Below are 142,431 nucleotides of genomic sequence, written 5' to 3' on the forward strand. Positions count from 1 at the left end.
TTCATGCTTCGTGCCACATCATGCAATAGCGAATTAAGCAATGCAGGTAAATTCACAGAACATTTTTGTTTTAAGACAGCTAGGAGTTTTAGATGTCGTGGTCTTACCACGTCTTTTCTGCCTTCGCAAGTAATGTAGCTCTGGACAATTTTCGCCAATTCTACCCATGGATCTCCTAGCGTTGCTGGCAGCACCCCTTTTCCTCGAACTGTTAAGCTCTGGCCCTCGTCCTGAAAGATTTCCACAATCTTCTGCAGCCTTTCCTTCTTTGTTGTCCACACAGGCCCTATGGCCGGTAGTCCTGTGACTTTTGCTATTATATCATCCGTGACCTCTATTCGTTTTCCTCTGATTGTGGAATGTTCTTCCCGCAGGTTTTGTAAAAATTCCTTCGCCACAGTTTCATTAGACTCCTTCAGGCGGTTGAGGTAGGTCAACCATCCTGCTTTCTTCAGAATTCTTCGGGCTGCAGCTGAAGCAGTCAATGTCTGTGGTTCTCTGCGGACTGACCTTCCACCCATGGCTTCACTTGCAGATTCTCAGCTGTTCGTTAAGACGCAGAGAAGCTGGTGGCGAGTTTCTCGCTCAAATTTAAATACAACGGCGTATGCAATGGAAATAACTTCGAACAGCGATTCATGCAGAAGAAACAAAAATGGCAAATGATCATACTGTTGAGCCGTGCTATGCTCAAGTACAAGATCTTCTCGAATAACGGGCTGACACGTATTCTGGGGAATAATGAGGTTACTCCCCCCCCCCCCCCGCAATATGATAGGCTGTCCCAGCCGTAAAATAAAGGAGTAGCGTTTGCTTCATCCGCAAGGCCTTTATGGAGCAGCTTATGAAAATATGCCATGTCCGCAAAAACAGCGTATTACTGGGATCAAGGTGAAAAGTTAAATCGCTTTTAATACGTAAGTGACTGCGGTGAGTTGATGGAAGTTCGGGAATAGACATTTGCCATAATTAGCAAGCCCCATGCGGTCACTGTCACTAGCTCCGTAATGATTGGCGGTAATAAATAGTCATGCGGGATATGGCTGGGTAATTAAATTATCACGTTATAAGATACGAAGGTTATAATTTCCTTACCCATTGGTATAAAGGTTACGACTTCAATGCCATTAACAGAGCTCTGCTACCAACAGGTGTCCATAACCTTGGAAGAGTTGTTTATTTCACCCCGGGAACCATAGTCCTTTGTGTATGCGAGGAAGTGTTATGTGATGTCAAAACTGTAGGCCACTATGCAGGCTTGGTAACCAGTTAGTCATAGTGCCATTCACGAGGAAGGAGCGAATAGTGGGCAGGCCGGCTCGTGGTGAAACCTATTATTCCAAGGATTATTTATTTATTTTGATATACCTTTTGGACCATTTACCGGGTGTGGTGGCCCTAATGGGAATGCCACTTCGCTTCCATCCTGATGATCATGGTAGGCCAGCTCGTAATGAGACTCCCTATCCTGCAATTTGAGAAAACTGCTTTGGTTGCTTCTTTTTTCTTTGGTTTTAATAGAGAACCTTTCCTATTTATACACAAAGGGTGATTCCACACTCCTTAAGAGTAGGAATGGTGGAAGAAGTCTTAAAATCCCAATAGGAAGATATAAACTCTTTGATCTTATTGGGGAATGATAATTAAAATAGATAAAAAAAAATCAGCATGATAGAGATTACCAATCAAAACAGAGTTAGTAGAACAATGGCAACAAAAGGTGATAAGTAAGCATATCTTTTCCCTACATCCTTTCATCAATTCAAGGCAGTTGCTTATAAGGATAGCGATTTATGATTTACCGATTTCCGTATACTGTGCTTTTGTTTCCATCACATAAGTAGATAGTTGTATTCCATTAGCACTCTGCATCCTTGAGAAGGGACAAGCTGTAGTGCAATTTCAAGGAAAGATACAACAACGGTTGTTTGTTTAGAGAAAGGAGCAGTGGAAATCAATGATGCAGTTCAATAAAATCAAACAAATGCCGTTCCTTTGGAAAATACCGGCAGAAATCAAACCATGTTGTTTCTTTCAGAGACAGCAAACACACACAAATGCTGTTCTTTTTGAGAAAGGAACAGCAAAAACACTCAAGTGCTGTTCATTTTTAGAAAAGGAACAGCAAAAATCAGAAATGTTGTCCCTTAGGAACAGCGAAAATCACAAGTGTTGTTCCTTTTGAAAAAGGAACAGCAAAAATTGCAAGTGCTATTCATTTTGGAAAAGGAACAGCAGAAATCACAAGTATTGTTCATTTTGGAAAAGGAACAGCAGAAATCACAAGTGCTGTTCATTTTGAAAAAGGAACAGCAAAAATCACAAGTGGTGTTCCTTTTGGAAAAGGAACAGCAAAAATCACAAGTGTTGTTCCTTTTGGAAAAGGAACAGCAAAAATCACAAGTGTTGTTCCTTTTGGAAAAGGAACAGCAAAAATCACAAGTGTTGTTCCTTTTGGAAAAAGGAACAGCAAAAATCGCAAGTGTTGTTCCTTTTGGAAAAGGAACAGCAAAAATCACAAGTGTTGTTCCTTTTTGGAAAAAGGAACAGCAAAAATCGCAAGTGTTGTTCCTTTTGGAAAAGGAACAGCAAAAATCACAAGTGCTGTTCCTTTTGGAAAAAGGAACAGCAAAAATCGCAAGTGCTGTTCCTTTTGGAAAAGGAACAGCAAAAAATCACAAGTGTTGTTCCTTTTGGAAAAAGGAATAGCAAAAATCGCAAGTGTTGTTCCTTTTGGAAAAGGAACAGCAAAAATCACAAGTGCTGTTCCTTTTGGAAAAGGAACAGCAAAAATCACAAGTGCTGTTCCTTTTGGAAAAAGGAACAGCAAAAATCACAACATGTTGTAAAAAATATGTACAAAAATAATTCAAAGAATTATGTACAAATTGGAAAGAAAAATAAACTTCTTAGCGAGTTACAGGTGGAGGAGACTTGTCTTCCTCCCGTAAGATCTCCATATCTGAATCTTGGCGTAATTGCTGGCAAAAGGACTCTCGAGTAAGTGGTTTGCGATAGAGACGGACTCAATGGCTGTTTGCCTTAAAGGTATACCCAGAACCATCAATAGTAATTAGTGTGAGGGTACCATTGCCATGTACTTTCTGAATTTCATATGGTCCCAACCAACGAGTCTGGAGTTTCTCGGGGAAGTCCTGAAATCTAGAGTCATATAAAAGAGCCCAGTCTCCTTCATGGAAGACTCTGTTTTTTATGAGAGCATCATGCCACTTAGCTCTTTGCTACTGTATCAGGGCCGTATGTTGAAGTGCAGAGAGTCTAATTTCATCCAGCTCATTAATCTGTTGCAATCGATTAGTTTGCGCCTCGGTTAAGTCTAACCCTACTTCTTGTGTTGTTCGTAATGTCTGGATTTCAAATTCTATAGGAAAGATAGGTTTTTTTCCAAACATAAGCTGGTACGGTGAGTGGCCAGTGGTGCTTCTCCATGTTGTTCTATAAGCCCACAGTGCTTCTGGTAGTCTAGCAGCCCAATCGCGTCTATGTGATGCAACTGTTTTGGTTAGAATTGTTTCTATTATCTTGTTGTTGTTTTCTACTTGCCCATTTGCCTGTGGGTGATATGGGGTGGTCATTTTATGCTGAACATGATAATTTTTGAGTGTTGCCGCTATTCTGTTTCCAGCAAATTGTGGCCCTCCATCTGTGATTATCTCTCTAGGGAGGCCATAGCGCACAAATGGATGGAGCAGGAACTGTATAACAGATTCTTCTGTAGCCCTGGGCAAGGCTTCCGCTTCAACCCATTTAGTGACATATTCTGTTGCCACTAGAATGTATGTTTTCTGGTTTGATGGTGGGTTGATTGGCCCCACGAAATCAAGGGCCCATCGCTCAAATGGTTCAATGAATAGCTGTGGTTTCAAGGGCATCTCATCTGAGTGACTAGGGCGTCTCGCCCTCTGGCAACTATCACGTGCTTGGACAAATTTCTTTGCATCTTTAAAAATTGTGGGCCAATAATACCCTGTGTGTAATACTTTATGTGCAGTCCTGCGATCAGCAAAATGTCCACCACATGGTTGGTCATGGCATGCTTTCAATATATCAAAGATTTCATCTTGTCGAACGCACCTCCTGATTTGCATGTCTGCCCCTGTGTGAAACAAATAGCCTCCAATCCAAGAGAATTTGGCACTTCGCTGGACAGTCTGTTTTCGTTCGTTAGGGGTTAGATGTTTTGGTAACTTACCTACTGCTAGGTAATTGGCGACATCAGCATACCAGGGTGTTTCAAAAGCAACAGCAAAGAGATGCTCATCTGGAAACTGATCTTCAACTGCTGCTGCATCGACTGGTTTTGGCATTCTTGAGAGGAAATCAGCTACCGGGTTTTCTTTACCAGGTCGATCCTTGATTGTAATGTCAAACTCCTGCAATAAAATCATCCATCTGGTTATTCTGCCATTTGTGACAGGTTTATTTGCTAGATACTTTATAGCAGAATGATCTGCGTACAAGATAACGGGATATCCAGTGATGTAATGTCTGAATTTATTGATAGCATTTATAACAGCTAGAAATTCCTTTTCAATTACAGTGTAATTTAATTCAGCAGGGGATAGATTTTTGCTAATGTAATAAATGGCGTATGGTTTTTTATCCTCCTCCTGACCAAGGACCTCTCCAATGGCTGTATCTGAGGCATCGAATGATATATGAAATGGCAAATCCCAGTTTGGTCCTCGAAGGACTAGGGCTGTAGATAGAAGTTTTTTTAGGTCATTGAAAGCACGTTCACATTTCTCTGTCCAAAGGAAATCAATATTACCAGTTAGTGCATACAATGGTGCAGCAATACGTGAATAATGTTCTATAAATCTTCTGTAATAACCAGAGAATCCAAGAAAGCTACTTACCTCTGTTTGAGTAGTGGGAGTAGGAATAAGCAAAAGTATTTGGATTTTGGCTGGGTCTACCTGTATGTCGGCTGCTGAAATATAATGCCCTAGAATAGGTCCTTCTGTCATCATCATGTAGCACTTTTCATGGCTTAGATAAAGCCTGGTAGCTATACAGCGTTGTAGGACTTTTTCTAGTGTTTCCATTGCTGGATCAAACTCTTCTCTGTATGGAGTGAAATCATCCATATATACTTCCAATCCTTCATTTATTAGATCTGCAAATATGCTAAGAATAACCCTTTGGAATGTGGCAGGGGCATTACATAAACCAAAAGGTAAAACTCGGTAGGCAAATGTTCCCCAAGGACAAGTAAAAGTAGTTTTATCCTGATCTTCAGGGGCAATCTGTATTTGGTTATACCCACTGAAACCATCAAGAAAAGAAAAGAATTTCTTGCCTACCAAAGTGTCCAATACTTGATCGATGAATGGGAGAGGAAAGTGATCTTTCTGCGTTGCCTTATTTAGTTCTCTATAGTCCATGCAGATTCTCCACTTCCCATTCTTTTTCGGTACCACCACAAGCGGGGAGACCCACTTACTATCAGAGATAGGGTAGATAAAGTTAACATCTAAAAGTTTTTGGAGCTCAGCTTTTACTACTTCTTTTAGATGAGGATTTAATCTTCTCTGAGGTTGTCTAACAGGTTTTGCATCATTCTCTATGTAGATGTGGTGTGTACACAATTGAGGATCAATTCCTTTCATATCGGGGTAATCCCATGCAAATGCATTTTTATATTTTGTTAAAACATGGATGAGTTTTGTTTCTTGTTCCGGTGTAAGGTTGGCGTTAATGTTTAAGGTCTTCCCAGGTTCGATTTCCACTATTTTACTATGTGCAACTAACGTGACAGGGATTGTATGGTCATGCACATCTTTCAGAGGTTCCTCCTCTACTTCGTTATCAAATGTTGCTTTTATCATATGACACTGGGTACGAGATGTGAGTTTAGTTTGACTAATAAAATTACTGATGGCATCATCTTCTGTTTGATTTTTGAACTCTAGCGCTTCTTGTATAGTTAATGGAGATCTAATGTTGTCAGTAAGATATGATACAGGGTGCCTATTAGTTTTGACTATTGTGATGCTTGGCTGCGCTGGGGGATATAGTACTAAGTTCTTAATATCTGCCCCCTTAGTTATGATCATGTTTCCTTGTCGACAGCCGATGTAGGCATCAGCAGTAGCGAGCCAAAACCTTCCTAAGATCAATGGATGTCCATCTAGTCGGGTTTTAGGATTTATTATCAGGAAATCAATTGGGTATTCCCAGGAATCAACTGAGACCATAACATCATGCAATATGCCTTCTGGCCTGACCACAGATCGATCAGCCAATTCCAGCAAAGTTGAAGTAGGTTCTGCAGATGTAATTCCTAAATTTTGGCAAGTGGAGGTGGTCAATATATTGATTGCAGCTCCAAGATCAACTAAGGCATTGGTTAAGGTTTGGCCATAAATTTGAATAGTTACTATTGGGTTTCCTGGGTCTTCATACTTAATAGGTGTTTCCTTTCCTGATAATAGGTCAGATAAAGTGCCGACTACATGAACTCTTGGATTATCTATTACATTCCTTCTTGGTCTTTTTATGCACAGTTCCTTAATAGTTTTAGTGTGTATTGGGATGTCGTGAATGGCCTGAAGGAACGGGATTTTTATGTACAAATTTTGTAATTCTCCGAGAATGTCAAAATTAGGTTGCTGTATAGGTCGAGGTATAACTAAACGTTCTGGGAATGGGGGAGAGGATGTAGTTGCTTGATTCTGAGTTTGTTGCCTATTTTCATCCTCTTCTTGTGACAGTTGTTCTCTAGGTAACTGATCTTCAATCTGAACTGTTTTGTTTCCCTCTGTTTGAATGATACGCCCAGATCTTAACTGCAGATCATTGCACTCCCTCAGATCGGGTCCTTCTTCTGGTGTTTCTAAAATTTGGAGTGCTTGGACCGGTCTGTTATTTGGATTGGGATTGGGCTGGGCTGGGAGTTGGGGTCTGAGATTAGATTGGGGGTTTTGCTGTAAAGCTAGTAGTGTAGGTTGAGGGAAAGGAATGTTTCCTACTGGCTGTTGTGTTGGTCTCTGCCAGTTATTTTGCCAGCTTGAACTTTGTGAAGTGGGGGGAGTCCATTGCGGTGGATACGGGTTGTTTTGCCAGTATGGTGGGGGATAAGGAGGATTCGACCAACTAGATTGGCTTGTCTGATTTAGCCACGGGTTTGCAGAAGGGTATGACTGTGATGACCAATTTGGAAATGGGGGTTGAAACTGACTTTGCCATGTATTATACTGTTGAGTATTGTATTGCGGATAATGAAAAGAAGAAGCTGGGTCTGAAAACATACCAGTTTGTCGTGGCTGCCACTAACGACGCTAGTTAAGTAGATACACTGCTTCTGGTTCTTCTTCCGCTTCCTTATATACCACTTTCAGTCCAGGTAATGAGGGACAATTTTCTATGAGTGATCCCTTGTGCAAATGGCGCATGTCTGAACTGTATCTAGTGGGCATTCCTTATGGCTATGCTTCTTCCTGCATCTGGGGCAGAAAATTGCTAAATTCTGTTCTGCCTCCATTTGTTTCTGCTTAGCCTGCAAAACGTCCAATTGTGTAGTCAGTGTTCCTAGTATATCAGTTTTAAAATTTTCAAGTAAATTCCCAATTTCCACCGTGTTACTCCTTCTGATGAAATTTTATTTTCCCGTGCAAATCGATCATGTTCTGCTGGTTTGATTTGTGTACTGCCTCTCGAACTCCTGATACATAAATCAATTATGTCAGCAAAACTTTCCTGATATATATCCCCTTTCCCCATAATGTTTAATGTTTCAATCCATTGTTCTTTCATGCCCCTTATTAATGATGTTTTCAACACGTTATCAGGCAAGGGCAACGATGCATAAGGGGATCTTTGCAGATTATACTGGAAACGTTCCACGTATTCTTCTAATGTTTCATTTGGTCTAGCTATCATCTGAAATATTTCATCTTTTAGTTCTCTAGACCTACAGTAATCTTGATATTTCTTTAGGAAAGATTCTTTCATTTGTTCCCAGTTATTTATAACTCCACCACCTAAACCCATAAACCATCTTAAAGCTGCCCCTTTCAAAGTGGAGGGGAACAATTTTAATTTCTGGGGGTCAGTGGTGTAATCATATCCCCTGCATAGCACATCAAATTCAAATAAGAATGCATCGGGGTCCTCTGATGTAAGTCCATGAAATGTAGGAATGTGTTGAAGGGGGATTGCTTTCATAGGAGCATTTGCTGCGGAATCCACTATGGGGTATTGTAATGTAGAAGTTTGGGTGTTTGGCAGATTTTGAGCCATTGGGTCAAATATATGCCAATAACCTTCCGGAACATCTAAGAGGGTATTCCTAGGTTGAGGAGGAATATTTTCAACAGGAACAGTTTTAATAGCACTTCCTCTATCTAGAATTTTTGTCTGAGGAAATAGGGTGTCTTCAATAATAATTTTTGCCGGCTCCCCTTGTCTGGGCTATTTAATGGCTGAATTATCCTAGGAGGAGATCTTGGCTCCCCAACTTCACCTATTTCCCCTTCTCCTTCACAAAGATTGCTTAGATTCCCTTCCTGCAGTCGTTCTGGAATAGAATTTTCAATTTCTTGAAAGTCCTGTTTGTCAGTCTGACTATGCACCTCAGCAAAGGCTTCAGATGGTGAGCCTGAGGCTTGAAGGGAACTAGTAGGTTGTTTGGAAGTAACTTTCCTGGGTCCTACTGAAGGCTGAGATTCGGCTTTCTTATAGATTTCGTCTATGTATGTCGATCGACCAAGGGTCACCGGTCCCTTAGCTTTTTCTAGTTTCGTTAACGGTTTGGGATTTTTCTCTAGATTTTTCTGCTTAGTCATGCACTCAATTTTACTACTAAATTTTAAGCAGATAACAGCAAATCTACAGGAAAGCGGGCAAAGGAGCAGGGCTTTTACATGCTCCGCACGTAGGTTCTTACCTTCCGTTTTCAAAACCCAATTCTTCCCTAGCAGGTTCGTACACTACTCTAAAAAAGAAAAATAGCTACACTCCTTCCCCGGCAACGGCGCCAAAATGTAGAGCTATAAAAAGGGTCTCTTTCACCTCTAGTTACCTCACATTAATATGTCAATCCGAGATTGTCTAGTTATTTCAAAGGGTGTCTCAGTCTGAGGCTAGCATTTGCCCGAGTAATGCTTGTATTACAGCTATTTACAACTACGAAAGTAAACTAATGCAAGTCTACAACTTAACTACTTTAGAGGACTAAATCACACCAAGTATTGCATCAGCCAAAGGTTCGGTAGCAATAACCCATCCTTTTCATAACTGATGAGAATAGATCAGAGGTCTGGGAGCCAAATAGCAGATGTTGGACTCGCTACAGCCTAGGATCGTTCTTAATGATTAGAAATGAAACAGCAGATAAAAGGAGTAATAATGAAATGGAACAACACATCAGCCAAGGGCTTGGTAGCAATAACACATCCCTTTCATATCTGACGGGAGCAGATCAGAGGTCTGGGGACCAAGTAGCAGATGCTGGGGTCCTCTACAGCCTAAGTTCGTCCTCAAGAAACAGCAAATTCGCAATCTGGAAATGGAACAGCAAATTGAAATGGAACAACAAATAAATGGAACAGCAAATAAATGGAACAGCACATAAATGAAACAGCAAATAGATGGAACAGCAAATAAATGAAAAAACAGGTAAATGGAACAACAGTTCAGGAATAGAACAGTAATCGAAATAAGTAATAACTGAGTTCTTTAAGCTGCAACTCTATTTAACCATGCAAATCAAAACACCAATCCCTCAATATTATATGATGGAATAATACTATAGAACCTTAGAAACACACCATACGTAATCTGCTTCTGTTAAAACACGTACGACTGTATCTCATAATAAAGAATAGTCACATTCGATACCCATGTAAAACAGATCTTTCCAAATGACTTGTTATAATGCAAAACACAATCGTGAAGAATTCTGTAATAAAGTAACAGTGTCCTGTAGGGATTAATCAATGCTTAAAGAATTGGTAAAATAACATGGCATCGATATAAAGTTCAAGAACACAAAATAACTTAATAACAACAGAGCATGTAATAGAATATTCTCAAAACATAGCAAATTACCAGAGTACGTCTATGAACAAACCACACGGAAACCACGCGTAATAATACAAGAGCAAGTGTCCTCCAGGGCCGGGCCCTTAGCCTCCAGGGGTACACCGCTTAAGATAGATCCAGGCTCAAAGATAAAAGAGTGAACAAGTCTGTATTAAAGCATGCAACAAAATTACAGGAACTCAAGTCTTCAACCGAACATAAAGATCATAGTCCTGATCTTCCTTAAAAGAAATTACACTCCCCAAAAAGATCCTCCCTGAAGCCAACGGTGCTACCCCTTTTATAGGGAAGATGGCGGAGATATCTAGGTACAGAAAATAGGCAAAATAGCGATCAGGGATTCGCAGAATCATTAATACTGCGTTACTTCTTCCTTTTTCTGTTTAGTGCTGGTATCTCCGCGTCCTTTCTTGGGTTGATTCGTTGTGATCTGGTTCGTTTCCGGTCTTCCGTCAAAGGGACAGCAGTTAGCTCAGCTTTGTCTTTACTTTTGGAATGGCCACTTCCCGTATTTCCTCCCTCCTGCACACAGAAATGACGACTATCAGTGCTTTTCATTAATCTCTCGTGTTTCGTTATAAATTATTATCATTATCTAGATTTCTCATGCAAAAGGCTTTTGAGTTCTGATGAAAAGATACCAAAATGACCATCGAAACATACCTTCCTAGGTACTCCACACAGACAGCGAAGAAGATAAAGGTGTTGAGGACAGATAACGGTGGAGAGTTTTGCAGTAAGGAATTTGAAGAATTCTGTAAGAAGTGTGGTATAGCACGCTAGAAGACTACTCCATATACACCTCAACAAAATGGAGTTGTAGAAAGAATGAATAAGACATTGATGGAAAGGGAAAGAAGCATGCTCAGTGGTGTCGGGTTAGGATAGGAATTATGGGCAGAGGTGGTGGATACTGCATGTTACCTAGTCAACAGGTCACCTTCATCGGCATTGGAGGATAAGACTCCTCAAGAGGTATGGACTGGTAAGAAACCCTCTCTTTCACATATAAGGGTATTTGGATGTGATGCATATGTACATGTCCCAAAGGATAAATGAACCAAGTTGGATAGTAAATCTAAAAAGTGCATCTTTATTGCTTATAAGGATGGTTTAAAGGGTTATAAGCTTTGGAACCCAGTAACAAGGAAGGTTGTGTACAGCTGAGATGTGGTGTTTAGAGAGGTGAAAGATGTTATTAAACATGAAGTCCAACCAAAGGAACCTGAGAAGATAGAGTTTGAGGTAAAGGAGGAAGAATCAGACTCTACAACAGCGGAGGAATCAGAAGATGAAGAGCCACAAACTCCCGCTGTGAGAAGATCGGTTCAAGAAAGAAGGCAACCATAAAGGTATAGTCCATCTGCTTTCTATTCAAATTTTTCTTTGTCTATTACTGATGATGATCCCAGAACTATGAAGGAAGCAGTGGATTCAGAGGATGGAAAACTCTGGAAAGAGGCCATGGTTAATGAAATGGCATCTTTGCACAAAAATGGGGCTTGGGATCTGGTGGAGTTGCCGACTAGAAGGAAACCCATTGACAACAAATGGGTGTTCCAAAAGAAGACAGATGCAGAAGGAAAAGTGGAGAAATACAAAGCTCGATTAGTAGCAAAAGGTTATTCCCAGGTTCCGGGAATTGATTTTTCTGATATTTTTTCTCTTGTTGCCAAGGTAACTTCTATTAGATTACTTTTATCTGTTGTTGTTGCTTTTTATTTTGAGGTAGAATAGATGGATGTGAAGACAACATTTCTTTACGGGGATCTGGAAGAGGAAACCTACATGAAGCAACCTGAAGGCTTTGTGGTGAAGGGTAAGAAAGAACTAGTATGCAAGTTAACGAAGTCTCTGTATGGGTTAAAACAGTCACCAAGGATGTGGTATCAGAAATTTGATACATTTATATGGGGACTTGGCTTCACCAGAAGCAAAGCAGATCAATGTGTGTATTTTAAATTAATTGGTGACCGTGTTATTTATCTAGTCTTGTATGTGGATGATATGTTGCTGGTTGGAAATGACAAAGAAATTATCCAGGATTTGAAGACCCAATTGTCCTCTAAATTCGACATGAAAGACCTTGGTGCTGCAAACTATATTTTGGGAATGGAAATTAAAAGAGATCAGGCAAAGAGGAAGCTCTAGTTAAACTAGAGGAAGTATGTCAAGACAATACTGCAGAGGTTTAACATGCAGGATAGTAAACTGGTGAAAGTTCCTATTCCTGTAGGTGTGAGGTTATCTGCTGAACAGTTTCCCAAGACACAAGAAGAGGAAGAGGACATGTCCCGTGTTCCATATGAAAGTGTAGTCGGCAGCCTGATGTACGCAATGGTTTGTACTAGACCAGACATTGCACATGCAGTGGGAGTATTGAGCAGGTTTATGTCAAAACCAGGAAAGGAGCATTGGACAGCAGTGAAGTGGGTTTTCAGGTATTTGCGTGGCACTAGTGATTATGTTATGTGCTACCAAGGAAGACCGAGATTGGACAAAGTGTTAGATATTCATGGCTTTATTGATGCAGACTGGGCTAGAGATCTAGATCAGAGAAGATCTACAAGTGTGTATGTGCTTAACCTATTTGGAGGAGCAATCATTTGGATGAGTAAGAAAAAATCTGTAGTGGCAATATCAACTATAGAGGCAGAATGCATGGCAGCCACTCATGCAAGCAAGGAAGCAGTTTGGTTGCAGAGATTATGTTCAAGTATGGGGTTAGTATAGGAAGCTATAAGGATAGACTGTGACAACCAAAGTGAAATTTTCTTGGCAAAGAACCCTCATATCATTCAAAGAAAAAGCACATTAATGTTCAGTATCACTTTGTGATGGATATGATAGAAGACAAAAAGGTGTTGCTGGTAAAGGTGGACACTTTGAAGAATACTACAAATTCATTGACAAAATCTGTGAGCTCTGAGAAGTTCTCTTGGTGTAGAGAGACAATGGGCATTTCAGGGCTAGGAAAATGACTAAGCTCTCTTGTGGCCCCCTGTGGAAAGAAAACAACAAGTGGGAGAATATTGGGTTGTGTTATATTCTTTCCACATAGTTAACACGGGGTTTGAAGGGCACCCGTAACCCCACTTTATGGGGTCCGGGGCAGTGCCCCGAAAAATTTTGGTTTTGTTAGGTTGGGTAGACCCACCTATGGTTTTGTTCATGATTTTTGCACATGTTTTTTTGGACGCGATGGTTTTCGGTCCATGGTATTGGATGCGATGGTTTTCGGTCCATGGTATTGGACACGATGGTTTTCGGTCCATGGTATTGGATGCTTTGGCATGTATAAATATGTATTGTAACATTGAAAGGAATCCAGTGGGAAAATCTCTGTGTATATGTGTTTTATGTGTTATGCTCTCGCATTGTTTATTTTTCCTGTGTTTTAGAATTCGTATGCAGGTAATTTCTGTACGGGGTTAAAACCTACATAATTGAGAAAGGCTTCACATCGTCCCTGGATGAACAAGGTAAGAAAAATATGGTATATGATGCAAAGGCTAAATATCTTATTATCAGTGGGCTTATCGAATCTGTTTATCTTAAGTTATTAAGTTTCAAAACTACTAAAGAGGTATGGGGCAAGCTTGAAAATATATATGCAAGTGACTCAAAGGTGAATGAAGCAAAGCTTCAAATTTACAGGTCAAAATTTGAGCAACTCGAAATGAAGGAAGATGAAAATATTGTTGCATACTTTCAACTTTTTGGTGAAACAACAAATACATTGGAAGGTTTGGGAGAACCCGTCGACATGAAAATTGTTGTCTAAAAGATCCTTAGAACCTTGCCAGCAAGATTCAACCCAAAGGTATCTATCTTGGAAGATAGATTGGATCTGACCAATCTCAGCATAGAAGAATTGCATGGAATTCTTATGGCATATGAAATGAAAATTGAAGAAGAGGGTGGCACATTTCACTTAGAAAAAACATTTTTCGCATCCAAGAATACTCATAAGGGAAAGCAAACTCAAAAAACCAAAACTTGCATCTATAAAGATGAAGAAAAGGAAGAAGATTAAGAAGAATTTTCAGATAAAGAATTTTCCTAATTCACACAAAATATGAGAACATGTATGGGAAAATTCAAAGGTAAAATTCCATTGATATGTTTTGATTGTGGTGAGGTTGGCCATTTTGCAACCAAGTGTCCTCAAAAAATTGAGGTTGTTATGAAAGGAAAGAAAGGCCATAAGAAGTTCAACAAGAAAGGCAAGAAGAAATGGTTTAAGAAAAAAAAATATCCAAAGATGATCTAAACTTAAACAGGAACGCAACAAATTATAGATATAATCATAAACACAAAGATGCAGCGGAAAAACACTTCATTTCATTAATAGAAAATATTGAACTATGCTTACAAACAGAATGGAAATAAGATAGCTCGAGTGACAGTATCTTATCTCTGAGAAGAGATGTGGTGGCTACATGACTTTGAATTGTGTTACAATGAGGCTGAAGGGCCTATTTATTATTGGAAAACATGAAAAAACCTTAAACAACCAAAAACTTAACCCCAAGGGATGTAACACCAAGAGTTTGTGGGCCTTGTTGGGGTTAGTTGGGCAGCCAATTTCTTGGGGTCGTAACTTGGTCATATCATCTCCGTTTGGTGCGTATGATACCTTGTTGGAAAGGTCTCTCTAAGTACTACATGTTTCACCATATGCCCTTTCCTATGCCTTTGGGCTTTCCATGGACCCCAAAAAACACTGTTTAGGGGGTCAAAACTGCTCTAGAAGTTCAGGAACCAAAAAAATGCTAAAAATAATAAATGTTGAAATAAACAAGGAAACAAATGAAACTGACTGGGGGGTTTGGGTGGAATAGGCGACTGGCCACCAATATACACCTAGATCATTCCTCCCCCCTTAGCAAGTAATGGTCCCCATTGTGTGTAGAGCCTCCATGAGGTGAGGAAATTTATGTTGAACCTGGTCCTTGGTGAACCGCTTGCCCTGGTGAAGGAGTTGGCCTACTTTGACAACTCGATATAGTTGTATCCTCTATTGGCAAGTGTTCTTTATTTATGTGTCCATGATCTAATCAGTTGTGGCCTTCTCCATGTAATCCGAGTTGAGCTCTGTTGGTGTGAGGTGTTCTTCACTATCACTTGTGTCCAACAAAGGTAGAAAGTATGGCCAAAGGTGATCCACATTGAACACTTGGTGCAGACCAAGGAACGGTGGGATGTTGAACTCCAAGGCATTGCCACCGCTGACCTTGGTGATGGTGTATGGCCCATATCGGAGTGGGCGAAGCTTGTGGTGGGGTCTAGCAAGGTGCTCCTTCTGCAAATGTAGCCAAACTTTGTCACCCACCTGGAACTTGTGTGGCACTCGATGTTGATCATGGTATTGCTTTTACTTAACATTGGCTTTGTCCAATATATGATAGACCTGATGGAAATGTGTTGAATGTGCTCAATGAAGTTGTTAGCCCTTTCAGCTTCAGACTGAACATGAGTTGAATCTACCTGAGTGGCTGCAAATGGTATGGCCTCATCAATGCGGCATAATGGCTGAAATCTCAGGCCTACCTGAAAGAGGCTGTGGCCTGTTGAGTTGTGGAGAGCTCTGTTGTAGCTGTGTTGGACATAGGGGAGAATTTCATCCCAAGTACGTGGATGCTTTGAGTTGTACATGCGTAAAATGTGTATGATCATCCTGTTGACAACCTATCTTTGGCCATCAATTTGGGTATGGAAAGTTGTGGACTTAGTAAGTTTTGTATCCAGCATCGACGAGCGACTTGACCAAAATGCACTCAGGAATCTATTGTCCTGATCTGAGACAATGGACTGTGGGATCCAAAAGTGTACTTGTACTCGCTCAAAGAAGAGCTTAGTATTGGCCTTTGTTGTGATACTCTTCTTGCAGACCACCATGATGGCCATCTTAGAGAATCTGTCGATGACAACAAAAATGAAATCATTGCCATGCTTAGTAGAAGGAAGGCTCGACATGTAATCCATGGAGACAGATTCCCAAGGCCGACTAGGAGTAAGTAGTGGAGTACACATGCCTTGCTTCTTGATGGTTGGTTTGGCAATGGTGTAGGCGGTGCAAAATATAATGTACATCCCAACATCCTAATGAAGTTTTGGCCAATAAAAATACTTCTGCAATACCACCATTGTTTTCTCTACTTTGAAATGTCTAGCGACTTGACTGTAGTGCACCCCCAAAATCAGCTTGGCACGCTGACGTGAAGGAACACAGATGTGTCCCAGGTGGCATAATATTTCATCCTAAAGGTGAAAATTTGGAACTTGCTTCCCTTTCAGGAGTGTCTGTTACATGTTGTCGAATTCTAGATCGCTCTTGTAAAGATGCAGCCATCCCGATATCTCGTGCCCACAGGAGCCGAGCACAGTGATCAGTGCCATGACCGGTGGTCGACTAAGGCAATCGACAAAATTAGTAATGATGCCCTTCTTATACTAAATGTTCAAATGGAATTACAAATAGGTGGACCATTTCTGATGACGATCGTTATTCAACTTCTGTTGTGCCTGTATGAACTGTAGAGGTCAATGGTTTGTGTGGATGACTGTTTCCTTCCCTAGAATGTAATGCTTCCGTTGACGGCAAGCCTACACAATTGAATAAATTTCTTTGTCGTAAGTGGGGTACTTTTATGCTGTGTCTGATAGTGTCTCAATGTGGTAAGCCACTGGATACCCATGCTGAGTAAGAAATGCACCAATAGCATAGTCGAAGGCATCTATCTCAATCTCAAATGGTTGTTGCATGTCTGGTAATGTGAGCACTGGTGCAGAATAGAGACGATTCTTCAACTCGGAGAATGATTGTTTTTGGGTTTCCGACAAAAATACTTTTCTTTCGCTCCGCCCTTGGTGACTTAACTTAAAGGCCAAGTGACATTAGAGAACCCCAACGTGCACCTACGGTAGAAATTGGCAAGACCCAAAAAGTTGCAGATCTTTGTTAGAGTGGTTGGGGTTAGGCAATCACGAATGACTTGTATCTTGGATGGGTCCACATGTACACCCTGCTCATCAATGATGTACCCCAAATATTGAACTTGGGTAAGGTCAAAGGTGCATTTCTCCAAGTTAGCACACAACTTATGTTGGTGTAGGATTTGAAGGACCTGTTGAATATGGTGGAGGTGCTCTTCCCAACTCTGGCTGAAGATAAAGATCTCATGTAATTACACTACCACAAATGCATTGGTGAAGGGTCACAATATGTCGTTCATTAGTCTCATGAAGGTTGCAAGGGTGTTAGTTAATCTGAATGGCATGAACAACCATTCAAAAAGACCCTCCTTGGATTTGAAGGCATTCTTCCACACATCGGAAGGTTCGATAGGTACCTAGTGATAATTGGACATCAAGTCAATATTGCTGAAATATTTTCCCCCCTTGAGCTGGTCCAGAAGGTCATCAATCTACGAGATTGGGTACCTATTCCAGACAATTATCTTGTTCAACACTTGATAGTCAATACAGAGCCTCCAGGTCCCATTTCTCTTCTGTAACAATACAATCGGGCTCCCACAAGGTGATGAGCTTGGCCTCATGTTCCCTTTCTACAATAGTTCCTGAATCTACCTCTTCATCTCATTGTTCTCCATAATAGAGCGTCAATATATCATTCCATTGGGCAGTGGTGCGCCTGGGGTCAGATCGATGGATTGCTTGACCTGACAGTGCAGAGGTACCCATGTGGGTGAGGAAAAAATATCCCTATACTCCTCCATGACCTTGTCCATCTGATGTTGTTGTGTAGAGGAGCCCTGCCTAGAAGCCATGGCCACAACCTTCTTCTTGCCCTGGGGGTGAATCATAAGGAAAACAAATTTCCTAGTTTGGGAAATGATCTTACTACATTTCTTTCCAATGATCAAAGAGATGGTGGTAGGCAGGGCCACCTCTGGTATCCTATACAACTTATTATCTAAATTAATAATCACAGAGCGAGGTCTAGACTCGTATACAACATTTTTCTTCCACAAGTATGGTTGTCCTAAAAATACATCACAAACTTCAAGAGGAGAAACATCACACAATACCTCATCCATGAAGGGCTTGATGCTATAGGGAAGGTGAAACTGCTAGCTAACATGAAGATCCCATCCTTGGTGAAGACACCCGATGGTGTATGGTTGTGTATGTGCTATAGAATTTAGACCCACCCACTTCACGAGCTCTACTGACATGAGGTTCTTTTGGCTCCCGTTGTCGATAATGAACTACAGCGGAGAACCCTTCACCCACATCTGTGAGTGGAAGAGGCGTTTCCCCTCCTCTGGATCTTCGGGCTCAATCTTATAGATCTTGGTGGTGGACATGGTGGCACTAGTCTCTGCATCAATGATCTTCTTACCTTTATCAGTTCCCTTATCGGGTTCAGATTTAGAGTCAGAACTCGCATCTAATTTGGAAGCCTTCAACTCGTCCACCAGTGACTGCTTAGCCCGACACTCACTTGTATTGTGAGTGGATCTCTTATGGAAATCACACCATTTTCCCGTGTCCTTCTTCATCTTCAGAGTGTTGTTCTTTCCTTGCACATTCAACAGGTTGTCTTGGGTAGCGCCGCCTTGGCTTGGTCCTTTGTTTTGTGGTTTGGGGGAACCTTTTCCTTGCTTTGGATTTGCCGATCCAAAGTCCCACTTCTTATGTTTAAACTTTTTCTCATTCTTGACAATGTACCGATACGTCATGTCAAGGGAGGAAATGTCAAGGGACTCCATCTCCTCCTGGATTTACTTGTGTAGATAGCTGCGGTACTTGAGCACCAAATTCCACTTAGTATCCTTGATACCCATTTTCCTGCGAAGGGTATGGAAAGTATTTATGAACTCTGGCACATCTTGGTCCCTTCCCTTCCATAGCGTGGTCCACTTTATGTATTTGTCTTCATAGCTCCCAACAGGGTAATTTTGTTCCTTGATGGCCTCTCAAAAATAATTCTAAGTGGGTGTGGCTAAAAATAGCGAGGTTTCACTCTTGTCCTTTTGTTCATAGTAGGTTTCCCACCAATCCTTGATGTGTGGGGCGGCTTTAAAAGTGAAAAAGTAACATTTTCCCGATTGGAAAAGTCATGAACTAAAAAATATCCTTCCAATAGATTTAACCTTTTATCTATGGTGTTTTCATCTATCAGGCCTTCGAATATGGGAATATTGAAGTTAACTTATACCTTAAAAGGAGTGGTGCCTCCAGAGTGGATGTTGGGTGAAGATGCATCACCTATGGGTAGTCGTAGAAGGATCTGGGCAAATTTATCCATCATCACGTCCCTCTGTCACTTGAGGGCTTCCTCGAGCAATATTTTGAAAGGATCTCTTGCCCCCTCATCTTTCTTTTCTTTTGCCATGGGAGATTGTCAAGTTTTACGAGGCTGATCTTGCAATGGTTCAACCAGATCAAGCCCTAACTCCTTATACCCTGACCTTGTTGGTGACATGCAAATAAAAACAGAGAAAGAAAAGACTGCTCTAATACCAATGATCCAAACTTACACGAGTGTTACAAGTCTATTTGGGCACATCACTCCCATCATTTAGATCAGTACTTTTAGGGTTCATCAAACCCTAATTCAGTTGCTACATGCCCTAAACAAGTAATCACTTTGAATGCCTCCTTACCCGAGATATTCTTAGCCTGAATCCCTCCATAAATGCCTCCTTGAGGGACCAGCGCAGCCTTGGTCAGGGGAAAGTGTACTTCAGTGCAGGTAGGCCCATGTAAGGGTGCATTTCAGTGCACCTAGGCCCACTTTGACCTGCACTGGGCGAGATTGAGCGAAATCCTCATAGGGTTCTAGGAATATTCTTATCTTCTAAAGCCTTCTAGAATATTCCCACACTTATCATCTCCTATGAGCTTGAATTTGGATAGGAAATGAGTTAAATAACCTCCTATTCACTCATCCCTTCCTCCATGGAAACTAACTCTAAGTTTGGAAGGCCATTCAATACCCTCATTTATGACCAAACCACCATCATTTTCCTATAAAGTGAGCACTCATCTAAGTGATTAGGGGCTGGACTTTGAGAATTTTTAAGGAGATACTACTGGTGTGAGGTTTGATATTGTAAGCAAGTATTTTTATGCTACGAGAGTGTTGTGATTTTGATGTGATGTTGGTTGGAACACAAGCTGGAAGAGTGACAATGGATCGGACTTCATGGTTGTAATTCTTCCTTCTACTTAATAAAGCTATCGACACCTTTTCCCATATTCTTGTCTTTATGTATGATGATTATATGTGTAAATGCTTTTGATTCCATTTTCTTATAGTAGATAGATCTCTTTCTTTGATTGGTTTTTGTCCTCTGTTTATGATTGCAGGTACTTGTCGAGCGGATTAAGTTCGAGAAGGAGCGACAAGAGCCAAACAAAGGAGACAAAGGGAAAGAAAAAGATAACAAGTAGGTCCCTTGTCTTATTTATCTTCTATAGAAAAAGGATAAACACTTTAAATTTGTTGTTTTGGGTGTATCCACCCACCTAGGGAAATTGTATTTATCCATAGATACAAAATTCCGCATAAAAAATTGGTGACTCCATTGGGGAGCGATCATTGTTCAAGGTAGTTTACCTTCATCCTAGTAAACCCTAGTAGACTTTACTTGCTTCCATTGATCTTGTTTCAGCCCTTTTGAAGTGTCTTTTGGTAAAAAATGTGCTTGAAAGCCCCTAAAATGGCCTCTCTGGCACCAGCGTAGGCTTGGTCAGGGCACAGAGCGCTACAGAGCACCCTTGGCTTGAGGATGTTGAGTCATGGAAAAGCTATGCATATGTTATTTATTTCATCACCCTTTTCCTTTAGTTATATCCCTTTTATACCCTAAAATGTTAATATATCAAGAGATTATGGTAAGAATGAGGAAATCATCTGTAATTACAATTTAGCTGATCGTATCCTTCTTTATGCAGGAAAAATATGAAAAGGGACAACTGTTGTTCCCTAACCAAGGAACAACGAGAAAGAAGCAAGATAAGGAAGGATGCGGCGGTTACAGATACGTCCAAAGGAAAATCAACAGGATCAGCGCAAGGAGGAAAAAATGTCTGAACTTAGAAAAATGTGTGAATCCCTCAGGATTGAGAGATCCTGAGGGATCGCTTTTACTATTTATCTTTTTACCTCTTTCTCATTATAAAAAGGCAACAATTGTAAGCAGAGGAGGAGGAGGGAATCACTATTGAGAAATTTTAACTTCTATCACTGACTCTCGCTATTGAGCAGAGCACGAACTTACTGTAACGCTTATGAAATGATTAATATATAAAATGGTTGATGTTCCTTCGCATCTCCTGAAGTAATCCGGCGGTGTTCACTGGCGGCTAAGGACCCGGCCCTGGTGGATTCACTTGTTGTTCCTATATCATGCATTTATGATTCTCGTAGTGTGATGGTTTCATTGAATTTCTACTTTCTGCAATTGTATCGCTTTGCTATTTCCTGTTTTCCAATCTCAACGAAATTGTTATGTTCATATATTTTGCAGTAATATTGTTGAAACTGTTTATTGTTATTTCAGATCTAGTTATTTATTGAAGCATTCTATTTTGAGATCATCTACTATAAAGAGTATTGAATACTGTTGTTGAAGCTCTCATATTGAGATCATTTGTTGCTTATATTAAGAATTGTGTTTGATTGAATAAATCAGTTAAAAGAGGAATGAGTTATTACTACTGTATTCTCGACTGATGATTGTTGTTACTTTGATGAATGTCTGATTTAGTTTCATTAGAGGATTGAGTTTTCTTTTAGTTGCAATTAGAATTTACTTGCTACATCCATTTACTCTTGTATTTGAAAGAACTATACTGCAATTTAGAAGCACTACTCTCTGAGTTAAATAGCCGCCACATACTGTGTACACTCTTGAAATAGAAATACTTACCTAGATTGATAATTAATGTGAAGATAATTAGGAGTTAAAAAGGCACCTTTTATCACTCAACATTTTGGCACCGTTGCCGGGGAGAGTGTAGCCATTTCTGAGGAGTAGTGTACATCTGATGATTGTTGTTGAAGAAGAATTGGGTTTTGAAAACGGAAGGTAAGAACCTACGTAACGAGCAAGTAAAGTGCTTGCTCCCTCGCCCACTTTTCAGCACAATTACAGAAATCTGAAATAGGTATTTGCTGCTTGTCTGTTGGGAGATAATTGGGTATTAAAAATGAAAGGTAAGAACCTGGTTACGAAGCACGTAAAATGCCCGCTCCCCGCCCGCTTTCCAGCAGAATTGTTAAGAACTTAGGGTAGAGGTAAATATTTGAATTGTGTGTATGACTAAGAAGAAAAAAACTGAAAATAATCCAATTCCACTACCCAAACCCGACAAAGCTAAGGGACCGGTGACCCTTGGACGATCAACTTTCATAGATGACATCATAAAGAAAGCTGAATCTTAGCCATCAGTAGGTCCTAGAAAAGTTGCTTCCAGACAACCTATTGGCTCCCTTCGGGCCACAAGCTCACCATCTGTAGCCTTCATTGAGGTCCATAGAAAAACAGAAGAGACTGAGTAGAGTTTTCAAGAAATTGAAAATTCTCACCCAATTTCTTTACAAGAAGGGAATTCTAGTAATCTTCGTGAAGGAGGAGGAGAAACAGGGGAAACAGAGGAGCCAAGATCCCCTCAGGTAATAATTCAACCAAGAACACTCAGCATCCTAGATAGAGGGAGTGTTGTTAAGTTCATTCAAGAAGAAGCAGGGGAAACAGAGGAGCCAAGATCCCCTCAGGTAGTAGTCCAGCAAGGAACACTCATTATCCCAGACCAGGGGAGTGTTTTTAAGCTCATTACCACCCCTTCTAGTCATCCTAGGAATAACTCTATAGAGATCCCAGAAGGGTATTGGCACATATTTGATCAAATGGCCAATAACCCACAAACACCTCAGACCTCCACCCTGCAGTATCCCATCGTTGACACAACAGTCAACGCACCTATGAAAGCCATCCCTCTCCAAAATATTCCTACCTTTCATGGGTTGACATTAGAGGATCCAGACGCATTCCTGTTTGAGTTTGATGTATTGTGTTGGGGGTATGATTATACCACCGACCCCAAAAAACTAAAATTGTTTCCCTCTACATTGAAAGGAGCAGCCTTGCGATGGTTTATGGGATTAGGTGGAGGCACAATAAACGATTGGGAACAAATGAAAACTACTTTCTTAAAAAAGTATCAGGACTATTGCAGATCTAGGGAATTGAAAGACGAAATATTCCAGATGGTAGCAAGACCAAGTGAAATATTATAAGAATATGTGGAACGATTTCAATATAACCTCCAGTGGTCTCCCTATGCAACTCTGCCTTTACCTGATAATGTGCTGAAAACTACACTAATTAAAGGGATGAAAGAACAATGGGTAGAAACATTAAATATTATGGGTAAAGGTGATATATATCAAGAGAATTATGCTGACATCATTAATTTTTGTATCAGGTGTTCAAGAGGCAACACAAGATTGAAGCCAGTGGAATGCAACATGACCACAAGGGACAACAAAATCTCTGGTGGAGGCATAACTTGCGCAGAAATTGGCAATCTGCTAGAGGATTTCAAAACCAATATTTTAGGGACTCTAACAACACAATTGGACATTATTCAAGCCAAACAAAAGCAAGCAGAAGCATAACAAAACTTGGTGATATTCTATCCTAGATGCAGAAAGAAGCATAGTCACAAAAAGTGCCCACTGGATACTAAGCAAACCTATGCCATATGTACAAAAGATCATGCTACAGAAAGTTTTCCATCACTCCCAAGGCTAAAAGAAGTCTATAAGGAGGCAGAAGAAGATACAGAACCAGTCTACCTGCTAAATCAGCATCGCCAATGGCAACCATGACAAACAGGTACGTCGATTGATCCATCCTCTTTCTTTCAAATGCTGTAATATAATTCACAACAATACCTAGGAACCATGTGGCAGAACCAACCATCCTTTTCCAATTGGTCAATAGCCATCCCCTATGTCAACTTGGCCCAACAAATCAAATCAAAATAACAATTGGCCAAATTCCTCTTTCTTCCCATTGTTTTGGCAAAATAATGCATATCAATCCCAATGGCCACCCTCAACTTCACAGAACCAAAATTGGCAGTCAAGTTAGCATAGACCTACAAATCAACCAGTAGGAACAATCCCCCTACCTCAACACACACTGCCAGCACCCTACACATTGCAACAAAACCCTCAGACCAACTTACAACCATAGCTCCCAGCCCAATGCAACCCGAACCCCAACAACAGACCGGTTCAATCTGTCCAAATTATTGAAGGACCAGAGCTAGAAACCGAGTTAAGGGAGTGCAATGACCTTCAATTAATATCTGGGCGGATAATAGAATCAGAGGGGGATAAAAATGTTCAAATTGAAGATCTATTACCTGTAGAACAAGCACCACAAGAAGAGAACATGGTTAGACAAAAAACTCATGATCAAGCAACCACCTCTTCTCCACCATTCCCAGAAAGATTAATCATACCTCGCCCAATTGAACATCTTGATTTTGATATTCTAGGAGAATTGAAAATTTTGTGTATAAAAATACCACTCCTCCAGGCTATTCAAGACATCCCAATTTATGCAAAAACTATTAAGGAATTATGTATGAAAAAACCAAAGAGGAAAATAACAACAAATCCAACTGTCCATGTAGTTGACACCTTATCTTATTTACTATCAGAAAGAGAAAAACCTGTAAAATATGAGGACCCAGGAAATCCTATAGTCACGGTGCAAATAAATGGATGCTCCTTCCCCAATGACTTAGTTGATTTAGGAGCAGAAATCAATATTCTTACCCACAACTTGTCAAAATCTTGGCATTACATCCTTGGACCCAACCACGACCTTGTTGGAATTAGTTGACCAATCGGTAGGCAAACCAGAAGGCACATTATAGGATGTAATGGTGTCTATGGGAATACCCTACAGACTTTCTGATCATCAATCCTAGAAACCGACTCGATGGACATCCCTTAATTCTAGGTAGACCTTGGCTAGTAACTGTGGATGCTTACATAAGCTATCGAACAGGCAGCATGACTATAGTAAGAGGAAGAAATGTAAAGAATTTAGCCTTATATCCTCCAGCTTAGCCAAGTTTAACAATAATCAAAACCAGAAAACAACATGTATCATATCTAACTGAAAATATTAGTTCACCGCTAACCATAGAAGATGCTCTCGAATTTAAAGATCAAACAGAAGATGACATCATTAACACCTATATTAACCAACCAGATGTCGGATCCCATCTAAAATGTCACATGATCTAAGCAGCATTCGATATCGAAATAGAAGAAAATCCCCTAAAATATATTAACAATCAATCAATACCAACTACCTCTGTTTATAACAGCAAAACCATAGAAATTGAGCCAGGAAAAACTTTGAATATCAACAAAAACCTGACTACTGACCAGGAGCAGAAGCTTGTTCAACTCCTGAGAAAATATAAAGAGGTCTTTGCATGGGATTACCCGGACATGAAAGGGATTGGTCCCCAATTATGCATGCACCACATTTATACAGAGAAGGATACCAAGCCCATTCGACAACCTCAACAGAGGTTAAATCCTCATCTTAAAGATATTGTTAAAGCTGAACTACAAAAATTGCTATATGTAAACTTTATCTACCCAATATCTAATAGCAAATGGGTCTCTCCATTAGTAGTGGTTTCAAAAAAGAATGGAAAGTGGCGTATATGTGTTGACTATAGAGAGCTTAATAAAGCAACCCAAAAAGGCTGCTTTCCCCTTCCGTTCATTGACCAGGTCTTGGACACATTGGCAGGAAAAAAATTCTTTTCTTTCCTAGATGGCTTCAACGGATACAATCAAATTCAGGTTGCCCCTGAAGATCAGGATAAGGCCACCTTTACCTGCCCTTGGGGAACATTCGCTTACAGGGTCCTACCTTTTGGGCTGTGCGATGCACCTGCCACATTTCAGAGGGCTATACTCAACATTTTTTTTCAAATCTGATAAATGAAGGGCTCGAGGTGTACATGGATGACTTTACACCTTACAGAGATGACTTCAAGCCAGCATTACAAACATTATAGAAAGTTTGCAAAGATGCATTGCCACCAGACTCTGTTTAAGAAATGAAAAATGCCACATGATGATGACCGAGGGCCTCATCCTGGGTCACTATATCTCAGCTACTGGAATCCAGGTAGATCCAGCAAAAATTCAAATAATTCTTTTAATACCTACCCCTACCACACAAACAGAGGTACGCAGTTTTTTGGGATTTTCTAGTTATTATAGAAGGTTTATAAAGAATTTTTCTCAGATTGTTGCACCGTTATATGCACTAACAGGTAATATTGATTTCATTTGGACAGATAAATGTGACAACGCTTTTGAAGATTTAAAATGGCTTGTATCAATAGCCCCAGTATTAAGGGGCCCAAACTAGGATCTTCCATTCCAGATTTCATCCGACGCTTCAGACACAGCCATAGGAGCAGTTCTCGGCCAGGAAGAAGATAAAAAGCCATATGCAATATACTATATTAGCAAAAATCTATCTCCTACTGAATTAAATTATACTGTTACTGAAAAAGAATTTTTGGTTGTAATCTATGCTATCAATAAATTCAGACATTATATAACAGGATACCATGTGGTTTTATACACTGATCACTCTGCTATTAAATATCTATCCAATAAACCAGTTACAAATGGAAGAGTGACAAGATGGTTGATTCTTTTGCAGGAATTCAAAATAGCAATTAAAGATCGACCAGGAAAAGAAAATCCAATAGTAGACTTCCTTTCACCAATTCTAAAGACAGATGACTCGGCAGCAGTAGAAGACCAGTTTCCAGATGAACATTTATTTGTTGTAACAATGAAAACACCATGGTATGTAGATTTCGCAAATTATTTTGCAATGGGAAAATTACCCAAGCACCTGACGCCTAATGAAAGAAAACAAATAGTACAACGCAGCAAGTGATTTTCTTGGATCGAGGGCTATTTATTTCATACAAGAGCTGATATGCACATCAGAAGATGCGTCAGGGAAGATGAAGTTTTCGACATTCTAAAAGCGTGCCATGATGGGTCATACGGCGGACATTTTGCAGATCATAGGATTGGTCACAAAGTTTTACATATGGGCTATTAATGGCCCACCATTTTTAAAGATGCCAAGAAGTTTGTCCAGGCATGTGATAGCTGCCAGAGAATGGGACACCCCGGGTAGTCTGATGAGATGCCCCTGCACCCACAGATAGTCATTGAACCTTTTGAGAGATGGGCATTAGACTTCATCAGTCCAATAAACCCATCCTCTAATCAAAAGACATATATATTAGTTGCAACGAAGTATGTGACTGAATGGGTGGAGGCAGAGGCACTACCAAGGGCAACAGAGGATTCGGTAATCCACTTTATTTTCCAACTATTCATGCGATATGGCTTGCCTAGAGAGGTAATTATGGATGTAGGGCCACAATTCATAAGCCATAAGATCGCTGCAACATTAAAGAATTATCATATCATGCACAGAATCACAACTCCATACAACCCGCAGGCAAATGGCTAGGTAGAAAGCACCAATAAAGTGATCAAGGCAATACTCACAATGACAGTTGCATCACATAAACGTGACTGGTCTACCTAATTTCTAGAAGCCCTGTGGGCATATCATACGACATGGAGAAATACCACAGGGTATTCCCCATACCAATTAGTGTTTGGCAAAGAACCTATCTTTCCAATTGAATTTGAAATCCAGACATTGAGGATAGCTTAGGAGGTAGGTTTGGACTTAAACAATGCACAAATTAATAAGCTACATCAAATCAGTGAATTGTATGAAATCCAGCTATAAACTCTTCAGCACACTGCACTGATCCAACAGCAAAGAGCGAAATGGCATGATGCCCTTATTAAAAATAAGATCTTCCACGAAGGAGATTGGGCACTCCTATATGATTCTAGGTTCCAGGATTTCCCCAGAAAACTCCAGACCAGATGGTTAGGACCTGATGAGATACAAAGGGTGCATGATAATGACACCATCACATTAGCCACCATTGATGGGTCTGGCTATTCTTTTAAAGCGAATGGACATCGAGTATGACTTTATCACAAACTGCTTACCAGGGATTCCTTTTGCCAACAGTTCGAGGGAGATTTCACCATACAAATTCTCACTGAAGAGGACAACCCATCCTTAGCATTGACCAAGTGATAAATTCATTTTTTTTTTAATTTGTGTACATAACTTTTTCTTTCTATTTTGATTGAATTTGCTTGTATAAACTGTAAATAAACTCTATTTGTTCTTTGTTGTTCCCTCTAAGGAATAGTTGTTGTTCCCTCCAAAGAACAGCTGTTATTCCCTCTAAGGAACAGCAATTTTGTGTACATCTTTTCGTGTTGTTCCCTTAAATGAACAGTTGGTGTTCCCTTTAAGAAACAGTTGCGTTCCATTTAAGGAATAGCAATCTCCTGTATATTTGATTTTCAAGTTGTTCCCTTTAAGGAACAACTGTTGTTCCCTCTAAGGAATAGGTGTCGTTCCCTTTAAGGAACAGCAGTTCCGTGTGTACTTGCTTTTGCTGTTCCATTTAAGGAACAGTTGTTGTTCCCTTTAAGGAACAGCTGCCATTCCATTTAAGGAACAACAGTCTCCTGTATATTTTATTTTCGTGTTGTTCCCTTTAAGGAATAGTTGTTGTTCCCTCTAAGGAACTGTTGTCATTCCCTTTAAGGAACAGCAGTTCCACGTGTACTTGTTTTTGCTGTTCCCTCTAAGGAACCATTGTCATTCCATCTAAGGAGCAACAGTTCCTTGTATATTCGATTTTGAAGCTGTTCCATTTAAGGAACAGTTGTTGTTCCCTCTAAGGAATAGCTGTCGTTCCCTCTAAGGAATAGCTGTCGTTCCCTCTAAGGAACAGCAGCTTTGTGTGTGTTTGTATTTTGTTGTTCCCTTTAAGGAACAGTTGTTGTTCCCTCTAAGGAACAGCATTCGTTCCCTCTAAGGAACAACATTGTTGTATGCATTTGCTTTTTGTTGTTCCCTTTAAGGAACAATTGCTTTTCCCTCTAAGGAACAGCAATCATTCCCTCTAAGGAAAAGTAGTTTTGTGTGCATTTGGTTCTTGTTGTTCCCTTTAAGGAATAATTGTTGTTCCCTCTAAGGAACAATAGTTTCTTGTGTGTTTTCCTTTTTTGTTGTTCCCTTTAAGGAACAGTTGTTGTTCCCTCTAAGGAACAATAATCGTTCCCTCTAAGGAATAGTAGTTTTGTGTGTGTTTGCCTTTTTTTGTTGTTCCTTTTAAGGAACAGTTGTTGTTCCCTCTAAGGAACAGCAGTCGTTCCCTCTAAGGAATAGCAGTTCCATGTGTGTTTGTTTTTTTTTGTTGTTCTCTTTAAGGAACAACTGTTGTTCCCTCTAAGGAATAGCGGCCATTCCCTCTAAGGAACAACAGTTCCCTATGTATTTGTTTTTTGTTGTTCCCTTTAAGGAATAGTTGTTGTTCCCTCTAAGGAACAGAAGTCCTTCCCTCTAAGGAACAGTAGTTCCGTGTGTATTCTTTTTAATGTTTTTCCCTCTAAGGAACAACAGTTTTGTTTGCATCTGTTTTTTCGTTGTTCCATCTAAGGAATAGTTGTTGTTCCCTCTAAGGAACAATATTTTCATGTGGGTTTGTTTTAATGTTGTTCCCTCTAAGGACAACAATTTTGTTTGCATCTGTTCTTCCCCTATTCCATCTAAGGAACAGCTATTGTTCCCTTTAAGGAACAGTTGTTGTTCCCTTTAAGGAACAACAATTTCGCATCCAATTATTTTTCTTTCTTTTCATTATTCCTTATAAGGAACAGTTGTTGTTCTTTCTAAGGAACAACTGCTAGTCCCTCTAAGGAACAGCAGTTTCAGTGTGCAGTTTTGTTTCTTTTTGTTGTTCCTCCTAAGGAACAATTGCGATTCCCTTTAAGAAACAACACCCTTTTGTGTGTTTTTGTTGTTCCCTACAAGGAACAGCACCTTTTGTCAAAGGTTTTATTTAGAAAATAAACACCTTGTGAATATTATTTCACTCTCTATGATCCTATATAGGTCAAGAATACAAACATATATAAGGATACAAAATTTGAAGGTTACTGGAACAAGCAAATCGAATATTATCATCTTTAATGAGATTGCTTTGTATTGATTAAAAAAGGGAAGGACACAACCATCTATATCACTTTGTTGTCCTTATCTTCACTATAAATCAAATTGATTGATTATTTGTACCATGCTAGTTCTTCCCTAACCCCTATAATTCTCTCTGCTCATTATCATTGAATAAGAATAAGGGCATATTTTTTTCTATTGGTATGTTCAGACTCCTTCCACCATCCCTACTCTTAAGGACTGTTGAGCCACCCTCTATATATAAATAGGAAGTGCTATCTAAAAATAAATAAATAAATATATATATATATATATATATATATATATATATATATATATATATATATATATATATATATTTACTAACAATTTTATGATTTGTCAGATGGAGGATAGGGGGTCTCATCATGAGCCGGCCTACCATGATCATCAGGAAGCAACAATGTGGCATTCCCACCATGGCAACCACCCCAGGGATATGATCCAATGGATACATCAGAAAAATAAGTCCTTGGAACAGCAGGTCTCATCACGAGCTAGCCTACCCACTTTTTGCTCCTCCCGAGTGAATGGCATTGTGATTCATCTAGTCACCAAGCTAGCATAATGGCCTCCATTCTGACATCATAAGGCACTTTCCTAATTATACATAAAGGATCATGGTTCCAAAGGGTGAAAAAGCAACTCTGTCAAGGTTATAAACACCTGTGGGCAACAGAAGCTCTGCTGATGGTATTGGAGTCAAATTTTCAACATCAATAGTGATTATAACTCCCTTTTCTTATTCTTTATCTTTACTACAGAGAGATTATATTCCTAATTTATTTTTTTGAACCTTTATGCATGAGATATCTTTTTAAAAATCAATCATAGTGGTTTAAGTGGAATAATGACCGCAAATCATCTTGCCCATGTAAGATGTCATTTCTCCCTTTTCAAATCATTCCACGACATCTCCACATTTATTCATAATTCTCGTTCTATGCATCGATTTTAGTACCCTGATATTTTTGTGATCCTATCATAAATATGTATACCTTACCATTTTTACCACTCTTGTACATCACCGCCAGTGCGTCATTCCTTCATTGAACCGGTCGAAGGCGACCTATCATTTTAAAGGGGGGAGAAGGGGACTCCCAAAGCACTCATGCACGCGTGTCAGTCCTTTATTTGGTTATACCGGACTATACGACATTCCATAATAGCAAATCTTTGACACTACCTATGTTGAAAAAGTATCATCCGATATTAACAACTTGTTGTTCCATTGTTGGCTATGTCTATTGTTGTGTTACCTGTGTTAAGCTAACAGTGTGCATAATTCAGGCAAAATGAGAGGAAGAACAGTGCGCACGGAGCTACTGATACTAGCTATTTCTGACGCCGCCAGAGAAATTCTAGTCCGAGCCGGATGGGTTACATATTTCACATGACTGCAGCAACCCAATGAAGCCATTTCTATCAAATTCTTACATAATTTACAGAATGAACATTCTACGATAAGAGGAAGGCAAATTACAGTGACAGACACAGTAATAGCTGAAGTGTCTAGATTACCAGCAGTCGGACCCATATGGACTCATAAAAAATTGAGGTTGCAGGACGTTATTGCAGTCTTTTGGGATGAGGGACAGGACCTGATTGTCAAAGGAAAAGGAGTTCAACCTTCATCCCTTGGAGAACTGTGGATAGAACTAGCCAGAATCATTCAGAGCTATATCACATGCGACGGAAGAAAAGATGTGGTAAGGCCATGACACCTTAAATTATTAGCAATTCTGAAACAGAAATGTTCTATAAACTTGCCTGCATATTTGAATTTCTTATTGCATGACATTGCTCGAAGCATAAAAAAATCTCGGCATATAGAAACTGTCGTGAGTCATCATTGCTTAATTAGGCTGATAGTAAGCTACAACCTTGCCCAGCAGCAAACAAGTTGGGAAGAATTAGTATTTACCATAGAAGGGGGGTTAGCTTTACTTGCTCCTAACCCTGTTCCAAAAAGGAAGAGGACTGCCAGCATAGCAAACATTCCATAGAAACGTAGACACTCTACCAAGACAAGCTTGGGAACAGCTAAAAATCCCAGGGTAGCAGTAGCCAACCCTTAGAACTATCTAGTCCAGAAAATGAGCAACATTTACAACTAGAAGGACGGGATGACTGAGAGTCAGAACTTGAGGAGGAAACAAAGCACTCTAGTGAAGAGGAGAGGAATGAAACAGAGCTCCCCTTAACACCCAACACAAGCCCCCATGAGACGTATTTTATATTGAATTGGCCCAGATTTTGGCCAATATGAATGAATTTATACAGCCTGAAAGCCCGCTCAACTTTAATGTTGAAGCAACACAATCGGAAGAAAACTCTACCCATAATAGGAGCATATCAGAAAATGTAATCGGTAGAGAAGAATCAAGGGCAGAAGTCACTCAAGAAGAGACGGACCAAACTAGTAATGCACCTCCAGGAGAACCCAGTCGGGTCAGTTTAAATACACAGGATGTGGGACAAACAGGAGAAATAGGAACAAGTCAGGTAAGGACACAGCTCTTGAAGAACAAAATCCAGATGAGCAACTGAGCTCGCTAAGAGCAGAAACAATTAGTGGAACAGTTGTTCCTTCCGAAAAGAAGAAAAACAAAATTAAAAGGCTTAGAAAGGAACAGCAAAGGCCGCAGAAATTAGTGAAAAGACTCAGGCAAAAGATAAGGACATTAACAGCGGGGAAAGTTTCAGACAAAACCCTAGAAACATTAGATGCAACCATTCAAACTGAATTTCATGATACAACGGTTACTGGGACTCAAATTGAGCCCATATTCACTCCAATTGTTAAGGAAAAACATGTCATTGTTGCAGAAGCAGTTGCCCAAATAGAGAGTATACATTTTCGTAATGTAGTTGTTCAAACAGAAGTGGTACCCTCTGACAACACGGCCACATAGACAGAAGGACGGACTGTCCATAATAAAAGTACACAGACTATAAGCATTCAGTCCCATAATAAGAACACACAGACACTAAAAATCCACTCTCACAATAAGAATACACAAATAGATATTCAAGCCAAGGACATTATGATAAGAAGTGACCCTAGTATAGCAAATCTTCAAGAAAATCTAGCACATGCTCGGCTTACCATAGAATGCCTTGAACTAGAAACAGTGCCACAGCAGAAATATCAGGAATTACAAAAGAAGCTTCGGGACATGAACATCTTAGAAAGTGAGGCATTTGATAAATACAAAAAGGCAGAAGAGAGGACTGAGAAAATAAAGCTTAGATTGGAAAAGGACAAGAGTCAAATGGATACTATTTGTTCCCTATATACTGACATATTGGCATGTAGATCTCCTGCCTAACTATGCCCTATTTTTGATGGAAAGATACTTACAATTAAAGATCAAAGCTGTCAGAGCTGGAAAATCGATAGAGTTGAAACAATTGATGATTTTATAAATTGTTGTAAGCATCATGGGATAAAAGTACAAAGGTTGCTATGTGAATTTTATTTACACAATTTTGTATTGGAAGAAGAAACTGAAAAGAACCACAGTCCTTTTGTAGGTAATGTACAATCAAGCTTTCATTTCATTCTCCGTTAACCAACTGAAATGGTTCAAGGCTTACAACACGTTCCAAAGGTAGGAAAATGGGCTAGACCTTTGGGTTAGAGGTGAACCAAAACACCCCTTACAAATGCTGGCCAACCACAAAAGTTTGATGAAGAGGGAAGGAGTAATCCAAACTCTGGGGCCTATTCAAAAAGAAACTGTCCAAAAATGAGTCGAGTATTTCCTTTCCATTCAGGAAAGTTCCTTGGCCATAGCAAAGTACAGATGGACAATTTCCAATAACAATGTACAAAATAGAGAGCCATTTAATTACAAAAACTTTAAATTGGCCACAGAACACTTTGTCATCTATAGTAATCTCATCCTAAGGGAAGGCCCTTATTGGCTAGGCTATTGGTTTCGCAACCCTATTATTTGGTATCCAGATGAGGCATACAAGGCTATATATGAGCTACCTGAAGGACAAACAAGGTACATTTTTGAAATCTTGGCCAAAAATCATGGTTTCAGACCACTTTATGACCTCCCTTCTCCTACTTATTCCTTGACTGCTCTGCATAAGAACTACATGGTTTTCATGAGGACATGAAAAAGGGTAAGCAGGGGAGTATGTTGAGTCATGGAAAAGGTATGCATATGTTATTTATTTCATCACCCTTTTCCTTTAGTTATATCCCTTTTATACCCTAAAATGTTAATATATCAAGGGATTATGGTAAGAATGATGAAATCATCTGTAATTACAATTTAGTTGATCGTATCCTTCTTTATGCAGGAAAAATACAAAAAGGGACAACTGTTGTTCCCTAACCAAGGAACAGGGAGAAAGCAGCAAGATAAGGAAGGACATGGCGGTTACAGATACGTCCAAATGAAAATCAACAGGATCAACACAAGGAGGAAAAAATGTCTGAACTTAGAAAAATGTGTGAATCCCTCAGGATCAAGAGATCCTGAGGGATCGCTTTTACTATTTATATTGTTACCTCTTTCTCATTATAAAAAGGCAACAATTGTAAGAAGAGGAGGAGGAGGGAATTACTATTGAGAAATTGTAAATTTTATCACTGACTCTCACTGTTGAGCAGAGCACGAACTTACTGTAACGCTTATGTAATGATTAATATGTAAAACGGTTGTTGTTCCTTCGCATCTCCTGAAGTAATCTGGCGATGTTCACTGGCGGCTAAGGGCCCAGCCCTGGTGGATTCACTTGCTATTCCTGTATCATGCATTTATAATTCTCGCAATGTGATTGTTTGATTGATTTCTACTTTCTGCAATTGTATCGCTTTGCTATTTCATGTTTTCCAATATCAACAGAATTGTTCTGTTCATATATTTTGCAGTAATATCATTGATACAGTTTATTGTTATTTCAGATCTAGTTATTTAGTTAAGAATTCTATTTTGAGATCATCTATTGTAAATAGTATTGAATACTGCTATCGAAGCTCTCAGATTAAGATCATATGTTTCTTATATTAAGAATTGTGTTTGATTGAATAAATCAGTTAAAAGAGGAATGAGTTATTACTACTGTATTCTCGACTGATGATTGTTGTTACTTTGATGAATGTTTGATTTAGTTTCATTAGAGGATTGAGTTTTCTTTCAATTGCAATTAGAATTTACTTGCTACATCCATTTACTCTTGTATTTGAAAGAACTATACTGCAATTTAGAAGCACTACTCTCTGAGTTAAATACTCGCCACATATAGTGTACACTCTTGAAATAGAAAGACTTACCTGGATTGATAATTAATGTGAAGATAATTAGGAGTTAAAAAGACACCTTTTATGACTCAACAAAGGACAGTGCTCTAAAGTGCATTATCTCCCATTCAGGGCTACGTTGATTCTCCTTAGGTCAAAAATCCCACCTTTGGCTTGATTTTTCCAAATTTCCTTCTGTTTTTTCTTGCTAAAATATCAATGATTGTTATCTCTCTGAAATCAATTTTTGTTTCCTTTGCTAGCCCTACTTTGGCCTTGATTGTTTAGTGTTTCTTAAATGATTTCTTTATCACTATCAATTCATTGTCAAAGTTAGTTTATAGTCGATTAATCTTTGTTCAAAAGAAAGTGTCGTAAAAGTCTTCATTTCTTTCGAAAAGGAATTGTCGTAAAGTCTTTGTTCTTGCAAAAAGATTGATTGATTGTATGTGCATTAGTTTCCTTTTGTTCATCTCAACATTAAGGGAATTGAAAAGAAAAACTTGCATTGTGCATTGAAAAAGTTTGTGTGTGCTCATAGGAATAGTTTAGGGAAATTGCATTAGATGTGTTCTTTTCTCTTTGATTAAAAGAATCTAATTGCTCTATCCCTACTAGCTAAGGTTTTCATCGTTCAAATTGAATGAAAATGATGCTTATCATATTAGTTTCATTATAGGAATTTCAAATACATCATGTGGTGAACCTTGAAAGGAGAATTCTTAATCAAGATCAACTTAAAATTAATCTCAATTAACCTAATGGAGAATTGTAACTTAACGCAAAACATTTAGAGGTTCTAGGCTAGAGACGTGTTCCGGCGTCGTAAACCATAGCAGTCATCACTAAATTGTCTGCGATACATTCCGAGTGTGATACCTCATTCCAAATATGTGAGTATATCATATCTCGTCCATGTACCTTTGGGTATATAGGGCGTTGTTACTGTACATAAAGTATAAAGGAATGCTACCACTATGCAGTTTCGCATTAGACATCGCTAACACAGATTGGGCCTCTATGTACTTTCGGGTATATATGGGAGGTTTACATTAGGTTTCTATCCATCCTTAGGTAACTGATTCGACCACCTTGTACACTATGATACACTGAACACAACATTCGGGGAGATTGTCTACCCGTAATTCTCAGTTCGTCAGGTGGTATTCTGCAATTCACAGTTGATTGGTAATCCTTTTTCCTAGATTATCCCTCTTTTGTTTTGTTATGTTATTTTGATTAAAATAAAATTAATTGACCGCGGATAACATCCTCCACGCTCACTCCTTAGTTGATCTTAGGTTGAGACATATGGCAACAACTCTGGAGTCCATCGATCAAGGAATTCCTTTTGATGGGAATCCTAGTTCTTTTCCTCCTTTCGGAAATATTGGTGCTCCTTATATGACTACAACGTCCCTTCTAGGATTTACCATTAGCTTGCTAATATGGTTGTTTTCAACCTCCTTGGTTCAAAATTTCGTGATTTCTCCACAATCGAGTACTCCTCCAATTGGACAAAATCAACCTCTAGTTGATCCTAAAGTTGACCCTTTGCCTTCTTCCTCAGTTTTTTCTTCCTCCCCTTCTTCCTCTTCGCTTGGTGAAAGTATTGACACTAGTGACCAGGTGGCTATGAAGAAGAAGAAAGGGAAGAAGAGAAGAATAAAAAAATTCAGCAAGGGGGCAACTAAGCAACCATTGCTTTGAATACAACTTCTGATGAGAAATCGTCCAATAAGCCTCACAAAGTTCAATATCCATGCAAACTTTGTACGAGAGACCATCTTCTTCGAAATTGTCCTGATATTCCTCAGAACTTAGAAGAATGGTCTTCTCGTTCACATCGTTCTGTGTCATCAACTTCTGGAGATCACACTGGTGACACACCATCGACTAGTGGTAGTAAAGTTCATGGAAATAAGGGTAAAGCTAAGTTTCCCTGTAGGTTATGTGAAGGGAATCACCCCATTCACCTTTGTCTCTATCTAGATGAAGCCAAAAAAGTGATGGATAACCGTCCTGCTTCTCAGCGGCGACTTCCATCTAGTTACAGGAGACTCTCCCTTAATCCTTCACTAGTTGATAAAGTGACTAACCCAAATCAACCGTCGGTCAAACCCACTCTCTCTTAATGTGAATCCCATGAGTTTATACCTGACCAATCACAGTTAGAGGAAACAATTGACTCGATTTCACCTTTAGTTAATCGTACCTTTCCCATAAAGAGTGAGTATGATTCCACTCAGGTTCTTTTCATTTCTTCAGATTCCAATGAGCTTGGGGGCAACCCTCCTGTTCCATCAAGATAGGAGGAAAATCCTCCAGTTCTCATAACTCAAGGGGGTAATTCTCCTGTTCTTATGATACCCCCTCCAAGTAATCTGGTCACTTCCTTTGATTGGATTCGACTGGCAGAATGTCGTCTTCCTTCTTATGTGCCTTTCCAGATCATAGTACAAGTTTGTAATATGATTGTACCTGGCACTATTATAGATGAAGGTGCATCTATGAGTATCCTTTCCTCTACTTCTTGGCAAGCACTCGGTTCACCGCCACTTGTGCCTGTTACCCAGAATCTGTTGGATTTTAACAAAGGAACTAGTCAACCATTAGGGATTCTTCCTCAGTTGCCTATTACTTTGGGAGGAAAAATTGTTTATCTTAATGTGATGGTAGTCCCAGGCCCTTTAGATTAAAATTTACTTCTTGGATGCGACTATGTTTATGACATAGGAGCTATTGTTTCAACACTCTTTCAAGTGATGTGTTTCCCGCATGAAGTCAGAATTATCACCATTGACCATCTTTCATTTCCTGGTCCAAATATGGCTTCCAGTCAACCATCTTCCCTAAATGGTCCTTTTTTCCCAATGGTATCTTCCCTGCCATGGGTCAATTATGTGGCAACCCATTCCATGCCTACATCAACTAACGATCAATTCCATGATGTTGTACATTATGTACTAGGGGCATTGGAACCAGATATTGGATTCCTTGTTACGGATCCCTTCGAGAGCATTGTTCTCCCATCTTATGAGAACCTTTTGGAAGTCATGACCTCTTATGGGTCGTGAACAAGGAATATGAGGATAGTTCCTTGTCTTGTGTCAACCTCGTTAAAAAATGAAACACTGAATATGAGCATAGTTCCTTGGCTTGTGTCAACCTCGTTAAAAAATGAAACAAGGAATATGAGGACAGTTCCTTGTCTTGTATCAACCTCATTAAAAAATGAAATAAGGAATATGAGGATAGTTCTTTTACTATGTCAACCTCATTAAAAAATGAAACAAAAGCTACGAGGATAGTTCCTTTTCTTGTGTCAACCTTGTTAAAAAATGAAACAACGAACATGAGGATATTTCCTGATATTGTGTCAACCTCGTTAAAAAATGAAACAAGGAATATGAGGATAGTTCCTTGTCTTGTGTCAACCTCATTAAAAAATGAAACAAAGGGTATGAGCAGAGTTCCTTGTCTTGTGTCAAGCTCGTTAAAAAATGAAACATGGAATTTGAGCATGGTTCCTTGTCTTGTGTCAATCTCATTAAAAAATGAAACAAGGAATATGAGGATAGTGCTTTAACTATGTCAACCTCGTTAAAAAATGAAACAGGTCCCAAAGCATAGTTCCTTGTCTTGTTTCAAAGTCGTTAAAAAATGAAACAAGGAATCTGAGCATAGTTCCTTGTCTTGTGTCAAACTCGTTAAAAAATGAAACAAGGAATTTAAGTAGAGTTCCTTGTATTGTATCAAGCTCATTAAAAAAATGAAACAAGGTCCCTTGGAGCAAAGTTCCAAGTCGAGTCTTTTATTAGATCTCATAAAATCCCAGTCGAGTCTTTCACCTGATCGTGTAAATGAACCTTTATTCCATCCACCTGATATCCATGAGTAGTCTACTTAGGTGAATGCAATGAAGCTTGGGGGGAATGCACCTAGAATCGAGTCATCATGCTGGGGGCATGTAAACTGAATCCAAGCATAGTTTTTCGTTTCAAGCTTGTGTAAAAATGAAACTAAATCCAAGCATAGTTTTTCATTTCAAGCTTGTGTAAACATGAAACTGAATCCAAGCGTAGTTCCCTATGGTTCAAGCTTGTGTAAAAATGAACCCATCTCCATTTTAACCCTCGTTATTTCCATTCTATCAGCCCCTTCCATCAGATGAGCCTTGGTTTTTTTTCCTTCCATCGTCACTATCTACTTGGCCGATCATATGCTTTCACTTGGTTGTTTTATCATTTTTGAGGAAAAGGTGCAATGAGTGGTCTTATTAGCCAGCCTCTTCACATAAATCAACATGTTTTGAGAAGTTCCAACATCACTGGAACCAATTGCTATCCTAGACACCACTCGTTCCTCTAAGTGGAGTCCTCTTTAAGCTCTTTTCAGACTCTCGAAATATGAAAAGATTGCCAAGCGCTTGTCCTTTTCATCTCGTTAATGGATTGGAAACGACATCTACTAAGTATAAGTTTAACCCTTTTCCAGACTGAGATAGATTATTTACGAAAAAGGAATACGTTGATCGAACATGGTCAATAGGTTCTCTCTTATATTGTTTTACGCTTTTTCGGACTTGAGAGACAAATTTACGAAAAATAACTTGTGGATTTTTCTTTTTTTCCCTTTTCAAACTCTCTAAACATGAAGAGGAACGATTTATCGTTGTCGTTAAACTCGTTAAAACATCAAATAGCGACAAACTTGTCCATCATGACAAGACCAAGTTTCATCTTTGCTAGACTCGTTAAAACATCACATAGCGATGGATTCACCCAAAGGGTGGAATTATACAACAAGCATATGTTATCCTCCTCAAGCTTGATAAAAATAAAAAGGTACTAGTCAGAAATGACTAGGGAAAATGGGAAAAGGGGTAAACCACTTTATGGCAGCAGGTCGCTCTTAAACATGACACTTTCACTTCATCACTGTGACTATTTGGGTTGGGTAATCTGCTTGATGGTCATCATACCTTGGTCTATCATACCATCCATTACTTTGGTTTTGGGTCAATGTTGACAAAGGTATTTTCGTTGGTTATTCATGCAAAAGAAAGGCTTATAGATGCTACAATCTGAGGTGAAAACAAATAGTTGAAAGCATATATGTTACTTTTGACGAAGACTATGTTCAAAAGGATAACAATGAGATCATCACTAAGGGACTTGATGGAGAATATATGAAGGATGAAGAAGAAGCTCCAGATCAAGACCAATCAAATAAGGAAACAATAGTCAACCAAGAGGAAATAAGAAATGATTAGCAAGATGTACAAGAAATTTCTCCATAAGTTTTAAAATAATAGTGTCAAAAGAATCACCCATCAAATCAAATAATCAGCAACATAAATGAAGGAATTAGAACTAGAAGAAGTCAACATATTCGTTTATCACAAAAATTCCACCTTGCTCTTTTAGCAAATTTTGAGCCTAGCAATTTTTTGGAAGCTAGTCAAGATGAACACTAGGTAGTAGCTATGAATGAAGAACTAGATAAAATTGAGAAGAATGACACTTGGGAATTGGTTCCATGACCAAAGGATAAAAATGTTATTGGAACTAAATGGGTCTTTAGAAACAAATTGAATGAGGATGGACAAGTTACCATGAATAAGGAAAGATTAGTCTGCAAAGGATATTCACAAGTAGAAGGAATTGATTTTGAAGAAACATTTTCTCCCGTTGCCATAATGGAAGTTATCAGGATGTTTCTTGCTTATGCATGCTCGAGAAAAAACAAGGTGTACCAAATGGATGTCAACTCAACCTTTCTAAATGGTGAATTGGAAGAAGAAGTTTACATTGAACAACCTGAAGGTTTCTGCTCACTGATAAGGAAGACTACATCTGCAGATTAGAGAAGGCATTATATGGTCTCAAACAAGCTCCTAGAGCTTGGTATGCTCATCTTGATGGATATCTACATCAATAAAGATTCAATAAAGGAAGCATCGATAGTAATCTGTATGTGAAAGTGGATCAAGATAACCTAACAATTATCGAGGTATATGTGGAAGATATAATCTTTGGAAGCAATGATGATAAATTAAGTAAAAAAAATTCCACAAAGATGTAAAGTGAGTTTGAAATGTCTCTACTTCGATAGCTAACATAACTTTTAGGGCTTCAGATATCTCAACAGGATAAATGAATATTTATATATCAAAACAATTACATCAAGGAAATTCTCAAGAAATTCAAGATGGAATATTGCAAGCCTGTCCTTACCCCAATGGTAACAGGTTGCAAGTTAAGTTTAGAAGATTCGTCAAAGTATGTGGACCAAAGGTTGTATAGATCTATGATTGGTAATCTTCTATATGTGACAGCTTCTCGGCCAGATGTAATGCAAGCAGTTGGACAAGTAGCAAGATTCCATGAAGCACCAAAAGAATCTCATATTATTTCCATCAAATGAATTCTTTGATATCATAAGGGGACAAAAAAATATGGTTTAGGGTATCCCAAACAAAATGATCTAGATATCCAAGCTTATAGAGATGCAGATTGGGCAAGAAGTGTTGATGATTGAAAGAGTACCAGTGGAGTAACATTCTATCTAGGTAGTTGCCTTATTTCATGGTTAAGTAAAAAGTAGTCTTCATTCTTGTTATCCACAGTTGAAGCAGAATATATCGTGGCAACAACTTGTTGTACTTTAGTTCTCTAGATGAAGAAAAATTTACAACATCCTCAAGTCAAGTTTGATGAGCATATTCCCATCTTCTGCTATAACACCCGTTCCATCAGTATCTCTAAGAATCCTATGATGCATTCCAAAACAAAGCATATTTTGATGAAATATCATTTCATTAGAGAGCATGTCTCAAAAAATAATATCAAGCTTGAATATGTTGGCATAGAGGAAAAAATTACTTACATCTTTACCAAACCATTACCTCATGACGCATTTGAGTATCTTTGCCAAAAGCTTGGGATTCTCTCAAGTTATCATTAGACTCTTTCTCTTATCTAACTAAGTAGAAAGGGGGAGTGGAGGTGTGTACAGGTCCGCAGGATGATAATTTGTCAGGGGGAGTTACCCTTTTCCATTGATGACAAAGGGGGAGAGAAGGTAGTAGGAAGAGGTTTCATGATCACAAGGGGAGTACTTTTGTTGCCATTAATGCCAAAGGGGGAGATTGTTGATCAGTGGTTGTCATTGATGTCAACCCAAGCAGCATCAGGGGATACCCCGTTCTTGCATGGAAAATTTTGACTTGAAAAATTATCCTATTCTGAGTCAAGGATCATCTAGATTGATTATACTTATCGAGATGTTTTCGTTGATATATGGCACACCACGTAGTTCTTCACGGTTTGAGAGTTATTCATGTTTGAAGTTAGTAACCTCAGTTAGTGGGCCAAAACCCCATGGGGTTGTGGCATGGCACTCATAATTGGTTGTGGTCATTGAATAGTAAATAATTAATAATTTTTTATGCTCCTAAAATCCCTCCAACGTTCACTTCTTGAGGACCCTCTCAAATCAAGACATTTCTATAAATAGTGACCCTCATATCCTCCTTCAGCAAGAACTTTTCAACGAACTATCTTGTGAGAAGACCTCTGTAAAAAAATTTCCCTCATGGGATTCTAACACATGATCTATTGTAGGGATTTTAAGCTTTCATTTAGGTTTGGTTAGAGAACAAAATTATGATTAAGTTTGAAGGTATGTTTTGAAGTAAGGTTAGAACCTTGGATTCTATGATTTTGCTACTTCAAACAGGCCATCGTGGAATTTTAGCTATACATTTTTTTATACGAAGACTCAGAAGCTGAAATTAAAACCCATTTGAGATGAAATCATGATGAACCTCATGACCAAATTTCATATTTTGGTCCACTATAGTTTCGGAGATATGATCTGAGGTAGCTAGCATTCTTACAGGCTCCTGAATTGCATGTCAAACAGGTGACCTCGGGAAAATTGTCATAAAATTCTCTCTGAGCATTGGATTCAAATTTCGTAAATAGTGACATAAATAGGACGGCATGTAGTTATTTGGGTATTGTTTTCATGGCTGGAGGTCGAAAAAGTGACACATGGAACTTCGTACAAGTTTTCTCTACTGAACTAGTCTATAATTAGGTCATCGTGGGAGATTGGGCATAACTCTTCCTTGAAGAATCCAATATTGATCAGACATATGGGGTTGGAATAAGGACTCATATGGATACCATAGGATGAAATTTCAGACCTTGGAGATCCAAAACTACTTATATACGCCAGATTCAATGTCAAGCTCCTAGAAGGCAGGAAATAATATGCATTCAAGGATCATTGCCGTAAGGACCACACATCAATAGTCAAGGGTAAGTCTACTATAGAAAGGTATGTATGATTAGTGTTTTCATTTGAATTTTTAGTATCATCTCTGACATATGTTTTTGCAGGATAGCATAAGTGTATTTTGTTGTATTTGTTTGGGTCCTGCTTGTTAATGCATGTGCAAGAAGGATGACACTTTAGAACAACTCAGACACATACTAGAAGGACATGCAATGCCAAAGTACCATTACTTGAAAAAGCACAACAATACCTCAGCAACTGCAACTGACCCAAGAAGCAATGTCGAGTCAAGTGTCAGGTCTTGTCAAAAATCCAATGTTGTAAAAGAGTCGCCATTGTAAATTTGTATATGAGTCATCATTGAAAGAGTCACACTTCAGGGTGGTAGGTTGGTCTAGGACGTTAGGGCATCCATTCAGTTGACTATTGAAGAAACCAAGGCATTGGGATGTCCTTCCAGCGGGAGTTGGAGAAGAATGTTTTTCTAGAATTCTAGGAAGTTGTAACTTTCATTTTAGTTGGGTTTGAAGATTAAAATAATTTATTAGAAAAGCCTTCAGTGGTTTTTGACCCGGAGGGGGTTTCCCACCTAAAATTATTGTGCCTATCGTGTTTTATTGTTTACTGTTGTTACTTGATAAAAATTTATAATAATTGAATATTAAGTAATGCTCTGAAAATATTTAAAAGTGCTAATTCCTAAGGAATATTGATTCACCCCCCTCTTATTATTTCCAACATGTGAATGGGAAGTAAACTAGAACTTGTACACCCAAAAAAATATCATCTAGTAAATTAACCTTGTGCTTGTTCTCTCTAATCATTTGTTAGTCATTTTAGAAATTTCAAAGTCAAGAAAGAGGAGCTAGGTGTATGCATAGGATAAGATCTCTCTATAATGAAATGGCCCAATTAAAAAGGCAGATAATTTGACTAACTTAATATGAGTCGTTGGTCTAACTCATTTGGAATTTTCTAGTTCTTCTCACCACTACAAATAATAGAATAGTTTCAATCTTCGGGAATGGGGCTAATATCAATTAAAAACCTACCAATTAGCTAATCTAAATCAACATGAAAATTGGATGAAATATTGATAAAGACACAACTTCACCTCCATTATACACATAACATATACATGTGTGTGTAATATACTCCTTTTACATGGATACAAATCTGCAGTGAAAATGCCATTTTTTTCTCCGTAAGGCTTGGTTATGCTTTCATATATATATATATATATATATATATATATATATATATATATATATATATATATATATATATATATATATATATATATATATAATGCACATTTCAAGTATTGCAACCTGTTAGAAATGTAGCAAGAAAAGGCTCAATTTTGACTTATGCCTTAGTCAAATTGAATAATTCGATATATATATATATATATATAATGCACATTTCAAGTATTGCAACCTGTTAGAAATGTAGCAAGAAAAGGCTCAATTTTGACTTATGCCTTAGTCAAATTGAATAATTCAATTTTCCACGTCAACAGGATTACTTGGATTTCAATTAGCTATAGTGACATGGTCTTGTCTCCTAGTTTTATGAGTAAATTCGAGTTTGTAGGCAAAGAGTAGATTTGTGCATGTAAAGATTGCTAATATTTAGCAATCTAGTTGAGTTATTGCTAGTTGAATTCAATTAACTGAGCATTAGTCACTAGTTGAATCAGTTGAATAGTTAAGACTATTGTTAAGTCATTGATCTCTCAGTTCACTAGTCAATATGATTAAAATAGACACAATCATGCATGGAATTCGAATTGCCTAGTTGAATGGAGGAAAAGGCATGTTTGTATTTATATTTTTTTACTTTTGAGTGTACAGTTCTTTTACACTAAGCAGATGATCAATTCCTCAAGCTATTATGCAAGGAAATAGGAAATTCTCCTATTTTTTAGGGTATAATGCCTCTAGGATTGTGCAATAAATAGGGGGTTGGTTGAGGTTTGAATAGGCTAAGTGTTGGCCAGATCAAGTCAGGAAGCAGGAGAATAAGATTGCAGTGCATGGTGTGCTTCAGAGTTGAAGCAAGACATCGCAATTGTTTCTCTTTTCATCTGAATTAATGTAAAGTAGCAGAGAGCTTTTTCCCAGTTGGGTCCCCTTGTAAATCATTGTGTTTTTGTGGTTTTGATGGTTGCCTCTTATTACATGTGTTTCTAAATTGTGATTTCCATTGTGCATAATAGCAGAGGAAATTTGTAATCTCTTGTTTTCAGTTCGAATTCATCAGTAGTAGAAAATTTCTATTAATTTCTACACAACCAACGACATTGGAGTTTGTAACTATTTATGATTTTGTCTAAGGTTTTAAATAACATTTCCTTGTATCGCCAAATAAAAAGTATAAATGATATATCTATTTTTGAATTTTTTTTTTATCTATATGATCTAATTTTCAAGGATGACAAAAACATTAACTATGATATTGTTTAATTTATAATATGTATTTAATGTAATTAAATGCCTATAACTCCTTTTCATTTTAGGAGTAATATAGAGTGGTTAGGAAAAGTGAAAGCAAAATTAAGGAAAAGAAACAAGGTATGCAACTCTAAAAGTGTATTGGTTTTTTCCTCAATTGCATAGTATTACATACAGAGCATAGGAATTATTTAAAATCCATAAGTCAAAATATGACAAAAGTAATAGATGTTGAAATCTATGAAATAAGAAAACAGTGCATTAATGTACATGAAAAAATTGACAATGTGTTGAATATAAATGGCATTTTCAGATTATATGCATTTTCATTTACTGTAGGAGACTGTTTAATTGATACATTCCAAGTTTTGCTACATTTTCATTATTCTTCAAACGAACCGTGAAATGGTTTGATAGATCGTTTCTTAATTTTTTTAGAAATGGAGACGCAGAAGCACTAGAATAATATCAAAATGATTTGCCACCTAATTTTTTCCACTAATTGCATGAAATTCATGACATTGACACATATCTTACGAAAATGTGATTGTCTTCATCAACTAGCTTAAATGAAAATGAAAGAGGGTTATGGGGAGATAAATTTTGCATACAATGACTATCAAAATGGCTAAATATATCAATTTAAATTTGGTCATTAACAAATAAATAAATATATCTTCTATTCAACAAAGATGCTAATATAGACCCTTATTGCATTTTGTTTCATGATGAAAATCCTATTAGTGGTGATGACAAACCATTGATATACGAAATATTATCTAGATGTTGTTTTGAAGGACCTAATATCTACTTATCACTATTTTGCAAAGAACTTCAAAATTACTGGAAATGTATGAAGCACAATATTCAATCTATTGGGTTCAATATACCATCCACTATAACATATAATTGTGGCAATATTCTTTTTAGTGCAATCTTCTACTTAGTATAAATATATTTCAATGTGGAGTCTTTGAAAATTTACATTACCTAGTCCTTTTTTAATGCAATTATAGGTGGTGATTAAAAGGAATTGCATTGCTTACAACAATATCTAACAACTAATGTGATATAAACCACAACAATGGATAAGGGTTGGTAAGAGTATCTCATAAATATGGCAATGTCATATGAAAAGGGAAAGATGGAGTGTGCACCATTTCATTTTCAACGGCTATTAGTCATTTTCAAAGTAAATATTTAAGTATGGTGCTATGTCACCAACTCCATTCTGAATACCTATTCAACTAATTCAACTTGTTATAAAACAATTAACATCATATCATTTGAAACAAACACGTTGCACACACACTATGAACCATTTCGATCAGCATGCAATAACTCTAGACAAAACAGAAAAGCATAATGATAACTATCACAATATGAAAAAAAAACATTTGTGAAAGGAAAAAATATAATGACACATATCTTATTGAATAATAGAAAACCTAGTATCAAGTGTCACACATTTACAGAAATACCAATCATAGAAACAATGCCCCATAATGACAAGCCAAAAATGACATATCATAATTTAAAGCAAAAGACTTGTAGTACAAAAAATCGAAAAAATAGTGTAGTCATTAAGCATGCTCACATAAAGAAGCAAAATCCAAAGTCGAATTATATGAAGCAAATTGAGGACACACCCAGGAACATATGTGCAATTTGTGAAGAATTTCATTTTGGAAAGAATATTAAATGCTTCACTAAAGATTTGGCCAAAGAATATGTAAAGTTGAAACAAATTGAAAAACATTTATTAGTTAAAAAATATGTGTTACTTGCAAAATATCACTTGAAAAAGGAAAATTTCCACAATTTTCAATACTTGACAAAATAAGGCATAACACACCATTACGAGTTGTAGTACACTTACAAAACTTGAGGAGAGGCTCATCTCACTAAGAATTGCATTTGCACAAATTAGACAATGGGGTTATAAACACTCGCAAATGGGTTTGGCAGGATCAATTAGCCTATCTATATGGACATTGTGCAAAAAGGATTGCCACTATTCATGAGTGAAATAAAAATAATTGAAATTGCATTGAAAAGGTCATTGCATTACAAAAATTCATAGAAAACAAGTAAAATAAGTGTAAACATGGTCATGAAACCATTAAAGGAATTATGTTCTAGAACTCTATACAAAGATGATAAAATTTGTATAAATAAGAATTGGAGTCAAGTCCTTCAATAGGTGAAACATAGGTCTATGCAAGATTAATACACTTATAGTGAAAATAATATATATAGTGAATTAGACAATGAAAGACCTACTTAGATATTAGTACATGGATTCTTAGAATCTCAATGCATCCATGATTTGCAAGACAAGATTATTGAGATTACACTAGCTGAAGGACAACACCCTATTGGAATTTTCAAGGACAAATATGCATAAGAAATGAACTTCCCAACATTATTTTATGGATATCCACATGACAACAACATTACAGAGAGATTTAGCTACTAGAAAATAGTGCAATGAAATTTTTGTAAGCTATTAGTGATTTTTCATATCATATAACAAATTTGTTTTTCAAAACTATGAAAAAAATAATTGACAAAGTCCCTTCTTGCATATGGATATGAATACAAAAAGGATAGCTAAAATAAAGGAAAATTTTCACACAGAATGTTAAGTACAAAGAAAATTTAGAAAAGGTATTGAAATATGATATTTGATACATAGGTTTCAAGAACATTTGCATCTCTCATAATTACTTACAATAGATTAAAAAAAAAAATTGTGATGATACAACAATTAGGCCCTCCAACTCTCTTTGTCACATTTATAAGTGAAAAGCATTGGTGGAAACCATTATTGAGTACATTGCTTGATTTGTATAAAAATAGAAAAATGAATAATCACACTAAAACATTGGAGGACAATGACATTTATTACATCATAATAAAAGATCATGTCACATGTATTCGTTATTATAGACATAAAATAAATGCCATAAATCAATTGATATGCCATGATCACTCGTTCTTTGGAAAAATATCAAACTACTCTTTTATAACAGAATTCCAAAATAAGGGAAGCAAATATGAACACAAATTGTTATGGATAGAAAATGCTCCAATGTATGGAAATTATAGTGATACAAAAATTTAGAACTTTTGGGACAAATACATAATATGCAACACAAATGATTTGGAATCGAACTTTCTAAATTACATAAGAGTTTCCATACAACATGTTATAAAATGTGAGAGACATTAGATTGTAGATAGAATTTTCCTATGCCACCAATGAAAAGTAAAAAGATCATTGAATCGATTGTTGTAGTTGACAAAAGAATTAATGAAAAATAAAAGTTGTTATTTGCATTATTGGAGCAAACAAAATACTATAGCTTAACAAGTTTCGAAGACTTCTTAATGGAAATAGTATTAATCAATGATGAATATGTTCAAATAATTCAATGTACAAAAACTCATCCAACAAATTTTCTAAAACAAGAACCTTCACACATTTGGAACAACAATTTTGCAAAGGAAATGCGAAATTTTTGGAATGCAAATACAAATGCACAATTTTTGCTAAATGCATATGCTTCAACATCATACTATAGCTCATATATTACCACAATTGATAATTCTATGACAAATGCATTCAGAATAGTATGCAAAGAACATGAACAAATTGAAGTTAATGCTATACAAATGATACGTACATTCGTAGATACATTACCCAACCTCCAACAAATGTATGCACAACAAGTTGCTCATATATAACTTTCATTACCATTGAGTTTCAATTTAAGAGTGTATTTTCATAAACACATCCCCACCAAATGAACACACATTCATGCTTAAACCAATTATTCTACTCAAACAAGAACCTGAAAATTTAGAAGATATAATGTGTCTCTCTATTATTTATTACTACATAGAATGTACAACTAATATTAAGCACATTTTCCTAACAAATTTGTATTAAATTATAAGAAAAATAGCATGAACATATAAAAAAGGAAAAAAATGAATGTAATATGATCTGTTAGGTACAAAAAATAGGTATACTATGAAAACTTTTATAGAGAGAAACTATTGTTATATGTTCCATTTGAAAAAAATTAGAACACATTAAAACAAAACTTCACTACATGTAAAATTGCATATACTTTCTATGAAAAGAAAATCCAAGCCAATGAAGCTAAATTTTCTTCTAACATCAACCCCACATGGGGTGATCTAGAAAGAACAATTGAACAATTGGATAGCTCTATGAATATTGACGATACGAAGACAAAGAAACAAAAAAACTAATAATCATTATGAAAATTGTGATTTGCAAACATATTAACAATGTTTACAACAACTGAATATGAAAAAAAACATTAATGTTGGATTTCAAGTCACAGAAAATCCAATTTTTCTTGAGAACAAAGAGTACTACAAAATTAGGAGAATGTTAAATAAAAAACAAGAAGAAATTATTAAATACATTACATTGAGAAAACACAAATACATTACATTGAGAAAACACGGATACATGCACGTACAAGACATATTTATAGAAAAATCAATATTTGAAATTCTTATACGAATATATGATGCATATCATAAAACTAACCCTCTGAAGATAAAAGTATTGATATTAGCAAATACAAGAAAAGTTGCATATAATGCAAGAGGAACAACCATTCATTTCATGTTGGTAATTCCTTTTAAAAAATATCAATTTCCTTCCCTTAGCAATAAAATGTTAGATACTTTATCAAATATCTATTAATAACTATAACTTGTATTCATAGATGAAGCATCTTTGATTGGAAGTCGATTTTTATATTCAATTGAAAATAGTCTTAGAAACATAAAACATATTCAAACAAAATACTTTGGAAATGTTGGCATGATATTTTGTGGTGATATTTACCAAGCATGACCTATACAAAATTCTCTAATATTTGAACAACCTACATTAATTTTCAATTAATAGCATATGACTTTTGGAAAGACAATATAAAGTGTTATGAACTGCATACTACATTGCATCAGGAAAATGAAATGTTTATTGCAATTTTGAATAGAATGAGTACAAATAGACAAATAAGTGATGAATTTAGCATATATCAACACAAATTGTCTCTGTCATGCACCTAATAACCTTACATTTCCTTACCTATTTTACAAAAGAAAAGATGTTGCAATGCGTAACAAGCACATGTTACCACTTATGTCTGGGAATGATATCATAATTCATGTGTAAGAAACATAGAATTTGTGATATCCCCCAATTTGGAGTTGATGTTGTAAATTTAACAATGTAAACTTTGAAACGGGAACTTATACTATTATCCGTTTCATAGAGATAGCAAAAAAGTGACCTGATTTTGAAAAGGGGTGATGCACAACACATATGTTTTTTTTAGAGCATGGTTTTTGGCACTTTAATTTTTTTATGTACATTACATTTTAGAATGGTAGTGATTTTCATGCTGATTTAAAAAAGTGGTAATTCTGCATTAGACCTTTTTTTTAAAAGACCTATTTTTTTACTTTAAATTTTCTAATGTATGAAATGTAAACAATTATTTTGTAAATTTAATCATTTTTGAAGTGGTCGTTTTCTTAATATTTTCTTGTTTTTATTTTAATTTTTATTTTTTTGTAATGAGGTTTTTATTGTTTTGCATTTCTAAACTAGAAGGTCGATATTTTGAATTTTCGATATTCTACATATTTATACACCCTTAATTAATTTTTCAATCCACATGAAATAATTGTTTCTAAAAAATAATATTTTTTAATAATGGACATAAAAATAACCATTTTTAACATAAATATAACTAAAAAACTACACATTTTGATAATTTTTTTTGCTAAAATTGACATGTTAAAATCACAATTTTTATACAAAAATTTTAATTAAAAATGGTTAAATAATAGTTTTTTTTATGAATTTCATGTCAAAAAAAAATAATAATCATTTTTTTTCAAAAAATAATTATTAACTTAAAAATTAATGCGAAAATCACATATTACAAATATTGAACGCATAACAGTATCAGTTCCCGTAATGAGAATCGAATAACCACCGCTCGACTGCCCATGGGGGTGGCTATCTGATTTTCGGAATCAGATAGCTACCGCCCAGCCACCCCCACAGGTGGCCGAGTAGTGGCCATCTGATTCTGAGAATCAGATAGCCACCACCCGGCCACCCCCACGGGTGGCTAAGCGGTGGCTATCCAATTCTGAAAATCGGATAGCCACAAATCGAATAGCCACTGCCCAGCCACCAGTGGGGGTGGCCAGATGGTGGCTATCTGATTCTCAGAATAAGATAGCCACTGCCCAACCACCCCCACAGGTGGCTGAGCGGTGGCTATCCGATTCTCGGAATCGGATAGCCACCTCCATGGGCAACCGGGCGATGGCTATTCGATTCCGAGAATTGGATAGCCACCCCCACAGACATCCAAGTGATGGATATTCGATTCCTAGAATCAGATAGCCACCCCCACGGGCGATTGAGCGATGGCTATTTGATTCCGAGAATCAGATAACCACCCCCACTGGCGGTCAAGCGGCGACTATCCGATTCTTGGAATTAGATAACCACCCCCTGACCGCCCATGAGGTGGATATCCAATTCTCAGAATCGAATAGCCACCGCTCGGCCACCCCCACGGGCGACCAAGCGATGGCTATCCGATTCTGAGAATCAGATAACCACCACCCGGCCACCCCCACAGGCGGCTGAGTGGTGGCTACCCGATTCCGAGACCACGAGGTGCCGAGCGATGGCTATCCGATTCTGAGAATCGGATAACCACCACCCGGCCACCCCCACAAGCGGCTGAGTGGTGGCTACCTAATTCCGAGAATCGGATAGCCACCACCCAACCGTCCGTGGGGGTGGCCGGGAAGTGGCTGTTCCAGCCACCGCCCGACCTGTCATGGGGGCGGTGGCCGATAAAATTGTTTTTTTAAATAAAAAAATAAATTTTGTTAAATATATTTATTGTGTATATATATATAGATATTAAATGTGTTTTTTTTAATTTTATATATATTTGTAAAATATATATATATTTTAAATATTTCAAATGTTATTTTAAAAAATATCAAAAATATATTTAGCTTTTTTTAATTTTAATGTTTTTTTTGAAAATGATGTTTAATTTGAAAATATGTATTTTTTTTTTAAATTTTAATTGTTTTTCGGGATTTTATTTTATTTTAATTTCAGCATATTTTTGTTTTTTAGAGTTTTTTTAAATGTTTTTAATCTTAATTTTTGTAGTTTTTTAATTTATTTTTTTTCGTTTTTTGGTTATTTTTCTATTTTTTTTAATCTAGTTTATTTTTCATTTTATTTTATTTTTTTAGTTTTTCTTAATGTTTTTTTAAACTTCTTATATTTACTTAATTTTATAGTTTTTTTTTTTTCCAAATTTTTTTATGGTTTACCACATTAAAAAAAAAAATTTTTTTTTTGAAAATATGTTTTTCTTATTATTTATTTCTTTAAATTTTTTAATTCTTATATTTTATAGGTTAATTTTGTTTTTTTTTACATTTTTATGATTGTTTTTTTTTTTCACATTTTTATGATTGATTTTTTTTTATGTTTTGTTTTTAATATATATTTTTATTTACGTTTTGGTATTTATTTATTTTTTTAATTTTGTGTTTTTTTCAATGTTTTTATTTTTGTTTTTATTTTTAATTTTATGTTTTCATTATTTTTTTGAAATTGTAATGTTTTTCGGAGTCATAACAAAATATTTTATACCATTATTTCAAAATGTTGAAAATTTACTCAAAAAAAAAAAAAAAAAAATCGTTTTGAGGGTGTTTTTTGCACAATTTTTGCACATAAAAAATTGATTTTACTGGCATTTTTTTAAAATGTTGAAAATTAACCCAAAAAAAAAGTTCCATTGTTCCATTATTAGCACTTTTCATTTTCACGCTGGTTTTTGCATAATTTTTGCACAAAAAATTCGTTCTCACTGCAATTTTTAAAACATGTTAAAAATTGACCCTAAAAAAAAAACCATCATTCTAGTATACACACTTTTCGTTTTTAGCACTGTTTTTCATGTTTTTTCGGGGTTTTTTGGGCAGAGTTCTCGTTTTGAGTTTATAGTTCTCGTTTCAAAGTTTACATTGTTATTTGTATATATGGTTAAGTGTGGTTGTTCTTTAACTTTAAATACTTATTTGGAAATAGTTTATCATTATGATAAAAGCTGATAAAAGTTAAATGTAAATTTGTACTTATGATGTTATTAATAAAATAAAATATTTGGAATGTTGAAGTTACACTTGGATGAACGAGTTATGGTTGCAAGTTAATCATTGATTACAACTCGTTAAGTGCTATGCATCTAATCTAAATTATCATATTATCTATGATCATGGCAATAATTGATCATTAACTTCTCTAAAATACAATAGGTTGTCTTTGATAATGGGGAAGTGGAGTTCATAAATGAGCTAGTAACTACCTGCTACCAACTGGGTGAAGTGGAGGTAGTTACCAACTACCTACTAATTGGTAACAGGGTAATATATTTTTCCATATTTTGGGAATAAATTAAAACGGTGAGAAAAATTGTGGAGAGGAAAGAAAAGACAAAATCGTGACTTGAAGACTTAGTGCTCTCGATGATACTTTTGAGGAAAAAGTATCCAAGGATGGGTGGAACTAGTAAGATTTTGTAACAGTTTTAGACTTATATTATCAAGTTGGTACCCTAAACTCCTTTCATGTGAATGTTTTTATTATGTGCAATAGTATGAAGATTGATACTTATGGATATGTTCAATTAAACATGCATATATGTATACCTTAGATACTCAGTGCAAAAAGATTAAGTAGTTAGCTTAAAAAAATTTACTTTCTGAAATAAATATTTAGTGAATGCAAGTACAATAACCTTATGTATAGAGGAGCAGATGATATGTAATTAAACAAAATTTTCTATGTTTAGTACTTAAATTATATCTATATTTGTAAATACAAATTTGTAGAATTATGTCAGTCTAGTTAACTATATAGAATAGAATCTAAAGACAATAAGCATTTACTATGACAGTGCAGAGTAATTAATATTGTAGAAATAATGATAATTAGACTTAGAAGATATTTGTTATGAGGAAAAGAAAAATTGTTAATTAACTTACAGAGTTTTCATTTATACACATAATATTATTCATAGTAAAAATGAATGGAAAAATATATTGAACGCTAGTATTTGAGAATGAGCATAAAATTATCTCCAAGATATATTCATAGTATAAAAGAGAAAAAATGTTTGAAAATCATATACATTGTAAAAAACCCATTTTTCTTAACCCTAGCTAGCAACGTAAATATTTTCTTTATAAGAATAAAAATAAAAATTGGGTTGAGTTATGGGACACAAATTCCAAAGACTAGGGAGGTCACTTGCTTGGAAGGCTCAGTTTACATGTTGTAGGAAACTAAGCTGTTTGGAAAGACATTGAAGGCTATTTGTTGTGCATTTAATGGAATGGAATATCAAGGTTAATGGAACTGCAAGAAAAATGACAGGACCCATACCTGCTTGTGGAAGGGGTAAAATAGAGAAGGACTTAATAAAAACTAAGTGGAAGAGGGATAGATAAAGAGATGGGTAGAGGAAAAAAAAAATTGGGGGTGAGTGCACACAAAGAAGGGAAGGGAGGTGGAAGAAATTATTCGAAGGAGGAGTTTGGCTATAGAAGATTCGAAGAGGAGAGCATGTAGTAGAAAACAAATACAAGAGAATAAGAGAAAATTTTGGTTGGAAAGTGAAGTCAGGGAAAAATCACTCATAGATAAGGAATAAATTTCCTCTTGAGTCCCCATTTGTCAGAGGGTGGATATGGTGATTCTCAGTAAATCCATAAGAGATGGGGTGGAGTGAAACTTGGGAAAAATATTGGAGTGTTTCTGGATGGGGATAGTGGGTCTCTAGATCCATTGTGTATTTCATTGTTCATAGTTCTGATGAAGGGTGGAGACTGTGAGTCTCTTGAATCCATGGTAAATTATTGCTTATAATCCATTCGGGGTGGAGGTGGTGAATGAATATTGCATCCACCATTGAATAAAGAGACCCCTCAATCTCTGGAATCTGGCTCAGGGGTGATAGATGCAAAGAAAGAACTATTTGTGGCTACCTAAGGTTTGGTGGAGATTCTTGGTTCCAGACTCAATTTCCCAGAGTTCCCAAGATAAGTGCTTTTGTGCATTTATGTATATATTGCAAGTTCATGTATATGATATTGCATTTCTGGAACTGAAATTATGTGTGTACTGCATTGATTAATGAGCCTTATTCCCATTATTTATTTGAATGAATAACACATAGTGTGATATTGAAGGAACTAGAGTGGTCTATAAGAGTAAATCCCTTACATAATAATAGTGGTAGACAAAGGGAGTTACCTCTTGTTACATTCTAATATCTATATGGATAGTGGCTTACACAGACATCACTCTAATCACTACAAGGTTGAGGTTTTCTTCCTCATTTATTTTCACTAACTTAGGAGAAAAAAGGATGACTTATGAATCACATCCTTGTATTATTCATTGACGTACATCTCTATTATGTATTTCAGATGTGATAAATCCTCTAATTAGGAGCCTAAACTCTCTTGAATGTATGGGTGTTAGAAAAAAAGGGTGAGTCTCCTATTGAAAGGGTCGGATCTAGCATGGGTGCTTAGAAGTGGTTGGCATCTTATCTAGAGAAGAGCAACAATGAATCACTACTCATAGCCAAGTTTTCTGGGAACCCATCGAAAGTTTTGCATCCTTGTTTCCCTTGTTGAAGATGCTTTTACATGAGAGAAAATCAATTTCTAGGGTCATTATATGCCTGTGTTACATTCTGGCAGGTGAGAAGAAAAGGGGATCCTTCTCCTTTTTCATTGAATGCCAAAATCCATACCACCCTTTTCATTGTATGTCATATGCAGCTCAAGTAGGGGAAACTTGATTGAAATTGAGGATAACACCTGTGAGTGCATTACACAACCCCAAAACTATGGATGGGAATTAGTTTTAAGTCTAGTTGGCCATGAAACCACCCAAGTTGCACCGAAGATGGAATCCTTGGGTTTGATCCTCTGAGACTTAAGTGACTCATGTCTAGTCGAAGTGTTACTACTATGTCGATGGTTTTTGTTGTAGATGAAGTAGGGTTTCCTTATCCTTAGTACAAACTTAAAGGAGGAAAGTAATAAAGGATTGAAGTATGGAATGACCTTATAGAAGTATCCTTATCCCTTTTACTTATCCCTCGTGACCAATGGAAAAACCAAGACCATAGAGGATGGTCGGGTCAAGCCACTTACCAGTTGTACCATGAAAAGAGGGTAAGGTCAAACCAACCTCCCAACTAGCAGTGACGATGGTAGTTTGGGTTGGGGATCACATTGAAGTGTGGAAGATGGGAAATAAAGTTGATCTTTGACATGAAGTAATGATCAAGGATAAGCACTATGAACAATAATTCATGGAGGATTAGTACCAACCTCCGATTTAACATGCGTGTTGAACCCATGCTTTTAGGTCTACCTTGAGTAGTGGATATTTTCTTGTTTCCAAGTGGCAATGGAGGAATGGTAATGAGGCCACCAATATGCCACATCACAAGGTGGAAAGAGGCACCATCTGATTGGTCAGGAGTCAAAGGGTCATAACTTCCAATCCAAATATCATATTGGGATGAAATTTTATATCATCGGAACCATCTTATGCGATGGATGCAATGGTGATGCCAATTGGGCATTTAAATATGAATGTGAGATCAAAACTTTTATACCCCATTTCCATACAGTCATCATGGATCTTAGGTCTCTATAGTGACCACCTCTCTTTAATCGGTGTGTGGTAAGGTTTAGGAGGGGGAGTGTTACAAAGTGGTATCAAAGAAGCCAAGTTCAACATTTGGAATGGATGGGCACTATCATGAGCAAGTATTGGAAAAATACCATAAGGAGAATTTGCATTGATTTTTTGAAAATTCACCAAGTAAATGTCATTTCATGAATGGATTGATTACATGCATATATTAGATATGTGAACAGGGACTTCATTGGGGGATAAATACCATACCACATGGGTTCATATTGGGGGATGTATATAAAAGAAAAAATGACACAATATATTGAGCATATAATAGGGGGTAAAGGGTTTTAATATTGAGAGGTATAAAAAATGGAGCTCAAAGTTAATGAAAAAATATAAAAGGGTATAAAAAATGGTAATGAAAAAATAAAAATCTATAGTATCTAGTGAAAGTAGGGGTTTTTTAAATTGGGAAGGTTTATTTGGTTCCTATTGGTAGGGGGTTAAATAATGTTATTTTTATAGGTATTTTTCAATATGTATTCAAATTAAGGGTATTGTTTAGTATGCCATGAACGCACGTGCTATGTTATAGGTTCATTTAGTGAAGCCCCCGTGGATATGTGGCATGGCATTAAAAACTAAAACTACTCTATGCATGTTGATGCACATGGGATGCATAACTGATGATGCTTGTACTAATGTGGCTTGTCCTGCTACAGATCCATAAGTGTGAAATTACAATCATGGTTGTGGTTATTTCTTTATCTCATGATGTGTCTAACAATTATATGCAATTGATTGCGTGTGATAATTAGAAAAAGATAGTGAGGGATTCAGAATGAGAACTGGGATGGTGCAATAGAGCTTTGATCAATCACAACAAGGAAATGAAGAGGCTAGGTCAAATGAAGAAGAAAGATCAGTAGACCAAGGGGGAGGGGAACACTCTCCTGATTGGCTAGAGACTTTGAGGAGCCTAAGAGTTAAATTCAGGAGCTTGAAAGGGGATAATCAAAAGTTGGTGAGAGCTCAAGAAAGGCAAGCCAAGATAAATTTAGTTATACTACAAATTTTCTCAAATTTTAAAAGACAAAAGCAGTTTGAGTTGAGAGCTAGTCGCAGAGATAAGAGAAGCCTTCGAGGCTCGAAGGAGAATACAAATGGGGCAAATGGTAGTTGATCTAAGAAGAGGCATAGGCAGGAAAGTGAGGACACTATGAAAGGAAATGTACCACTGAGCACCCCAGAAGGAGGAACTCATATGTATGTGCATTCTTCTAGTAGACCATCCAATTCTACTTCCAGGAGGCACCTTCGTCACTCTCGTCTCCACCATCAAAGGAGGAGAGGAAAATATTATATGACAAAGGAGCTTAAGAAAAGTATACCACCCACATTTAATGGGAAATGAAGAAATAGAAATATGCAAAAGCCTATCTACTGGGCATGAGGATGTTTTTCAGAATTTAAGATTATTCTGAAAATATGAAGGCCAATATTGCCGCCTACAACTTGAAAGGTAAGGAAGATATTTAGTGGGGGGGAATTGAAAAATGTCAAACCTGGCATTTTTGAAGAACTAACTTAGAATGAATTTCAAAAACTATTTAGAAACCAATATTTGTTAGAAATATACTATGACAACAAGGAAAAAGCGTTCTATGAATTCAAGATGGGGAAAATGACGGATGATGAGTACGTCACTAAATTCCTAGAGTTATTGAGATATGTGCCATACCTCAAGGATGATAATGCCAAATTCCAAAGGTTCATTAGTGGATTTCATATGACCTTTAGGGAAAATATCAAGTTTATGGTGCGTTTAACCTTGAACCATTCCATTATGAAGTTGAAGCACTGCTACGAGTACGAAAAGTGTAGGTGAGAAACTAAAGTGTACTTGATAGTAAAGAGAAGTAATGGAAATGGGAATAAGTCGCCCAATAAATTCACAGATAAGAAGGAAGGTATGCTCCTAACCACTATGAATCAATCTCAGCAGAGGATCAGTCCAGTTGATAAAAGGAATATGCAACAGCTAGTATCAGAGCAACGAGGAGCAGAAATAAAGGAGCCATTAAGGCATTGGACTTATGGTGAGAACCATTGGAAAACAGACTACCCACACCAAGGGAACATAGTACCTAAGATCTATAGTGCCCAAGAAGCTCGTACAATGGGGGACATAGCTCAAAGCTTACCTCTGTTTTCCTCCATCTTCTTCCTTCATCCTGTAAACCCATTTATTCTGCAATGTTGTTTTACCTACAAGCAACCTGACTAAGTCCTAAGTCTGGTTATGTGCTAAGGAGTCCATCTCTTCTTTCATGGCTTGCTCCCACTTCTTCCTAGTTTCTACCCGCACTGCTTCTTCATAACATTCTGATTCACCAAAATCAGTCAACAATACATGCTATAATGAAGGAGAGTATTGTTCAGGGGGTCTACTTATCTTGGTAGATCTTCTAACACCACTTTCAGGTGTTTGAGGTGCTTTTTTCTGTTGTGGTTGTTGTTCTGGCTATTGATCATTATGATTTTCAAGCACCATTACTTTTTCTGTGATCTCGTCAAGCATTATGTATTCTCTGTTTTCTTTTTCCTGTTTCTTTTCCTGCAGCTAATCCTTATACAAAACCTTTTCACTGAATATTACATCTCTGCTCCTAATGATTTTGTGATTTTCATAATCATATAAGCGATAACCAAAATCATTAACACCATATCCAATAAAGGTACATTTCTTTGATTTTGCCTCAAGATTTGTTCTATTTTCTTTATTAATGTGGACAAAGGCTTCACAACCAAAAGTCTTTAAAAATGAGTAGTTTACCTTTTTACCTGTCCATGCCTCCTCTGGAATACCACCATCCAAGGAACTTGAAGGCCCTCTATTTATTAGATAAACAGCAGTATCTACAGCATCTACCCAAAATTGTAAAGGCAATCCTGCATGCAATCTCATGCACCTTGCATGCTCCATGATTGTCCTGTTCATCCTTTCTGACACATCATTTTCTTGCGATGTCCTGGAACTGTCTTCTCTCTGTGAATTCCATTCTCTGAACAGTACCTATCAAACTCTTTGCTGCAATATTCACCTAAATTATCTGATCTGATACACTTCAAAATTTTCCCTGTCTCATTTTCAACCAAAGCTTTCCATTTCTTGAAAGTATCAAATACATCAGATTTATTTCGAATACACTAAATCCAGGTTTTTCTAGTTGCATCATCAATAAAAGTAACATAATAACGAGAGCCACCAAGAGATGATCCCTGAGCATGTCCCCATACATCTGTATGCACAAGCTCTAATTTTTCACTCTTCTTTTCTTTCCCAACTCTAAGGAATCTAACTCTCTTCTGTTTTCCATAAACACAATTCTCACAGAATTTTAAATCAACATCATTCAAACCTGGCAACAAATTTCCTAAGTGAAGAATCGGCATCCCCTTCTCACTCATGTGCCCGAGCCTATGATGCCACAATGCCGTATCTTCTCCTGTAGAGGTTAAAGCATTAACAGAATTAGAAATACCATTGCATAAATACAATGTACCAACCTTTTCGCCTTTTGCTATTACCAGGGCTCCTTTGGTGACCTTCCAGGTTTTATCTGTGAAAGTAGTTACGCAACCTTCACCTCCCAACTACCCTGTTGAAATTAGATTTTTCTTCAGATCTAGAACATGCCTTACCTTCTTCAATAGCCACTGATTTCCATTTTTTTGTTTTATGAAAACTGTACCCATTCCAACGATTTTACAAGGTTTATCATCACCCAAACGGACTTGTCCAAAATCTCCTTGAACATAGTCATGAAAGTATTTCTTATCAAGTGTGGCATGGAATGAAGCCCCTGAATCTACCACCCGGGAATTAGTAATATTTTCTAATGAAAGAATCAAAGCATCTTGCAACACATCACCTGTTACATTTGCTTCATGATTAGTTTCTTGTTGTGCATCTCCTTCTTTTCCCTTTCGAGATCTACAGTCTTTCTTCAAGTGTCCTTTCTTCCCGCATTTCCAGCACACTATCCCCGATCTAGACTTGGATCTACCTTTTCTTGACTTACTGTGATATCCTGAGCTCTTTTCTCTTTCCATTTTTCTTCTCCTAGTCTCTGCAGTCAAAGCATTACCTAATGTCTCACCGGAGCTTTTCCGTCGCATTTCCTCGCTAAGGATTACACCGACAACATCATCAAACTTTAAAGTACTAGATCTAGAGACAGAGTTACTAATGGCCATAACTAAACCATTCCAACTTTCTAGCAATGAGCACAGAAATAACAGAGCCCTAACTTCATCATCAAAATTTACCCCTACAGAACTTAACTGACTTGTAACAGTATTAAAATCATTCAAATGATCTGCAGCAGATCCACCTTCTGACATCTTCATATTAAATAAACGCTTCATAAGAAATACGTTATTTGAGGCTGAGGGTTTTTCATATAGCTTGGCCAGTGCCGACATTAAACCCTGTGTTGTTGTTTCCTTTGAAATATTAAATGCTACCGGCGCCGCTAGGCACAACCGTATTGTTCCAAGTGCCTTTCTGTCGAGAATATACCATTATGTGTTTGTCATACTCGTCAGCTTATTTGTCTTTCCGCTCAATGGTAGGTACAGATCTCTCTGATACAGATAATCTTCCATCTGCATCTTCCACAGCTAGTAATTCGTGCCATTGAATTTTTCGACCCTAAACCTACCATCTTCCGCCATTACTCCCACTCGAACTAAGAACCCTTCTCTCCTACGAGTTTATCAGCCAAATAGACCTTCGGCTCTGATACTAGTTGTTAGAAAATTATATATTACGGAGCAACGGAACACATAAAATATTGTAGAAATATAAACACAGAAAACACATAAAACAAGAGAGACATAGATATACGTGGTTCACCCAGTTTGGGCTACGTCCACGGAAAAACAACCAGTCCTTCCTTTTATATTATCCAACAAACCAAAGAGATACAACCTACAACAGTTCTGCTATAACACCCTCTTCGCTCTCAATATCCTCTTTCTTCCTCACTCAGAATCCAGATATACATAGACGTGATACAATTCCCTCATATATACTGAGGGGGTTTCCTTCTAGGGCAAAAAACCCTGAATTAAACATAATTTCTACCATCAGATCATCCGCCTAATGAACGGCCCAGATTGACTAGAAATTAATAGACTTTTACAAGGCAATTTTACTTCTATTTTTAGCTTCGGGGGTGCTGCCCCTGGACCCCCCAGCCGGGGGGGATTTACCCCCCCAAACCCCCGCGGAGGGGACAAGTCCCCCCCGCGTGGAGGGGTGTACAATCTTCTTGGGGTATACATCCAGCTGAAACATTTGAATACAGAAGATAATCAGGCTCCACACCCAACATTATTCAAAGGAGTAGTTTGGATACATAATATTCAAAGAGGAGAACATGTAGCAGAAACAAAAGACAAGAGAACAAGAGCAAAATTTGGTTTGCAAGTGAAGTCGGGGAGGAAATGGATCATAGGTGGGGAAGAAATTTCCTCTTGAGTACCCATTGGTGAGAGGGTGGAGATGGTGATTCTTAGGAAATACCTAAGGGTTGCGGTGGAGGAATTATTCCCGAGAAAAATCATGGAGTGTTTCTGGATGGTTTCCTTGTTGTAGACTTGAATTTGTGGTTATGGATTCCCCAAGTTGTGTGGAGCCATGGTGTTGAGTTCTGTAGGGTGGGGATGGTGGGTCTCTATATCCCCTATGTATTTATTTTCTCATAATTCTATTGAAGGGTGGAGATGTCGAGTCTCTCAAATCCATGGTAAATTACTACTTACAATCTAGTCAAGATGGAGGTGGTGAGGCTTGCCTTTAAATTCTTTATAGTGAATGAAGATTATGTCTACCATTGAAGCAAAAGACCCCTCAATCTCTGTAATCTATCTCGAGGGTGATAGTTACAAAGAAAGAACTAGTTTTAGCTAAGGTTGGGTGGAGAGTCTTGTTCCCAAACTCAGTTTCTCGGATAAGTTTTTTTATGAATTTATGTATATATTGCAAGTTAAATTATATGAGATTTCATTTCTAGAATTGAAATGATGTGTGCACTGCATTGAGTAATGAGCCTTATTCCCATTATTTACTTAAATGAATAACGAATATTGTGATATTAAAGGGACTGGAGCAGTCTGTAAGAGTAAATCCCTTGCATAACAATAGCGGTGGACAGATGGAGTTACCTCTTATTACATTCTAATATTTATATGGAGTGTGCCCTACACAGATGTGACTCCAATCATTGCAAGGATGAGGATTTATTCCTCATTTATTTTCACTAACTTAGGACATGTAAAGGATGACTTAGGAATCGCATCCTTGCATTGTTTAATGATGTACATCTCTGTTATGTATCTCAGATAGGATTGATCCTCTAATTAGGAGCCTAAACTTTGTTGAATGATTGGTTGTTAGAACGAAATGGTGAATTCCCTATTGAAAAGGTTGGATATAGCATGGGAGCTTAGACGTGGTTGACATTTTGTCTAGAGAAGAGTAGTAGTGTGTCACTACTCATAGACAAGTTGTCTTTGAACTCGTCGAAAGTGTTGCATCCTTGTTCCCCTTTTTGAAGAGGCCTGCACATGAGTGGAAATCCAATTTCTTCGTCTTTGTATTCCTTTGTTTCATTCTGTAAAGTGAGCAAAAAATGGGATCCTTATCATTTTTCATCGAATGAAAACCTTCCTAACACTCCTTTTTCATTGTATGTCACCTATAATCTGAGTAAGGGAAACCTGATTGAAAGCTCAGGAGGATAGCAATTATGAGTGTGATACAAAACCCTAAAGTTACAGATGGGAATTAGTATTATGTCTAGGTGGAGATGAAACCACCCAAGTCACACCATGGCTTGAATCCTTGGGTTTGATCCTCTAAGACTTAAGCCGCTCATATCGGGTCAAAGTGTTGCTACTATGTCAACGATTTTCATTGCAGATGCAATAGGGTTTCCTTATCCTTAGTACAAATTTAAAGGAAGAAAGTGATAAAGGATCGAAGTAGGGAAGGACCTTATAGAAGTATCCTTAGCCCTTTTATTTATCCCTTGTTACCAAGGGCAGGATCAAGATTGTAGAGGAAGGTCAGGTCGGGGATCTTACCAATTGCACCGTGAAAAGAGGGAAAGGTTGGATCGAACTCCCGACTAGTAGGGACGACAATAGCCGTGGTCGGGGATCACGGTGAAGTGTGGAAAATGAGAAACTGAGACAACCAATGACTTGAAGTCAAGGTTGGGGCCAATCACTCTGAACAACCCTAGTACAGACCTTGAATCTAACTTGTGTGTTGGGCTCGTGCTTCGAGGTCTACCTTGATTAGTGGCCATTTTCCTATTTCCATGTGGAAATGGAGGAATGAAAAGTGAGACCACCAATATGCCACATGGAAAGGTGGAAAGATGTGTCATACAATTAGCCAAGAGTCGAAAGGTGTCATAACTTCTAATCCAAAAATCGGATTGCAATGAAATTTTATAGCTTCGAAATCATCTTGATGAGATGGATATAATGGTGTTGCCAATTGGGGATTTAAATATGAATGCAAGATAAAAAAATCAGACCTAATTTCCATCAAGTCACCATGGATCTTGGGTCTCTATAGTGACCACCTCCCTTTAACTGGTGTCTCGTAAGGTTTAGGAGGGGGTGTGTTACATACATATTTTCATAATATGTCAAAGATAACTAACTTTAAAATTCACTATTAAGGAAATATAGGTACGGTCAAAGATGACCATAAGAGCAGTAAATAAAACTTATAAATGTTTCAATTTGGATATACTTTCCCATTAACCAAGTACGTCATAGGATTAAAGCCTTTAAACAATCAAAACTTCCTCATAGGAAGTAATTCTAGAAAAACAACCTTAACAAATGTATAACTATGATTGGAAAACCTTGGTTTGTCTCTCTCGAAAACAAAAGGCATGCTCAAGAAGATAAGGAATCCAAGGCTTCAAATCATAAAACCTAGAAAATGGTACCCTAAATCTCTATAAGCAATTAGAAAGCTTAAAGTTCCCTAGTCAAGGAAAATATTTCAAAACTATTCAGAAGATATAAATACTTACGAACAAATCCTAGGGATATAAATTAGATTAGCTTAAGTATACATAGGAAAGTGTTAAAAGAGTTACAAGTAAAATATACGAAGAGTAGAAATATTATTAAGGGTTTTACCTAAATAAGAATCTAAGATACAAAACACTCATCCATGCACCTACATCACAACCAAAATTAAATTAAAAGGGTTAAATAAATATAAATTTATAACTCTCTCATAATAATAATAAAAAAACCTACGAATAATAAAAACTAAAGATAGGATAGAAATGTAAATCTTGTAGAAACCCTATCTCATAACTGAGGAAAAAATGAATACAAGGATACATAAAGATTTATGTATACATTCTTTTGTAGAGTTAAATCCCTAGTTAGAAAAGAACATAGTCTTATGCAATTAAATTCAAAACAAAGATAAATTACATGGCCACACTCATACATTTGCATGAGTGGCTGAGACCTATGTTTAGGCTTGAAATGGTTAAAAGAAACACAATATCAAGATATACCCTAAAAGTTAGGGTTTATATCATGAAAACCCTAAATTTTATTAATGACGGGACAAAGAAAATATGTAATTGTATGCCATGTAAAGTTTAAGATTACAACAAAACCCTAGCCATGAATAAAACCTATTATGAAAGAAAAAAGGAAGGAAACCACTCATATCTTTTTAAATTACCTAAAAACAAGCAAGTCATTCTGAAAAGAAACGAGAACGCAATTTTCCCAGATGTTAAAAGGCCAAGTCGAGAATAATGTCATCCCAATAATCTTAAAAATACCTACAAATAAACTCTAGATTTAAAACCCTAATAATATTAATTTGGTAAAACATTAACAATGGAAGAATCAAACAAATATAGTCATAGGAATTATCATTAACGAAAATAATTGCAAGAACAACATTATTCCACCAATGATAAGGAATCTCTCAAACAAAAAAATGAAACCATGCAAATTGTCCCATGACGAACACGCTAAGTTAGTGAATGGAACCTATATAGGTTAAAAACCCCTAAAGGCACCTGCACAAAAACATGAAAAAAAAAATGAGTGTCTCCAAAAGGAAATCAACCATAAAGTATATAAAACAAGATGCAAAACCCTCTGTCTAAAACTAAAAGGAAACACAATTACCTCCGATGAACTTCATATGGTTTTGTCCTGGAAAGTCACCGAAAGGAGGTTTGTAAACCTAGGGCTCTCATTTTGATACAAATTCCATAACAATAAGGAGTGGAGTAAGCTAGTTGCAGAGTGGCAGAGCTATGTTTGAAAACCTTTGAATGAAGGAATAGATAAACGACAATCAAGATAATCATTAACATGAAATGAAACCCTAACTCTATGTGCATCGTTGATCTAATGAGGAGTAGTATCCATCATTGAAGGTGGGGTTCGTATGAACCATCGTGGCATTACCATGGAGAGAAAAGTATGTGTTAATGTGGGCCATGTATTGGGAACATTCTGGAATGATTTGTAAGGGATATTATATATATATATATATATCAACACTGACAAAAATCTATATAAATCTATATAGTTATAAAAGCTATAAGCCATTGTAAACAATATTAAGTCGAACCATCAAATTTAACACCAGGAGGGAAAAAACATTATAAAATAGTTTTGTATATATATATAGTTGAAAATGAAACAAAATAGGTCAAGGGTTGATCAATATGGAGAGTAAAGGTTTGACTCTAACATATAATCCATTGGCATATGATATTCGATGGACAAACCCCTTTTTTTCCATGATATGGAACATAGGGTTAATGGAAATTAATATAAAACAAGATATTAATAAGAGAAGCAAATGTATATGACATAATAAAAGACCAAAGACCGTAGATAGGACATTTTTCACATTTATCAAACAGTTAGAGAAAACATTTTAGTGACATGATAATTTGTGTATAATGAGAATACAATAGTATGTCTTTGAATTAAAAATGTAATCAAAATAGTATACTTCTAAAACAAGGTATAATTCTAGGAGAAATACCTTGTACTCCAACATCAAGATAAAAGATATAGTTCTTTGCAAAATGATTTCTATAAAATATTTCAAAGTAATATCTAATCACAATCTCTTAAAATATGATCATGGTAGAGTATGAAAAGGAGTAATTATACTTGTTTGATTCATATAATTCTTTTTTTGTAATGAGGGACGTAAATTAGGGGTGTGTTACAAGTGGTATCAGAGTTGTAGGTTACAATATTGGGCCTTTTATGGGTCCTACACGCAATATTGTTTTATGTACAAAATATATATAATCAAGCTAAAGGATTTGAATAATGGTTGAAGGTAATATGGACAAACTTTTGTAGGGTCACCTAGGGAAGGTGAGAACAATAATATTGAATTGGAAATGTTGGGAGGAGAAACTAGTAATATAAATAAACATGAATATGAGATACTACAAGTAGTCCGTAGCTTGAAGGAATATTTAGATAGTACCAAATCCAATCAAGAAAAAATGTCCAAAGCTAAGGATGAACAAGAGGATATTAATGGTTACATGCTTAAAATATTGGAAGGAAATAGAGGTAGTAGGAAAGGTGGAGGAACTCATAAGAAAAGATATAGAAGTGAATATACTAACATAATTGAGTCCATAACTTCTTTCAAAAGTCAGACACGTGAGTTTGATGAAAGGGAGGAACAAAATATGGTATTAGTACCTATATCTCCGAAAATAAAAGGACTACATCTCAGTTGCAAGGATAATTAAAAAATACCAAAGCTCCAAACTTTGATGGAGAATTTGAAGAAGGAGCCGAAATATGGATTCTGAATATGTCAAAGTATTTCAAGGTCTACAATTATCTAAGAAACTTGAAGGCTATATTGGCTACATATCAAATAAATGGTAAAGAAACCTTATGGTGTGAGGAAAACAATTCCATAAAGAGAATTAGAAGCAAAAATACGGCATGGAAACTATTTTAAAAAGAATTTAAAAGGAATTATTTAATAGAAATATACTTTGATGAGGAGGTGAGAGAGGTCCATGAGCTAATATTAGGATAATCAATTATGGATGAATTGTAAACAAATTCATGAGCTTGTTGAGATATGTACCATACTTGAAAGAAGAAAAGGAAAAAATAAAAAGGTTCATTAGTTTCCTACTTTTTTCATACAGGGAGAGAATTGAGTTATACAATCCAAAAACCATGGATGATACTATAAGAAATGAAAAATTGTGTTTCAACTAGAACAAATAGAAGAGTGACAATTCCAAAGGTTGGATGGCCAAGAAAAATGAAAAGTTTAATGCTAAGAAAATGGAGTTTAATAAACCTTCCTTTTTCCAACACCTTTAGAAGTGATCAAGGAGGAAAATATAGTAGAAGTGTAAATCAGTTAAAAATTTGAGGATAAAAGAGTGGCCAAGGAGTAGGAGTAGGAAATAGGATTTTTGGTGAATTAACGATGCCACCAATTAAAGTGTTGGGGTTTCAATGAGAACTGTGTATGGAGGGATTGTCCTTGTCCAAAGAATCCTATGAGCAAAAAAGTAACAATAAACAAAATGCAGGAAGCTTCTATCATTAATGATATTGATTGAAATATTCCAAGGACTAGTGCAGCATTGGATGGGAGACAAGTAGATCACTAGCCCAATAAGGTGGAAATCCAAGGTAAACATTTTGAGAAAAATGTGTAAAACTTGACCCTGGTTCTACTTTAAGGTATATTTCCCCTGATGCAATTGAACAATGTAGAATTAAAAATTAAAATAAGAGTAATCCTTGGTTAGGACAGTCAACCACAAGAGTTAAAATAAGTAAATATTGTTCATTAGATTTGAATGCAATAAACACTAAATTAAATTTGAGCATTCTACCTTTGGGTTTTTATAATGTTCTTGTTGGTATGGAAAGGTTAGAACCACACAGTGTAATTATAAATTGTTTAGAGAAGTATTTTATCTACATTAATGACGAAGGTGATATTTGTACAGTGGAAGCAATTCCAAGAGACGTTTCAGGAAGCAAATTTCTACCTTCCAATTGAAGAAATGTGCTTGGAAGGGATGTCAAATTTTGTATTCCAAATTGAAGACCTTTCTAGTAGTAAACAAAAACCATATTTAGAGGATTATCCTATGTTGGAACAATATAAGGATGTATTTCCTAAAGAAATACCAGGACTTCCTCCAAGGAGGGATATGGACTTCACCATTGATCTCATTCTTGGAGTAGTAATAGTATCAAAAACCCCATATAGAATGAACATTCCTAAGTTAATGGATTTAAAAATTCAGTTAAAAGAACTACTAGATAAAAAGTATATAAGACCTAGTGTATCACCTTAGGGTGAACCAGTCTTATTTGTTAAGAAAGAAAGATGGAACTCTTAGACTTTGTATAGATTACAGACAACTCAACAAAATGACCATAAAAAACAAGTATCCTTTGCCCTAGATTGATAACTTGTTTGACAAATTCAGGGGAGTTTCAATTTTATTAGAAGTTGATTTAAGATATGGATACCATTAGGTTAGGATCAAGGATGAGGATATTTAAAAAACAACATGTAGGACAAGATATGGACATTATGAATTTGTGGTACTTCCATTTGGACTTACTAATGCACCAACCACTTCTGTGTGCCTGATGAATAATGTTCTTAGCCCTTTTCTGGAAAAATGTGTCATTGTATTCATAGATGGAATTTCAGTTTACTCAAAGGGTGTTGGGAACGGGTCCCCTGGGGGTCAATTTTGGGGTTAAACACCCAAGTTTTGGGGGCAGAAGGCATGAATTTTGTGTAAAGAGACATAAAGTCTTTGCATTTTGTGGTCGCGGAGCACGAAGATGTCTAAAAGTAAAAGGGTTTTTCGTGCTAGATAAGTTGTGTCGGTTTTGGAGATCTACCCATAGTTCGCGGACCATGGGATTATATAAAAAGGGAAGTCTTAGAAGATCTAAGAGAAAAATAGTAAGGAAGTTAGAAGACATGAGTCACTAGTAAGTTTGGGTAAGCTAAGAGCGAGAGTCTTAGCGTAGGAAGAGGCTCTGCAGCGGAGTGCGCAGAGGCCTAAGGTGGAAGTCCGCAGCTGAGTGAACGAACCCTTGCAGCTGTGTGCAAAGGGAAGATAAATTCTATACTGGAAATTCGAATCATAAAAAAAGAGAAGTATTCTGGAATCATTATGTTTTATGTCTCTGATTATTGCATCCGATTATGATATGTTAAGTTTTGTGTTTACATTATAATGTTAAATTGATGTGCGAATGTATTTGTTTCTATCTTTTATTTGAACGCAAGTAATAATATAGGTTTACGCGAGGGTGATCTTAATTGCATGATAAAGTTGGCTAACCACTAAGAAAATTAGGAAACAAGACAGTAACCTAGTTACAAAGGTGCGTAAGTGCCTGAATCATTGTTTAGGGTTACGCAAAGGACAGTCGGATGCCTTCGCGGAGGTTCTAAAAGATGAAAGAGGAAATACATCGATAAGCCCTAAAGGCTTATCGATCTGCGTGAAGGCAAGGATTAAGGTAGAAAACTGACATCACAACCATCTTAGGGTGTGGAAACTTGGTTCCTTCGTCTCCCCATACTGCTTTCACATGTGTTTGAGCTTCAACAAAGTTACCGATCAAACAAGAACTATTACCACAAAACGAGAACTCTAGCCAAAAATCCCCAAAAGAACATGAAAAAGCAAGCTGAAAACGAAAAGTGTTGATGTTGGAATAACATTTTTTTGGGTAAATTTTCAACAATTTTTAAAATGGTAGTAAAAACCAATTTTTTTGTGCAAAAGGCACACTGAAAACAAAAAGTGTTCATGCTGGAATAACGTCTTTTTTTTCCAAGGTAAATTTTCAACATTTTTTAATGATGACGTTAAATATAAAATATCATGACTCTGAAAAACTTTAAAGTTCCAATGATTTTCAAACATGGAATTAAAGATAAAATATCATGTCTTTGAAAAGCCTTAAAATTCCAACGATTTTTAGGCATGACATTAAATATAAAATATCACGTCTTTGAAAAACCATAAAATTCCAACAATTTTCAGTCATGGTGCTAAAGAAAAAATACTTATAACTATTTTCAACCATAGCATTAAAGATAAAATATCATGACTTAGAAAAACATTAAAATCTTGACAATTTTTCAACCATGGAATTAAAACCAAAGATTATGACTACAAAAAAACCTTAAGTTTTCAAAATATTTCAAGCATGACATTATGGAAAACTTTTATGACTAAAAAAACTTTAAAAATGAACACCTAAATGAAAGAGTCATTATACTAAGAGTAATTTCTTTTTTAAATGTTAAATGTATAGCAATTCTAAAATCTTAGCCTAAGACAACTTGACAAATTGCGACAAAAATTTAAAAATCAAGACAACATGACACATCGCAACAAAAATTTAAAAAGCAATCATCAAATTGAAACGCAGTGTAGGTGAACTCAACCCATTGTAATGAAAACTTAAAGACCAACCATGAAATTGACACATTGTAGGGAAAGAGTCAATTCATTATAACGAAAACTTTAAAATTAATTACAAAAAAAAAAATTGAAAAAACCACAAAATTGAAAAAAAATGAAAATATTAAAAATAAATAATTAAATAATTAAAAAAAAACAAAACAAAACAAAAAATTAAAAATGTTGCCCCGTGCAGCCTAGGTCAATTCTCGGAATCAAATTAGGTTTCCCAAGGCACAAAAATTGTGTCACGGGTAGCATAGGTCAATTCTGGGAATCGACCTAGGCAGCCCAGGCAAACAAAATATTTTTTTTAATTTAAATTTTTAAATTTAATTTTTTTAATAATTTAATTTTTTTTATGTTAAATTTTTTTAATAATTAAAAAAAAAACCTAAATTATGTGTTCTTTGTAATATATATATATATATATATATATATATATATATATATATATATATATATATATATATATATAGATATATATATATATATATATATAGTTTTTACAAGTTAATTTTGTTTTTTTTACATTTTATGTTTTTCTTGCCTTTGTTATATATATTTTTATATTTGATTTTTTGGGGTCATATTGTTTATTTTTTTTATGTTTTATTACCAACATGAAAATCACCAAAGTTTAAAAGAAAATTATCCACATGAAAATTTAAGTGTAAAAAATAAGCCCTCTAAACAAAAAGAGTTGATGTTGCATGAGAACTTTTCGAAATCAACATTAAAATCACTAACATTTAAAAAAAAATATTCATACTTGATACATAAAAAAATAAGTGTCAAAAATAAGCCCTCTAAAAAAATGGGTTGGTGTTGCATCAACACTTTTCAAAATCAGCATGAAAATCACTAACATTTAAAAAAATGTTCATACTTGACACTTAAAGTGTCAAAAATATGTTCCAAAAAGAAAGGTGTATTTGAATAACCACTTTTTAAAATTGGGTGTTTTTTTGCTACCTCAAAAAAATGGGTAATATGTGATTTTCTCGTTTGATCGGTAACTATGTTCTTCATCTCTTCTTCTAATATTATGCTTCTTTGGACATTAATATGCCTTATGCCCCTCTACTCCACATCTATAGTAAGTAATAATGTACTTAACCTTTCCTCTTATAAATCTTCTTCTACTTCCAGTACCATTTTCTCCTTTATTTCCTTGGCCATTGGTGAATTCATTTTCCTTTCATTTCCTCTAGTAGTACTTTCTCTGCCTTTTCCTCTAGGTCCTTTTGCACAAAATTTTGGTTATGCTTTTTTACCATATTCTCTTCCACCTTCAAAGAAACTTGATAGGCTTCATCGACATTCTAAAAAAAATGTATGCTTATCTCATCTTGAATTTCATGCTCCAATCCATTTATGTACCTTTCCACTCTATAGTATTCTAGTTCTTCAATCCCTAACTTTGGTGATAATTTTAAAATTTCCTCAGTGTAATCTTAGATAGTCAACTATTTATATCCTAAGTCATGTAATCGATTACATGAAATCTATTGGTAATGAGTAGCTATGAATTTCTCCTTGATTTCACTCACCATGTTCCTCCATGTTGTAATATTCTCTTGATGGTTGTTTACGCTATCCTTTTGTAACATATCCTACCAAAGTGAAACATGTCCATTCAACTTGATTATGGAAAATTGAACATGATTTGGGTTTTGAACATTTTGATACTCGAGGTGCCTTTCGAGCTCCCCTATCTAATCAATGAGATTATTGGCCTTTAATCTCCCATCACAGCATGGAACTTTCACCCTTGCACTCCCTTTTTCTTTCAAAAAGGATATCAAACATATTATTGTAACACGGCATATGATAATATGATAAATACATCAGTGATAGAAAAATACACAAGATTAATATTCAAAACTCCATTTTCTCCATCTCCACGCTCTCTGGTTAAGATGTTGATTGAAACATGCTTTTTCTACCTTCTGCAATACCTGCAAACTACTTCATATCTTATGCATAATATCCCTTGCAGATTGCACACTCTTCTCTTCTCTCACACTCACTCAATCAACAATGCAACCAACCAAAACTCCTCAAAGAAATATCTATTATATAATTAACTTCAATGTTTAAAGCAATAATTACAATCAGAGTAATGGAAAGCTAATCATCTTTGTTCACACACTCTAGATTGATCTTTTATTTTGATATTTCTCATCCTTGACTCAATATTCCACTATCTTCATTGAATGAGAGAGATATTTCCACTTTAACTGCCTTCCAGAAGTTGGTTAAAATTTTCCGACCTTTTATCAAAAGCCTTGAACAAAAACCATTAGAAAAACCAATAAAAATATTTGAAGTGTGCACATAATCTGGAGATTTCACCTCCAGGATGTATACATGACTTTCTTGAAGGAAAGTAGCATATGTGTGCTACTTTTCCACACAAGAATAGAGTTTGTATCACAATCTTAAATTTCCCCAATCTGTTCAGCTCCAAACTTCCAGAACATGTTCATGCTAGTCTTCACTCACCTCCTGAGTCTATAGGACCTCTATAAACACATATCAAGTCTTTGATGATCATAACATATTCTCCAATCATATTCAACCTCCCTATGCAGGTATGAGGACATCATCATATGCACCTCATAAGCCTTCACCTTTCAATTTGAAGCTCATATTCAGGGTATGGACATGCAACTTTGAGACATTGTTTCAAACATAGGAGACCACACAATATACCTATATATAGCATAGAAATAATGATTACAAGGCTAAAACACTCCTAAGCACTTTTTGACATCAATGGAAACATTATAATGCCAACAAGGGTACATATGAGCTCTACCCAAGATATCAACAACATATTACAAGGCATCCATGACATCAATATAACATAGAAGCAACAACACATATGCATCATGACTCTTCTATTATGTAGAATATGATCCCTTAAACAAACATTGGGCCAGCAATAATCTTCATGGGTGTTGTAAAATTTCTTCTACCTCCTTTCCACATGTAAGAAGTTATAAATTGGTCCAATGAATCACAATTAACTGATGACAATGACAGAAATGCACATACAAGGCTTCATAAGCAAATAAAGGGATTTATCGTGACTGACAAGACTCTTTCACTACTAAAAACAATGGCTCTCGTGACCCTATTCAGACTCATAAGCATCATATCGAAAATCAATCTCCTAACTAATAGCATATGAAAAATAAATAAACATCACAAGGCTTATACTATAGTATACATATACTACTTCTCAGTAAATCATGACTCTAACTCAAACACTCATCATTACAAGTAGACTCAGCAATTACAATGACACTAGTGCAAGCCCCATTAGTTAACATAATAGTCAAACACATACAAGGCATTAATGAGCTTTAATGTGAGCTATCTTCCATATATGACTTGCACTACTAACAAAAATTAATTCCTACAACAACAAATTGTGTTAATACCCTAACATTGAACTCTTCCATACAACACACTATAGTATCCACACACCATTCCATCACTTTTATCCTCATTCAATGAGCACAGTTTCCTCTTCCTATCGCTCTACAACCATGCACTTGATCTTTCTTCCAGCACACTTTGATTCACATTTGGTTTTGGCCTATTGTGCATATATTCTAATCCACTACACTTCATTTTCATTGCTCTTTGTCATAATCTTTGCACATAACCTTCAATTCAATGCACTGTCAATATATGCGCACAAGATCTTTCTATGTGTTCCCCTCATTTGATCACATTATGTGCACTCCATTTTCATTATGTCTGTGCTCTAATCATTTCTACATATCTCATTCGATCCAACCTCTTTGACTCTTTGTGTACTCAACTAAACAACTACATTAAGCCACATAGCCATCACGCTCTATAGCAAAGTGAACTATGTCATACAATATGTTAGCAACCAGGTCTTATTTAGAGTCTAACCTGTGTGCATTTCATTTTGTTGGTAAATAAAACCATAACACTCAACACTTTATACCACATGCATAGGTGCAAGAAATATTTTCTTTCTATGTCATCATTCTCAAACCATGGGCTATAGGGAAGATTGCATCAACTTTCACACAGCATATCAAATGTGCATGGGTTTGAATTGTTAAACCATATTCAGTCACGTATTTATACTATATGAATAGCTTCATAAACAAAGGGTTAAAATTGTACAAATTATGTCAAGCAGAAGGATCGTGACCCTGTCACTCCACAACATCGCACTCTTATAGCATCAAACTTTCTGTCACAAAAATATTTGTGCATTTTTTTATCTAAATTATGTAATATTATGAACACACTAGACTATATTTTATAGGAAGTAGATAAGGGTTGGATCACTGATCTCTTTAGTTGGATGACGTCAGTCAACAATCAAGGAGCACCTAGATTCACAATAGTCATTGAAGCACCACTAGAAACTACATATAAACACACTACAATAGAAAAGGAAAAAGTGTATTGCTTTTGTTGAGAAAAAGGGGAATATTAGAGTTCTCAAGGTGGTGACCATATGTGGTTCCCTTAGGGAGGCTTCTTACAATTGTGGCCTTATTCGTCCTGCCATTGAAATAACTGAGTCAATTCTAGGCATGCGGATAGAGTTGATATACATCAACAATCTTCCCTTTTTGAACTCTGATCATGAAGTGGATGGTTGTTTTATAGATGTTGTGGAGAGCTTCACAAAAATGATATTTGATGTCGATTGTATACTCTTTTCTAATCTAGAGTATAACTATTATGTCACTTATTCCTTGAATAATGCTATAGATTAGCATCTAGATCTCCCAATGTGATAGTGGGAAAACCTGCAGCCATAATGAGTGTAGTTGGATATCTTAGTGCTGCAAGATCTTAGTATCACTTGACGAAAATTGGGGCCTACCTTGATTTTCACTTCATCAACAAGCCAGAGTTATTTGTAAATGGATATCGGGCTCCTCAAAAATTCAATGAAGATGGGAAACTTATTGATAAATCCATAAGAGCTCCATAACAAGATGAACAACATTATCATCCTCATAAGTTTCCTTGAGACTAATTATGTTAGGGTTATCAGGAAAATTCTTCTCGATTTGCACTTCACACCTCACATCCTTGACATCTACAGTCGTCATAAGCTTTTTTTAAAATAGATTTACATGCCAAGACCTACCTGGTCTCCCTGTTGTTGCACAGGTATGAATTTATGAAACAAAAGAAAAAAAGAATATGAATTCATCTTACCTGATCACTAGATGATCATCCATGATTGTGAAACCCTTCCCAGAATTTCACAACTCTCCACTCTTCAAAATAATGTTCGTAACCAATCAAAAAGTATGTGAATTCTTTGAAATTGATCCCAAGGACTACATTATTCCATACACATAGTTTCACATATAACCGATATGCATAGATATATAGAGCCATCGCACACGCATACAATGTGATTTTTTTAATATTCACACACATAAATTGAGCAAGTTACAATGTTATTTCCATAGAAACAAATACTTCATCACATCAGACATATTATTGAGCTCTATCTCTACATATGCACATAACACTTTTACTCTAGCCATCGCACTCTACAGAACCCGCACACTCCATGCAGTAAGATTTCATTATCAACTTCTCCACTGGATTTTTCCATGATTGTAATGTTATACCACTAACATTCAATTCTCCAAATGTATACATTCTAATCAAAATCGAAAATAGTGCAATGTATTTTTGATCAAATTAAAATGGACCAAATCCATACAAATCTAGCAACCCAACGTTCACACTTCAATTGATGACGAGATCACATAACAAATTCGATGACTAGATCAATATCAATATAGTTGAGCTCAACACGTAGACCAAATCTAATCACTCTATGATAACTCACTCAATGATGGGTATTTATGGCTAAATTTGGCATTGTTAATACATCTCATCAAGTGTGAATATATATATATATTCATTAAAACAACATTATGATTCATTAGTTACCTTACACATTGACCCCACTTAGATATTTAATCATTGTTGTCCATGTGCACTTGACCAATTTTGGTGCCAAGGATCAAATCAAGCCATTCAACTTGGAGACCAAATTAACTCACTTATGGATTGAATCAACCAAATTAACTCATCATTATCACTCAATTAGCTAAAAATCGCACCATTAAAGCATTCACACCAACCTGGTGATTCTAGTTCTATCGTGTAGATTAACCATGCACCCTTAAACATGCACAATGTAAATGCAAGCACCCAATGTAGCACAAGAGAAATTGAGGTCAAATGTAGGAATAAAGGCAAGTCTAACCATGCTCCAGGAATCATTCATAGTATCATATTTAAAGAAAGGAAATTGAGTTGGATTGTTGCAGAGCACATGAATATGTGATCCCATCATGGTACAAGCTATCACACGAGCCAACAATGGCAGGCCCTCCTACAAATGAGAAACGACTACTTTTATTCACCAACGTTACACCCTCCAATTAGATAAAAAAATTTCATCTATGAGACACTCTCATGGAAGAATGCAACGATGATTTTGGAATTCAAGCCAAGAAATCTGCAAGAAAGTCGTCTGGAAATACAAAGATGTAGCATGTCCCATGGTTACCATTTTTCTCTTCAACGTGTTTTAGATGCTTTTTTTCTTCTATTGTTGCTTGAAGGCTAAGTATTTGTCCAACATACTTTTAGTCATTCCAAGTCCCCAACCATGGCATCTAATAGACATTGTTCCTATTCTAGAATTGTATTCAATACCTAAAGATTGTATCAATATGAAGCCCAGATCAACTAGATTTTTTTACCAAAAAAAATATTATTTGTTTAATAGTTTTGGATCAAAATAAATATGACCAATCCATCACCGTAAAAAATAAATAAATAAATAATAAATCAATCATTCTTCATTATCCAAGCTAGTAGTCGCACTCCTTGTTAAATTGATACTACAAAATATATGTGCACTAGCTTCTTTCTTTTTTTTTAAATCTCCATTTTTCTACAATTACATAGTTTAGCTTGCTAGTTTAACTTTCTCCTTGTTGTAGATGTGCAATCTAATCAAAGGACTCCCACAAGTCTCCAAGTGCATCAACACAATCTATTACTTAGTGTCTTTAGACCACAAGCATTCATTGAATCAATTCTAAATCAGATTAACCATGCACCATTAAACATTCACAATGTAAATGCAAGCACCCAATGTAGCACAAGATAAATTGAGGTCAAATGTAGGAATAAAGGCAAGTCTAACCATGCTCCAGGAGTCATTCATAGTATCATATTTAAAGAAAGGAAATTGAGTTGGATTGTTGCAGAGCACATGAATATGTGATCCCATCATGGTACAAGCTATCACACGAGCCAACAATGGCAGGCCCTCCTACAAATGAGAAACAACTACTTTTATTCACCAACGTTACACCCTCCAATTAGATAAAAACATTTCATCTATGAGACACTCTCATGGAAGAATGCAACAATGATTTTGGAATTCAAGCTAAGAAATCTGCAAGCAAGTCGTCTGGAAATACAAAGATGTAGCATGTCCCATGGTTACCATTTTTCTCTTCAATATGTTTTAGATGCTTTTATTCTTCTATTGTTGCTTGAAGGCTAAGTATTTGTCCAACATACTTTTAGAGTCATTCCAAGTCCCCAACCATGGCTTCTAGTAGACATTGTTCCTATTCTAGAATTGTATTCAATACCTAAAGATTGTATCAATATGAAGCCCAGATCAACTAGATTTTTTTACCAAAACAAATATTATTTGTTTAATAGCTTTTGGATCAAAATAAATACGACCAATCCATCACCATAAAAAATAAATAAATAAATAATAAATCAATCATTCTTCATTATCCAAGCTAGTAGTCACACTCCTTGTTAATTGATACTACAAAATATATGTGCACTAGCTTCTTTCTTTTTTTTTAAATCTCCATTTTTCTACAATTACATAGTTTAGCTTGCTAACTTAACTTTCTCCTTGTTGTAGATGCGCAATCTAATCAAAGGACTCCCACAAGTCTCCAAGTGCATCAGCACAATCTATTACTTAGTGTCTTTAGACCACAAGCATTCATTGAATCAATTCTAAATCAGATCATGGAACTGCATATTCATGCACAAAATTAAAAGAGGACATGCTACAACTCAATTCAAATGAGAACCAAAACAAAACTTGTCCACAACTGCTACACTAAAGGAGATTTCTTTTCTTGGAGGAGCCCCCACTGGCCTCATGCACCTTTTGTCACGTGCTCCTCCTAAGGCCAAATTGGCCTTGATTTTTACTTGGGGTTTATTGATATTCCTTCTTCTACCAAACCCTAATATGGTGTTTTTTAGTTTGGTCTCTTTCTGGCCTTTCTTTTCTTCTCCAAATTCTTCTTTGAATGAACTTCTTCTTTTGACTAGATTCCTGAAGAGCCACATGAAACTTGCAATCTTGGGTGATATGCCCAAGATTGTCACATGTAAAGCATCTAATGTGACCAAGGAATGGTGGAAAATGTTCAGGTATTTTTTTATCGGCCTTCTATGCATTTTCATCACTTTTGCAATAGTCTTGCAATCCTTAGCTTTATGTCCAAAAACATTACACAATTAACAATAATCATATAAGGAATTTTTATACCTGATATCTAACAATGATCTCCATTGATTGCTTGGATGTGAAGGTCTCCTTTTCTGCTCCATCTCCATATGTATATTATGATGAGGATTGATCCTTCTGCGTTTATGATCAGCTACTGCATGTTTAGGATTACGGCAAACGAAACACTTGATATCATGTACTTGTTGTTGATTCAATTGTTGGTCTTCTTGGTTTTCTTATTTGGCAGTAGATTTGTTTCTTTTTGGCTTATTTCTTGTAGAATCTACCTCAACTCTTAATTCTTTAGACTCTTTTAGTTGATTACTCACCTTCTCTTCAAATATTCTTACCTTCTCTGATGATGTTATCAAATTAGAAATTTCTTCTTGGAAACTATACTCTCTTTCTCAAGTATTTGGAGAATCCTTTTTAGATCTCTATTTTCTGCTAAGAGCTACTCTATTTCTACCAAAAATGAGCTAAGTTGTTTTTTTATCTTCAACCAATTTCTTCTTTTCTTCATCATTTCTCCAAATTTCTTCTCTATGTAGTGCATGTATCTTATCCCAAATCTCTTTTACAACATTGAGATCTGTGATTTTCTCTATGTCCCAATCATGAATATTATCATACATTACACATTTGGCTTGTGCATCAAATAGTTGAGCTTATTGTGAAGAGGGATTATCATCATAACTATTTAACATCATTCTCTAAACTTCAGATCCTTGAGCAGACATTTATAATTGCACCTTCTCTCTCCATGCTTGAAAATTTGAGGCATTGAGTTGTGGAGCATCTTGATAACCCATGATTTCCCAAATCCACCTTCCAATGATTAAGGTGCAACAAAGGAACCATTTCTGATACCACTTTTTGGAAATCAGATCACTACTTAAAATGGGGGGGTGAATCAGTAGTCATAGCTTGGTACCTCCCGTCCTGACCATGTATAACGTTAAAGGTTAAGGAAATGATATAACACTTCTACATGACCCATTTGTGAAGGTATTTGACCATGGATCAATCATAATGATTCTGCAAATGCTTATACCCATGTGAAAACTCAAACATCTCTTATTAAGGCTATGTGAAGCACACACTAGTTTTATCCCTTCTAAGCTTATAACCATATCATTCCTAAAGGTTTTAATGGCATAAACATAGGACACAAGGCAGGGACTTATCCATTCAGCCCTTAAAACTTGTAGTATCCTTGATTCCTCAATAACTTATGGAGAATAGGTCAATCCCAATCCAAGGATCCCAAAGCCCATATTGAAGGTCCAATTAGCACAACAAGCTTATAGCAACGGTCAAAAAGAATATGATGCCCAAAGGGCCATAAAGGAATCAACAATACTCAAAGTAACTAGGAATTCACCCATTAAGTTCAATTACAAGCATGGACCATGAGCATAGTCACTTAACTAGAAATAACACAAGCATGAAATCATCTCATTTGGTTGTATAGGAATTCTAGGAAACTTAATAACAAAAGTTCCCCAATACATGAATACCCACTATGGAGTACCAATCAAGTTGATCACCGTGATTGAAACCAGTCATGTAAGCATGGATTTTCCCCACGCCATCTCTGCATAGCGATAGTGCACTCAGCATTGAGAATTCAACCTTAATGAGTGAATAGTAAGGATGCATATTTGTATGGAATACAGGAACTTTAGAAGCAATTCATTCAAGCTCATAAGGTCATGCCTCATGTAGCATAGGATATAAATTTGTTAGATTGAGCCCTTCATAAAATGGATGTACAAACCCAACACCAGGGTATGCATCTTTTAATGCTTGAAGAAGACTCATATAAAACAACAGGTCAATGAGGATAAAAGAGGAAAATACTCCATATTATCCCTTGCAACACAACATTGAAATAAAAGCTTCAAATCAACATAATCAGTATATTGCAATAAAGAAGAAGGATGTTCATGCTAATAGTGTTGTAGCATAACCAATATTCTGACACACTATAATAGTTCCCTTAAAACAATAACATAGCATATCAATCAATTACATAAATATGAATCATACAGTCATGTCTCATGTATTACTGAAATCATTTGAAACCACAAATAAAAGGCTCATTCCTTAACATAGACAATACATGAGAAACACTTATATTATGAACTTATGGGCAACTAAGTCTAGGACTATGACTCTCCACCCAATAATAGATGGTTGTAGCCATTTATCACTTGTAGCTATCACCCCCGAGCTAGATTACAATGCTCTAGGTGGAGTTCTTTTTGGAAAGGAAACCAAACCATGTTTTCAGTTGAATAGGATGTTATAAGGATGTAGTACCTTCACCCACCAGCTACACAGATTTCTTCTCAGTCTTCCAGACCTACAATCAAGATTAACATCCTTATCAGGATACCATATAATAGATAATTATTGGCTCATTCTTAAGAGATGAGAATCCACTATAGGAATTTTCTTCAATGCCTAAGCTATTGTTGGACATAAGGAATCACTTCTCAAGGTGATTCATTAGTGAGACAAACACTTGAGTTTCATCCCCAAGGCAACTCCTAGTGATTCCTTAGTCTCACAACCACCTAAGTGTTTCTTCCCCTATGCAGTAGGTTCTTCAATCCTTAAGCTTATAGTGGATTCCTTCAAATTTTAGTTAATTGTTTATCTCTTTAATTTTTCCCGGCAAGCCTCTTCTCAAGGATTCTTCAATTGGTCTCTCAATTCTTCCTCCTTGCAAGCCTCATCTCGAGGATTCTTCAGTTGGCAATTTTGTTCTTTTTTTTTGGTTTACCAATTCTCTTCATCTTACTTTTTTTCCTTTGCACACTCAAACTCCATAGGTGTATTAGTAATTCTACTCCCTCCCCATGTTCTTCTTTTGGAATCTCCATATCTCCTTCGTTCATGTCCCCTAATTGATAGAATTGTTCTTCCTTTTCCCATTACTCTTAGAGGCCAAGGACATCTAGGCTAATCCCTATCTTTACAGTTAGCTTTAATGCTCAATCAGCTTATTTAATTTCCTCATCCAACCATAGTCGATGAGTTAAATTTTTTCTCATTTACTCAAGTGATCTCCATCTTAAGAAAACTCAGATTTGTGTCCAATCACTCAGAATTTGTGTAATTACAATTATTTAGAATTGGGGGGTAATTTCACCAGGGTTGTTACAAACCACTCCCGCTTGGGGGAACACCATCCTCAGCGTTTTGATCCCTAGAAAACAAATAACACACTTAACTCAAGCATAATGATAGTGAGATTTATAATTATAGCTTATTTACATTCAACCTGCACACACAGTTGCTTACATAGCAACTAAAAGGTTATAGGATTCAATACATTGGCCATCTTTCAATGGGTCTATTGCAATCCTATGGTGATTTTTTGTGCACTATGATATCATCCCACTATCTTTACTTTCCTTGTAGCTAGCTCACTTGCCCAATCTTCCTGCGTCACAAAGTAAGAATTCTCATGTGATTCATCATAGGAAAAATTGTAGTGAATGTAACCATACCTTCACAAAGCTAATTCCTTGCAATATAGCTTAGGAATAGGATCATCCATCATTTTGCAATATTGGATCTTGATAAAAACTTGTGCCATCCTCATGGTTTCCCTGGCATTTTCCGTTTCCACTCTCACAACTTTCCCCAAGACCCAGTACATACATGGTAAAAAGGAAAAAGGGAAATAAAATTCATCACAGTTTGTAAATCTATCAAAAACATAAATAGCACAGTATGACCATGCACCAATAAACAGAAAAACAAAAAATATATAATCAACATGAACGCGAATAAATAGAGAAAAATTGTAAATCACACCATTAAAAATAGTTTGAAAACACCATATGCACAGAAATGTTAAGCAATTACAACCACCTAGTCAACAGCAATCTAGTTCGATTTCTACGCAAATTCTTTATGGTTTATTTACATCACTTACCATGGAAACGAGATAACAATCCTGCCACATTTAACCATCCCTCTCACTAGTTGAAGTTGGATGACCTCTTGTCTATCTTCCACGGCTTCGTATATTCTAGTCACGTTTAGATCCATGTCCTGAACTATCCTGGCTTCCTGAACGTGATACAACATTGAGCCATCATTCCTACATAGTGAGAAATCCTTTCTTAGTTGATTCTCCCTATAAGTCCAACACTTGAAGGGTCCTTTCCAATAATTTTTTGGCTCATCTCTTGCCATATAAGTAGGTCGGTCTTTACTAGCAACGTTGAACCCTTGTTGAGCCTCATCTCTATTGGTGACGAAACTTCTTTCCTTCTCCTCCAGTTGTTGCTCTGGATATCCATGCTTTTTTTATTTTAGCTCAAAGTTGCCCCTTGCCTTGAAATTGGCATTGAGCTCTGGCCTATGTTTTGACCACTCATAATAGTGTTTTAATGTCTTGATGGCATCATCTAATGTATGAGGTTCTAGAATTTCAATTCAATCCTTGAACGATAATGGTAGCCCAATGAAGAACCTTTGGACCTTTGCTTTCTCATCCCTAATATATGGCACATATCACAACAATTATAGGAACTTGGTGATGTACCCTTCATCTGATTTTGACCCATTTTTAGCTCATAAATTCCTTTGCTTTGTTGTCATAATATTGGTCTGATAAATATTTTTCTTTAAAGAGTCCTTCAAATTCTTTCCAAGTCAGCTCTTCTTCTCATATTCCCTTGAAATTCTTCAAATCTCCCCACCATATGTATGCTTTCCCCTTCAAACTATAGGTGGCTATATTTTCCTTCATTTTCTCGAAATGGATATGGATTCTGAAGAACTTCATTTCGAGCAGTGAAGCTTCTGCATCTTTAGATCTCTTCATTTCTCCATCAAATGTTGGTGGTTTTGCCTTCTTAAACTCTTTTGGCATATAGCCCCTTTCTCCTCTTCCATGGTCATAAATATGAGAATGATGGTAGTGATGTTATCTTGTGTAGTAGATCTAGAATGTCTACCAAAATGATTCCCATAAGTGCTCCTCATTCTCTCTGGGCGCTCAATGGGGAATTCCCTCTCATGTTGTCCTCACTTTCCCTTTTGTGCCTTTTCCTAGAACTACTACCATCTACTCTATTTTTTCTCTCTTCTAATTTCAAACGGCACTACCTGTATTTATGACTAGTCCTTAGCTCATATTACCTTTTCCTTTGCAAGTCTAAGAGGCTTTACAATATGACTGCATTTACCTCAGCTTTCTTTTCCTAAGCCCTTACCAGCTTTTCATTATCTGCCTTGCAGCTCCTAATATTAGCCCTTAAGCTCCTCAAGATATCCATTAAGTTAGGAGATTCTTCCCCTCCCCCTTGGCCAATTGTTCTTTCCTTTCCCCATGTTGTGTGTGATCATATCTATATCCTACCATCTTGCTATTAATTTCTTGGCTGTCAGGATTTATGGTGTATCACCCTTTGTTGTTCTGGATGACCTTCATCTATGTTATGTGTCACCATTCACACATAATAATAATATAATTAAACAACAATAAATAATTTTCATGATCCTACTTTTGCATAATTGTTATGGAAAGCCTTGGCTGAAACAAACAATTCATATCAATACACTAATGTCAATCAATCAACAATTATTAATACATAGGCTTGCATGGTCCAAAAAATACACATTTTTCATCACAACCAAGAGCTCATGAATCACAATGGAACATGGCAATTGTTAGTCCACATTGCATAGGAATATCATAGTGTAACTATGTCAGTGAAATAGTCATGGACCAAATTTTAACACCTAAAAATTTGTTTAGTTAGATTTCTAAAATCACTATGAAACCCCTTGTAGGAACCTTGTCTTTACTTTCCCATGATATGTCCTGTTAGCTACCTATACCAATAGGTTTCATTTTTCATGATTGGCAGGGGAAGTGCCAATATGATCTACTTTGGTGATGCAAAGATCTCATATTCTTGTGAAAGACACATACCTACAGTTGATTGATGTTGTCCTACTTCTGAATGGGTGATCCAACAGTCTAAGTTGGGTCATGCCATGTTTCAATTGTTTGTTGTAGATTAGAGAAAGAAATCTGTCCAAACTGTTCAATCTTGGCAGATAAAGTAGTTAGGTAGAGAATGAAGGTTCCCAACTGTTTAATCTGGGGCCTTGGAAGTAATAAGGGTAGCCTTAGATAGAAAATCAAAAGAAAAAGCCAAAGGAAAAGAAAAGGCACATGAGGGTTTGCAAGTCTAAGTGCACCCTCCTTGAAGTAACAAAAAATGCTAGGCAATAGAATGGGTAGGTAGATGGGGTTGCAGAAGCATGACTTATGACCCTTCACTGGCCTAAACAAAGGAAAAACATGGTGTCAGTGCAGATATTCCTATTCAGCAGTGTTGTAGAAGCAAAATGATGCATGTCTAACTTCCCAATCATCCCCCATCACATTCCTTACTAACATCCCAATACTACCTCTGTTCATGAGAGAAGTCAAACTCTTTTGTTGATTCTTGTTTCATAAAGAGCCACATTTCCTGTGTAAAATTCTTTTCATTTTGATCTACTCCCTAACTAAGTTTGTTTCCTAAAAAACTTAGTATCTATCACTTCCCATTCACATTCCCCTCCAAAACTAACTACTGACTCTATCTATACTTAACTCCCTATGCTTCCCCCTCCCTATTACTATAACACCATGGTGTATAAAACCCCAAAAAATTGTATATATCCCTCCCCTTTGGCATTATAGCCATATGTCCAAATATTGGACAACCATGCAGAATCTAAGTCTGGTTCAAGATGTTTTGTTCAAAATCAGGGATTAAACTAACCCCACGTTGGTTTAATAACCTAGGCCCTACCCTTTTTTCCCTTTACAACCCCTTTGAACTATTATGTCTAACCCGCGCTATTTGTAAAAAACACCAATAAACCCACTTTATCCCTTAACCCAAAGTTTTGATTAGAGCGCATTAAAAACAAAAAACATTGGAAAAAAACCATATTTCTTTGATTTCCAAAGTACCGCCCGGGCGCACCTTTCAAGAAATATAATAAATTATTCCCCGCCCCACTGTCGTATCGTCCTTTTATTTTATTGACCCGTCGACCGTCGGATCTGGGCTTTCCTATCCGACGGCCCATATTGATATCGGGCTGCCCCCGAGGTCCGGACATTATCTCCCGAAAAGTGTCAGACCATGACGTCAGGCCTGTGCCACGCGTCGCTCCCATGTCGTATCGGGAGGCCGCTTGCCAATACCGCCCCCGTACCATAAGCGGTCCGATAGAACCGCTTACCGCCCCCCGTATACCGCCTACCCACATCAGCGCCCGGCCTGCCATCGCTCCGACCTGTCTGCCACCTCACCAGTCCTGTGGATCACTCACAGGCCGCCACGTCACCCGTCTGTACCCGACCCCACCCGATGACATCATGCTGACGTCATCCAAAAGGCGCCAATAGCCCAAAAAGTCCATATTTTCACCAAAATTCGCGTTGTTTATCACTTTTGCCAAAAAGAACTATTCCCGCTCTCTGCTTGCACACTACGACCATTTCACCGCTAACCTGCAGAAATCAATTTCAGAGACCGTGGGCGCCCCCGATTTCGCCTGCATTGCCGCCATTACCGCAGTTCACCAGGTATTTCTCCAAAATCTCCCCTCCACACCTAGTTTTGTGCATAATTCACCAAAACCAACTAGGAAGAGGAGAAAGACACAATGAAATTCCATAAATTCTCATGAACCAGTCCTTTTCCTCAGCTATGAGCTTGAAATTCACCTACAGAAGTCCACATTGAGCCAAATTTCCATAAATTTACAGTCAGTTTGCGCATTCGTGAACTTAAACCTCTGCTGCACTAATTCACCGGGAAAACCACCTGTAAATCTCAATATCTGCTCTTTGAACCTCTTTCAGGAGCATTGTGACTTATTTTCACCATAATTCACCTGTTTTCCTCTGCAAATCGCCCTGCTCTTGCAAAATTCACTGCCCTGTGTTGCTGTGCCTACAAAATCAAGCTCAAATCCATTTCCAAGTGTTAGTGAAACATGGAGACCCCAGTTGCACTGAATGTTGCACCTCTTAATGCCCCACACAGAGAGCTGGAATGGCAGGCCCTGGGTGACAGAGATTACCAGATGACAGAAACACTCTCAATGCACACCAAATATAATATTCATATGCTCAATGAGCTGAAGGCCAAGCACCTCAGTGGAACTGATATTCTAGGGATTTGGGACTCCAATTTGCCCATTTATAACCTCCCTCAAGTCAATGTCCTTCCAGATTTAATTCACAGATGCAGTGCCAACTATGACCCATGTCAAAGAGCTGTCCTCAATACCTCAGGTGCAGTTTTGTTCCATGTCACCCCTGAGGCTATAAATCAAATGCTGAACTTTCACTCTACAAAGCCATTGACTCCTCTTTCCATGATGGACTTGCTAAAGAAAGGAGGCAAGCTGTCTAGTGCCCAAATCATAAAGATTAATCAGCTATTTATTGAGTCAGGCTCTAAAACTGTGAGGACCCCTCCTATAGGAAATGTATATTTCAATGAGTTGGGCAAGTTGCTTGTAGATTTGATCAGTTATGTCCTGGGTTACAGATCAGCTGAGGATGCTGATGAAACCATTCTGGCAATGATGTCTATTTTCTCCCCTGGAATGCCTCCTTCTGTTCACTATGATTATGCTGCATACATTGCCAACAAGATTCATGAGCAATTGATGAATCTAGAAAGGGAGAAGTTGTTTAGATACACTTCATACATCTATCACCTGTTCCTATTTTATCAACCAGATAGCTTCCCTATTACTCTCAAGAAGCTTGATGCTCAGGGAAACCCAAGGTCTGTGGTATTTTGGACTTCAGTCTTTCATCACATATCTTATTCACCATACAACTACTGTGAGTTCATAGACCTCTTTATCCATCCAGCTATGTCCTTGCTATTGGGTACCCCTCCTCCAAGATTAACAGATGAGATGCAAAGGATTCTCCAGCTCTCAAAGGCCTACAGCATTGGGGATTGGTATTTTTACCAAAACCACACAGTGATCAGGATATATGGCTGTGAGCTAGCCCCATATAGATTACCAAGATATGTCCCAATGAGACTCTTTGCCCTAGAGTACTTCAGGCAGTTTGGAAATGCAGACATGGTCCATTTCCACAGCAAAAACAAGAAGGTACAGCTGAAGGTCAGAAATCAGCTAGGCCCATTCATTTACAACAAAAGAGAAGAGGCATGGAAAGAAGCAGATAAGATCCTAGAGGGCCTCCGATTGCAAACCAGTTTCCTCTGGTCACCCTATGACCCCAATCACTTCATTAGTCTTAGAAGGGTCAAGTATAAATTGGCTAGTTATGATCATGTAAGGCTGCCCCACATTGAAAAATATGCTAATCTGTTAGGATGGAAAGAGGGCACTTTAGAGGAAGCAAGTCCTAGAGAGGAAATACTACAAAGAGAAGCTAAGAATCTTGAGAAAGAAGCTGACTTGGAAACTTGTGGGCAGGTTTCCTCCTCTTATCAAAGGCAACTTGGAGCAGCTGCCTCATCCTCTACAGCCCACCAGCAAGCAGCTAAAACTACTCATCAGGCAGCCAGCAAAGGTAAAGAAAAGGAGATGGAGCAGGAACAGCCACCCCCTACAACAGAACAGCAAAAAGAGCAGCCAAAGCAGCAAGAAGAAACAGCTGAGGCCCCAATTTCTACAGAGCAGCAGGCTCAACAAAATGTGCCTCTAAGACAAGAAACAATAGTGGAGACCTCGGTGCTCCAAACTCCACTCAACGAAGAACGAAGCAGGAAGAGGGATAGAGAACAGGAAACTCCCCTCACCACATCCACAAATCAAGGGGAGAAAAGGCAGAGATTGAATCCTCTTTCTGAAGAGGAGATGCCTATTGGGCAATCCTTGGGTATGGGCCCTCCTAGCATGGAGGCATCTGCCAGTTCCTTTCAGCGGGAACAAGAACGAACCCTTGGAGGAGAGGTCAGCTCCTCAAGTCAGCAAAGGAGAGCTGAATTAGGCATAAAGCAGCAGTTTATCGACATCAAAAAGAGAAATGAGCCAGTCAAGCTCCAACTCTATAATCACCTGCTTAAAATGGCCCCTACAAACAAACAAAGGCTTATGTCAGCATATGACATAATAGAGGGGAAAATGACCATGAGTCATTTCATGCCTACCATGCTGCAGCCACAGTCAGCTGCAGATTATATAAGGACCAACCTTGAGGTTCTTGCAAAAGACATCCACCCTGTGGACCAGATAGAACTCCACAAACAAACAGGTGAGATGGTCTATTCAACACTTGCAGACAAGACCTTCCTGGCACATAAGTTGCAAAACAGTCTGCATAATACAACTGCTCAACTTGAGTTGGAGAAGGCATCCTCTCAGGCCAAAGACAACAGGATCAGGTCTTTGGAAGACATCATTATAGAGCTTGGGCATGACCCAAAGGATCCCAAAGCTATACAGGCGCTGCTAAAGATAAGAGATTCAGACATTGCAGCTTTGAGAAAAATGATAAAGATCCCAGCAACCCTTCACCCTCAAACGGAAGAGGTTGCTCAACAGAGAAAAGACCAAGATGTAGCAGCCATGCTGCTAACACTACATAAGCAACTGGTACAAACAGAAGGGAAGCTGGTAGAGACAGAGGCTGCACTTCAGGAGGCATTAAAGCAGAAAGGGGAAGGCCAAAAATCTCAGCCCCCTCAACCAGTGATCAACCTTGAGGAGCCCCCTCAAACTATCACTCCTCCCACAGGGCAGACAGCTGAAACAGGCCCATCAACATCAGCACCAGCAACGACATCAGAACAGGCTCAAAGCCTTGACATGCAGAAGATGATGAAAGAAATTCAGGTTCTAGAGGCCCAGATGGCAGAACTGAATGAATCCAAGGAGAAATTGGCCACACTTAATGAGAAATATGACAAATCAAAGCAAAGTGTAGCTGAAAAGGCAAGAGAGGTGAAGGCTCTTAAGGAGAAAATAAAAGAGCTAGAGAAAGAACTCACCCTTGAGAAAGTAGTGGCCGAGATCAAGAAAGTCCTATGGGCCAATATTGGCCAATCAATAACAGATCAATGGCAGTACATAGAGACCATTCATGAGCACATGGAGCTCATAGGCAGGGCACACAAGGAAAGCCAAAGAGCAAGGGCATCTCTAGGAAATATGCCTGAGATAGCCAACAGAATGATAAATGTCCTTAATAACCGCACAGGCCCTCAGCTGGCAGCAATAGGGATCACCAATAGAACTGACACCATCTTGATAATAAAGAGGGTCCTAATTTTGAGAAGTTTGCTGCAGACATTGGATAGAAGGTGCCAGGAGATGCAAACAGAGGTAAATAAATTTACAGACAAATTTACAGCCTTGCACAACAGAGGCCTTCCCAGCTTACTGAACAGCGCAGGAAGGCTACTATCCCATGAGAACTATGCAAAAAGGGTGAACACATTTGCCACCAATCAGATCACTGCAGGATCAAGCACCCCAGAAGAAGCAGGGCCTGCATCTGGGCAGAGCCTTTATGAGAAAATAGAGAATTTATTTTTCATCATGAATGAAATCAGACATTTGTTTGAAGTACCTCCAAATTACTTCAAATATACAGAGGCAGATGAAACATTAGGCACAATTTTGAGGCATCAGTTGCCTACACAGGAATGGTGGACCAGCATGATATAGCTATTGTTGTGAACCAACAGGTATTCATCAAGTTTTTGCATAAAAAATATATAATCAGCAGGTTCAGAGAGTTAATGCATTTAGTATGACTGAAAAAGACTGGGATGAGCCAACTCAGCAAAGTAATTCGGCCACGAAAGCAACAGTGACAGGTGCAGATGACAGGGCCGAGAAAGCTACAGCACGACAGAGCCATCAAAACATATCATTCAGAATTAATGAAGAGCGCTCAACCGACTCAGTGGCCTCCAAAGGTCAAAATATTTCTGACAGAAGTAAAGGATATTCATTATAAATTTAAGACAGCAATAACTTTCATATCTGCTATTTTGAAAGTTGGTGAATGCATTTATTTATCAAATGACTCAGCGATTCAGATATTTTGTAAAACCGATTGTATATATTTCCCCTCGCATAAGCTTGCAAGGGTTGTTGATTTTCTCTTCAAAAGAGCCTATGTTGTAAATTTCAGAGTTTAATACAGGGAGCTAATGGAATTTCCAAAGTTCTGTGTTGTCTGATGCGTTGTGATGTGTTTGCTGATTGCTACAGGATTCCTACATATTTCATGGCACAAAAAGTTTTTGTTAACCTTCTTGTTATGTATTTCGTTCTTTCATAATCCGTTCATGCTCTATGTTTCACAGTTTACTAGCACAGAAAAAGAATAGTTTCAGGATTTATTCATTGAATACCCTAAACTCAATCTATGCTGTTATGAATGTTTTTCTCCAGTTATAGTTGTGAAAGTGTAATTCTTAATTGCTGCACCTTCAGACTAAAACTTTCACAGAGACTATTATTCAGGAATTCAAATCTGCTCCTGGGTGATATGTCTCTTTCTCACGTCACCATCTTAGTGATAAATTCTTAATTGCCTTTCACTGGCTAATCATATTTTATCACCACAATTTTAAGTTTGTTTCATGACATATCTAAAGGCCCTACAGTTCCAAGCAATCTCACTCAACACCTCAAACAACCCACAATCACAGACTCCATTGCCCAATGGACTGAAACTGTCTGAAGATCTCATCCTAGGCACTGAAAGACATCATTTGACCAAAAAATTAAATCAAAACCCATACCTCACAACTAGCCTTAGATCCTCAAGAAGAAAGTAAAAACTAAAAGAGAGAGCCCTCTCTGATTACAGTTTGGCTAGAACTTGTAATCCAAAGCTTGGTTAGTGGTTACCCCGGCCGTATTCCCTCAGGAGTCAAAGGGAACAACCTGGGTGTTAACATAAATGGCGACTCCGCTGGGGAACTGAATTAACTTTATAACCCCTGTCTGATCCTTAAAACTGTAGATAAAGCCTGAGTGACAGCCAGATAGCTGCCTCAGTCAATCTTTATTCAGTCTTAAGTTCCATACATGTTGGAAATAATACTGAGAGGGGGGGGTGAATCAGTATTATCAAGCAATTTACCAAATCTTCCTTATTTGATCTTTTGAATTATTCTTGCATATCAGTACCATAAAACAATGAGCATGAGTAAAGAAAATAGACAGTCACACCAAAGAACACAAGATGTAAGGTGGAAACCCAATGCGGGAGAAAACCACCTGCTGCAATATGTCTCTATCTTCTTTCAAGAAATTCTTTTTACAATGATTTTGTACTGGTGCAGTCCTTTACCAGCACGCAGGCTGCAACCTGCAGAGAGCTACAACTCTCTCTCGTTTTCCAGTTTCTCCTGGAAGGGAGCTACAACCCCCTACTTCTTTTCATGAAGAATCAAATGATCAACAAGTATATAACAGATACAGTCCACTACAGATATCAGATCAGTAATTACAGAAATAACCCAGAACACCTTATGAACAGAAATATACAGTCAACAGATCATCTTAAGACAGGGACGCATATTTTCTTTCTGTGACCTGCGACTGGACGCAGTCTACCTTCCACTGTTCTGCGTGCCGACGCACTGTTCCTTTATGCTTTGCTGCGACCGGCGCACTCAGAAACACTATCGCGCCGCGTCTTTTGCTTCAGAGACGCACCCGATAACAAAGTCGCGCCGCGTCCTTTGCCTCAGAGACGCACCTGAGCCTTTACTGTACTGCGTCCCGGCACACTTTCCCTTCACTGAACCTGCGTCCCTTCAGATATAAAAGATATGAGGACTTCAGAACCAACCCAAACACTCAGATCCACAGATCTGATCATGCGCCATAGAGATCACAGTCCATTAGAAGATTCGCCTTCATAGATCTGGACTAGATCTCACCAAAAGATATTCAACCAAGATGATACATAATCCAAATGAACTCCTTTGCTTTATATAGGCAAGCTTCTCCCCAAAACATGGAACAAAACCACGAGCCGACACCATAGAAACACAAAACCGTCGGCTAGATACCACACAAGAAACCCCCACGTGCTTTTCTCTGCCTTGAAATGTGTGCACTGGGCGGACGCACCTCCTGAACGGCTGGCCTGCGTCCCTGGATGCGGGTTCTGTATGGTATACCTGCGGGGATGCACTTGCTGAACATATTTCCTGCGTCCTTCTTGATTTATCACCTCAATGGGTTTGCCATCAAGGACAACACCTGAATCATAATGCCAACAATCTCCCCCTTTGGACTTGATGGCAACCACATAATCTTCAGCTTCATTCTCCCCCTTTGACATCAAGGGCAAAGGGTATGCTCCCCCTATGCTCATGCATCTCCAGATCTGTAACCAGAAATCCATCATGAAGGAGATAGAGACATATTGCAGCTATTTCCAAGATCTCCTTTTCCATAATGCCAACAATGCATTATGTGCTCCCCCTGAGCCTATACCACCAATAGGAAGATGATCAACAGTAAGATGATGCATTAACAACCCCCAGCTTTTGCCTGAGGTATTCAAAAGTGTCCCTGGGCAACGGTTTGGTGAAAATATCAGCAACTTGTTCCTTAGAAGGAACATACTCCAACTTGACCTTCTGTTCAAGTACTTGTTCCCGGAGAAAATGGTACTTGATTGGTATGTGCTTGGTTTTTGAATGCATAACCGGATTCTTTGAGATGCTGATTGCACTTGTGTTGTCACATAAGATAGGAATAGGAGGTGTACAAGTGATATGATAATCCTGCAAAGTCTGCATCATCCAAAGAAGTTGGGTGCAACAAGATGCAGCAGCAACATATTCCGCTTCAGCTGTAGACAAGGCAATTGAACTCTGTTTCTTGCTGAACCAAGAGACCAGTCTGGGACCCATAAAGAACGCACCACCACTTGTGCTTTTCCTGTCATCCACGCTTCCGGCCCAATCTGCATCTGTATAGGCATGAAGAGTAAGATCTGTATCTCTAGGATACCATAAGCCATAATTTTGAGTCCCTTGAAGATATTTGAAAATTCTCTTCACTGCTTGAAGATGAGTCTCCTTCGGATTTGCCTGAAATCTTCCAACTATTCCAACTGCATGCATGATGTCTGGTCGGGTACCTGTCAAATATAGTAAACTTCCAATCATAGATCTGTAGGTTGGTTGATGTACTGCTGTAGATTCATCATTTGCACTGAGACTACATCCTGTGACCATGGGTGTACATACTGGTTTTGCATCTTCCATGCCATATTTCTTCAAAATCTGCTTGAGATACTTGGTTTGAGATAAAAAGATTCCTCCTTCCTTCTGTTGGATTTGCAAACCAAGGAAATATGTCAGTTCTCCTAGCAAGGACATTTCAAATTCTTTCTGCATGACTGAGGCAAAGCTTTGACTCATAGCTTCTTCATTACTGCCAAAAATAATGTCATCTACATACACAACAAGTATTAGCAATTTGTCATTTTCAACTTTTATATACAGATTGCTATCTGCTGAACCTTTTAAGAAACCTTGTTGATGAAGATATTTGTCCAACTGGTAGTACCAAGCCCTTGGAGCTTGTTTGAGACCATAGAGAGCCTTTTTCCATCGGCATACAAGATTTGGATCATTTCCAAGAATGAACCCATCTGGCTGTTCAATGTACACTTCTTCTTCCAAGTCTCCATTCAAAAAGGCTGATTTCACATCCATTTGAAATACTTTGAAGTTCTGAAAACTTGAGAGAGCAAGGAACATTCGGATGGCCTCAAGTCTTGCAACAGGAGCAAAAGTTTCTTCAAAGTCTATTCCTTCTTGCTGCGCATACCCTTTACAAACGAGTCTGGCTTTGTTTCTAATTACTTCTCCATTTTCATTCAATTTATTTTTGAAGACCCATTTTGTTCCAATAACATTCTTATCTTTTGGTCTAGGAACCAGCTCCCAAGTGTTGTTCTTTTCGATTTGCTCAAGTTCTTCATCCATTGCTTTCACCCAACATTCATCTTTGCATGCCTCTTTCACATTTTGTGGTTCGGTGGAGGAAAGTAATGCCAAATAGCTTGAAGCTTCTGCAATTGTTCTTCTAGTTTGTATACCTGCTTCTTTTTGTCCCATGATCTGAGATTCTGGATGGTTCTTCTGAACATATCTGGATGGAGTCTTTTCTTCTATTCTTATCCGTTCTTCTGCTTCTTCGTGAGGTTCTTCTTGAGATTCTTCTTGAGGTTCTTCTTCTTCATCATTCTGTCTTTGAGGGTAGCTCTCATCTTCTTCGATGTCTTCACGATGTATTTGCCTAGGAATATATCCCTTTTCATCAACCACTACATCAATGCTGTCAACAATTCTGCCAAGTCTTTTATTGTAGCATTTGTATGCTTTGCTATGTGGAGAATAGCCAAGAAGAATGCCTTCATCTGCTCTAGGATCAAGTTTGCCAAGCTGCTCCTCAGTATTCTTGATATAGCATTTGCTCCCAAATATTTTGAAGTGCTTTACCGAAGGAGTTTTACCACTCCAGAGCTCATGAGGGGTTTGAGTGCTGTTCACCCGGACATTTGTCTTGTTGAGAATAATAACTGCAGTATGTGCAGCCTCACCCCAGAAGGTTGCGGGGGTTCCTGATTCATCAAGCATAGCACGAGCCATTTGTTGGATTGTTCTGTTCATTCTTTCAACAACTCCATTTTGCTGAGGCGTTCTAGCTGTAGAGAATTCTCTCCTTATCCCATGTTCATCACAGAAATCGAAAAATTCATTTGAAGTAAATTCCCCACCTCTGTCAGATCTGAGGCACTTAATTTTGTGACCTGATTCATTTTCAGCCAAGGCTTTGAAGGTTTTGAATTTTTCGAATGCTTCATCTTTGTGCTTCATAAGTCCTAACCAAACAAACCTGGAGAAATCGTCAATAAATAATATCAAGTATTCCTCTCCTCTAGGTGTTCTTTTTCTGAATGGTCCACATACATCTGTATGTACTAGCTCAAGAGGCATGCTGGCTGATCCTTCTTTCTCTGGAAAGTTAGTTCTGGTTTGTTTTCCAAACTGACATGATCTGCATATAGTGTTGTCAGGAATTTTGATATCTGGAAGATCGCGAACTGCCTGATATTTGCAAGCTTTCCTTATTTGTGAGAAGCTTAGATGTCCCAACCTTCGATGCCATAACCAGTGCTCTTCATTCTTGCTTAGATAGCATTGTTGTTGTCCTTCATCAAATATGTATAGATTATTTGGAGTTCTCTTTCCTTTGAGAACTGTTTTACCTGTATCAAGATCACGAACAAGGCATCCATTTGATCTGAATATAACCTCGGTTCTTTGATCACACATCTGGCTGACACTTAGTAGATTATGCTTCAATCCATCAACAAACAAAACATTTCCAGCCTTAACATCTTCTTTTAAAGGAGCAATACCTTTTCCTTTTATAGTTGCAGGAGTATCATTTCCAAAAGAGACTTTCTTTCCCTTTTCTAAATTAGAATAAGACTCAAGTTTTTCTTTATCACCTGTCATATGCTTCGAACATCCACTGTCAATGTACCATAGATTTTCTTGTCCTTCTGCATAAAATGCTATCCCACATCTTTCTGTTTGAGGTTCCTTTATTCTCCATGTTTTGGCGTCTGAGGCTTGTTCCTTTTTCTGCTCTTGTACCTTTCTTTCCGGAAACCTGCTTCTGCATTCAAAGTCTTTATGTCCAAAATTATTGCAAATAGAACATTCAACTTCATTTTCAAGAGCTGAAAAGTTGTTATAGGTCCTTTTTGTAATCCCTGTCATACTTCTTTGTTTTTGAGCTTCTCTAGTCATGATTGTTTTATACGCAACACATTGAGCTGCTTTGTGACCAAAGTTATGGCAAGAAAAGCATTGTCCATTGAAGAAGCTTCTGCGATTATTGGATCTACCAGCCAACTGATTGTAATTTCTATTTTCATCTATTCTTGAACCAAATTGAGAAGATTTTACCTGTGGCTGGTTGTGGCTTTTGTTCACCCTTAAGCTGGATTGCCCCTGATAGTTTCTGCTTGACATTTGTCCCTGCTTTACCTGATGATCTTCCTTATGCTCTTGCTCATTTCTTCTTGCTGCATCAAGATAACTTTTTGAAGTGGATGCTTGAGAAGTTTCTCCATTATAGCCCAAACCTGTCTTATTTAGTGGAGACCGCTGCACACTGATAATCTCATCCAAAGTTTCAGATCCTTTGACAAACTTGAGATTAATAGTTTTTGTTTTCTCAATTTCTTTTCTAAGACCAACAATTTCACCTTCTAATTTTTCAAGATGTTTTTCCTTTTCATCAATTTGGAATTGTAGAGTATCAATAATCATGTTCTTTTCTTCTATGCATCTCTTGAGTCTAGTAATTTCATCATAAAGGTTATCCACATCTACAGCATCCTCATAATCATCATCTTCAAATGCCATTAACAACCTATATTTATTACCTTGTTCATCTTCATCACTGTTTGATAAGCCATCACTATCTTCATGGGTGTAGTAGCTTTTCTTGCTTTGTTTCTTGTTCCATCTAACTGGTTCCTTTCCTTTATCCTTATAAGAGCATTTTGCAGCATAATGACCTACTCTTCCACAAGCAAAGCATTTGAAAGGTAGCTTACCTCTGAACCTTCCAGAACCTCTTTGAAGATTTCTGACAAAATTTGATTCTTCTTCCTCTTCTTCTGGATCATGGCTTGCTTCATAGTAATCTTCTTTGCCTGATGCTTTAAAAGCAGCCTCCCTTCTGTCTGATGGTCCTCCCTTTCTCATTTCATAAGCAGTTAGAATTCCATGTAGCTGAGACATAGTAAGAACACGGAGATTTTCTTTTTCTTCTATTGCAGATACTTTGGATTCAAACTTGGGGGATAATGATCTTAGAATCTTTTGAACTACTAGAGACTCCTTTACTTCTTCACCCAAATTTTTCATACAATTTACAATCTCATCTACCCGAAGAAAATAATTAGCCACACTTTCATCATTATACATCTTGAGAGTCTCATATTGAATTCTGAGAGTTTGAAGTTTGGCTTGTTTTACCTGTTCATCTCCTTCATAGCTTGTGATCATTTTGTCCCATATTTCTTTTGCTGATTTGAAGTGCATTACCTTCATGAATTCTGTTTGGGATATACTTCCTAATAGAGTACTGACTGCTTTTGCATTTGTTTCATACTTCTTTTTCTCAGCTGGATCTGTAGGAGTAGCTGAAGGAAAAGCATAGCCTGTTTCTACAATGTCCCAAACTTCAGTACCAAGAGATTGAAGATATGCAGTAACTCTTACCTTCCAATAATTGAAGTTTGTCCCATCAAAAACTGGTGGCCTGATTGATGCTTCTCTCTCGTAGTTGCTCATGATGAACGATCTACCTTCAAGCGATCAAGCTTTTCTGAAGGACCTGCTCTGATACCAATTGTTGGAAATAATACTGAGAGGGGGGGGTGAATCAGTATTATCAAGCAATTTACCAAATCTTCCTTATTTGATCTTTTGAATTATTCTTGCATATCAGTACCATAAAACAATGAGCATGAGTAAAGAAAATAGACAGTCACACCAAAGAACACAAGATGTAAGGTGGAAACCCAATGCGGGAGAAAACCACCTGCTGCAATATGTCTCTATCTTCTTTCAAGAAATTCTTTTTACAATGATTTTGTACTGGTGCAGTCCTTTACCAGCACGCAGGCTGCAACCTGCAGAGAGCTACAACTCTCTCTCGTTTTCCAGTTTCTCCTGGAAGGGAGCTACAATCCCCTACTTCTTTTCATGAAGAATCAAATGATCAACAAGTATATAACAGATACAGTCCACTACAGATATCAGATCAGTAATTACAGAAATAACCCAGAACACCTTATGAACAGAAATATACAGTCAACAGATCATCTTAAGACAGGGACGCATATTTTCTTTCTGTGACCTGCGACTGGACGCAGTCTACCTTCCACTGTTCTGCGTGCCGACGCACTGTTCCTTTATGCTTTGCTGCGACCGGCGCACTCAGAAACACTATCGCGCCGCGTCTTTTGCTTCAGAGACGCACCCGATAACAAAGTCGCGCCGCGTCCTTTGCCTCAGAGACGCACCTGAGCCTTTACTGTACTGCGTCCCGGCGCACTTTCCCTTCACTGAACCTGCGTCCCTTCAGATATAAAAGATATGAGGACTTCAGAACCAACCCAAACACTCAGATCCACAGATCTGATCATGCGCCATAGAGATCACAGTCCATTAGAAGATTCGCCTTCATAGATCTGGACTAGATCTCACCAAAAGATATTCAACCAAGATGATACATAATCCAAATGAACTCCTTTGCTTTATATAGGCAAGCTTCTCCCCAAAACATGGAACAAAACCACGAGCTGACACCATAGAAACACAAAACCGTCGGCTAGATACCACACAAGAAACCCCCACGTGCTTTTCTCTGCCTTGAAATGTGTGCACTGGGCGGACGCACCTCCTGAACGGCTGGCCTGCGTCCCTGGACGCGGGTTCTGTATGGTATACCTGCGGGGACGCACTTGCTGAACATATTTCCTGCGTCCTTCTTGATTTATCACCTCAATGGGTTTGCCATCAAGGACAACACCTGAATCATAATGCCAACAATACAGATGTGCTATGCGTGATCAGCCCTTGTCAAATATCACTATCTCTTAGAATATTCTCCTAGAAGAAACTTACAGAAACTGGCTCCTAAGAAGAAAACTCGCTACACCAGGTCAAACCCAGATCCTGATCCATCACCTGAATTCCAAAATCCAAACTTGATTCCAAGAATCCTCAAGAGACACAAATCAGAAGGGACTCTATCAGATTCAAGTTCTGAAGCAGGTCTTCAAACTGACATTCCAACCCCTGCTAAGGTTTCTCCACATCCTCACACCACTGCTCCACAACCTCCTAGTTCTTCATCCACTTCACAAGGTATCCTTTCAGCCACTCCATCAACTACACATACCCCGCTCATCCCCTTTCCTCCACTTGTCACATTCATTCCTGTTATCCCTATTGTTCCACCAAACATGGCTAATAGATATGCTCCACTGCAGTTACCTGCAAATCCAGGTCCTATGCCCCAAGAGTACCAAAGCAAGATTTCATATTTTGATGGTACTGGCTCTTATCCAGCCCTTCAACATACTAAGAAAATGCAGGACTACTTTGAAAATTATGAGATAGATGATGATGGGGTTAGGATGAAAATTTTTGTGCAAAGCCTAACAGGTGATGTGAGAACATGGTTTAGAGGACTCCCAGTAAATTCCATAGGTGACCCTGAAGCCCTGTATCAAACCTTTATCAATAGATGGGAGAAGAAAAAGGATCCACTTCATATTTTATCTGAATACAATACCATCAAAAGAGGTCCCCAAGAAACTGTCTTGGATTATTGTGCTCGGTTCAACAATGTTTACAATGCCATTCCCCAAAATCTCAGACCCCCACCTGACCTAGCTTTATACACTTTTCCTGATGGGTTTGATTCAGATATGGCATACCAATTAAGAGAAAGAGCTCCCCGAACTCTAGCTGAAATGCAAGACATAGCAGTGAGCGTAGAAGCCAACCTGATAGCTAGGAGAAATATGACCAGAACTGAAAGAAAGACTACCTTCAAAGAAGAGCCTTCAGGCTGGGATCAGAAATTGGATGCAATAATCACTGGCATGCATAGGTTAGGTGACATAGTAGAATCAGTTGAGAGGAAGTCATCATGGGAAGTACCACAGAATAATCCTATCAGGAATCCCAATTTTAGAAGAAACCAAAATCCTAATGTTGGCAAGGCCAGCCCTGAACCAGAAATTAGACCCCCATTCCAAGAAAACTATGCCGAAACATCCACTGCTAATGAGCAGGTAGATGATACCCACATCAATTTGATGGGCCTTAACAATGATCAGCAAGTCTTTCTAAGTCAAGAGGATCATGAAGATGAAGACATCAAGCAGTTCCAAACCAAGTCAGGTGAGTCATTTGACTTTAAACAAGGCTATGACACAGCCATTTATAAGTTCATAAGAAATACAAGCTAAGGAGCAGAACTATAAATGTGACACAGCCTGAGAAAACAAAGGATAGCCGGTAGCCTAAGGAAGCTATTGTCGCTGAGCCTATTAACAAGACGGATTCAATTACAGATGAAATAACAGTTGAAGAGGTAACCGAACCATTTCCCTTGAATAAACAACCAATGGTTACACCTCCTTCACAGCATAATCCAAGCAACACTTTTCAAAAGGTAAACAGAAAAGACAAACCTCAAGATCAGAGTGAGAGTCATGAAGAAAACTTAATTAACAAAGAAAAGGTTGTTAAACAGGATACTAAGACCCAATCTGAAAAACCTTTTGACTTAGAAGCTGAAATTGGAAAATTGAAAATAGCCATTCCTCTTTCAGAGCTAGCCAAGCATGACATTTACAAACAACAAATCAAGAAGTCCCTTCAACTGACCCACCACAAAGATGATGTCAATGTATTGGATGACACCCCAGAACTGCTTTTCAGTCCAGAGGTTGATGGAAAGACAGCAGTCACTGGAATCCTACCTATTTATGTCAGCTTGCATGTTTATGATAAGATATTACACAATGCAATGTTTGATTCAGGTGCTTCTCATAACCTTATGCCTAAATCAGTCATGGAGAGGTTGAATCTAGATATTACAAGACCATATAAGGACCTATTTTCATTTGATTCCAGCCAAGTTAAGTGTTTAGGCTTGATAAAAGATCTATGTGTGTCCCTAGTCCAGTACCCTAATAAAACAATCTTAATGGATGTGGTAGTTGCTGATATCCCACCCAAGTATGGAATGTTGTTATCAAGATCATGGGGGGCTAAACTCCAAGGTTCCCTGCAATTGGATATGTCATATGCCACTATCTCTGTCTTTGGGCAACCCAAGAGGCTATACAGAGAGTCACTCATGAAATACATGGTGAGCAGTGAAGAAAAACCTCAAAATTTCCCCATTTATGCAGTCCATTCAGATATGGATTCCTTTATTCTGTTCAATGATGATATAAGTCCAATGAGTGATAACAAATCTATCATACTTGAACAAGATCTACATATGAGTGAGGAATCTAGTCCCCAAGAAATCAAGGTGGTACAATCAAGTCATGAAACTGTTCTAGAAGGCAAACCAGGTGAAAGACAAGAGCTCCAACTTATAATCCCAAGTCATAGAGAAAATGTTGAAACTCCCCTAAATCAAGGGATCTTATGGTTTCTTGAGTTTGATGGATCAGTCAACAAATTAGGGGCAGGAGCTGGAGTGTGGATTCATAACAGACAAAGCAATCATGCAGACGTTCGAGCCTATAGGCTTAATTTCAGATGTACTAATAATATGGCAGAGTATGAGGCTCTTTTGCTAGGCCTCAAACTGGTAAAATCATTTCAGGCCACAAAACTTTCAATCATGGGGGATTCAGACCTTATTATTCAACAAGTAAAAGGCAACTTTGTCACCAATGACAAAAGACTAAGATCATACAGGGTTGCTACTATTGAAATACTCAAAGCTTTCACTGAATTTCAAATAACCAAAATACCTAGGACTCACAACCTTCATGCTCACAGTTTAGCTACATTTTCCAGTACATGCAAATTGCCTTTTGAACCCAATCACTGCTTTACGGCTGAGATAAAACATAGACCTTCTGTCCCAAACAATGTCAAAGATTGGCAAGTGTTTGAGGATGATGCACAAATAAACAGTTTCCTAACCTTGCAGCATGAATTTTCAAGCTTGAACATCGATGTTGACACTGTGGAAGACACATAGCCAGTGAGTGATAAGGACCAAACAGCAATATCACCTAAAACAGCAAAGCAAATACTTTGTCCAACAAACTTTGACAAGGAGAAAATACAAGAACTTGAACAATTGCATTTTGATGAAGCAGCTGGTACAGAGGCTGAAATCATAGAGCTAAAAGACAACTTTCTACCAACAGGCCTAACTCCATTGGAAGACATTTTTGACTCAAATGATGTTCCTAGAAAACCAAAAATGCAACCCCTTAATGCTGCCATTGAAGAATGCAACATTGGAACTAGTGAAAAACCCAAGATAATAAAATTGTCTGCCTCTTTACCTCCTGACCAGAAGCCTAAATACATTGATCTCTTTAAAGAGTTCCAAGATGTGTTTGCATGGAGTTATGAGGATTTGAAATCCTATGACACCTCTGTTATTCAACACACTATCCCTCTCAAGCCCAATCAAAAGCCATTCAAGCAAAAATTGAGAAGAATCAATCCTATGCTCCTCCCTTCAATTGAGAAAGAGGTACAAAAAATGTTTAAAGCTGGTATCATAGCACCAATCAGGTTTTCAGACTGGATTTCAAACTTAATCCCCATAAGAAAGAAAACTGGGGAGATTAGGCTTTGTGTTGACCTAAGGAATTTGAACCAAGTATCCCTTAAGGACAATTACCCCTTCCCAAAAATGGATCACATTCTCCAAAGAGTGGTGGGGGCTTCAAGAATCTCATTACTTGATGGATTCTCAGGCTTTAATCAGATCCTAGTCCACCCTGATGACCAAGATAAAACAGCTTTCACAACTCCATGGGGAACTTTCAAATATGTTAAAATGCCTTTTGGATTGAAAAATGCAGGAGCTACATTTCAGAGAGCAATGGATATTGCTTTTGCTAAAGAGATTCATGAGTTCCTTGTTATTTACCTGGATGACCTTACACCTTTCTCAAAGTCTGACCAAGAACATTTAAAACATTTGAGACAAATATTTATAACATGTAGGAAGTATGGAATTTCTTTAAATCCTAAGAAGTCTCTATTTGGTTTGGAAGAAGGTAAGCTATTGGGTCATATCATTTCAAAGGATGGCATTAGAATTGACCCAGACAGAATACAGGCCATCTTGCAAATGCCCCATCCAAGAAACATCAAAGAATTACAAGCCTTCTTGGGAAAGATTAACTTTTTAAGGAGATTTATCCCAAACTTAGCAGAACTGATCAGATTACTAAACAATATGCTAAAGAAGGATTCAAAAGTGAAGTGGACAGTAGAAGCAAATCAAGCTTTTGAAGGTATTAAATTGGCCCTTACCCAAACCCCAGCCTTAACGAATCCTCAATTTGACAAAGAATTTATCATTTTCTCCTTTGCCTCCCAGCATACCATTGTTGTTGTCTTATTGCAGAAAGATGATCAAGGGAATGAAAAACCCATTGCTTTCTTTAGTAGATCCCTTAGAGATGCACCTCTAAAATATCAGATCATGGAAAAACAAGCTTATGCTTTGGTCAAAGCCATCAAATACTTTAGGATTTACATCCTATATTCCCATGTTATTGCTTATGTACCAAATCCCATTGTGAAAGACATACTAACTCAAGAAAACTTAGAGGGCAGAAGAGGAAAATGGATTGCTAGTATTTTAGAATTTGATATTGAAATAAAACCTACAAAACTGATAAAAGGGCAAGGTTTGGCTAAATTAATGTCTGAAACAAATTTCCAAGCCTTGGATATTAACCAACTGGACAATGAACCGGAGCTGGCGACTCCAAAGATCAATGTAGCCTTTGAACAATCCCTGTGGTATTCTGATATCTGTTATATATTGCAAAACCTGTGTGCTCCCCCAGGATTGTCCAGAACCAAATCTAGATTTCTAAAAATGAAAGCTTCAAGATTTTGTGTTATAAATGGTGATTTACTATGGAAAAATCATGAAGGTATACTACTGAACTGTTTGAATATGGATGAAACTAACAATGTTATGAGAGAATTCCATGCAGGAGATTGTGGTGGACATTTGTACTGGAAATCCACTGTGGACAAGATATTAAGGGCAGGTTACTATTGGCCCACTCTGTTCTCTGATGTCAAAAAATTTACCACTTCATGTCACAAGTGTCAGGTGTTTGAGGGAAAAAGAAAGTTGCTACCACTTCCCTTAAAGCCTATTGTGACAGAAAGGCCCTTTCAGCAATGGGGCTTGGACTTCATTGGGGAAATTCATCCTTCATCCTCAGGCCAACATAGATGGATTCTAATAGCCACAGATTACTTTACTAAATGGATTGAGGCTGTTCCATGTAGACAAGCAAATGATTCTACTATCATTCAGTTCCTTGAGACTAATATCCTTTCTAGATTTGGTTGTCCTGACAAGATTATAACAGATAATGTTACTGCTTTTAGATCCAAGAAAATGGTGAACTTTTGCCACAAATTCCACATTACTTTGGGACATTCCACTGCATACTATCCTCAAGGCAATGGGTTAGCTGAATCATCTAACAAAAGTCTTATCAACATCATTAAGAAGATACTAGAAGAGAATAAGAAGAATTGGCACAAGAAGCTTGTAAATGCCTTGTGGGCTGACAGGCTAACAACCAAAAGATCTATAGGGGTCAGCCCATATGAGTTGGTTTATGGAATGGAAGCCAAATTCCCTTCATCATTAGGGGTCCCTGTCATGAAGCTGCTTCAGGAAAGTCAAGCTGAACCAAATGACATGCAAAGAAGAATAAACCAGGTTATATGTTTGTAGCAAACCAGAGATCAAGTGTATAACAGAGTTCAAATCCTTCAAGAGAAACTGAAGAAAGCCTTTGATAGAAGAACCAAAGCTGAAGATTTCTTTGTGGGTGATAAAGTGCTTAAATGGGATTCAAGAAGAGAAGATAAGGGTAAGCATGGCAAATTTGACTCCCTTTGGAGGGGGCCTTTTGTTATTCAAGCAGTACAAGGAAATAACACTTATTTCTTGGAAAGTTTGGATGGCACTGAAACTGAAGAGGGCCCTGTAAATGGTCGGATGCTAAAGCACTACTTTGATTACTTTGCATGTATATAGCATGGTTTTTCCCCTGTACATAATTAGTTGTATATACTATTACCTTTCAGCCTATAAATAGTGCAATTCAAGAAGTCTTGTAAATAAGCAGGAAAAGGCTTTCATTTCTGCAAGTTCCACAATGGTCACGGATTCCAGTTTTGAGGTCCAGAGAGAAAGTTTGCAAGTTTTGAGAAGAAGTCAAAAGCTAAGGCATTCTGACCTGCTGTTCTTGGTCTTTCAAGTAGAAAAACCTTCCCCAAGTGGAGCCACTGTTAGCTACCTATACCAATAGGTTTCATTTTTCATGATTGGCAGGGGAAGTGCCAATATGATCTACTTTGGTGATGCAAATATCTCATATTCTTGTGAAAGACACATACCTACAGTTGATTGATGTTTTCCTACTTCTGAATGGGTGATCCAACAGTCTAAGCTGGGTCATGCCATGTTTCAATTGTTTGTTGTAGATTAGAGAAAGAAATATGTCCAAACTGTTCAATCTTGGCAGATAAAGTAGTTAGGTAGAGAATGAAGGTTCCCAACTGTTTAATCTGGGGCCTTGGAAGTAATAAGGGTAGCCTTAGATAGAAAATCAAAAGAAAAAGCCAAAGGAAAAGAAAAGGAACATGAGGGTTTGCAAGTCTAAGTGCACCCTCCTTGAAGTAACAAAAAATGCTAGGCAATAGAATGGGTAGGTAGATGGGGTTGCAGAAGCATGATTTATGACCCTTCACTGGCCTAAACAAAGGAAAAACATGGTGTCAGTGTAGATCTTCCTATTCAGCAGTGTTGTAGCAGCAAAATGATGCATGTCTAACTTCCCAATCATCCCCCATCACATTCCTTACTAACATCCCAATACTACCTCTGTTCATGAGAGAAGTCAAACTCTTTTGTTGATTCTTGTTTCATAAAGAGCCACATTTCCTGTGTAAAATTATTTTCATTTTGATCTACTCCCTAACTAAGTTTGTTTCCTAAAAAACTTAGTATCTATCACTTCCCATTCACATTCCCCTCCAAAAGTAACTACTGACTCTATCTATACTTAACTCCCTATGCTTCCCCTCCCTATTACTATAACACCATGGTGTATAAAACCCCAAAAAATTGTATATATCCCTCCCCTTTGGCATTATAGCCATATGTCCAAATATTGGACAACCATGCAGAATCTAAGTCTGGTTCAAGATGTTTTGTTCAAAATCAGGGATTAAACTAACCCCACGTTGGTTTAATAACCTCGACCCTACCCTTTTTTCCCTTTACAACCCCTTTGAACTATTATGTCTAACCCGCGCTATTTGTAAAAAACACCAATAAACCCACTTTATCCCTTAACCCAAAGTTTTGATTAGAGCGCATTAAAAACAAAAAACATTGGAAAAAAACCATATTTCTTTGATTTTCAAAGTACCGCCCGGGCGCACCTTTCAAGAAATATAATAAATTATTCCCCGCCCCGCTGTCGTATCGTCCTTTTATTTTATTGACCCGTCGACCGTCGGATCTGGGCTTTCCCATTCGACAGCTCATATTGATATCGGGCCGCCCCCAAGGTCCGGACGTAATCTCCCGAAAAGTGTCACACCATGACGTCAGGCCTGTGCCACGCGTCGCTCCCATGTCGTATCGGGAGGCCGCCTGCCAATACCGCCCCCGTACCATAAGCAGTCCGATAGAACCGCTTACCGCCCTCCGTATACCGCCTACCCACATCAGCGCCCGGCCTGCCATCGCTCCGACCTGTCTGCCACCTCACCAGTCCCAGTGGATCACTCACAGGCCGCCATGTCACCCGTCCGTACCTGACCCCACCCGATGACGTCATGCTGACGTCATCCAAAAGGCGCCAATAGCCCAAAAAGTCCATATTTTCACCAAAATTCGCGTTGTTTATCACTTTTGCCAAAAAGAACTATTCCTGCTCTCTGCATGCACATTACGACCATTTCGCCGTCAACCTGCAGAAATCAATTTCAGAGACCGTGGGCGCCCCCGATTTCGCCTACATTGCCGCCATTACCGCAGTTCACCAGGTATTTCTCCAAAATCTCCCCTCCGCACCTAGTTTTGTGCATAATTCACCAAAACCAACTAGGAAGAGGAGAAAGACACAGTGAAATTCCATAAATTCTCATGAACCAGTCCTTTTCCTCAGCTATAAGCTTGAAATTCACCTACAGAAGTCCACATTGAGCCAAATTTCCATAAATTTACAGTCAGTTTGCGCATTCGTGAACTTAAACCTCTGTTGCACTAATTCACCGGGAAAACCACCTGTAAATCTCAATATCTGCTCATTGAACCTCTTTCAGGAGCATTGTGACTTATTTTCACCATAATTCACCTGTTTTCCTCTGCAAATCTCCCTGCTCTTGCAAAATTCACTACCCTGTGTTGCTGTGCCTACAAAATCAAGCTCAAATCCATTTCCAAGTGTTAGTGAAACATGGAGACCCCAGTTGCACTAAATGTTGCACCTCTTAATGCCCCACACAGAGAGCTGGAATGGCAGGCCGTGGGTGACAGAGATTACTAGATGACAGAAACACTCTCAATGCACACCAAATATAATATTCATATGCTCAATGAGCTGAAGGCCAGGCACCTCAGTGGAACTGATATTCTAGGGATTTGGGACTCCAATTTGCCCATTTATAACCTCCCTCAAGTCAATGTCCTTCCAGATTTAATTCACAGATGCAGTGCCAACTATGACCCATGTCAAAGAGCTGTCCTCAATACCTCAGGTGCAGTTTTGTTCCATGTCACCCCTGAGGCTATAAATCAAATGTTGAACTTTCACTCTACAAAGCCATTGACTTCTCTTTCCATGATGGACTTGCTAAAGAAAGGAGGCAAGCTGTCTAGTGCCCAAATCATAAAGATTAATCAGCTATTCATTGAGTCAGGCTCTGAAACTGTGAGGACCCCTCCTATAGGAAATGTATATTTCAATGAGTTGGGCAAGTTGCTTGTAGATTTGATCAGTTATGTCCTGGGTTACAGATCATCTGAGGATGCTGATGAAACCATTCTGGCAATGATGTCTATTTTCTCCCCTGGAATGCCTCCTTCTGTTCACTATGATTATGCTGCATACATTGCCAACAAGATTCATGAGCAATTGATGAATCTAGAAAGGGAGAAGTTGTTTAGATACACTTCATACATCTATCACCTGTTCCTATTTTATCAACCAGATAGCTTCCCTATTACTCTCAAGAAGCTTGATGCTCAGGGAAACCCAAGGTCTGTGGTATTTTGGACTTCAGTCTTTCATCACATATCTTATTCACCATACAACTACTGTGAGTTCATAGACCTCTTTATCCATCCAGCTATGTCCTTGCTATTGGGTACCTCTCCTCCAAGATTAACAGATGAGATGCAAAGGATTCTCCAGCTCTCAAAGGCCTACAACATTGGGGATTGGTATTTTTACCAAAACCACACAGTGATCAGGATATATGGCTGTGAGCTAGCCCCATATAGATTACCAAGTTATGTCCCAATGAGACTCTTTTCCCTAGAGTACTTCACGCAGTTTGGAAATGCGGACATGGTCGATTTCCACAGCAAAAACAAGAAGGTACAGCTGAAGGTCAGAAATCAGCTAGGCCCATTCATTTACAACAAAAGAGAAGAGGCATGGAAAGAAGCAGATAAGATCCTAGAGGGCCTCCGATTGCAAACCAGTTTCCTCTGGTCACCCTATGACCCTAATCACTTCATTAGTCTTAGAAGGGTCAAGTATAAATTGGCTAGTTATGATCATATAAGGCTGCCCCACGTTGAAAAATATGCTAATCTCTTAGGATGGAAAGAGGGCACTTTAGAGGAAGCAAGTCCTAGAGAGGAAATACTACAAAGAGAAGCTAAGAATCTTGAGAAAGAAGCTGACTTGGAAACTTGTGGGCAGGTTTCCTCCTCTTATCAAAGGCAACTTGGAGCAGCTGCCTCATCCTCTACAGCCCACCAGCAAGCAGCTAAACCTACTCATCAGGCAGCCAGCAAAGGTAAAGAAAAGGAGATGGAGCAGGAACAGCCACCCCCTACAGCAGAACAACAAAAAGAGCAGCCAAAGCAGTAAGAAGAAACAGCTGAGGCCCCAATTTCTACAGAGCAGCAGGCTCAACAAAATGTGCCTCTAAGACAAGAAACAATAGTGGAGACCTCGGTGCTCCAAACCCCACTCAATGAAGAACGAAGTAGGAAGAGGGATAGAGAACAGGAAACTCCCCTCACCACATCCACAAATCAAGGGGAGAAAAGGTGGAGATTGAATCCTCTTTCTAAAGAGGAGATGCCTATTGGGCAATCCTTGGGTATGGGCCCTCCTAGCATGGAGGCATCTGCCAGTTCCTTTCAGCAGGAACAAGAACGAACCCTTGGAGGAGAGGTCAGCTCCTCAAGTCAGCAAAGGAGAGCTGAATTAGGCATAAAGCAGCAGTTTATCGACATCAAAAAGAGAAATGAGCCAGTCAGGCTCCAACTCTATAATCACCTGCTTAAAATGGCCCCTACAAACCAACAAAGGCTTATGTCAGCATATGACATAACAGAGGGGAAAATGACCATGAGTCATTTCATGCCTACCATGCTGCAGCCACAGTCAGCTGCAGATTATATAAGGACCAACCTTGAGGTTCTTGCAAAAGACATCCACCCTATGGACCAGATAGAACTCCACAAACAAATAGGTGAGATGGTCTATTCAACACTTGCAGACAAGACCTTCCTGGCACATAAGTTGCAAAACAGTCTGCATAATACAACTGCTCAACTTGAGTTGGAGAAGGCATCCTCTCAGGCCAAAGACAACAGGATCAGGTCTTTGGAAGACATCATTATAGAGCTTGGGCATGACCCAAAGGATCCCAAAGGTATACAGGCGCTGCTAAAGATAAGAGATTCAGACATTGTAGCTTTGAGAAAAATGATAAAGATCCCAGCAACCCTTCACCCTCAAACGGAAGAGGTTGCTCAACAGAGAAAAGACCAGGATGTAGCAGCCATGCTGCTAACACTACATAAGCAACTGGTACAAATAGAAGGGAAGCTGGTAGAGACAGAGGCTGCACTTCAGGAGGCATTAAAGCAGAAAGGGGAAGGCCAAAAATCTCAGCCCCCTCGACCAGTGATCAACCTTGAGGAGCCCCCTCAAACTATCACTCCTCCCAGAGGGCAGACAGCTGAAACAGGCCCATCAACATCAGCACCAGCAATGACATCAGAACAGGCTCAAAGCCTTGACATGCAGAAGATGATGAAAGAAATTCAGGTTCTAGAGGCCCAGATGGCTGAACTGAATGAAGCCAAGGAGAAATTGGCCACACTCAATGAGAAATATGACAAATCAAAGCAAAGTGTAGCTGAAAAGGCAAGAGAGGTGAAGGCTCTTAAGGAGAAAATAAAAGAGCTAGAGAAAGAACTCACCCTTGAGAAAGTAGTGGCCGAGATCAAGAAAGCCCTATGGGCGAATATTGGCCAATCAATAACAGATCAATGGCAGTACATAGAGACCATTCATGAGCACATGGAGCTCATAGGCAGGGCACACAAGGAAAGCCAAGGAGCAAGGGCATCTCTAGGAAATATGCCTGAGATAGCCAACAAAATGATAAATGTCCTTAATAACCGCACAGGCCCTCAGCTGGGAACAATAGGGATCACCAATAGAACTGACACCATCTTGATAATAAAGAGGGTCCTAATTTTGAGAAGTTTGCTGCAGACATTGGATAGAAGGTGCCAGGAGATGCAAACAGAGGTAAATAAATTTACAGACAAATTTACAGCCTTGCACAACAGAGGCCTTCCCAGCTTACTGAACAGCACAGGAAGGCTACTATCCCATGAGAACTATGCAAAAAGGGTGAACACATTTGCCGCCAATCAGATCACCGCAGGATCAAGCACCCCAGAAGAAGCAAGGCCTGCATCTGGGCAGAGCCTTTATGAGAAAATAGAGTATTTATTTTTCATCATGAATGAAATCAGACATTTGTTTGAAGTACCTCCAATTTACTTCAAATATACAGAGGCAGATGAAACATTAGGCACAATTTTGAGGCATCAGTTGCCTACACAGGAATGGTTGACCAGCATGATACAGCTATTGCTGTGAACCAACAGGTATTCATCAAGTTTTTGCATAAAAAATATATAATCAGCAGGTTCAAAGAGTTAATGCATTCAGTATGACTGAAAAAGACTGGGATGAGCCAACTCAGCAAAGTAATTCGGCCACGAAAGCAACAGTGACAGGTGCAGATGACAGGGCCGAGAAAGCTACAGCACGACAGAGCCATCAAAACATATCATTCAGAATTAATGAAGAGCGCTCAACCGACTCAGTGGCCTCCAAAGGTCAAAATATTTCTGACAGAAGTAAAGGATATTCATTATAAATTTAAAACAGCAATAACTTTCATATCTACTATTTTGAAAGTTGGTGAACGCATTTATTTATCAAATGACTCAGTGATTCAGATATTTTGTAAAACCAATTGTATATATTTCCCCTCGCATAAGCTTGCAAGGGTTGTTGATTTTCTCTTCAAAAGAGCCTATGTTGTAAATTTCAGAGTTTAATACAGGGAGCTAATGGAATTTCCAAAGTTCTGTGTTGTCTGATGCGTTGTGATGTGTTTGCTGATTGCTACAGGATTCCTACATATTTCATGGCACAATAAGTTTTCGTTAACCTTCTTGTTATGTATTTCGTTCTTTCATAATCCGTTCATGCTCTATGTTTCACAGTTTACTAGCACAAAAAAAGAATAGTTTCAGGATTTATTCATTCAATACCCTGAACTCAATCTATGTTGTTATGAATGTTTTTCTCCAGTTATAGTTGTGAAAGTGTAATTCTTAATTGTTGCACCTTCAGACTAAAACTTTGACAGAGACTATTATTCAGGAATTCAAATCTGCTCCTGGGTGATATGTCTCTTTCTCACGTCATCAGCTTAGTGATAAATTCTTAATTGCCTTTCACTGGCTAATCATATTTTATCACCACAATTTTAAGTTTGTTTCATGACATATCTAAAGGCCCTACAGTTCCAAGCAATCTCACTCAACACCTCAAACAACCCACAATCACAGACTCCATTGCCCAATGCACTGAAATTGTCTGAAGATCTCATCCTAGGCAATGAAAGACATCATTTAACCAAAAATTTAAATCAAAACCCATACCTCACAACTAGCCTTAGATCCTCAAGAAGAAAGTAAAAACTAAAAGAGAGAGCCCTCTCTGATTACAGTTTGGCTAGAACCTGTAATCCAAAGCTTAGTTAGTGGTTACCCCGGCCGTATTCCCTCAGGAGTCAAAGGGAACAACATGGGTGTTAACATGTCCCATCTAGTCTAAGTGTTGAACCTGGATGCTATGATAGCACTCTGTAACATCCCCCTCCTAATCGTCACCATCACATTGATTAAGAAGGGGTGGCTACTATACTGACCCAAGATCCAAGGTATTGTTATGGAAATGGGGTCTGAAAATTTCGATCCCTTCAACTTACCTAAAGCTTAGTTTTGACATCACCATTACATTTGTCTCATTGAGATGGTTCCGGTGATATAAAACTTTACCTCAATCCAACCTTCAAATCAAGAGAAGTGACCATTGCAATTTCGTCAAATTAGATAGTGCCAAATAATCGTCTTAGCCATGTGGCTATACCCCCTTACTAGCATCCCAATGCCACATCGAAAATCGTTAATGGTTGTTTCATCGTTCATGGATTTGGGTTCCATGACCCTGCACTTTGCACTAAAATGCAACCTCATACATATATGCATGACAATATATTTATACATTATCAACCACTCTAAGGGTCGTTATTTTCTACCAAACATCCTATCTCTTGAGCTTTATTACCTAGCCCATTTTAATTGTATTCTTAAGTTTTTTCTCTAGGATTTACCCTCTGGGCTGACTTTTCTATGGGTGTATGCATCTACACCAATGGTAAGTTGTTGGGTGCGCGTGTATGTTGTCGCAACCTAGGGTCACCTCACCCTGCTCGTTTAAGTGTGTGCTCGTCTCTATACTTATAGGGAATAGCCCCAAAGATTGCATGCACTGGCGAGCCCTTCCCTCGGTACTATAAATTTTTTTGATTGGTCCTCACCAGCGTCAAGTTGATGACCTTTCCAACTCATCTTAGTCCTTTTCATCCTGAATCTTCCGTTTGAGAGACTTTATGTAGGCTTCTGGGACGTGACCCCTCCAAGCTTACGTCATCCCAGAGCCTTTCCTAGTTTTCAATCACCTCCACCATTTAATTGTGGTCGCTTATTACACTGCCCTTGCATTGAGTTATACTATAGCCTTATGGCTATCGATCTGGACTTAAAGCTAGCCCTACTTAGCTTGGTACTTCTGTCACTACCATGGATAACATTAAAGTTTAATGCAATGACATAAGGCTTTTGCCTAAGCCATTTGCAAAGGGATTCGACCATGGCTCAACCACATTGGTTCTAAAAATGCTTATACCCATGCCAGAACTGAAACATCACTTATTAAGGATATGTGAAGAAAACACTAGTGTTATCCCTTCTAAGATTATGACCAGATCATCCCTGAAGATTTTGATGGAAGAAACACATGACATGAGATAACGACTTGTCCATTTAGTCCTTCAAACATGTGGTCTCCTTGATTCCTCAATAACTTATTGAGAACAATTTGATCCCAATCTAGGGATCCCAAATCCCCTCTTGAAGTTCCAACCAACACGACAAGATTATAATAGTATCTAGAAATCATATGATGCCCAAAGGGCCACAAAGCTATCAACAATACTCAAAGAAACCAAGAATTCTTACGTTAAGTTCAATTATAAGCATGGACCATGAGAAAAGTCACTTAACCAGTAGTAACACAAGCCTACAATCATCTCGTTTGGTTGTATAAGAATTATAGGCAACTTAATAACAAAAGTGCCACAATATTTGAATACCTACTCTGGAGTAACAATCAAGTTGATCACTATGGTTGAAACTAATCATGTAAGTAGGGGTTTTCCCCATTCCATATCCACACAGAGACAGTGCACTCGACCTTGAGACATCAACCTTATTGAGTACATAGGAAGGATGCATCTTTGTATGGAATATAGGAACTTTAGAGCCAATTCATTCAATCTCATAAGGTTGTGCCTCACACAACATAGGACATAAAAATTTTAGACTTAGCCTTTAATAAAATGGATGTGCAAACCCAACACAATGGTATGCATCACTGAAGTCTTGAATTTATATAAACAATAGGTCAATGAGGATCAAAGAGGAAAATCCTCCATATTACCACCTTGCAACATAACAAGGAAATACAAGTTTGAAATCAACATAATCAGTATATTGCAATAAAAAATAAGGATGTTCATGCTAATAGTGTTGTAGCATAACCAGTATTCTTTCACGCTATATCATTGCCCTTAAAACAATAACATAGCATACCAGTCAATTTCGTAAATATGAACCACATAGTCATGTCTCATGTATTACTAAAATCATTTCAAACCAAAAATACAAGGCTCATTCCTTAAGTCTAAGGTTATGACTCTCTGCCCAACCATAGATAGTTGTAGCCAGTTCTCACTTGCATTTATCACCCCTGATCCAAATTCAGTGCTTGAGGTGGAGTGCTTTTTGGAAATGAAACCAAACCATGTTTTCAACTAAACAAGATTTTACAACGACACAACACCTTCACCTCAGCTACACTCTCAGTCTTCTAGACATACAACCATGATTAACATCCTTAGTATGATACCATACAATAGAGAATTATCGGCTCATTGTCAGGAGATGAGAATCCACACTATAAGAATTTTATTCAATGGATAAGTTATTTTTGGATAGAAGGAATCACTTCTGAAGATGATTCATTAATGAGACAAACACCTAAGTTTCGACCCCAAGGAAACTATTGGTGGCTCCTTATCCTCACAAGCACCTGAGTGTTTCTTCCCCTATGCAATAGGTTCTTTAATCCTCAATCTTATAGATTCCTTCAACTTTTAGTTATTTGTTTCTCTTTGTAATTTCCTCTCAGCAAGCCTCTTCTCAAGGATTCTTCATCTCGTAATTTTGTTTTTTTATTTCTTTGTTTACCCATCGATCTTCCTCCTACATTTTTCACCTTACACACTCACAATTCATAGGTGAATTAGTAATTATCCTGCCCCTCGTGTTTTTCTTTGGGATTCTTCATATCTCCTTATTTTGTTTCCCCTAACTGACAAAATCATTCTTCCTTTTCCTAGGCTCCATGCAGCCCACTCGTCTTGGACAGCACGACCATGCCATCTCCATTATGTTTTGTCCTATTTTATTGTTGTTAGAGTCCAAGGACATCTAGGTTAGTCATTTTCTCTGAAGTTAGATTTAATTCTCAGTTAAATTATTTAATTGCCTTAGCCAACCGTGGCTAATGCATTTATTTTTTTCTCATTTCCTTAAGTGATCTCCATCCTAAGAAAATTGTACATGTCCCATCTCTGAGACTTTGTGTAATTACAATTATTTAGAATTGGAGGATAATTGCACAAGGGCTATTACATATAATATTTACAAATAATGTTATTAAGGTAATACAGTAGTATTAATAAATAACTATTATCATAAAACAGTATTGATATGTTTTTAATAGTAATAAATTAATATAATTTTACTATAATAGTAAAAATATACGATAATAGGCCCACAGGGCTTTGGATTGACGGTGAATGGGTGCGCTATTAAGGCACTCCTTGCAATAGGTCACCAGTTCAAATCCCCCGTGGGTACTTAGATTAGTCTTAACTAGAAAAAAAAACAATATACGATAATATAGTAATAATATTATAACAAGGTATATAATAATATTATTGTAGTAATCTTTTTTTTGTTCTTTTTTTCTTCTTTTTTTAAGTTAGAGTTCAATTCATTATATCAAAATTACATAATGTGCATCCATGAGAATTTAAAGTCTAGTTTTGACAAGAAAAACAAAGGAACTAGCCATCGCAAGACCATGACTAGGAGAGTTATTTTCCCAAGAGAAGGAGACCAGATATCCTCCTAAGAAGTTTTGAGAGTAAGTTATTATAACAAAAGTCATGAGAGTAGCAAAAAGTAAGAAAAAAACAAGGTTATGTCATGGTGCTCAAGAGAGATGAGAGTGGTGCTAAAAACTACTTTCCTATAAACTTCATTTCATCATGTGACTCCATCGGACCCTCCCATTCAACCTTCATTGCCCCATAATAGTCATGTTCTTTCGGTAATCAATGCATAGTTGGATGAGGAGCATTAGCGTCACCTGGGGAACTAATTGGAGCCTCACTATTGTGGAACAACCCTGGAACCCTTGGAGCTTTCTTTGTTGCATTATTTGGCCACTTACAAGGAGTTTTTGTTGGCGAAATTGGATTCTCTTGACTCTAGGAGGTGGAGGAGTTAGTGGTTGGAGTGGAGAATGGGGATGAACGGTAGGGAATAAGTAGTAATCCAAATCCTTATGTAAGTGCTCTCAACACATTACGAGCCTGGATCAAATTAAAATCAAGATCCTCCACTCACCCTTCAAGCATAACCATTTCATCCTGCTACTCTCTAAGATTGTGAGAAAGTACATTTCTAAGAGCCCATAGACTACCACTAAATTTTTCCATCTCCTGGATCTCCAAATCATCCACCATGTGATCATAGCACCTTAGTAAAATAGCATCAAAACGTTCATCTTTCCGACAATGTCAGGGAGTGAGAGGTGGGAATCATCGACCCCTTCCACCCCTTCTATCTCTTCCTTTCTCCCTTACCACTATTTCTACACTAAGATAGATCAATTCAACAGAATTTTGGTGGATTCTATTTGGTGTCTAAGCAAGCTTTTGTATGTGGTTGATATAATAAAGAATACATCCAGCAAGGTGGGTGTGTTATTCCCAAGCAGGTTGTAAATTTTGGGTTGTTGTGGATGCACCACTACATCGCATGCCTAGACGCCAAGTGATGGGGAGGGTATTCTTGGAGTGTCACCAATATCTCTACTTAATTTTCTGGGCTAACTTGATCATGGGAGATTTCATTGCATCCCTTGATCAGTGAGTCACCCAAATCTGGGGATTGTATTAATCTTGTTATATTTACCATGATAATGGTATTATTATATAAATATTAATATTAAATTATAATAAAATACTTATATTACTATCAGATGGTAGGGGGAAAGTATCAGTTAGGCCTCGCAGAAATAGTGGAATGATGCCACCCTAAAAATTGTGGAACATTCCACTCCTCACATGTTGGGGTATATGGAGAGGGCGAAACCGTAAAATCTTACAAGACAATGCCTTCATACATGAATTCATTAGTGCACAAATTACTTCCAATTATAGTCTCCTCCCTGACAAAGATCTATCACAATGTCCTCATACTATCACTGAGGAAACCATTGACCACTCAAAACCATGGGCCTATTTTGATGGAGCTTCACAACATGGTAGATGTGGTGGAGGAGCAATTCTTCATCTATCAGAATCTCATCATTTTGAACTTAAAGCAGGACTAGGACATGGCACCAATAACTTTGTTGAACTATACAGTCTCAAGTTACTCCTATTATTTTCTATTGAAAAGAATTGTCGAAATCTACAGGTTTTTGGTGATTCAAAGTTGGTTGTGGATTGGTTTAATCAACACTCTATATGTCACACACACACTCTTCGCAACATATTGGATGAAATCATGATGCTTAAATCTCATTTTGACTTCATATCTTGCCAACATATTTACAGGGAAAGGAATACACTTTCCAACAGATTATCCAAAGAGGGCATGCAGTAGGTGTTTGGTACTTGGCATGTGAAAGAGAAGTATGGGCATGATCATTATCAGTACTATCATCAACCATTCACTGAGATAGCACAAGACATAGCAACATAGCAAGGGAATTTTTGATATATTTTTTATTTTTGCACTATTAGACTAGATATCATATATATATGTTAATTTTAGACTTTTCTCAGTAGATAGACACATCATTGATACTAGATCTATTTTAATTTTTATATATGTATATGTATCATAGCATTTATTACAGACTATTAGATGATTGTTGATCACACAACAGTCACATTTTGGCTTGATATGCAGCTTGTACAGCATGTAATTTTCTTTATTTTCATAATGAAAATTATGATTTTTTCTTGGAGGAAAAAAATATTAATAATATATGTGTGTGTGTGTGGAAAATAATCATTGTGATAAGCCCCAAGGTCTCAGGGATTTTTTTGAAGGCTAGTAAGGGCCCTAGAATAAATGATAACCTTGGAAATCCTATTATTAGTGTTCAACTTCCCTTCATCCAAGAAACCATTGACAAGGTTGTGTGGATTATTAGAAAGAGCAATGTCTAAGTTACCTTCAAACCTATTAATACCATCCATAGATCCCTTGGATTAGTGAAAGACCTTATTGACCCTACAAACTTGAAAGGTGTTTACTTAATGTCATGCTCCTTCAGGACGCATTATGTGGGTGAAACTAGACACTCCATTAAGAAAATAATTCAAGAGCATGTAGAAGACATCAAAGACAATCAATTTCGATATTAATCAGTACTCGAACACTCTGAAAAGACTAAACACGACATTTTCATTGTGGAGTCCAAGGTCATTGCGAAGACCGATCGCTACCATCATAGGAAGTTTAGGGAAGCCATCAAAATTGAGAAAAAGGCTAACAATATAAACATAAATGATAGTTGGAAAATAAGAAAGAATTAGATTCCAACCTTACTTCATGATTTACCTCTTCCTACAGACTCTTAGGTTACATGTTTTTTTTCCTTCCTCTTTTTGATCCAACCTTTGGTTTATACAATAAGTTGTTTTCCTGTATAATATTTTTTTAATATAATTATATTATCATATTTATAATATATTGTATTTATCATATATTTATATATTTATAAATATAAATGTATAGAACATATAAGGTAAATATATATATTGCACATTTATTATTCTTATCTGGATATCTTTCATATTTACATTTTGTTATTAATCTTGATTCTCATTTATCTAAATATAATATATCTTAATATAACATCGATATTTATATAGTTCATGTTTTTTTATATAAACGTTACCAAATAAAAAATATTAAAATTTTTGCATTAATGTAAATTTTTGAGTTTATTTATTCGTAACCGCAGATAATATGCTTTATTTATTATTGATATTAATTACTACTATTTTACAAAAACCTACCCTGGTATTAATACTATTAATAGTTCTTTATACTACCCTAATTAAATAAATTAATTAAAAAAAAATTAATATTACTTTATTACAATTATTCAAGATGATATTATTCTAATAACTTTTTAGGTTTACATTAACCATTATTATAATTATTTTGATTAATAAAAAATATACAATATCTTATTATCATAACATTTTAGGTTTATTATTATTACATTAACATGTATTATAATTCTTTTGACTAATAAAAATATATAATATATTATTATTTTGGATAGGTATTATTTTCTTCTTGATTTTCTCTAACATTACATTTTTTTGTTTGACTCATGTTAGTTTGTTAGTATGTTATTTTGAAATTTTTTGATGCATTTTTATTTTATTTAATTTTTTTAACTGGATAAGATTTCTATACTTTTGATGATGAATTACATTAATTAGTTCATGTCTACTTGAAAATGTTCAATGTGATTGATTTAAGAAACTTTATCAAAACATTATGAATTGAGAAATTTAAACTCAAAAATATTATTTCTTTTATTGTAATAATAATATTATTATATAAATATTTATAATAAATGATAATAAAATATTGTTATAATATTAATACAATAGCAATATCAAATTATTTTATGTTATTATTAAAATAATATTAATTTAATCAAAAATAAAAGGAATAAGTAATGAATAAGAGCTATGAAGGATGGCGAAAATGGTGGCCCTGAGTTGGTGCAGTGTTGTATTTAACAGTTTTGGCTAACCTTCATGGACGCCCTGCCTCCGCCCTGCCTGTCTGCAACCCGCCGACTCCTTGGCGTTCCACTTCTATGGTCAACCCTCCTTTTTCGCAGACTGTAACCACCTCTGAACTGCTCCCTGTCAATAGTCATGGACCTGGACACAATTGATTACTCCGAGGACCCTAATCCCCATGAAGAAATTTGGACTCACCTCGCGCCGTGTCAAGTTCCAGTTCTTTTGGTTCATCCTTGCGCCCTCTGTCTACTTCGAACCCTGCTCTGAACCGCCCTAGGCCATCTGTGCCCCACTCGCCGCCCTCTATCAATCTTGAAGATGTTTCCAATCTAGATTGCCCTCCACTTTCCCCGGCTACCCTGAACCTCATCGGCACCTGCCTCCTCCCATCCCCTACCTTTGACTCGTCGTTGCCTCACACACCTCATATTTCTGTCCCGTCCTGCACCCCTTCATTCTCTGGCATCCCTCAACCTGGGTCTGCTATCCTCCAATTCCCCACTCAAGCCGGAAGCCCCGTACCTAACCCTAATGGCCCGACACCCAGCATTCCCATCCACTTTGGTTGCTTTAGTACGATGGTCCCTAACCCTAAATCCACTCCTCCTACTCCGCAGAAGGTTAACAAGGGAATTAGGGGACTCCTTTGGGATTAATTGACAGCATGCAGGTGTGAAAAAGTCAAGAAAGGGAGGTGTTTGAAGGTCGTTGACAGTGATATCAACCTCTCTCTCAGGGAAGACCTCTCGATGGGAGAAGTGGCTGAAACAACCAAGAAGGTCCTGGTGGGCCAAGTTCGTGGGCAGAATTACACAGTGGAGAGACTATGTCTCTAGACCAAGGAGATTTGGGGCACTCTACTCAAAGAATTGCCCACCATTTGGGTTCTCACGCGAGGGTGGTTCGCCCTTAGATTTCACAGGGAGGAGTACACAAATTGGATACTCTCAAGGTTTTGGCACATTGAATATGCCTCGGTTTTGCTGAAAAGATGGGATCCATTATTTGATCCTGAAAGGGAACAACTAGGAGCTGGGTCGATATGGGTACATTTACCAGGGCTTCCTATGCAATATTGGTCTCCGGATGTCTTCAAGTGCATCAGCAATGCACTAGGAACCTATTTGGAGCATGACCAGTCCTATGAAACAACTGGAAATATGACCATGGCTCGTATTCTGGTTCATTTGGATACCAGAGAAGGCCTAGAGGAGAAGATAACCCTTCATTGGAGGCACTATTCACGCAGACAAAACCTAGATTATGAAGGTGTCCCATTCAGATGCAAAAGATGCCACAAGGTTGGGCATCTTTACAAAGATTGTCCACTCATCTCGCCATCTTCTCCTCCTGCATCCAAAGGAAAGAAGCATCGCCAGACAGAAGACCCAATTGTGGATGAGCAACCCACAGGTCTGGATAGTCCAAAGGATGTGGCTGGGGACATTATTCATTCATCCTGTCCTACGCGGATTCCGCCTATCTCCCCACCTATGACTAGATCTCGGTCTGCTGTGGTGGCTTCTTCATCAACAAGTATTGTTTCTTCCCCCTTTTCCTCTGCACTGAATGTTAGTCATTTTATATTCTCTTTGGCATCTACTACATCTTTACCTTGTTTGGTTACCTCCCCCATCACTTGTGCACTTGATCCCCCTCTAACCAATTTTCTCCACTACCCCCTGGGTTGTACATTCTCAGGGGTTCCAAGACCCCCTATTTCCCCATCTGCATTGGGTTCACACTCATACAACCTCTGCTCCCACCACCAAGCTATCACTGATTCACTTGGCTTGGGCATCACATCCTCAAAAGCTGAGCATAAGCCCTCCCAGGGGAGGCCATCCAAGATATCCAAAGCCATCAAGATTGTTGGGGCTGATGTGGCCCAGGGCAGACAGAACACCATTGAAAGGGTACTTAGAGCACAGGACACCCTTGGCATTGTTCCCCCATGAAGTGGCTATCCTTCAATTGTAGGGGTTTAGCTAGCCCCTCTAAAAAATTAGCTCTCAAGAGGCTCTTGGGCAGTGAGCCATGTGATATCATTTTTCTACAAGAAACCCTCGGTAGGTCTGAGCAGATTGTTAGGACTCTCCTAGCCATCATGCCTGGATGGCAATTTCAAGCTTCGGATGTCATTGGGCGATCGGGGGGTATTGCTCTTGGGGTAAACCCTCAAACCATCAAGGTCATCTCTGCATGGGGTGGTCATGGATTCCTAGGTATGGATATTTTCTCAGCTGAACTAGGCAGGAATCTCTGTATTATGAATATTTATGCCCCCAATCATAGTAGACTGGACTTCTGGCAACAGTTACTCGAGAACCCCCTAATCGACCACTCCACCATCCTAGGAGGAGACCTAAATTTCACCATTGGCCATGAAGAATCCTGGGGACATCACTCACAGTTGGATCCACTCTCGGATCAGTGATTAAAAATATGCCTACATGGCACAACAGAAGGATAGGAGATGCAGCTCTTGTAGGAGACTTGACAGGTTTCTCATTCATGAAGACCTGATTGCATCCCTTACTAATTACAGACAGTGGGTGGGCACTAGTGGGATTTTGGATCATTCCCCTATCTATCTGGAATTGGTTGGCTCCTCTAAAAAACCTAGGGCTCCCTACAAGTTTAACTCGACCTGGTTAAAGGACCCGGAATATATCAGGTTAGTTACAGAATATTGGAAAGCACACCCCCTACCAAATGATCAGGGGATGGCCGAAGGCTTTTGCCACAATCTGGTAAATCTTAAAAGACTATCTATTGATTGGGCAAAGGGGAAAAAGGCCAAGGAGGAGCAGACCCTCTGTGATATTGAAAGTCAGTTGGCCTCACTAATGGATGATCAAGGCAGAGGATACACCTCTATCGAAGCAAAACTACACCTCACGAGCTTGGAAGCCCAGAAATCCAAGATCTTGCTTGATCGGGAAGAGACATGGAGGCTCAGAAGCAGAGAAATTTGGCTACAAGTTGGGGATGGAAACACTAAGTTCTTTCATAAATATGCAAATGGAAGGAAGGCCTACAATACTATTTGGCAGATGCCTACAAAATAGGGACAGATTGCTAAAACCTATAATCATCTGGCTAGGATGGGGAATACACACTTCAAGCAGCTTTTCAAAGCCCCACCAAGCACAACACTTGTTGATATTATACGTATTGTGGGGCATTACTCTAGATTTGTGGAGCTAGACTCGGAGGAGGACCTCATCAAACCTGTAACATTGGGGGAACTGGAAGGTACCCTGAAGTGGTTCAAGAAGGACAAAAGTCTGGAGTCAGACGGTTGGTCCGTGGAATTCTATCTTACTTTCTTTGACACTATTGGCCCAGACTTACTCAAAGTGATCGAGGAATACCATTCATCGGGCAGACTGTATGAAGCCATAAACTCCACCTATATCGCCCTAATTCCCAAGACGGACTCCCTGTTATCCTTCAACGACTTCTGGCCCATATCTCTCTGTAATTGCCTATACAAAATTATTTCCAATCGTATCAAACTGATCCTATCAGACAACATATCTTCTGAACAATTTTCCTTCATATACAATGGTCAAATTCATGAGGCCATCAACACTGCCCAGGAGGCCCTCCACTTCATCAAATAGAAGAAGATGAAAGGGGCCATTCTCAAAATTGACCTCTCAAAGGCATTTGATCATGTCAGTTGGCTTTTTATTAGGATGATTCTTACCCACTTGGGCTTTCCACTTGCTTTCATTAGATGGATCATGTGTTGCATCACAATTGTATCTTTCGGAACTTTAATCAATGGATCAACCTCCAATTTTTTTCATGCGGAACGGGGTATCAGACAGGGATGCCCACTCTCCCCACTGCTTTTCCTAATTGTAATGGAAGGATTAAGTAGGTTGATCGCATCAGAAAAAAGATCCGGGAGGCTCAAGGGCCTTAAGATCATGGAGCAATGCACTCTTTCACATTTGCTATTTGTGGATGATATTTTGATTTTCCTTGATGGAGGCATTCAGGACATCAACACCCTCTCTGAAGTGTTGCAATTATTCTGCTCTACAACAGGGATGGAAATTAATGGGCCCAAATCCACCATCACTCTATCTGCTTGCTCCCATCAAGAGACCTGTCAAGCACATCTCAAATTCCCCTTCCAGAGCCTGCAGCTAGAGGATGGTTTGAAGTACCTTGGCTTCAGGATTAAATCACATGGATACAAAATTGCTGATTGGACCTGGTTGGTTACTAAGGTTGAAAAAATATTAAACAATTGGAGCCATTGGTTACTATCCAGAGCAGGTCATTTGGTGCTCATAAAATCTGTCCTAGAAGCCACCCCGGTCTACTGGATGTCCCTAGCCTGGATTCCTCAAGGTATTTTATCCAGGATTCAGAGACTATGTTGCCATTTCTTATGGAAGGGGCATAAGGATGGGAAACCCTTCGCTTGGGTTAAATGGAACAAAATCGCAACCCCCAAAAAATGGGGAGGTTGGGGCCTTAAAAATATCTTTTCTTTTGCACAAGCACTTGCGGCCAAATTAGGATGGCTACTCCTGAAGCACAAAAGCCTTTGGATGGAGGTGGTTACCTATAAATATATCTGGCCTTGTACTGTTATGGATTGGATTTGGTTACCTACTTGGAACAGGAAAGGAATATCAATGATCTGGAGAGCTGTCATACACACCCTTCCCATCATAAGAAGTGGTCTTACTTAGCGTATTGGCAATGGCATGTTTGTTCGCATTAGGGATGATCCATGGATTGGCTGTGGAGACTTACACAATCTTTCTCCAAATTTGAATGATCTCCTTAATCGTAGAGGAGTGGTAACCATTGAACAGATCGGGGATCTTTTAAATACATCCATCTATCAGCAAGCTTGGCTATCTACGGATTCTCTTGACATACCGGAACAGTGGCATTTGGAGTGGAGGCAATACACTGCTGCTTTAAAAGAATCCCATGTGAGACTCAAGGATGATGAGGATGAACTGATATGGGCTCTTGCACAAAAGGGGACTTATACACCAAAGGAGGGTTATCCTATTATACATGCTTGCCATAAGCCTATCTCATTGGAAAGCTGGTGGTGCTGGTTATGGAAGCTGCTCCTAATGTGGAACATTATCATGGACAAGACCCCATCCGGAACAAATCTTAGAAATTCTCCTTCCAGGGCCCTTCCTAATGTGTACTATGTCATGGGGAGGAGGAATCAAACCACCATCTATTCCTATCTTGCACCACAACTCAGCAGATCTGGGAGCAGGTGTTGCATATGCTTAATATAACTCAGCGATGGGAAGGTGATAGTATATCGAATGCCTGGAACAATTGGTGGACTGAAGCCCCCAATTTAAAAACCCGAAATCTCCCTTTAATTGTGTGCTGGAACATATGGATGAGCAGGAACAACAACATTTTTCTTGGCAAGCAACTACTTTGGCCCCTCATTATCCCAAAAATATGCAATAGTTACAATGAAATTCTGGATGATGTATTGGATGCCTCGGTTCATACTATCATTCTAGAGGTTATTGACAAAGCTCATCCATGGGCCTACTTTGATGGCTCTGCACAGGACCAGGGGTGTGGCGGAGGCATCATACTATACTTATCCGAGACACATATATTCCATATATGCATGGGGTTGGGTGCTGGCACAAATAACCTCGCAGAGCTCCTATCGCTTCGTCATCTTTTATACTTTGCATTAAACAAAAACTGCAGACATTTACAAGTTTTTGGGGACTCTAAGATTGTTATTAATTGGTTCAACTGCATTTCTACATGCCGTGCTCACACACTCAGAACCATATTAGATGATGCTTTGTATTTAAAAACTCATTTTGATCAGATTACATGTTCTCATATCTACAGGGAGCACAACCAACTTGCGGATCAGCTTTCTAAAGAGGCAACGCACCATCCCAGAGGGGAATGGTTGATCCGTGAGCATAGACAGGAGCAGATCTACCAGTACTACTATTGAGTCATGGAAAAGGTATACATATATTATTTATTTCATTATCCTTTTCTTTAGTTATATCCCTTCTACACCCTAAAGTGTTAATATATCAAAGGATTATGGTAAAAATAATGAAATTATCTATCATCATGATTTAGCTAATTTTTATCACTCCTTATGCAGGAAAAGGACGAAATGGAACAACTATTGTTCCCTAGCCAGGAAACAGCATACAGGCAGCAAGCCAAGGATGGAGCGCGTAGTTATGGATAAGAACAAAGGAGATCACATCACCAGTGCAAGGAAAGAAAGTTAGCTGAAGATGGAAGATTACGTGAATCCCTCGAGATCTCTTGATCCTGAGGGATAATTGTTACTATTTTACCCTTATTATCACTTGGGCATTATAAAACGCAACGATTGTAAAGAGAACGGGGGGATTGGAGATTATTTAGAAATTACTATTGTATTTTTACTTTGATCATCGACTCTCGTTGTTGAAACAGAGTACGAACTGGCTGTAACTATTTTGCAAATGATTAATATATAATACATTTGTTGTTCCTTCTCTCATACTGAAGTAATCTGGCAGTGTTCACTGGCAGCTAAGGGCCTGGCCCTGGTGGATTCACTTGTTGTTCCTGTATCATTCTTTTATGATTTCTGTCGTGTGATGGTTTGGTTTGATTTACATTTATTGCATCGCTTTGCTATTTCACATTCCCATATTTAACATAATTACTCTATTTTACATGCTGCAGAAGTATTGGTTTAAGTTGTTATTCAATTACCTGTTTTAGTATTTCCTTATCATGATTTCAGACTTAGTCATTTGAGTTTAGCGTTCTATTTCCAATATAGTAATTCAGTTCAACATGTTGTCTTGATATTCTCCACTGTAAAGAGCATTGACTACTATTGTCTATGCTCTCAGACCGAGATCCCTATTGTTCAGATTAGAAAATACTTTTGGAATATCAATTAGTTAAAAGAGAAATGAGTTATTGTTACTGTATTCTTGACTAATACTTGAATGAATGTTTAGTTTAGTTTTCTTTTAATTGTAATTTGAGTTCACTAGCTGTATTCATTTATTCTTATATTTGAGAGCATTGTACTGCAATTTAGAAACATTACTCTTGAGTAAATAGCCACCACAAACTGTGTACACTCTTGAAATAGAAAGTCTTGCCTAGATTGATAACTAATGTGAAGATAATTAGGAGTTAAAAAGACACCTTTTATACCTCAACAACTACCAATGACCATACATTGATCAGGACTTGCAGAGGGCTGACACGCCCTGACTTATTTGTAGTTTTTATCTATTGACTACAGAACAGTAAATCACCGAGGGTGAAATTTTGATAAATTTTTGAATTTTTGTATATATTTGTATATGCTTACAGATACAGGAAAGAATACCCTCCTTAGGGTTTTTTGTACAGACTTTTACAGATCTTAATAGATTACAGATGACTACAATCACTCGCTCTGCATATGCCTATGGCATCTACAACATGTAATTTTCCTTATAAATGAAAATCACGATACTTTTCCCACGAAAAAATATTAATTTAATAAATTGTAATAATATTATTAAAATATTAATATGAATAATATAATAATTAATAATAATAATAATAATATCAATATATTATTGATAATATTATTATAATATTATTATAGTAGATTATAAGGATATAAGAGCTTTGACAATTAGCTCTTGGTCGAGTCCCCGTCATTAAAGTACTTTTGTTATTAATGTAATGAATAGTAATAATATTATTAAAATATTAATATTAACAATATTATACAGAGTCCTTGATGGGGGTGTGGGCGTGTCACGAGAGGGGATTAGGGGCTCCTACCCACCACCTCACCCAGCTGATCATTATTAAATGAATGAGGTAGGATGTATCATGGGCATGTTGCCACATGCAGCCACCTAGGAGATAATAAATATGGACACGGGCGTCATGGTTTTTGTTTTCATTTAGGAGGTGGAGGTGGTGGGTTGCCACAAGTGCGAGATCAAGAAACTGACCTCCATGCAGGTAGCGCTCTAGATTGTCTTCAGTGTGGTGAATTCTTGGGTCAATTCCATCCCTGGTTTATGATTTATGAGGGACTTTTCTTATCTAGCTCTAGAGAAGGGGGGGGAGGGGTCTTGAATATCTATGGCATGGTGAATTTCTCAAACAATTTCTTCCATGTTTTGAGCTTTCTGAGGTGGTTTTTTTGTCTGGTGTTGGAGAAGTAGTGGGAGGAGGGTGCCTCTAGGAGTAAGAGAGGAATTTGGTGGTGGAATATTGGTTTTGGTTGGCAGAGCTTTGGTGTGGTAAGAGAAAGGTCCTATCAACCTAATGCTAAGCCAAGGAGGAATTTTTAGCAACAAAATTTGTGCAACCAGAGGATGCTCCCTTATGTTTGTTGCAGTCATGTGAACTAGTGGGTGACATTTGAATTCAGCAATGAAGGTTGTTTTTGGTGTCAAACCAAACGAGTGGGCACTAGTTTGTTGGTATCACTTTTTCATCTTTTATTTGCTTATCTTCGAAATTCTCCTGGTTGTAGTCATGTTAGTGTCAACGCGTCCACTATTGTGGAGTATACATTTATGTTATTTATTTGGCCTGGTCTGGGTTGGTTTTAGTCTTGGGTGTCTATAATTTCTATGGGTAAGGGCCTTTTGATGTCGAATCTGTGGAAAGGAGTTGTCATTCTCACACCCTCTGGCATTCACACAAGCAGGTGAAATTTACATAAGTTGGGTATTTTGTGGTATTGGGGTTTGGTTGTTGCTTGTATTCTAACCTTGACAGTGGCGAGAGACTCAAAGTGCAATTGCAGCCCTAGAGGGTTTGAAAACAGGGCTTAAAATTCTAGCTATGGGCATTATATTTCTTGTGAAGGCTCGAATATCATGTTGGTCTCTCCTCTCATTTGGGGTTGGGTTGGGTTGCTCTCTTGTAATTTTCTTGATTGTGGTCATTTTAGTTTTTGTTTTAAGAGGTAACCCCTCCTATCAACCATGCCGCTAAGATAACAGATGTGTTGCGGAAGGGGTGGCAGTGGCAGCATCCCACTAGGTCAGCGAGGTGTTTGTCCTTTTGCTCACAGCTCTACAGAAATGAATTTTAATGCAATCCCTCTTGAGACGAGAAGAGAAATCAAGAAGTTGGAGACTTAGGTGGGGGTGGAGAGACAATCCCACTCTAATTCAAAAATAATGGATGAGGCATCTTGTTGTGTATGGAAAAAATTATATCTCAATTTTATAGTTATTCACTGGAAAATGAAAACCTTGGATGGACTTATCTTGAAAGACAAGCAGGTTGAATGCTATAGTTTCTTTGCTACGTTACATGATATCAAGAGAATTTTGCAGAATCAACGCTTCACTATGGACATGTTGGATTCAAAACTGGCTCATGTTGAAGGTCACCTCCTCTATGAGTCTGAAAAGGTTACTCTTCCTAGATCGAGTGCTAGGGATCCTACCACCGTATCTTCATCTGATTCCTAATGTTTTTTATTTGTTTGTTGTGGCTGGTTGTATGTTTTTTGTTGTAATAGTGTACCATTGAGTCTGGCTTTTGGTATCATTTGCTCTACTGCAAGATATTGTATGAATTTTGTAATTAGGGGCTTTGAATTATGTAATTTAGGTCCAATAAAACATATGAGAGCACAACTTCTCCAAAAGTCAACAGAGTGATCCCTTATGATCAGATCATGTCAAACCATTTCAACTATGTAATCCTAAGATTTTTTGATAATACAAAGTATTTTAATTTATAAAAAAAGGGGAAAACAATATTTTATAAAAATTTAAACAATTTTTAAAGCAGAGTGCATTTTAAAATAAAAATAAGATAACCATAATATTTTAAAAACTTAAAAGAAATTGTACTTCAAACTATATATATGTGTATTAATATTAAACTAATATTAATATAATAGTGTATTAATATTAAACTAATATTAATATAATATATTATAATAATTTTTTAAGATAATACAATAATATTAATAAATAATTATTATTGTAATATAGTATTGATATGTATGTAATATAGTAATAAAATAATAGAATTCTAAGATAATAGTAATATTGTAATATAATATTACATTAAGATATACTAATAATATTATTGTGTTATTTATAATAATAGTATTAATTTATAAATATTTATAATAAAAGTATAATAAAAATTTTATATAATATTAATACAATAGTAATAGCAATGTATTATAGATTATTATACAATATTAATATAATATTAATAGCAATGTATTATGTATTATGTATTATTTTATTTTATTTTTGAAGAAATGGTAAAGAGATTATATTAATAAAGATTGGATCTGATCAAAACTATTACAATTCTTTTAAGAACAAGAAATACCAAAGTTCCTTGACGGTTTGGGTTAGAACACACCATATCAATCCAAAACCTTACACGAGAACTCCTCGATACATGGAATTTGTTCCCATTCCAACTAAAAACTTTCCAAAAGACCCCTAAAATCCTAATATACTTACAATCCATTCTCAACTTCAATTCCTTTTTTCTTTGTATGACTTCTCGATATCCTTTGGAGAGTTACCTCCCTTGTTTCTTCCCACTTGGGTCTAGCCCAGGTTTTCTGCAGGATCTAGCATACCACCATTCTTTACGAAACCTCTGCTATCAACTTCATTATTTTGACCCGAAGAAGAAGATTTCACTTTTGTCTGATCATCCCAAGTGGGGTGATTTTCATTTTTTGCTTCTAGAAAAACATACCGAGAGGGTTTGGAAATTGTAGCAATGGTCTTTCCCATGTTATGATCAACCTAAATAATTTATTTTTCAAAGAGGTTTCTCTTATGAAACTTTTGTATTACTAGATTTTACCATGGAGTTAGAGTCCTCCATATTGTTGCGTTTCTTGACTTTTCTTATTATTGAAATTCCTTGGTCTTTGGGAGGATTAATCTTGTGCTTTGAATAATTTATGTCATTCTACAAATTCACCTCAATACAAATAACTAAAGGGGGGTTCTCCTTTGTAATTGAGTAATTGTCAAGATTGGCACCCTCCCACCATCTCAGTTTTCGATTGATTTTCTTTATTTTATTTTTCCCAACTTTTGGGAAATTTTTGAGGGAATGGATGGTCTCATAGAAAGATATACAACTCAAATAAATGTTCTTGTAATCCAATTTTTGCACCCATAAGTAACCAAGACCTATTAGATTAATTTTAGCAAGAAATCCTTTGCTAAAATCCATATCCACACAAATGCATGCATATGTGGGCATCAAATAAAGTCTTGTGTCTTCATTTTGATAGTATAATTTTCCTAAGGCATTACCAATTGCAATCAAAGTAGCAAGATTACTCATATGCAGAGGAAGGTTTGGGAGTCTTGTCCAAACTAGAGTAGACGATATTATCGTCGAAAACGTATCAAAAGAGGGAAAACAACATTGTAAAGAGAGCCTTGAATTGCCCCAAAATCATGGTCCAAAACCAGAAATCAACACACGATCTTCCACTTTTTTGAAAAATGTGATAAAGAAACCTCTTGCTAGAGGATAGATGTTCAAATTAGCAAAGATTAAGGGCTTCCACTATTTAGAAATCCAAGAAGGGAAGTCAATGAGTTTTGGCCATAGGCCATTAAATTTGCATATCATACTAGCCTCTAAGAAACAAATTGCCTCACATAGATCCTCATCCACTAAGGTGATCTCAATTAGAGGGGCTTCAATGATAGGCATCCCAGAAGAAGAGGAGTCAATAATGGATTCCTAACATAACGGTAGGAAGAAGAAGATGGGCCTGAGGAGGGGTAGCTAGATACAGTTTTCACAACATCACAAAAAGACAAAGGAGGCATCACCCATCAAGAGACCTCTTGGCATGTGGAAGGAGAAACACACATATAATTAAAATCTGAAACGGTTGGAAAGGGCACAAAGGATGCAATACCCTTGGAAGAATTAGAGTCTAAAACCAAGGGCACTGAGGAGCCTACCATTGAAGGAAAACATGGACTCTTTTCCCTTATAGTATGCGAAGTCCTAGTTACCAGGTGCAAGCCCTGGAAGTGATGATTGAAGCTATGTGATTTATTTCACTAGTTTCAATCCCACTACTTCACCCCTGTGAGCATCACCTGATGCAATGAGTGCTAAGTGGACTATTCAAAAATCATGAGAAATTAGTCAGTTACGACAACCTCTCATGGAAATGGTCATAAATGAATGACTTATTTAATGCATTTGAATCCCAAAAAATGATATCTAATATAATGCACTGTGAAAACCCCCAATACTTAATTCAAAAGAGTGAAGGGAACTCTCCTTGAATGGTTCATGAGGCACAATACTTTCTAAGGTTTTGTAAATGGGGTAGCAAGATAAGTGGGCTTGATTGTGGGGAAAGCTCCACAGTTAAGCACGCTTGAGCCAAAGGCGATCTAGGATACGTAACCTCCCGGGAATTCCTGGTTACCGAGTGCAAGCGCCGAAAGTGGTGATTGACGCTATGTGATTTATTTCACTAGTTTCAATCCCACTTCTTCACCCCTCTGAGCATCACCCAATGAAATGAGTGCTAAGTGGACTATTCAAAAATCATGAGAAATAAGTCAGTTATGACTACCTCTCATGGAAATGGTCATAGATGAATGATTTACTTAACGCAGTTGAATCCCAAAAAATGATATCTAATATAATGCACTGTGAAAACCCCCAATACTTAATTCAAAAGAGTGAAGGGAACTCTCCTTGAATGGTTCATGAGGCACAATACTTGCTAAGGTTTTGCAAATGGGGTAGCAAGCTAAGTGGGCTTGATTGTGGGGAAAACTCCACAGTTAAGCGTTTCAAAAGAGTGAAGGGAACTTTCCTTGAATGTTTCATGAGGCACAATACTTGCTAAGGTTTTGCAAATGGGGTAGCAAGCTAAGTGGGCTTGATTGTGGGGAAAAATCCACAGTTAAGTGAGCTTGAGCCAAAGGCAATCTGGGATGGGTGACCTCCCAGGAAGTCCTGGTTACCGGGTGCAAGCCCCGGAAGCGATGATTGACGCTATATGATTTATTTCACGAGTTTCAATCCCACTTCTTCACCCCTATGAGTGTCACCCGATGCAATGAGTGCTAAGTGGACTATTCAAAAATCATGAGAAATTAGTCAGTTACAACTGCCTCTCATGGAAATGGTCATAGATGAATGACTTACTTAACACAATTGAATCCCAAAAAATGATATCTAATATAATGCACTGCGAAAACCCCCAATACTTAATTCAAAAGAGTGAAGGGATCTCTCCTTGAATGGTTCATGAGGCACAATACTTGTTAAGGTTTTGAAAATGGGGTAGCAAGCTAAGTGGGCTTGATTGTGGGTAAAACTCCACAGTTAAGCGCTTCAAAAGAGTGAAGGGAACTCTCCTTGAATGGTTCATGAGGCACAATACTTGCTAAGGTTTTGCAAATGGGGTAGCAAGCTAAGTGGGCTTGATTGTGGGGAAAACTCCACAGTTAAGTGCGCTTGAGCCATAGGCGATCTGGGATGGGTGACCTCCTAGGAATTCCTGGTTACCGGGTGCAAGCCCCGGAAGTGATGATTGACGCTATGTGATTTATTTCACTAGTTTCAATCCCACTTCTTCACCCCTGTGAGCATCACCGGATGCAACGAGTGCTAAGTGGACTATTCAAAAATCATGAGAAACTAGTCAGTTACGACTACCTCTCATGGAAATGGTCATAGATGAATGACTTACTTAACGCAGTTGAATCCCAAAAATGATATATAATATAATGCACTCCGAAAACTCCCAATACTTAGTTCAAAAGAGTGAAGGGAACTCTCCTTGAATGGTTCATGAGGCACAATACTTGCTAAGGTTTTGAAAATGGAGTAGCAAGCTAAGTGGGCATGATTGTGGGGAAAATCTCCACAGTTAAACGCGCTTGAGCCATAGGCGGTCTGGGATGGTTGACCTCCCGGAAATTCCTGGTTACCTAGTGCAAGCCCCGGAAGTGATGATTGACGCTATGTGATTTATTTCACTAGTTTCAATCCCACTTCTTCATCCCTATGAGCATCACCCGATGCAATGAGTGCTAAGTGGACTATTCATAAATCATGAGAAATTAGTCAGTTACGACTACCTCTTATGGAAATGGTCATAGATGAATGACTTAACGCAGTTGCATCCCAAAAAATGATATCTAGTATGCAAAGAATTGGATTTGGTCACCAAGGAGGGCACGATTGAGGATTTATTCATAGCGATGAATGAAGACGTCAAAGAGCTCGATAAAAACAAAGTCATGAGAGCCCGAAACATGTTCAACTGAGGAACACTTAGGGAGAATAGAAAAGCAGTCGGCTAAGGCCGGATTCTAGTCGCCGCAATAGAGAAGAGTCACTACATCATAACATTGGTTGTAATAATAGTAATATATTATGTATTATTATTGTAATATTATTTGTTAATACAATATATTGTAATAATATTATTAAAGTATTAGTAAAATAATATTATTGCTAATAATAATATCAATATATTTTTTATAATACTTGTATAATATTATATTATAATTTATAATAATGATATAGTAATAATATTATTATAATATTATTATGGCAATATGCTAATACTACTATTATTATATACATAATAATAATAATAAATGATTATATTAATTTAATAATAATATTAATATCAATATATTATAATATAATTATAAATGAAGAAAGAAAATAAATATCTAAACTATATTAAATAAATATATAAAAATTAAAATAAATAATCAATAACTATTAGTGAATGAATGAATAGAATTAATGACATATGCTTTAGAGTAATTAAAAAAATATTATTTTTAATTATTTTATATATGAAAAAGAATGTGTATGAAAAAAATTTAGATAAATAATAAGAGCTATAGACACATTATTAAATGATGATTTATTTATGTTTTAATTTCATTTTATGATTTGAGGTAATTTAATAAGTTGTTAATTTGAAGGGGTTACAAATATACGCTAATCAATAGAAAAAAAAATGGTATGTTTTTAAATATTTAAAATTGAAAAGTTTTTATATATAATTTTATAAGTTAAACATATTAATCATGTTATTTTTAAGAGTAACTTAATTTAATATAATAAAGTTTATGGGATCTTGGATAGATAGTGATCGGGTGTTTTGTTAAGACATTCTTTGATCTGAAGTTACCAGTTCAATTTCCTGTTCAGATTAGGATGATATATTGGACATGATGAAGATGTAGTCCTACCAAGCTTATAAAAAAAAATTAATACAATAAAACTAATATGAAAACCTTCATAAAATGTAGCATATGATGATACATGGCATTCTTACCATATATGCAAAGAACGAAATAAACTGATTGAATGGGACAAACAACCTATAATGTTTTGCAATTATCATAATGAATTTTTATTGTATTTACGATTATAATTATAGATATATTATAAAATATAATTTCAAAAAGCGACATACCTATTAAACATGGTTAAAATTTTATTTAATGTATCAAATTTCTTTATTTAAATAATTAAATTTTGTTTTGAATTTGGGAAAATCATTATCTTTAATTGAAGCTTGATTTTGGTATTCCTATTTGGATCATATATTCATGAATATCATATTAATTAATAACTTTAATCAGGATGAAAATGAGATAATTTTATTGAAATTGTAATTTTTATTAATTTTAAATATATAAATAAATTTAAGATTTGCTAACAAATATGATAGCACTATGAAATGGGCTCTCATCAATTGTGAAAGGTCTATATCCATGTGAAAAGATGAACATCTTTTAGTGACTTTTCAATCATCTCACAATAAGACAATAATGGGTCATAAATATGTAAATAGGAATAAATTGAGATAAATCCCATGGAAATAGGCAAGAAGCATAAATAATCAACATATTATATACGTTGTCAACATATTCTATATGAATAAGAAAGCTTCCCCAACCTATTGGTTCCCACCCACTCAAGTGCTACGCCTTCCGACTTCACCTTGTGGTCATCCCCACTCAATTAAACCTTCAACTACACATTACATAGCCCTCCCGCTATTGCTTATTAATTTTCGCAAGATACTAAATATTATATTTATTATTAATATTTATCATTGATAAATTTTCAGAAAAATCAACTCTATTGAAAATATTATTTGAATATTTTTTATATGTATACTAAAATCAAGATGGTAGATATCTATGAGGTGAGCCGTCTTTAAAAAAATTGACTATATACACATACATCTTAACTTTTGGATTAGTTACACTAGAGATATCAAATTTTTAGTAATGTCATTGTTTACCGTGGACATGCTATGTATAGATGACGTTGGCATATTAGGTAATTTGATATCTTTAAATATAGTTAGCCCTTCGTTTATAATGTGGATACTTCACTTAATTACTTAATTGGAACTCACCAAAGGTAATTTAACATCTTTTGAATTTGAATTTGTATTTGATCAGAAGTCTCAAAGGAAATTTGAAATCTTTTGAATTTTAACATAGAGAAAAATACATATTCTAAAAAATTTAGAGAATCCAGAGTGAACTATCTATCACTATTTTCATGAAGGATAAAGACAATGTTAATGTGTTAAATTTTTTCATATTTATTAGTTTCTTCTATCTGTAATTTTTCAAAGGAGAGATTTCAAAAAATTTCCTTGATCTATAAATATTTATTAGGGGAAATTTGATGGCAAAAATGGGCCTCAAAACAATTTAAAAATGTACTAACAAAATGAACTTTAAAAGAACAAATAAGATTCAAGATAATGATATCATCCTAAGGGGAGAATATTTTAGTAGGAAAAGAAAAAACTTTTTTTTTTTTTTTTAATTCAGTGTATATCCTTGTAGTTTTACTCAAATGTCAAGAGTAGACACCCATTGGATTCAGAATTAAATTCCACATCAAACAAGTACTCACTCTACATAGTTTTGAGTAGATCCACATTGGAAAAAAATGAAAATACATCAAAAAACGTGTTACAAGGATACAAGCCAGAAATGCAATAAAAAAATAGTTTTGTTTCTCTTTTTTTAATCATAACTCTTAATTTATTTATTTTTGTTTCCATGGAAAAATCGTAATTTTATTCATGTTGAGCAAAATTACATGTTGTAGATGCTCAAACAGCATATGCTTTATCAAAACTTGTCTTGCTACAACGGGAGCTTATAAAAAATAATTTAATGGCTATCTATGCTTTCCTACCTTTCTTTCTTTTCCACTTTCTGCCAACCTCCATTGTTGGGTGTGGATGTTACAATAGACATTTGTGCTTCATTTGTGGCAGCTGCGGTTTCTTTGTCAGAATCTAAACTTTCTGTAGAGTGTGCTCGCTCGCTACCACCAATTTCTTGCCCTGAGATGAGTTGCTCACTTTGCTGCTGTGGACTGGTTATCTTTGGAACTAATGTAGAGCAATTTTGATTTTCATCATTCTGTGGGTTGTGTAGGGTGCTTTTTTCGTTGGGTTCTGGATTATTTCCTGGATATTCTGCTTCTTGGAATATGTTGTTTGTGGTAGTTTCTGTGTTTTCTTCCTCTTCTATGTCATCTGTCGATGTGGTTGAAAACTGCCATCCTTTCGGCTTTGGTGGTTGTCTTCTTTTCTTGTCTTTTTTGTTTTGTGGGCATGCACTTTGTAGATGACTGGTTTGACGACAAATGCGGCATCTGAAGGCAGTGTTTTCATAATCAAGTGGCTGGGCCCATTGCTTTTCGTTGTGGAGTAAGAGGATGTGGTCTAGTAATCCTTGACTGAGATCAACCTCCACACAGATCCTGGAAAAAGTATAGATATCCTTGCAAAGGCATTCACTGTCTACTTTTAAGAATTTCCCCAAAGCGTTGCCAATGCCTACTAATACTTTGATGTGCCAAAAGTGCAGAGGTAGGTTGTATAACTTTACCCACACGAGCATTTTGGAAACCACCATGGTGTTTGGGTCAAATTCTGAAAACCAAGATGTCATAAAAAGGCCAGCATTACCCCAGAACCATGGTCCCTCATTCAATGCATATTCCTTGTCATTGATTGTGTCGAATTTGACAATAAAGAATCCTTTTGAACAGAGGTGGATATCACAGTTTTCTATCCATATGGAGTAAATCCATTGACGAAGGGCTTCCGGTTTGGGCCAAAACCCATTAAACTTGCATATCATTGCTTTAGATAAATAATCATCATGTATTTCATTTACCTCAGGTATAGCAATTGTTAATGCAGGGTTCTGAGTTGTCTGCTCGACGATGTAGGCACCAGGGGTTGTAGCTTGTTGTTATGTTTGCGCTTGAGGTTCCATCTTCCCTTTTACTGCATCTTTGAAGGAAACAGGTCCTTTTGAGCTTGTGCCAGAGCAGCCTCCACGGAGTCTTGTGTTAAGGTAGATGGTTGAGTCGTTGCCTATGTTGTATTCTTTTAGCTTGTGCTCCTCCTGCAATACTTTTCCTGTGTAGATCAAGAGTTGTTTGCAAGGTGGGATACCTATCCTTTCTTGTATCCTCTGTTTGAGTGTTTTTATCTCCTCCCAACTCCCTATCTTGATGCATACTGTGTTCCCTTCCATAGATCTGATAAAAATGGTACTTTGTTTATCTTCGAGCATTTCAAGGGCAGAGGCTTCAAGATCCACTGTTGGGGTGTTTGCCACTTCGTTGTCTTCATGCGCAATCATTGTAGCTCTCTGTTGATCTGGGTTGTTTCGTTTATGGACCAGAGTTACCCATCGGTGATTGACATGTACTGGTCCAAGGTAATCCTTAGCACCAGGTCTTTTATGTTGCTCTGCCCTCCTCCCATGACTCACGGCTACCATTGCTCCGTGAATCTTCTTCATAGCACCCCATTTTGCCTGTTGTGGAAAAACTCCTCCTTTAGACCAAGAAAACCCCCAATAGTGTGGGTTGTTAGTCGGTAATGACCTCCTCGAGTGCAGATCTGCAATGAGGATCTCTGATTTGGGAAAATCAGTCTCACCCAAGGAAACATCTATGGTTTTTCGCTCTGGATCTAGGGTTTTGATGCCCCTAGCAGTTCTCGCCTTGCCTCTGCCGTTGGTGAGGAGACATGTGCCCACAGAGCGCATTCTTAAGACCC

General features: G+C 37.5%; 1 pseudogene; it reads left to right on the forward strand.

Annotated features, from left to right (window-relative positions):
• Window positions 1-638: 638 nt before the first annotated feature.
• LOC149206216 (uncharacterized) lies at window positions 639-77,748 on the forward strand (annotated as a pseudogene).
• The last annotated feature ends 64,683 nt before the right edge of the window (window positions 77,749-142,431 follow it).

This window comes from Pinus tabuliformis, chromosome 1_2 (assembly GCF_031772625.1).
Source record: "Pinus tabuliformis cultivar Carrire ecotype Pingquan chromosome 1_2, CPIR1, whole genome shotgun sequence".
Taxonomy (NCBI): domain Eukaryota; kingdom Viridiplantae; phylum Streptophyta; class Pinopsida; order Pinales; family Pinaceae; genus Pinus; species Pinus tabuliformis.